This window comes from Mytilus trossulus, chromosome 6 (assembly GCF_036588685.1).
Source record: "Mytilus trossulus isolate FHL-02 chromosome 6, PNRI_Mtr1.1.1.hap1, whole genome shotgun sequence".
In the NCBI taxonomy this organism is placed as follows: domain Eukaryota; kingdom Metazoa; phylum Mollusca; class Bivalvia; order Mytilida; family Mytilidae; genus Mytilus; species Mytilus trossulus.
This window is the reverse complement of record NC_086378.1, coordinates 11,678,068-11,822,246: the sequence shown is the minus strand read 5'-3', so window position 1 is coordinate 11,822,246 and position 144,179 is coordinate 11,678,068. Positions and strand designations below refer to the sequence as shown.

The 144,179-nt window shown below is 32.5% G+C and overlaps 3 protein-coding genes across 3 annotated transcripts; 2 read left to right on the top strand and 1 right to left on the bottom strand.

Moving 5' to 3' along the window:
- Positions 1 to 31,716: 31,716 nt before the first annotated feature.
- LOC134722321 (uncharacterized) lies at positions 31,717 to 46,743 on the bottom strand. The gene is made up of 14 exons (XM_063585929.1): positions 46,605 to 46,743; positions 44,110 to 44,271; positions 43,618 to 43,696; positions 41,665 to 41,721; positions 39,857 to 39,968; positions 39,239 to 39,280; positions 38,373 to 38,449; positions 37,677 to 37,786; positions 37,134 to 37,230; positions 36,679 to 36,761; positions 36,101 to 36,281; positions 33,377 to 34,738; positions 32,598 to 32,690; positions 31,717 to 32,000 (listed from the first exon to the last, which is right to left on the bottom strand). Exons 2-14 carry the CDS (start codon positions 44,259 to 44,261, stop codon positions 31,866 to 31,868), a joined length of 2,580 nt encoding a protein of 859 aa, XP_063441999.1. The 5' UTR covers positions 44,262 to 44,271; positions 46,605 to 46,743; the 3' UTR covers positions 31,717 to 31,865.
- Positions 46,744 to 46,800: 57 nt separating this feature from the next.
- Positions 46,801 to 107,359, top strand: LOC134722320 (fatty acid synthase-like). The gene is made up of 35 exons (XM_063585928.1): positions 46,801 to 46,896; positions 47,662 to 47,757; positions 48,524 to 48,670; positions 50,753 to 50,927; positions 51,775 to 51,933; positions 53,311 to 53,455; positions 55,106 to 55,182; positions 56,271 to 56,390; positions 59,814 to 59,924; positions 64,395 to 64,538; positions 65,010 to 65,099; positions 65,404 to 65,586; positions 66,520 to 66,665; positions 67,286 to 67,394; positions 68,965 to 69,132; positions 69,566 to 69,724; positions 70,000 to 70,114; positions 71,162 to 71,412; positions 74,508 to 74,645; positions 76,104 to 76,234; positions 77,132 to 77,273; positions 77,992 to 78,103; positions 80,669 to 80,853; positions 81,710 to 81,925; positions 83,605 to 83,763; positions 91,522 to 91,728; positions 93,611 to 93,819; positions 94,872 to 95,078; positions 99,407 to 99,995; positions 100,271 to 100,376; positions 101,488 to 101,608; positions 103,446 to 103,850; positions 104,779 to 104,939; positions 105,953 to 106,155; positions 106,790 to 107,359. The coding sequence occupies exons 2-35, from the start codon at positions 47,674 to 47,676 to the stop codon at positions 106,984 to 106,986; spliced, it is 5,871 nt and encodes a 1,956-aa protein (XP_063441998.1). The 5' UTR covers positions 46,801 to 46,896; positions 47,662 to 47,673; the 3' UTR covers positions 106,987 to 107,359.
- Positions 107,360 to 118,551: 11,192 nt separating this feature from the next.
- Positions 118,552 to 139,257, top strand: LOC134720801 (DNA topoisomerase I, mitochondrial-like). The gene is made up of 19 exons (XM_063583313.1): positions 118,552 to 118,719; positions 118,991 to 119,024; positions 122,429 to 123,333; positions 124,685 to 124,767; positions 125,618 to 125,720; positions 126,627 to 126,727; positions 127,245 to 127,360; positions 127,953 to 128,074; positions 130,584 to 130,706; positions 131,004 to 131,191; positions 132,034 to 132,178; positions 132,455 to 132,598; positions 132,843 to 133,097; positions 135,783 to 135,897; positions 136,436 to 136,563; positions 137,278 to 137,372; positions 137,917 to 137,995; positions 138,596 to 138,666; positions 139,069 to 139,257. The coding sequence occupies exons 1-19, from the start codon at positions 118,678 to 118,680 to the stop codon at positions 139,169 to 139,171; spliced, it is 2,952 nt and encodes a 983-aa protein (XP_063439383.1). The 5' UTR covers positions 118,552 to 118,677; the 3' UTR covers positions 139,172 to 139,257.
- Positions 139,258 to 144,179: the final 4,922 nt, after the last annotated feature.

Sequence of the window (144,179 nt, the reverse complement as noted above, 5' to 3'; positions counted from 1 at the left end):
ACTTTATGTTAAAAACTTTGACTATGCGGTATGGGCTTTGGTCATTGTTGAAAGCCGTACGGTCATCTACAGTTGTTAATGTCTGTGTCATTTTGGTCCTTTGTGGACAGTTGTCTCGTTGGCAATCATACCACATCTTCTTTTTATATTTTAAACATTTTGGATATACTGAATCTTTTATAAACCGGGTAACATCATTATATACTCTGTTACAAACTCGTGTTAATAATAATGAATGGATTTCAGAAATATTTCATAACTCAAGAGGAATAAGGCCGGGTGTCCCTTATCAGCTCTTCTTTTCGTCTTATCCGTGGAGATCATGGTTTTAAGACTTCAAAAACAGAAATATCAAAGTGTTACAGCATATTTGGTGAATAAATATATCATGTTGTTAAAAATATATATATTATGTCTACCATACGAAATTGTAATAAGATAAGATAATACTGTAATTATATTTTACCAAAATAATGAAAACTTATACCTGAACGTATAACATTTTTGCATGTTGAGTTAAATTTACGAACGGTGTCCTTGTAACGAGTCAAATCAAGTAAATGTTTTTGAATAGTTTGTGATATCGAAAACCCCGGTGTAATAATATTTTATTGGTACATAGATTTCTTTCACTCGATTTTAATACATTGTTACATACACGATCCGGTCGTTCAGGTTGAGATATATAAGCACCATAAAAAAGTGACAAGAGATTGTCACCATCTAAAAATGGTATAAATATACTTTGTTAAGAACTACAATGATTCCAACGACATATATATAGAAGTCAATGTCACCTAAACAATTGGTATTGTTATATAGTTTCAAGAATTGGTTTTTGACCCTAAATCATCAAGAGTTCTAAGATCGTAAGATACATTTTATGCGAATTCACTCAATGTAATAACGAGTCAAATCAAGTAATTTTTATTTTTTTTACATAAATAAGGTCGTTAGTTTTCTCGTTTGAATTTTTTTACATTGTCTAATCGGGGCTATTTATAGCTGACTATGCGGTATGGGCTTTGCTCATTGTTGAAGGCCGTACGGTGACATAAAGTTGTTAATGTCTGTGTCATTTTGGTCTTTTGTGGATAGCTGTCTCATTGGCAATCAAACCATATCTTCTTTTTTATACTGTTATATAGTTTCAGGAATTGGTATTTTGACTCTAAATCAACAAGAGGTCTAAGATCGTAAGATACATTTTTACATTGAGTGAATTCGCATAAAATTTAGTGCCTTTGTCTGCGCATTAGAAAAAAAAGCTTAATATGGGTTAATCAAATGACAATTTGATAAGAAACGAACCTCTGTTTGAAAAATTCAAGTGGAAGTGTTTAAAGATTGTTTTACACTTTTTTTATGTCGTCCCTCATGTGGATTTACTTTAACGATAGGTAAACGACAGTGTTAAAGGTAACCACAAGTTAAACAACAGACTCATTGTGAACTCGATTATTTTTAGATAAAGGTTTAGTATAAATGATTACTTACAGTATTATTAAATCTGTCAGGTTGTCAAAGTAACCAAGTGGAATCTCTGAAATATCATTATTACTAAGGCTCCTATAAAAAGGAATTTAATACTTATCAATCATTGATGTTGACGAGGTCAATACGTTATATATGGATATTTAAAGGTGAGGACCGAGGACGAAGTGTTGATATAATCTAACAGCGCCATATATAATGTAGTGGCTGAGTAGATATGCATAATTTATATATTACAAATGTAAATAATGCATTGATTAAATGGACTTCAATGATCTTTCTGTTAATTTTTACATGCATGGGTTACCTAAGCCGTATTTGACACAACTTTTAGAAACTTTGGGTCCTCAATTCTCTGCAACTTGTATACGTTCTTCTTTGGCTAAAAGAAAATTACTCTGAGCGTCACCACGGCTGGTAATCTACACACGCAGAACATTTGGTTCTGCAATGAAAACCGTGAGAGGATTTTCCGGTTGTGCTTGAGTGGAGCAATTGTCACCGCTTCAAAGGGTATAGACATTTCTAAATCGCAATTTTCTTATTCGACTGGTCAAAATATTGAAAATCGGAGAATGCTATGCTGTGGTTAATACTTGAACGAAGAGATAGATGTATCATTTACTGGTGTACGTTGAGTTGAACTCCTACAAAATCAGTTGCCGCACGAGAATTTGCCGAAAAAAGTGACATTTAAATTTTGAAATGGTTCTAATTACAGACCTACAAGTTTAAATTTACTAATTATTCGTTCAATGGGTATGAATGTCGATTTGGGCGGCGTGTTCGCTGTCCGGTTTTGATCGACATCTAAATAAATGTAAAACCCTCATATTTTTATTATATCATGCGTGAGGGGATCGGTTCTGATTGAGGACATCGTGAATGCGTGAGGGGACGTGAAATCATAATATTATTTCCAAACTATGAGTCTTTGAAAGTTGCCTAAATGTGGTCAGATTGTTCATGAAAAAACACATTTGTGTGCATAAACAAAATTAATGAAATAGAATTTTGAAATACATTGTAGAAAGATATGTTTTACGAACAATAAAGGGAAAAAATATGTCAACGATTTGTTTCTAGCTACAAATACAAGTTGAAAAAATTCATATCAGCCCATCAGCCCAGTATATATATTTTTTTACGAAAAGAGTTAACTTCCCTTATATTGCGTATTTAAAAAAAAATGGATTGCTAAAACACAATTTTTTTATATTTGTTTGAATATTTTGATTGATACAATACATCACAAAGTTTTCTGTATATGAATAAACCGTCTAACCAATAAATTGCAAATATGTCTCTAAAAAAGGCAACAGTAGTTAACCGGTGTTTGAAATTCATAAATTGAAAACAAATTCGGACTACAAACTAAACCTGAGGAAAATACATCAAATATAAGAGAAAAACTAAGACACAACAGAAACACAAGGAAAAATGGTGGGATGAACCCGGTTTTGTGGCATGCCAAACCCCCCGCTTAGAACTACGACAATGGTAGATATATCATTTAAAGACAACATTACATGACAGGACTACAATACAAATAAATGAGAGAACATATAGGACAGAGAAACACGCCAATTATAGCTAACAAAAGGTACCAGTTTAAAAAAAAACCTTATACGTCAGACACACAAGGCTTATCCGTGACCCACAGATGAAAAAAGTTCGAAAGCCAAGACAAGTACATTAAGTAATCAAAAGTTCAAAAAAGTTGTGCCTAATGCGGCTAGGGTTTCTGTCTGGAATAAGAACATCTTTTTTATTTCCAATAATTCATAATTTTGCAACCAGTGAAGTTTTATAAAATGACTATATAATATATTCATGATAAAATCGAAGTGGTGAATAACTACACAATAAAAACGGATACATAAAACAACCTAAACCAGTACATAAAAGTTCACAGCTGAGTTAGCCATACCATCAACGCACAAGTGACGTCACATGAAATTCTTAAACAATATTCCAAAAATGGGATAGACAAAATTCAGGATTAGATTTGCAATATTATACTGATATAACAATGAAAATTACAACATAAATTAATATCAAATTGTGGTAGTAAACTATACCGATTATTTGCCCTAATCCACGACTTTGGAGACATATTTGAAATTCATTAGTTAGACTTTTATTTATAAAAAGAAAACTTGGCGATTTATTGTTATTTCAAATTTGATCTCATAATTTTAATTTATGCACACAAATGTTTTTTCATAAACAATTTAACCATATCGAGGCAACTTTCAACGACGAATAGCTTATATATAAAGATATAATTCCAAGTCCCCTCACGCATTCACGATGTCCTCAATCAGAACCGATCCCCTCACGCATGACAAAATGAAAATATGAGGGTTTTAGATTTATTAAGATGTCTATCAACACCGGACAGCGCCTACGCCACCCAAAACGACATTCATACTCATTGACCAAACAAAAAGAAAGTTTGAACGTGTAGGTCTATTAATTAGAACCATTTCAAATCTAAATGTTCTGCGTGTGTAGATTACCAGCCGTGGTCACTGATGAGTCTTATGTAGACGAAAAGTGCGTCTGGCGTATAAGATTGTAAGCCTGATACTTTGATAACTTTTATTTCCACATCCAAATTTAGCAAGATGTTTAATATTGGTTGGCAATAAACTCATTAATAGAAACATTGTGTCAGTTTACTTAAAAATAGAAACAATACTTCAGATACATGAAAAAACATATGTGAAACACGTGATTGCAATATCAAATCAAAACGAGAGAATCCCACACCATATTTTAGATACATTATTATGGGTACTTATCTAAACAGACACGATAATAAATAAATTAAAGCAACGAGTCACTTGTTGGTTTAAGGTTGAAAACATACAAAAAAATCGACAAAAAAATCAGATGATGAGACAAAAAAAGAGATTTTAAAAGAAAACTAGTTTTACTAGTTTAAACACCAAACTACCGAAACATGATCACTGTGTCTAAACCAATCCGGCAAAAAATGTTCGGACTCGATGGTATATAACATTCGGAACAATGACGGATCATCAATATACAGAAGATAGATAGGTTTCTCCTTATTTTCTAATTATTTTTTTTTATGATATCAAACAATATATATACAGATACAACTATTTTCTATTGTGAGATGCAATATTTTCTAAAACTGTTCTATATCAACGGAGAAATTAGAAAAAATGTACGTCAAATTGACGAATTTAGTGAACCGTGCCTCGAAATTGTTTAATTTCTCGTTCAATTGTTCACATTGTACGAAAAAAAAAGGTATGGAAAGATAGATACTGACACGGAGATTGCACATCTATTCATTATGAGCATCTCAATATTTGTATTTCTGTGTATGGAACGAAGGAAATGGGTCATGTCAAATTAAAATTTTCGGTTTTGTCGATTTTGTTTACTACACAATCACCCGGTTTCGTCTAAATATATCACCCGTCATGAAAAAAATTTAAAACCAACAATTTATGAAAAGCATCGTCAACACGGATCTGAACATACTCTTTCGAAAGAATTTGAATATATATGTAATGTAAAGTAAACTTGGTGTGTTTAAATTTATTCTAAACGGGCTCTTTTGGACATAGGTAATTTTAAGAATACGCATTTTCCTAATGTAATGCGTATCCCTTATTTCACTTATCCTCAAACTAATTTTAAAAGAAATAAAAATACTCAATAGCAAACAATGATATCTAAATATTTTATAACATTATGATATTTTTTATATACGTTTTGAGATACGTCGCAATTTGTGACCCTTTATTTTTTACACAGAGACTTAAACAAAATTTTAAAAATCACCAAAAAGTATGCAGAAGTTAAGATTTATTAAACTAAGAAAAGTTTGATGCTATATTTATAAATCGTTTTGAAATATGGCGTGACTTGTTAAAAAAAAAACACACTCCTGTTTTACTTACAGTCCCGTAACTCAAAAAGATTTAATTTGATTTTCGCTAAAAGGTTTACAGATCGTTTGACTACTATGAGAAATTACTTTGTAAAGTTTCACGAAAATTAGATAAGCTGTTCTCAAGTAACGTTACGGTGCGACATGTTTACGCTTGACAGAAGGATAGACGGATATATAGACGGACGGACGGACAGAATGACTGACGGATGGAAGGAAGAACAGACAGACAGACAGACGGATGTATACTATACTACGACATGTCAAAATTGTGACGGGCGTGTAAAAACGCAAAAGAAATGAAAAAAAACTGTAGGTTAAAGGTCAATAAGTTTTATATGAATATCGGCCAAGTCGACTTATTTGTATATCTTGTCTTCCTATATCATTTTTGCTATATTACTTTTATATGTTTTATCAATAATAGATAGAAATTGATAAAAATAACTTCAAATTCGTCATTTAAGGGCAATGCAATAACTCCCTTTAGAAGAAATGTGAGAATTTTGAAGAAAATGGACATATGGTAGAGCTGAACATTTTGAAGATAATCATCTGGCCCTTTCCAATTTACTATGTCCACGGCTGTTTTTAAATAATTGACATCTTGCACTTGCATGTAACCCTATGTTTATTATTTAGCCATGACGGCCATCTTGGTTGACAAGCGGGGTCACAGTAAACCTTTTGAACTAGATACCCTAATTATAATTAAAAAAGACATATGATTTTAGATAAGGTTTGTTAAATGCAGTCTAGTACATTTAATTTTAGATGTGAAAATTTATGTAAAAAATTGTATTGAAAGATAATACACCTAATCGCTATTTATTCCGTTCCGGATAAGTTCTAAAATTACACAACTGTTTTTATCCAATTGAAGCTATCTGAGACACTGTTTAAACAATGCACCATGCATGATACTTTTCTAATAATACCTGTTTAAACTACTAGTACCTCAAATACTACAAACAAAATATTTATTTACTTCAATTTTAATTTCGAAAAAAGTGGATCATACTCTTCCAAAGTTTCTTACTTATCGCTTTCTAAAAAAAAATCTGTCTCAGCTCTCTACTGATGACCTTTATTTTAAGAGGCCTGACCCAAACAGGAAGTTATATAAGTGACTGTTTTCCCGGATTGGACTAAATCGTGATAAGATGTATGAACGACGGTCGACCGGTGCCAAGTGATGAAAAAAATACTTTTCATGTTGGGTCAAGTGAGCTAAAAACAAACAAAAATTCCAAACAAAATTGAACCGTTCTTGGATTTAAAAAACAATTGTGTAACAACTGAAAATTTCAAATTTCAACAACTAGATAACAAAGCAAACAACTTCACTGGCGTTTTTTTCAACAACAAAAAATAGACATATTATTCAAACTTAAGTGTATGCACTGAGATGTCACAAATGCTTAAATGATCGCAATTCAATTTATTTTGAAGGTCTGTAAGATAAAAAAAAAAAATGGTCACAGAAACTGTATATACTGTCAAAATATATTGACCAACGTCAGTGTACGATCATCATTACATAATGGCGACAGTACAGACAGGTTTTTTTATAGTTAGGTTAACCATGGATATTACTTCCATGGTTAAATTAGTTATCATTGAATTTTGTCGATGACCTGAGACTATTATACTAATTTATACATAGCAAAATTGAGAATGAAAATATGAAATATGTCAAAAAGATAACAACCCGACCATAGAGCAGACAGCAGCTGTAATATAGTAATAGTAGTATACTTACAATTAGTGATAAATAAATTTTATTTTTAATGCCCTGTAGTTGTAATCCTTTTCTGCCTATAAACATTCATTTTGTATGTCGATTATGCATGCATATACATTTGTCTTATTATCAACGTTTATCCTTTTTAACGATCATAGAAAAGATTACATACATTGTGTGTTTCGATTTTTAAGACCATAAACTCTAATTAAAGTTAAACATATTTTCCATAATTCATATAGAAATCGCATATTTGAGAGCTTTAACCTCGATCTGAGTTATAACCTTCATTTCTATCTATTCCTGCTGTTAAAACATTTTGAATGCAAAGTAAAATTAGAATTATTTGTGTTCTATATAAGAGAAGAAGTTAAAATGTTTGCTTATTATTTATTTGAGTCTGAGACTAATCAAATAAATAATAAGCTGTTTCCTTGGGAAAGAACTTGTTTTCCAACAACCGTCAAAACTCCTTTTTTAACGATGAAGTTGAATTATGAATTATAATGTAATGCGATTATGTTTTTTTATTTGACCAAACCGGGTTATGCATTGTGAAATCTATGACAAAACCGGGTGGTAAACATTGACAGAACCGGCCAGTTCCATTTTGACCTGACCCATTTCTTTTGTTCCATACTCAGATATACAAGTATTGAGATGTTCACAATGACAAGTTTTGCGATCTCCGTGTCTGTATCTATCTTCCTGTACCTTTCTTTCCGTACAATGTGAACAATTTAACGAAAAATTAAACAATTTCGAGGAAAGGTTCACTCAATTCGTCATTTTGATGTGCATTTTTACTTATTTCTCCATTAATATAGAACGGTTGTAGAAAATATTGCATCTCACATTAGAAAATAGTTGTATATGTGTAGGACTCTAAAGTGCGATGGTCACGCTAAAGTGCGATGATCTAAGCTAAAGTACGATGGTGTCTTACGCTAAAGCACGATGGTTGATTGTTTGCTAAAGCTCGATGGTATAGCACGCTAAAGTGAGATGGAACAAAAGAGAAAGGTTCAAGGGCACTAATGTTAAAAACTAGTCTTTTTACAAAATCTAGTTTGCTATGATATAACATATAATGCGATAGGCTTTTACTTTAACGATAGTCTTATATATGTGACTGTTTCTAAATTTAGAAGACTGACCAGTAATAATTACTAAAAAGGTTATTTATGTGTCACTAAATACTATATTTCCTCAAAATGCATTTTTAACGATTCGGGTGTATTGATTGTTGATTGCTTAAGGTCCAGTGGCAAATATTTCATGCATGTTCAGGACGAGGGATGTTTTGGATAATTGATGTAGTTTGCCGTTTACACAGCCTATTTATGTAAATACATCCCCTTAAAGTTGTCAGCTATAAATACAAAATTCGGTCATTGTCGGAATAAATAAAATTTATTTGTACCAGCTTTAATTTAAATGCAAGAGAAAGGGGTTGTTGTTCGAGCTTTCCCCTTTTTTGTAGCGAGTTTTAATACATTAATACATGATATATGTTACTACAATTTACACACTGATGTTTTAATGGACAATTTATGATTTACGCTTGAAAAGTGTACCTTTATTTTATAGACCATCGGACTTTAGCATATGGAGGCATCGGACTTTAGCGTAGACCATCGTAGTTTAGCATTCCCATCCCACTTTAGAGTCCTACATATGTATATATATTCTTCGATATCATAAACAAAAATAAGAAAATAAGGTGAAACCTATCTTTCTCCCGTCTATTGATTTTCCGTCATTGTGCCGGATGTTAGATACCATCGAGTCTGAACAATTTTTGCCGGTGTAGTTTAGACACAGTGATTATATGACATTTAAACAATTATAATATTTAAAGCCGATATAGCTTAAATTATTTATGATAACTGATTTTCCAAACACAAATAGCAAAGAAATTTTATACATTTAATTGTTTGTTCTCTTAATATGCCTCTGGCCTTTGTTAGTCTTGTATTATTTTAATTTTAGTTTCTTGTGTACAATTTGGAAATTAGTATGGCGTTCATTATCACTGAACTAGTATGTATTTGTTTAGGGCCAGCTGAAGGACGCCTCCAGGTGCGGAAATTTCTCGCTACATTGAAGACCTGTTGGTGACCTTCTGCTGTTGTTTTTTCTATGGTCGGGTTGTTGTCTCTTTTACACATTCCCAATTTCCATTCTCAATTTTAGCATGTGTTTTATCATTTACTTGTTGACTATCTTATTGATTGCTGAGTTTATGAAACAATAGTAATCAAAGGCACCAGGATTTTAAAATTTCAAAAATAAAATGATTTGCTCTGATTAAAATTATATATTATATATACTCACAAATCATATGCATTCATAGGTATGCCTTTAGGCGTTTTTAACAGTTTTTTGTCGGAACAGTCAACAACAAGTTTCCCTACTTTAACAGTACACTGACATTTATTCTCGTCGCCACAATTATCTGCACACAATGAGTACAATGCTAAATGTAGCAAAATCAACCATCTAATCAAATCATGGTTAAACAAAAAACGCGTTTTATTGTCCATTCTTTGATCTGTAAAAAAATATTTGAATACATTAACGGTACCAATTTATTTCGGCATTTGCACATTTCTGCACTTATAGTCTTAATCAAAGAAGTTTGGAATGTGACTGCTTATTCTGAAGTTCTGTACAATGTAATGCCAAATTGATCTCATGAATTGTACGAATCAAAAATGTTTTCAATAAAAATTGCAATATTCCATATGATTTTACTGCAACTATTGTTTGATTGATGGTGGTTCTTTGCTTTAATTTCAGTGGTAAATAATTCACTGTTTTGTCAGGACGAGATCAATTTACAAATAAATAATCAATAGATATGTACACAATTACAAACACAATTACAAATATATATATAAAACACAAGCACGAAAACAGATTGTAGAACTAGCATGGCAAGAATGTCATTAAAAAGGTTTGTATACTCATTTTGTTTTGTGATCAAGAGATTAGCACTTTTCATCTTAAAGCTTTTTATATGTCTTAAAACCTTTATATCATTTGTAAAACTATTCCAAATGATTAGACCAGAATATTGAAAAGGCTTTTTGAAGTATTCAGACTTTGGCCTTGGTATATGAAAATGTCCAGATGTTGACTTTATCAGCCATCTATGTATTAGATAAACTATATATAAGTGTCCTCATGAACAACGTTATATTGCTGGGTTTTTCAAGTGCTCGCCAAAACCTTTTAGTGGTAGATATTAGCAAGCAAAATCGAGGGAATTGTTCAAATGATGATACAAGCATGAAAATTACCACAAATCATCATTATTATATACTTTTTGAGAAATAGCTGCTGGCCATTAAAAAGAAGATTTTTTTCAAGATGGCCACAGCCATTTTCTAAAATGGCTGTTTTCTTTAGTTTGAAAATACTGATTTTTTTTTGGGAAAATTTATCTTTGAACTTCTTTTAGTAAAAACCTATTACCAGTTGTGGTGAACACCTTCCTTACATCACATATTTATAAGAAAATGAATATTTGACATATTCAGTATTTGCGCATGCGCGAAATTTAAAATTCTTTCAAAAACATTTAAACTTTTTACAATACATGTAGCTGTTTTTTATTTCTTAATGACGTTATGAATTGGTTTGATAACATGTTTCAAGGTTATGATACACATGTTTTTACGCATTTGAAACTTTTCATAGACAGCAAAAGAGATTTGTATGCACTACCAGGCAATTCTCAGATATTCGACTGTTTAAGGCGAAAATGTGGTTAATCCCGGAGAAACATCAATTGTAACTGCATGTAAGCCACTTTTGGAAATACCTAATCAAAATCAGTGGGAATGGCCTGATTTGTAAGGGAAAGATAAGTGTTTCGTCATGTTTGATGGATTGCACATTGAAATGACTTGTTATAAAACTCTGGGGAGTATATTGCGTGATAGGGGATATGCATATCGTCTTACTGAAGCCAATATTGAAACAGCAAGAACGCAGATTCGTTTTATGTATGTTCAAATGTATATTGAACTAATTATATATAAACAGGCGCATCAAACAACCGCATACATTTTTCTTGATTTGTTAATTTCGGATTATAAAAGATAAACTCAGAATATATAATTATGTCATAACTCTGTGGCGTTCAGTGATTTAAAAGACTGGTGTAAGGAAATAGAGTCATCTCGACCACAGTTTAATTCCTGGCGTTCAATTATAAATTAAGAACTTCTTCTGATTTTGGTTTTATGCTCATTTCATGAGTGAGATTTCATACTTTTCAAACAGCCCATATAAAGCATGATAGCGTATTGTTTTATGTCTTGATCGTCTAAATTATGCTCGATCGTTACCGGCCCGTCTCCGAGATATGACTTCCCTATCAGAACATCATCCACAGGTGGCAATGGAATTTGAAAATAATGATGTCACTGTCCGTAAGACTAGCAAATGTCTTTCTTATGACACAATTGATCAGGCATAAAAACAGAATACTGCAATTTTGAACGGCGATGTTGGTGCAATAGGATTAACCGAAGATCCCGTTTAGACAAATGGATGGTAGCTGGACCAGGAGTCAGGATAATGAATTTGAAAGATCTAGTAGTTTGGGTCATTCTTCAACAGACAAACGACATAATGAAGACTCTACTACGAAAACACGAAAAGCATTCTTTAAACAGCTTTAAAGGCTTTGTAAAGTGATAAACGAGTTTTGAAATTCATTTCTAGTATAGTCGTGAGATTTGTAAACAAAATACTCCATTTTGAAAATTGTTGATCCATACAAAGTTAAGATGTGTAAATAAACGAAGATCTTTAGAAGCAAATGCAAAACGAAGGAGAACCTACTTTTTATAACCAAATAAAAAAGAACAACTTCCTATTTTGTCCGCAAAATTAAACTGGAAACTTCTTCGTTAAAAAAAAAAGCCAGAGAACCTTAAAAGTGATTGCGATATCTTTTCTAGACTCCTCATGTTTTGTCTGCAATTTGCTGATCCAAATGCGGAGGTCACAAAGTTAGGCAAACATATTTGATGATTATGCTAATGATGTCATACTGCCTTATATAAAATCTTGCATTGATACGTATTCAAAAGCAGACATTGTATTTTATGTTTACTAAATGAATAATTTAAAGGCTGTGATAAGACAAAGGCAAGGTTCTTGTGCCAGATGGAAATGTGTTGGTTCTGGTAGAACACCAAGGGTTTGATGTAGTTTTCTCTGTGAAGATGACAACGAAACGAAAATGTTCAAGTTTCTTGCTGGCAAAATTGCTCCTTAAGAGACTAATGACTAATGTGTATGTTACTCATTGTGAAAATACTCTTTGCAATTTCAATAAAAAAAATACTTCCTATCTACTTGTAATCATGAAAAGCAAATACATGAATGTTTGTCCATGTTCGGCATGATAATGAAAAGTGTTGTTAAATGTAATTTTATGTAGTACTGTCATGTTAAAATTTATAAAATATTTAAAGGTCATAAACTCAAATTTAAAACTTTTACTTCATATATTTGACCACACAGTTAAAACCAATTTTAACTTTTGGAAATTTGGGGTGCTTTAAATTCAAAAAAGTTAACTGAAAAAGAGAATTGTTATTTTGAAAAATTATGTAAAGTACTGAAAACTGAATCAATTCATTCTAAAATCTGTAAATTTTCACTGGGAGTAGGAAAGAGAAGCACACATATGGCAGTGATAGATGAGCTTGGGAGATATCCTTTATTTATTGAAGTTATAGTTAATAATTATTCATACTTATCACGTTTAACGAGTACAGAGGACCAATTATTGTCTGAAGCTCTCATTGTATCAAAATCTTTATCAAACTATAGAAAGAAAAGTTGGTTTAATTCTATAAATGCATTAGCAAAACACTTAGACATGGATTTATCCCAAGTTGTTTATATGAAATCAAACTTGAAAAGATTTATTTTAAACAAACTTAAATTAAAGTATAATAAGTTGTGGTATTCATCTATAAACGATGACAGAAAAAAATATGTCATTTGGAAATAAACTTAGAACATACAGACTTTTTAAGAGAAATATATTTTTGAACCTTATTTTGCTATAGGTAATAGGAATCTGAGAATTCAGATGACAAAATTCAGAATTAGTAATCATGATTTAGAAATAGAGAGAGGCAGACACAGGGGACTTCAGGCAATGGACAGAATTTGTAATCTTTGTAAAAAAGAAGTGGAAGATGAACTCCATTTTTTACTTAAATGTTCGACTGTGGAAAGTGAAAGAGTTTCCATTATTTCCAACATATCAAAAGTTACAAAAACTTTCACAATTTAGATTATCAATCACAATTTATTTGACTTATGTCCAATGAAGATAGTCACATTTTTAATCAAGTAAGCAATTTATTAATAATTTAAATGTTGTTCGAAAAACAACTGTTAGGAACTTATTGAGTTTATATATTTTACTGTAAAAAGACAGAGGCATAATTTAGATATTTGTAAAGCTTCTTAATGTAAATGTAGGATCATGAAAGCACCAGGGGAAAACCAAAATATTTAAATTCAGTTTCCTATATTTTTTAAGGATCACTGTATTTGTCAGAGTTGAAACATGATACATTTTATAAATACTCATTAGTGTGTTTTTCTTGTCTTTTTGTTGTAATCATTGATTTAATTGTATTCAAATAATTGTAATCATTTTGTAATCATTGTATCAAATTTAACTTGTGATTATTCTGCCTGTAATGGGCGTCTTTAATCGACAATTAAATATATTTGATTTTGTAAGTTATGTCGTGAGAAAGGGAAGAGGTCTGCTTGGCTAACAATGGAGAATTTTCCAGATGTAAAGGACTAAAGTATGACGCGAGGCATTATGTGAATTGTTTGCCATGAAGCAGCGGCATTTAGATGCAATTCCGCCTAGAAGAGGTTCTTTTCCAGAGCAAATAAAAAGAGAAGTATATCAAGGAGGAATTGTCTGGGCTCAACTTGTTTCATGTATTCGACAGGTACATGTACCAAGTCATGAACACTGGGGTTGGATGAAAGACAGAATCAATGACAGATGGAAACCAAAATGGACTTCTTTGACTGTCGTTGCATCCTCGTGTCAGAACATTTTGAAATAAGGAGGCGCAAATCCAGCTGCGTTGGTAACTGTTGATGCTACAATCCTGGCCTTGTTGTATAAGAAACTATCAGATAATTTTAAGATAAACAACCTGTCTTTCTAACCAAACTAGGCATTTAAACTTAACAAAGAGTGTGATCACTTGTTAAAAGAGGGACGAAAGATACCAAAGGGACAGTCAAACTCATAAATCTAAAACAAACTGACAACGCCAAGGCTAAAACTGAAAAAGACAAACAAACAAAAAAACAATAGTACACACGACACAACATAGAAAACTAAAGAATAAACAACACGAATCCCACCAAAAACTAGGGGTGATCTCAGGTGCTCCGGAAGGGTAATCAGATCCTGCTCCACATGTGGCACCCGTCTTGTTGCTTATGTGATTACAAATCCGGTAAATAGTCTAACTCGGTAGGTCACATTCATGAAAGGGAAGGGGATTGTAGTTACCACGTAAGGGACATATCCGATATCATTTGTGAAACGGTTATTCCATAATGGTCAACCAACTCGTGGTGGCGTCCGTAAAATTTACGAAGGGATAATTTCAACTTCACCATTTGGAACTCTTGGTTTAATAGCTTCCTTGCGAGCAGTAACCCTCTATTAAGAAAATCATGATAGGAAATGCAAGCACGGGAATATCGTATCAATTGGAAGATATATACCCCGTATGCAGGTGCTGCTGGAATGTTGCTACTTAGAAATGGAAAGTTCACAATTGGAAAGCTGAAATCATCTCTTTTGTCGTAAAGTTTTGTTTTCAACCGACCCTCATTGTCAATTTCTAGATGTAAGTCAAGATATGAAGCAGACTTAACTGTATCTGTAGTATCCTTTATCACCAATTCGATGGGATAGATGCGTTCCACATAGTCATCAAATTTTGAATTGTTTAGTGAAAGAACGTCATCTATATAGCGGAAAGTAGAGTTAAAGGATATTGCTAACTTCTTATCTTTCTTCCTAAGAAGTTCCTGCATGAAGTCAGCCTCATAATAATAAAGAAACAAGACGGCAAGAAGAGAGGCACAGTTTGTTCCCATTGGGATGCCGACAGTCTGTTGAAAAACATGTCCTCCGAAACGTAACAAATATGTTGTCAATCAAGAAATCAAGCATCTTGATAATATCGGTTTCAGAGAATTTTTTGTTTGAATCAGAGTGATTCATTACAAAGTAGGATTTATCCCTCCCTAAGACAAGATACTTGTATCTACGTTGACCATTCTTTTTTATGAAGCAAAGTAATACCAACTCTTTCAATTTGTCTTTTAGTTTGGAATGTGGAATACTTGTGTAAAGAGAAGAAAAGTCAAATGTTTTAATACTGTTACAAGATGAAAGAGAGTTAGATTGTATGTACTCTAAAAGGTCTTTGGAATTTTTTTAAGTTGATGGAAATTATAAAAATATTTTTTATGTGTTTGCCGCCATATTTTAACCAGAAGTCACCATTTTTCATTTATGTGTTGTTTTTATGAACTGTTTTTTAACGTGTAATCATATTTTGCATTGGATTATACCTATAAGAGTTATGGTACGCCAGAAGCACGTTTCGTCTACATAAGATTCATCAGTGACGCTCATATCAAAATATTTATAAAGCCAAACAAGTACAAAGTTGAAGAGCATTGAGGATCCAAAATTCAAAAACGTTGTGCCAAATTCGGCTAAGGTAATCTATGCCTGGAATAAGAAAATCCGTAGTTTTTCGAAAATTTCAAAGTTTGGTAAAGAGGAAATTCATAAAAATGACCACACTATTGATATTCATGTCAACACCGAAGTGTTGACTACTGGGCTGGTGATACCCTCGGGGACGAAACGTCCACCAGCAGTGGCATCGACCCAGTGGTGTAATTAGTTATCAAAGGTACCAGTATTATTATTTAGTACGCCAGACGCGCGTTTCGTCTACATAAAACTCATCAGTGACGCTCATATCAAAATATTTATAAAGCCAAACAAGTACAAAGTTGAAGAGCATTTAGGATCCAAAATTCAAAAACGTTGTGCCAAATTCGGCTAAGGTAATCTATGCCTGGAATAAGAAAATCCGTAGTTTTTCGAAAATTTCAAAGTTTGGTAAAGAGGAATGTTATAAAAAATGACCACACTATTGATATTCATGTCAACACCGAAGTGTTGACTACTGGGCTGGTGATACCCTCGGGGACGAAACGTCCACCAGCAGTGGCATCGACCCAGTGGTGTAAATAGTTATCAAAGGTACCAGTATTAATATTTAGTACGCCAGACGCGCGTTTCGTCTACATAAAACTCATCAGTGACGCTCATATCAAAATATTTATAAAGCCAAACAAGTACAAAGTTGAAGAGCATTGAGGATCCAAAATTCAAAAACGTCTAAGGTAATCTATGCCTGGAATAAGAAAATCCGTAGTTTTTCGAAAATTTCAAAGTTTGGTATACGTAAACAGGAAATTTATAAAAATTACCACATAATTGATATTCATGTCAACACCGAAGTGTTGACTACTGGGCTGGTGATACCCTCGGGGACGAAACGTCCATCAGCAGTGGCATCGACCTAGTGGTGTAAATAGTTATCAAAGGTACCAGAATTATAATTTAGTACGCCAGACGCGCGTTTCGTCTACATAAGACTCATCAGTGACGCTCATATCAAAATATTTATAAAGCCAAACAAGTACAAAGTTGAGGAGCATTGAGGATCCAACATTCCAAAACGTTGTGCCAAATACGGCTAAGGTAATCTATGCCTGGAATAAGAAAATCCGTAGTTTTTTGAAAATTTCAAAGTTTGGTAAAGAGGAAATTTATAAAAGTGACCACATTATTGATATTCTTGTCAAAACAGAAGTGTAGACTACTGGGCTGGTGATACCCTCGGGGACGAAACGTCCACTAGCAGTAGCATCGACCCAGTGGTGTAAATAGTTATCAAAGGTAACATATCTTTAAAGGATTAACATCCTTTGTGAAGTTGCTTGAAAGTATAAAAATTGAAATTTTTGACTTTTTGCCGGCATTTTGAAAGCCACCTTAAGTTTCATTTATGTATTGTCTAGTCGTAATTTAGGAACTGTCATTTACTTTTTATCAAATCTAACATTGGATTTTACATTTAATACACCTTTCAAAGGATTAAAAAATTATTGCTAATTTGTAATGACACCATTTCGGAAATGTGTGGTGCCCATTTTGAAAAAATGATTTTTTTTTCTGGCCAGCAGCGGATTTTTTAAGTATCATTTAGTCAACCTTTATACAAAATGTCATTCTTGTATACCGATTTGCACAATTATGTCCATAATATCTCCAGCTATTTTCTTAATTATTAAAATCAATTTCATCAGCAGTTAAAGCCTGACCTTAATCAAATTACAAGAAGCCTGTCTTAGGAATAATTAAGTTCTATTTTGTAGAAAAATCATTCTGATTCAAACAAAATATGCTATGAATCTGATACTATCAAGATGCTTGATTTTTTTGGGAACCATGGGAACCATCTGTGCTACTCTTCTTGCTAACTTGTTCTCTAATTCATATACGACAGGACGTCCGTCATGCAGGAACTTCCTGAGAAGAAAGAACATAATTTAGCTGTATCTTAACTTTAATTTCCTCTTTACAAATGATGCTTTTCGACTTGTAATTTCATGATTTGGATAATTTGTGAATGCATCTTTCCAACTTGAAAAGACAGATTTAACAGATACAGTTAAATCTTCCTCATGTCTTGACTTATATCTAGATATTGACAATAAGGGTTGTTATGTTGAAAACAATACTTTAAGACATAAGAGATGATTTCAGCTTCGAAATTGTGACCCTTCCTTTTCTAGGTGGCAACATTCCAGCAGCGCCTGTTTACAGATGATATATAGATCTTAGTTGATACGATATTCAAGGGCTTGCAAGGATTACAAGGAGGCTACAGTCAGGGTTCTAAATGATGAAGTACGTATCACACCTTCGTGAATTTGCAAATTGTTATTACTATAATCCCGTCCTCTTTTACTGGGTTTATACTAACATGAGCAACTCGACGAGTGACGCACATGGAGCAGGATCAGTGTACCCTTTGGAGCACCTATGATCACTCCCACTTAATGATGGGGTTCGTGTTGCACGGTCTTTAGATTTCAATATTATGTTTTGTGTACTGTTTGGGGTTTTTTTGTCGGCTTTTCCCTTTTTGCTATGGCGTTGTCAGTTTATTTTCGGCTTATTAGTTTGAATGTCCCCATGGTATATTTATCTCAATTATAAATGTAAAAAACGCTTTTTTAATATTACCTTGTTCTTTAAGATGAAAGTGTCAACTGTTTTGTTTTGATATTTGTACATAAACACAGATATCACCTATATTAGCTGCATTCGACTTTACACAGTTGTTTATTTTCCTTCAGCACCTAATTGTGATCACTTGAACTTTCCAAAAAGTATGCTCCAATCGTTCATTTTGATATGTTGAAAGTGAACTCAGAATAAGCAATCGAAAAAGGTTTGACTTCCGCATATACCTATATAATCGTTTCAGAACTATTGACTAAATGCCATCATAGAATTTACTGAAAGGCTAGAAAAGGGGTTAAACTTTTAAACAATTTGATCAATGTATTTCACATGATTCTTATTAAGTAGACAAAGAGCAATAACATAGTTGCTGGTTCTTTTGTAAGCATTAATGGTAGGAAGTACATATGTTTCTATGAAATAATACAGATGATAATATTGTTCCCATAACAGAACAAAAATTTTGAAACACATTAGTACTAAAATACTTTGAATCTATAATTGTGCTTTGAATTATTTATAAAGCGGAAACAAAATCATATTACTTATAAATATACAGAAAACAATGGAAATGTGTGAGACGTTACAAGACAGTAAAGATCAAATTTGTGAATTTAAGGATATAAAAGGAAAAAATGTTATCAACCTAAATAAAGGCAACAGTAGTATACGCTGTTCAAAACTCATAAATCCATGGAAAAAAACCAAATCCGGGTAACAAACTAAAACAGAGGGAAACGCATTAAATATAAGAGAACAACGACACAAAACTGAAATGTAACACACACAGAAACAGACCAAGCATCAGACAAAATCCCACGAGAAGAACAAATATAACATCAAAACCAAATACTTGTGAATTTGGGATAGACAAGTACCGTGACACGTCTTATCGCAATGTGAATTTAACCACAAAAATAAGAGTAAAAACAAACGACGCAACGTTAAAATGTAACACACACAGAAACGAAAAATAATATAACAATGGTCATCTTCCTGACTTGGTACAGGAAATTTTTAAAGGAAAAAAATGGTGGGTTGAACCTGGTTTTGTGGCATGCCAAACCTCGCACTTTAATGACAATGTTAAATATGATATTGAAATGACAACATAATATTACAGGACTACAATACAAATAAATAGGAGAACATATTAGACAAAGAAACACATGATTAATAGATAACAAAAAGCATCAGGTTTAAAATTCAATACGCCGAAAACGCGCCTCGTCCACACGAGACTCACCAGTGACGCACAGATATAAAGTGAAAAAGAACAAAGTTGTACAGCACTGAAGATCAAAATTTGAAAAAGTTTGTATCAAATACGGCTATGTTTTTATGCTTGGGATAAGAACATCCTTATTATTTAGAACAATTAATACTATTGCAAACAGTAAATTTTATCAAATGAATATAAAAGAGATTTACATAATGAAGTACCGATTATCAGGTTATCTGCATGTTGATATCGTAAAATATCAGCTGCGAGACATGATATGAAGCTTTTTTGTCGAGTGAGCGTAGCGAACGAGATCAAAAAGCCTTCATATAATGCCAAGCAGCTGATATTTTACAATATCAATATGCAGATAATCTGATAATCGATTTATCGGGCTATATTTGCGTGTTTCGGAAGTGTTTGCTTTGTTTCGCCAGCACACAAAAGATGACTTTATAAGTTCAGGTCAAAGTTATTAACGTCGGTTCAAACATTATGACGTCGCTGATAAGTCCGGGTCAAAGTTATTAAGGCCGGGTCAACGTATTTGACGTCACAAAGACATGATACGGAATAATATTAAGATCTGAACAGAGTGATATAGACAGAGGGACGACCGATAAACTGAAGTATTAACTAATTACAGAAAACTAAACCCGAATAAATAATGCCAACACAGAATAGACACACCCGACTCAGTCCAGGCCTCAACGCAATAAATCATAAAAATGACGTCACATGCGATGGCGTAACACGTCTTATGGTTAGTAATGCGAATTCACATTCATCAAAACAGTCACAATCGGGAATAAGTCACGTTTGGTAATTAAAAGATTAGACGACATAATGACCAACCACAATCTACCATGTGGTAAAAATGTCCTTAGCTAATTTAGTTAAAGACACATCGTATGGATCCACCAATTCGTGCTGGTGTCCATAAAATTTACGGAGTGTCAGTTTTAATCTGTCCTCCTCATAAATTTGTTGGAGCAGTTTCTGCGTAAGGAGCACACTCTGTATATGAAGTCCGTATAGTGTGAACAAGCACGTGAATAACGTATCAATGGTGATATGTAAACACCATACGAAGGGGCAGAGGGTATCTTACTGCTGAGAAATGGGAATTTGATAAATAGGAAGTTGAAATCGTCCCGTTTATCATAGATTTTCGAGTGAAGTCGTCCATCTTCGTCAATATTGAGGAAAAGATCAAGGTATGAAGCAGTCCTCTTAGTATCAGTAGTATCCTTAATTTCAAGTTCACTGGGATATATGAGATGTAAGTATTGGCTGAAGTATGGGTTATTCAATGATAGAACATCATCAATATATCGGAAAGTAAAATAAAAGAATTTCGCAAGGTGCTTTTTCTTTTTGTCTTTTAGAAGGTTCTGAATGAATTCTGCTTCATACGAGTACAAAAACAAATCAGCCAGCAGGAGTGCACAATTAGTACCCATTGGAATACCGACTGTCTGTTGCAATATAAATCCTCCAAACTCAACAAATCTATTGTCGATCAAAAAGTCCAGCAACGGAGCCTTGGCTCACACCGAACAATAAGATATAAAGGACCCCAAAATTACTAGTGTAATACCATTCAAACGGGAAAACCAACGATCTTATTTATATAAAATAAACGTGAAACGAGAAGCATAAATACTGTCTGCAGATTGATCATACATTTGAATTTGTTTAGATCAGAACTATGTTTACAATAATTGGAAATCGTAACTTATTACATATTATCATCTTATCGCCAGTTATATGTAATCGTTTAAACATTCTATCACATGACATCGTACTGAATCGTTTAATAACAAAATAATTAAGTAAATATCGATTACTTTATGATTTCATTTCGAATACTTTAGTAAGTAAAAGAGTTAGATGAAATAAACATAGTTAAAAAAAGAAAAGACAATAAAAAATGGTATAATTAATTTTCGGGAATACGTTGGACAGGACGTATGAGTATAACATCAAGGTTCTATGAAGTTTCTTATTCATATATGTTTACTCTATAAGTTCTTTTAACTTTTTGAGTATTCACATCTGATAAACGACATTTCTAGAATAATAATTTCAAGCCTAGCTTTGATTGCTGATAAGATTAATATTTATAATTAAAAATGATTTTTCGTGGAGCACTTGGAAGATCCAGCAATACACCTATTATTTGTTTTTAAAGACACTTGCGTAGAGTATGTATCCAATAAAGAAATTACAGATGCAGTTCTTCGTCTGAGATTCCCGAGGACATAGAACAGACCTTTGATTGTCCAGATTGTCCTCTTTAGTGATCGGCCTAGGGGTATATATTGAGTTTCCAAGCGAATTTTCCAACCGTATATTATCATCAAAGCAGTTTAATGAAGTGTGACTTTCACCCAAAACGATTCTGTTCAGGTTTTAATCTACAGGGACAACACGATATATTTCAGATTAAAAATTACCTTTTAATCGTTTCCTTTTTGTGCATCAATCTTTTTAAAATTGAAAATAAGTGCAACGTTTAGTTCATTGCATGATTAAGCAGCGATAATAGCTAGTAGCTCAACATATTTCTTTTTATATCAGGAGGTAAAAATTCTACTTATATTAAACAAAAATGTTTACATTAGGTGTATGGTTCATCATAACACTGTATTCTGATTGGCTAACTGCACATCACGTGATATTCCTTAAGCAATTGCATCACTCAAAAAAACTTTTCATTCATGATAACACGTGGTCCCACAATATAGTGCGCAGGTGAATTAAAGAAAACAATTATAAAATTCGTGTTTTCATGATCATAGCTAAAAAATGCAATTATAAGTATTGAATGCTTCTTTTTGTAACTTCATAGGGTTGTAAAAGCGTTGACCGTGCGCACATTTTTAGTATGAAGCGCTTCCGCGCTTCATACAAAATGTACTTCGGTCAACGCTTTTACACCCCGATAAAGTTACAAAAAGAAGCATTCAATTCTTAAATGAATACCCATCTTAAATCGTCTATTTTATAGTTCATCATACAAAGAAGGAATAGAAAAAAAGGATGCATTAATAAAAAGAAATATGGCATACGAACGAAATCAAAATTTATGACATCTTAGTGTAAATATAAAATACAAAATTATTTTTTATGAGTTAATGTGTATTTTTTCACAATATCACAAAATCTAAAATCGCATTTCAGTAGTAGTGTTGACTACTCGGCTGGTGATACCCTCGGGGACGAAACGTCCACCAGCAGAGGCATCGACCCAGTAGTGTAAATAGTTATCAAAGTTACCAAGATTGTATTTGTAATTTTGCTTATATATTTTGCCTAATGAAATTTCTCTATATATACTAAAGATATCGACATATATGCAAATACAATGCTTTTGGTATTTGTCATCTATTTTTGAGGACTATTTTTGTTTCTTACAGTTTTTTTCATAAGAAACAATTCTCTCTCATACAAGGTATGGCATGCCAGGAATGTAGCCAGTTATTTACAGAAGGACTACGCCGTTACACAAAGTCTTGGTACAACTTAATGGATGTATCATTATTGACACTGTATTGCTCATCTTTCACACTGCGGTATTTTTGTATGATCAAGGTTTATTGACAGAGTAGTCCCTTTGTTAAATGACACTGGTTTGCATCTAATCATAGACACGAAAAAAATGGACAAAGGACAAATAAAGGCAACAGTGGTATACCGGTGTTCAAAAGTGATAAATCGATTGTAAGAAAATAAATCAGTGTAGCAAACTTGACCTATAGTTGTTAATGTTTGTGTCATTTTGGTCTTTTGTGGGTAGTTGTCTCATTGGCAATCATACCACATCTTCTTTTTTATATAGAGCCTAGGGAAGCACACCAACTATATGGGGAAAACAAAGAAACAACAAGAACAATGAAATGCAACAAAAACAAAAGCCAACATACATGCATGGAAACTAACTATTTGTTAACATCTGCCATATTCCTGACTTCATAAAGACATTTTGAGAAAATGTGATGGGTTGAACCTTTAAGATTTCAGAAATCAATATCTTATATTGAACTTGAACTTTTTTTTAATTACGCAAATTCTTTCTATTACATTTTCAGCAAACACTGTGGACAAATTCTTTGATGGGCAAAAACTCCCAATAGAAATCCATTGATGATTTAGTTCATGCTGTCCTACTTTATATTTTTTCTGAACATTTATACAATTTTTACATTTTCTTTTTATCATAGTTTATGCAAAAATGGGTAAAAATCGTCTATCAAGAGTAATTACTATTATCATGATTCAATTGACGATTTCAGGCTGTTGCCTTATATGTAGATGGTAAACTTGACAGTGTTGATTGACTTATAATTAATTTTCTCCCTATTAACTATAGATTTTGACATATATGCATACAAATATGATAAAAATCTATTCTAGGGGAAAAAATTCATATCAGGAGTCATTTGAAATTTTTGGTCATGTTAAATGTTATTAGGTTGAAATTTTTGCTGAATACTGTTAAGCTTAACATATGAATGGTTCTGGAAAATATGCAAAAACCAATAAAAACACATCTATTTGTAAGTGGTTACTCCTACTTAGGACATTTAATGGTTTTAACAAATTCTTTTTTCTTTCAATTTTTGAGGAACGTTTTTGGTTTTTTAGATTCCCTTATAAGAATTCATTTAAAACTCTAAGCCATCATGATTTTTTTTAACTTATTTTGCTGACGCACATTCTATATTTCTGTTACATTTTCTGCAAAGATTGTGAACAAATTCTTTGAAGAGCAAAATCTCCCGACAGGAGTCTGTTCATGCTGTCCTACTATTTCTGGCTGTTGACTTATCTGTAGATCTTTTTTTGCTGAACATTTTTGTTTTACTGAAAAGTATCTTTTGGTTTCGGAAAGAGAGGCAAACGCATAAATAAAGGTAACAGTATTAAACCGCTGTACTAAGGTCATACATCGATTGAGAGAAAACAAATCAGGGTTATAAAGGAAAATCGAGGAAAACACATCAACTATAAGAAGAAAAAAACGAAACAAATGAAACACTGAAGGGCAACAAAACAAAACGACAATCCAACACTCACAGAAAAGAGCTAATTATAAGATAACAAATGCCATATTGCCGATTTGGTACAGGACATAACATTGGAAAAAAGAATTTCGAGGTAACAATTCTTTTAAAAATCGGGAGAAATTGCTGATTTAGTCCATGTTTGATTTATGTGCAGATCTTTTTAAAATAAGCAAAATGCAATTATTTTCATTTAAATTGCTGTTGAAAATGATTTTAATGATATCTTAAAAAAAAATCTGTATGTGTATACATAAAATCGAATATTCAATAGATATTAAAGGGGCACTAGCTGTCAAATTCATGGTCACCGATTTGACTCAAATTCTCATATTTGATTTATAACAATGTAAAACATTTATCCACACTAGCAAAAGTCTAAAATAAACAGTTTACAGAGCATGGGGTATATGAAATATAGGTTCGTTTCGTGTGTATTTTAGTCCAGACGCCATCTAATTAACTATCGATTTGACCTCAGATGACCATATAAGCGATGTAAACATAAATAATGATATGAATAGATTAAACCAACACGTGCAATGGGATTTTTATAGGTCTGTTTGATTTTATTTTAAAGATTAAACATAGATGTTTCTCATTGCCTTTAACCGTATAAGAATGATTTTATGTGCATCGAATTAGTAATCAAATGATTTACCGTAGTTTCACTTTCATTGTTAACATTTTTTCTTTAAATAACCAGTACACGTACAATGCATGCGTTGTCAATCTCTAGCTAGGGGTTAAATTAAAGTTCACATGAATACGGATTTAAAGAGGTCGACTCATTCACTTGCAAGTGAAAACCTATTTATTAATGTTTCTTAGCGTAATTTGAAAAAATTGAACCTTTTTGGCTGCAAAAAGCGAAATGTTATTTCACTATTTCACTTTCATCATTGATTGAACAAAAAAATTAAACTTTAGATTTTTTATATATCTCGTAGCTAGGAGGACTAAGTTTGAAACTGTATTATTCGAATATAAAAATTTGTAAGGGTTCCGCGTAACCCAGTGTCTCGCCTACTTTTGCTGTAAATCGCAGGCTCAATAAAAATGAGGAAAAAAATCAATAAAAATATTCCTCTTGATACTATCTTATGATTGTAAGAAGCTTCTGTCCATGTTTGGTAAAAATCTAGGATAGTTAATGAATCTAATAAATGTTTTGTAAACTTTAACTGCAGACTGTATGTAATGTTAACTGGAAGAAAATCTAAGTCCATTTCAAAGTAAAATACAGAAAAAAATGGATTTATTTTTTCACAAAATTTACTTCTGGATACTATCTTATGATCATAAACAAGCTTCTGTACAAGTTTGGTAGAAATCCAGTATATAGTTTAAGAAAATTATTAAAATTAAAAAAAAACTTGAACCACAGAGTGAATATTTGTGGACGCCGACGACGGAAAGTAGGATCGCTTAGTCTCGCTTTTTCGACTAAAGTTGAAGGCTCGACAAAAAGTGGTACTTTTAATAACGATAAGATTGTCGTAATGTTCTATTATATTGTTTATTTGTGTGTTAATCTATCATGTGTGTTCTTCCATTTATATATATTGTAGTCCTGACATGTAATGTTGCCATTGTAGTGTTTTATTCAACATTGCCATTAACGCAGTAGGTTTGGCTTGCCACAAAAAAACAGGTTGAACCTACAATTTTTTTCTGAAAATGTCCAGTACTAAGTCAGGGATATAGCTATTGCTATTTTATAGTTCGTTTCTGTGTGTGTTGCATTGTAGTGTTTCTGTTGTGTTACGAGTTGTTCTCTTATATTTGATGTGTTTCCCTCGGTTTAAGTTTGTAACCCGATTTTTTATTTTTTATTTATCGATTTATGAATTTCAAACAGCGGTATACTACTGTTGCTTTTAGTTATCCTACATGGTAAATCCAGTAAAAATTGATAAATTTCACAATTTGGATATCAGCAAATTGTATACCTTCCTCTTATTGGACCACCTCAGTGGTTTTATGTAACATGTTCACCTCGAGTGATGGTTGTAGTGGGTTCAATCCCCGGATATGTCATACCTAAGTATTTAAAATTGGTATATACTGCGTCCCTGCTAAGCATGTGATTTAAGGAAAAAGATAAGACTGGTTGAATCCCAGTTAGAATAATTCGTCAGGAAGAATGACGTTTCTTTCACTACCTTTGTGAACGTGATGGTCTAATAAAAAAACAGGGTTTATATTCGTATCATATTAACATGCTATCTGATTGACTATGCATTCAATTTACTGATGAAGGTTAAACAGAAATTAAGCCACCATGAACATATTCAGTGAGAAAACACACATTCTAGAAATAGATATAAGTGTTGGTAGATTACTATGTGCTGTTTACAACAAATGCACTGACATCTCACGCACACTTGATCTTTTTTCAGGGGTTCAAATTCATTTTTAAATATGCTTTAAAAGAAAAACATATATTTCCTGCTACTGCTAATTTTCAACCTACATTTAATTCAGACACTATTTTTTTGAAGTTATTTTTTCTATTTTTAGTTGGTGATCTTGACCTCTGTTCTGGTGACCACAAACACATCAGGCTTGTCTATGTCTTTGATTTATAAATGTTTTATTCCAATAAAGCAAGGAATACTTTAAACTATCATCTGTTAGGCAATTGGACAAGGACAAAAGGACAGAGATTAATATATGCTCGTTTTGTATAGAAGCATTACATCATCTGGAAAATCAACTAAGTTCTAGAAATTTGTACAAAAAGTGTAGTACTCCATCTTCAATGTAAACCCCTGGGTTACAAACTTCAGGAGAATAAAATTATGCAAATTATGTTACTGTAATTTGAATTGCAAATTGACAGAGTGACGTTTTTTGACGCACTGGTCAACTCCACCATAGCAAATCACACGAATTTGACATAATCAATAAAAACCAGCAAAAAATATCATTATAAGTATAAAGAATTGTCGCATAAAATTTAAATACCATAGTACACGGGAAATAGCAAAGTTTACGAAGTATAGTCTGGTTATATAATCATTTTACACAAAAAAAAGTCCAAACAAAGGGGGGGATACGCCCTCTACGTCCCCCTCTGGATCCGCAACTGCAAAACAGGGAGCCTCTTCCTCTCTTCGTTGTTCACCATACATCCCATGCTTTTTCAGTATCCATAGCTTTTCAATATTTTAATTTTAATGATTGTAAAATATTAACTTTTCAGTATTGTAATAATGGTAATTAAGCAATACAATACAACAATACAAATAGTTTATTTACGTCTCACCATTAATATTACAATACATAACATATTACATGAACACATACAATAATATAAAATATTAATGCCATTCTAAAAAGAATTATGAGAGACGGGATTAAAATATCTATTGAAAATTAATACTAATAAATATCACTATACAGCTAGATTAAAAAAAAAAAATCCTTTAAATATTTATATTTACAGTTAAACAAATAAAAGAGAAAAAAAAGGTTTAACGATATAAAAATCGACGTCTTCTATCTAAAATAAATTTGCAGATTTTGGCACTATAAATAATAATACTATCACAGTTACTGGCTAGAACAATAGACAATTTATCCAGATTGGAAAAATTTAAAAAGTTTGAGTGTTCTGACAAAATAATTTTAAAAAGCTCATTTCGCAGATCATCGTACAGCGGACACTCTAACAAGACATGTTCCTCAGTTTCAACAATGTTTTTACAAGTTTCGCAAGTCCGTTGTTGCACGGGTAGCCTCTCAAATCTTCCAGTCTCTAGGCGGATCGGTGCAACACCACACCGAAACTGCGCGTATGCTCTTCTATGCGATGGAACTATAACTTTGTGCATGTATTCCTCGGTGTGTAATGACGTTTTAAAAGTTCTATATGTCCTCAACTTATTTCCACCGTTACCATTCCTTTGAGATACAGTTTTATGGAGATTGTTTGACCATTCATCGTACAATTGAGATAAAAGTTTGTCATACAGTACATTCTTAACCAAGGCTTTATCCACATTTTCGGCATTATACAGAATCATCATGTCTACTGATAAAAATTGTTGACGGATTCTATAGTTCCAGTTTTTACATTTACGTCCGTTCAAGCTACAAACTTCTGACCACTTAAAAATTTTGTAGTTAAGTCTATTACGGTCCATGTTTTTTAGCCTACACCACTGGTTACTGACACTGTTCCATTGTTTTATATTAGCTGGTATCCATCCCGAGTCACCGATAATCGCCGTGTTTGGTGTATATCGTCCAACACCCATAAAAAATCGAATCGCTTTATTTTGAACTGCGTTTACACAGGAAAAGTTTTTATCTCCCCATACCGCTGCTCCATAGCTGATAGTGCTCCAAACTGTTGAATCGTAAAGTTTAGAAAATGTTCGAAACGGAAAGCCTCCAAACGATTTATGTTTCGAAATTAAAAGTCCCAAAGCTCTGTTGGCGGCAGCTGCAACATATTTAGCCATGATCTGGTAGTCCAAATGTTCTGTTAATACGAGTCCAAGATATGTATACTTATCGACTGTTTTCAAGGTTATATTTCCACATTTAAAATTTGATGTAGATCTTGGTGAAGAATTCGGACGGAAATGTAAGACATTTGACTTGTTTCCATTCACTGACATTTTATTGTTGACGCACCATATATTCATTGAATCCAATAACGTTTGCAGTTCGTTTTCAGAGTTGGCAAATAACACTAGGTCGTCAGCATATAATAATACCGAAACTTTTTCACCTCCAATATCAACTCCTAAATTTAAAGATGTTAAGTGTGTCGCAAGGTCATTAATGTAAAAATTGAAGAGTAATGGCGATAATAAACAGCCTTGTTTTAGGCCACAACTCACATTTTGAAATCATCTTTGTTTGGGGTGTTTATATGATCATTTTTATTATGCTGAAGTTTTGATTTGATAATTGAGAGTTATGGCCTATTATCGTTTCATTTGTTTAAATCCCACTATAATAACATATCTACTTTTTTTCTTTGATACTTTTTGTTTAAGTGGAAAGTTATTATGGCTGTTCCATAAAAACATAAATTGGACTGAGGGAATGCACTTCTAAATCTCAACTGTGGGTGGATGTCATTTACATTTTTGTATAGTTGAAATAAAAGTGAAATATAAATTTGCCTCAATTGGTGATTACCCGATTTAAGAAGTGCCTTCCCGGGGTACAATGTTAGCTGTAATGGAACAGCTCTAATGACATATATGGTTAAAGGCTTAAATGCTACCTTCAACATATAACAAGATTGCACACTGAAATGTCTCGCCTTTTTTACTAACCATTGATATTATGTTGATATTTATATATTAATAGGTAGTTTTGTTTTTGTTTCAGTATCAAAAACGAAACTACCTATTATTCTGTTTTTCGGTAATTATGACGTCACACAATGTATTGACTAATATTTAAGTGATACAGCCAGTACAGTACGTTGATACTCGAAAATATTAGGCAGTAAGATCAAAGGGAAAATATACGAATTACAGATAATCCTAAATATCAAGCTTTACTAAAACTATCACATACACTTAAAACGATCCACAGAAATGATGTCAAGGTCAGATAAACCAAACAAGAAATACATGTACATCTAACAATCAATCTATACACTAAATAGTGATGACCTATTGCTCATAGTTTCTAACAAACAGACTTAACCAAGAAAAGTAAACATTGAATTTCTCGCTTCATTGCAGAACTGTTGGTGACCTTCTGCTGTTGTTTGTTCTATGGTCGGGTTGTTGTCTCTTTGACACCGTTTCCCATTTCCATTCTCAATTTTATTGACTAAAGAACCATGAAAAAGAGGTCAAGGTCTGATGAACAATGCCAGACAGACATGTACACTTTACAATCAATCTATACATTGAATATAGTTGACAGATTGCTTAAAGCATCTAACATGTCTAAGAAACAAACTTAACCATGAAAACTTAACATTGACCAATAAAGCACCATAATGAGGTCAAGGTCAGATGATACTTGCCAAACAGAATATACAGCTTACAATCCTTCAGACAAGGTCAGATAAACCTTGATGGTTGTTACCCATTCGTTGATGGTTGTTACCCATTCGTTTGATGTGTTTGGACTTTTGATTTTGCCTTTTGATTTTTGATTTTCCTTTTTGAATTTTCCTCGGAGTTCGGTATTTTTGTGTTTTTACTTTTTTCAATATAAAAAATATACTTGACCTATTGCTTATTGTTTAAGAAAAATAGAATGAAACATAAAAACTTACACTGAGCCTTAGACTGACATATACATCATAAAATATTTCCATACACCAAATAAAGATGACCTATTGCATATAGTATAAGAAAAAAAAGAAAGAAAAAAACTCAAAAACTTAACTTTTACCACTGAACCATGAAAATAAGGTCAGATGACACCTGCTGGTTAAACATGTACACCTTACAATCCTTACATACACCAGATATACTAGACCTATTACTTGTAGTATTTACGAAGTGAACTTGAGTACTGAAACTTAACTTTGTTCACTGATCCATGATCTAGGTTAAGGTCAGTGAAAACTGTCTAACTGGCACGAGAACCTTGCAAGGTACAAACATACTAAATCTCAACACTGAACCATGAAAATAAGGTCAAGGACAATGGACATGTGACAGACAGAAACTTCATAACATCCAGGTCTTCCATCTGCTAAAATATGAAGCTATTTAAAAGAAGTTAGTTAACACTGCTGTGAGATCACTATCCCAATGTCAACCTTTCTGCAACTAAAGTCGCAGGCTCAACAAAAATGTTCCCTCCCTTTTCCCTCATATTAATATGAAGAAATAATTAGAACATTAAACAATTTACTTTATAATAGAGTAATCAACAGCTGTATAAAATAATAATAATATCACAGTTTTTAACAATAAATCACTGTTTTTCAATAATGTATCACAGTTTTTGACAAGCTTGATAACCAACAGTTCTGTGGAAGGTTACTGTTCAGGCACACTTAAATTCAATAATTTCAATGCTTTTTCAACTAGATCTCCTTTCTTGTCCTTGGCCTTGCATGTTATTCCTCTTTCTTTCAGCCAGCTTATCAGTGTAACTGTGTTTACTTTGTTAAGCTGAAATAAAATAAAATATAGTCTGACTTTTGACACATAAATATTAGTTCTACCAAATTTCTCTAGTAACAATTGAATCAAATTTGTGCAAATGAGAGAATAAATGATAAAAAAAATACTATATAAATAAGGCAATGAGTAAAAAAAACTGTTATTCTAGTAAGGGTTACTGGATTAGAATCTTCTACATTACCCTGCAGTAAAGTTAGCTTTATGTTTTGATTTATTTCAATCAGAATAACAACATGTGGTGATCAAAATTATAAAGAGGTTCATACTCATAGACAGATGGACGAATTGAAAACAGACCCGTTTTTTCCTACAACTACATAATATTTCATCAAAAAAGATATCATAGTTATATTACAGCATGATTCATTACTAGTGCAAGGTCAGAGCTTATTATACAATATATGAAGATGTGGTATGAATGCCAATGAGACAGCCAAGTCACAATTTTTAAAATAAAAACCATTATAAAGTACGATTTTCAACATGGAGCATTGGCTCACACTGAACAGCATATCCTTTTTTGAGACTAGGACTATACTGCATGATATTACAAAGATTTGCTTCAAGCTGAATTCTATTACTGACCTGGTTAGATCTAGCCATTGTTTCTACATTTACATCTTGCACTTGTTGTTTTGGTCTTGGTTTCTTCATAACTGGAGTACTCTCATTGCTTGACTAGAAAGAAATTTTAAAATACAATTTAGACTTTTTATTTCACTTAGAATTATCACAAAAATATAAAAACACATATTGTGTATCATCATATAGTAATGCAACATTGTTTTCTCTAGCCACCTAGCTATTTCCTAAAATTTCAAACAAGTCCTTTTCTAACCATTCATTACAACTTAAACTTAATATTGCACTATTCTGTTTTCACTCAGAAACAGCAAAATCAATTATGACATATAAGTATGCATTTTCTGAGAATACTAAAATTTTAATGAACATTAGGCCAGATGACAGATAATTGTTGTTATGGTTCATTTGTGGAAGCCCATTCCAGTCCTACTTTCCTTGTTTATCACATCACAAGCTTATCACTTCCCATGAGCTTTAAGTAGGGTATCAGTGAAGCAATTAACAACCAAAGACGTGCATGGGGCTTGTCTTATTAAATTCTAAGATTTCAGTGAAAGGTTTTGTAGACTACAGATGTTTGACTTTGTATTTTTTCTTCAAGACATGGTGCCGTTGGTCTTTTCTCTACTTGTAGTTTTTTTTTATTGTCCAATTGACATCATCCTATTTTTTTCTATTAATTATACATTTTTCTTTAGATTAAAAGATTTGATGATTTCTGGATCTTATTTAACTTTTTACACATTATAAAATAGAATATCAACAAATATTATGCTTACTGGACAAGGTCTTTTCATCACTGGAGTACGAGGTGTTGAAGCCATTCCTTTAACATGTGACATGTTACCTCTAGGAGTAGTGTGTACTGGTGTGTGATATTTAGGTGTGGCTGGTACATGTGTATGAGATTTAGGTGTGGCTGGTACATGTGTATGAGAATTAGGTGTGGATGGTACATGTGTATGAGATTTAGGCATACCAGGTACATGTGTATGAGATTTAGGTGTGGATGGTACTGTACCCACAGGTCTCTGAAAACTGTAAGATGTAGCTGTAGATGACTGGCTATTTTCATTAAAAGATGATGGCATTAGTGGAGAATTCCTAGAAGGAGATTGATCATAAACATTGACATTTCTTGAATGAGATGATACATTCACTGCTGAACCAGAATGTTTCTTAGATGCTGATAAATCTGCAGTCTGATTTTTCTTACTACCTAAATTGGAACTCATTTTAGGTGCTGCTTTAGTATTGAAATTCAAATTTCCCACTCTTTTCAATGGCTGTTTCATATTTCCTTTTGAAGAATGTTCATTTGTAGTTTTCTTTGCATGGAAGCTTGGAATACTAACAGATTTTGTGTTGTTTTCACTGTTTAAATCACTGATATAATTATCTGCATTGTCCACCGTATTTTGTCTATTATGAACTTCATTTTGTAATGATGGATATCGAACTGTAGAAGGTTTGAATGTCTTTGCCCTAAATATAGGTACTAATATTTGAGACTCTGGTTGTGTTGATGATTGTTCACTATGACTTGCTCGTCTTACCACTGTTTTGAAAACTGGAACAGTTTTATGTTTTCCTTCTAAACATGTGCTAGATGTATCATTGCTAGTACTTGCATTTAATGACAGTTCTTGTATGCCCAACTTATCAGTGGAAGTGCTTTCATGTATATATGATGAAGTATCACAATTCTTTTCTCGGCTATGTTCTTGAAACTTTGATATATGACTCTGTACATCTGAAGCTGCACAAGTGTTTTGACTCAAATAGCCATTATTAGCAAGTTGTGTTGCTTTTAAACTAGCCTGGTTATCATCACCAGAAGATACTGGTAATATATGATCTCGTTCACCACCACAGGATACTGGTAATATGTGATCTCGTTCACCACCACAAGATACTAGTAATATATGATCTGGTTTTGATGATATATGACCACCAGAAGATACTGGTAATATATGATCTCGTTTACCACCAGAAGATACTGGTAATATGTGATCTCGTTTTGATGATGTATGACTCTCTGGAACTTTTGAAATAAGTTTCTGAATATCATCATTATTTCTGTAAATTATTTTCTTTTGTGGAATCTTCGTACTTAAATTTTGCATAGGTCTTTTCTCAACCTGAAAATTAAAAGATAACTACAATGGAATATAAGCTCATCATATTTTATTCTTCTGAATTGAAAGTTGTTTTTTTTAAATATGACATTCTAAAGTGTTATTTTGAAATGAATAAAAGCATGCTTCTTTCTAAATATCAACCAAAAGGTATTATGAATATTATCCCATTTTTGCACAGACAATATTAAAAGACCTTATATGTATGTGCCAAATGGCTGGTAAATTGCCATAGACAGAAAGTATGGACACATTTTTAGCTCACTTGGCCCGAAGGGCCAAGTGAGCTTTTCTCACCACTTGTCGTCTGTTATCCGTCGTCGTCCGTCCTTGTCGTGAACTTTTTACATTTTGAACTTCTTCTAGAGAACCACTGAATTGAATGAAACCAGACATGGAATGAATGTTCCTTATGAGACGCTGACCAAGTGTTGTTACTTTGTAGCTGATCCATCATCCATGATGGCTGCCAGCGGGGGACTTAGTTTAACATAGGACCCTATGGGAAATGCATACAAATGACTTCTTTTAGAGAACCACTGAATGGAATGAAACCAAACATGGCATAAATGTTCCTTATGAGGTGCTGACCAAGTGTTGTTACTTTGTAGCCGATCCATCATCCAAGATGGCCGCCAGCGGGGGACTTAGTTTAACATAGGACCCTATGGGAAATGCATACAAATGACTTCTTTTAGAGAACCACTGAATGGAATGAAACCAAACATGGCATGAATGTTCCTTATGAGGTGCTGACCAAGTGTTGTTACTTTGTAGCCGATCCATCATCTAAGATGGCCGCCAGCAGGGGACTTAGTTTAACATAGGACCCTATGGGAAATGCATACAAATGACTTCTTTAAGAGAACCACTGAATGGAATGACACCAAACACGGCATGAATGTTCCTTATGAGGTGCTGACCAAGTGTTGTTACTTTGTAGCCAATCCATCATCCAAGATGGCCACCAGTTGGGGACTTTTGAATGAAATCAAACAAAGCCTAAATGTTCCTTTCCTGTTGAGGTTGTGTTGTTTTAAAACTACTTTTAGCCAAATTTTATATATTTTTTTATATGATTTCAAAAACCCAAGTAGAATCAGGTGAGCGATACAGGCTCTTGAGAGCCTCTAGTTGTTTAAGGGCCAGCTGAAGCACACCTCTGGATGCAGGATTTTCTCGTATGTTGAAAACCTATTGGTGGCCTTCGACTGTTTTCTGCTCTTTTTGACACATTCCCCATGTCCATTCTCAATTTTGTGTATATGCAATTTATTCTGCACCTTTGTTAAGTGGATATGTCATGCTAGAATAAGAACAACATAGAGTAAAGGAGATTAAGATGTTATTAATCCTGTGGTTTACCTTTGTAACTTCTGTTAGGTCTATGGTAGGATAACAAGCTTTACTGTGTAGCTTCAGTGGAAACCCACAAATTCTAGGCATCTTTTTCTGCAAATCTTGTAAGAAAGAAATTAAAATAGGTTTAGGGTCTACTCTTGATATTCTCTGTATATCTCTTGCTCTTAAACAGGGCTCTGGGTATTTAAAAACTGTTAAGGGAATACATGAAAACAAAAAAAAATAATTATAAAAGATGAATACAAAACATTTGTATAAATCAAAACCTGTTACGGTCTTAATTTATAAAATATATAAGAGCTTCAACCTAGAATTATTTCATATGATATGATATTCAAGCATCCTAGACATTTCTTTTAAAAATCATATTAAAGAGGTGTACATGTATATAACTTGGTTGGATTGTGTAGAAAATCCTGGACAGAGTTTGTGTACATTAACCCCCTTTTTGTTGGGTATCCTGATTTTTTTCTTTTTGTGGATCATTTCTGTTTGTCTCTTAATTCAGTTGTTGCTGATGGGGTCCTCAACAGCAGAAGGAATTCAAATGAAGTGTTTTTAGATATAACAGTAAAGGATATGAGAACAGTCTTTCTCCAAGCGGTCTAAAGTTTATCTGGTAATAAATCATGCCGTCCTCTTCTTCTGGCAATCTGTAACCATACTAAAATCAAAAATAATAGTCGATTCTTATTATCTGCTCTGAATCATCATTTTTTTGCAGGAGATATATTTTTTTACATGCACAAATTTTATAGACAGCTGTCTATAGTTGCAGACTGCATGTTGACCTTTATGGTATGTTTTGTGTCACTAGGATGTTGTCTCGTTGATGTTTATTTAACTTTTCCTTTTATCTATATATCATGCTGGAGTTATGATCAAATTATGGTTAATCTCCATGAACCAAATAGTTAGGAATGTGATAAGATTTGATCAGAACTGACCAGTCCAAACTCTGAATATAAAAGTGTGTTATCTTTATTCATGTCATTGAACCCAATACAATGAAATCTATTGTAAAACTTTTACGTACATGGTTTTTCCAATGTCTTTTTAGTTCTTTATAGGATCTGAAAGGCCCATCATTAGGCAGCTCATGTGTTATATTAACAATAGTTCCTTTCTTCATACTAAAAAACAAGAAACATTAAAAAAATAAAATTCCGAATGAAAATGGGAATGAATCAGAGACAGCAACCCAAACAAAGAGCAGAAAACAGTCAAAGAGCACAATGGGTCTTCAATACAGCAAGAAAATCCTGCGTAGGGAGCGTGCATTTGATGTCATTATTTACTTAAACTATTCAACAAATTGGCAGAAACGAAACTTTTATAGAAAGAGAAATATATTAAGACCATTTCGAGCTAAAATTTACTTGTTTATGAGTTTGCATTCAAAATTGAGGATTAATGAACTCCATAGTATACTAATTTAAGATTTCCAGAAAACCAGAGGTTATTTCTAGTGCTACCTCTATTCAAAAGACCTTTTCTTTTTTATATGATTTTAAACATCTGTTGAAAATTGGCATGTATTAGGCAAGAGTAATAGACTTCTTAAATTTAGATAGAATACCTTGGTAAAATATGACACCATACCATAGGAATAGAATTTTGGTGAATAATTGCAGATTTATTCTGAAGAAAGTTGTTGTAGCATGGAGCAGGAACATCTAAATCTTCTATCTGAAATAAAAGAAGAAAAAAAACATGCCATAAATTAGGCCATTAGTTTTCTTGTTTGAATTGTTTTACATTCACATATCGGGGCCTTATATAGCTGACTTTGAGGTACTGGCTTTGCTCATTATTGATAGCTGTACAGTGACCTATAGCTGTTTCTGTGTCCATTGGTCTCTTGTGGAGAGCTGTCTCATTAGCAATCATTCCACATGTTCTTTTTTTTATATTTCATTAAAATCAAGCAAGGAACTCTTTTTTACAAAAAACTATTTCAGATTTTCATAACAGTGAACTTTGACAGCAAAAAAAAAGAAGAAAAACTTACATCTTTGTACAATTTCTAAATTCAATGGAATGCAAATGATTAAGATTGAGAGATACAACCATTAAGAAATAATGTACTGATGCCATGAATTTGACATTATGACCAATTATAATCAGTTCTATATCAGTTAACTTAATTAATAAAGTCCACAATTGATTAAGGTCAAATTTTAGTAAAACTGGTGTTCCTTTTGTCACATTAAAAAAATAAAAACAAAAATACATGTACTGCATGGAAAACCTTAGCTACAATCTATTTACATACCGTTAAACTGGGAAATCTAACTGTTGAAGCATCTACTGTGAAAAACAGTTCTCCATTTGTGACGGTCAAATCCATTTCTAAAAGTAATTAACATATTTAGCAGCAATATAAAAATATTAGGTATGTTATTAATTAAACAAATATGATGGGTTCTGGACTACATTACAAATACATGTATTTTATAACCATTATGACATATTTTAAAACAGCATAGCCAGAAAATTCAATATAAAAATGAAAGCATCTACATCTAGAGAGAAAAGTTAAATATATTAGTATTATCTTGGACACAAAATAGTTTAAAACATATTTCTTGAAGGTATACTTCATAAATGACTTATTATCAAATTAAATAATCACTCATCTATTAAGGGGAGATAACTTTTGAATTTAACATCTTACTAAATTCAGATAATTCAGCAAAAATATAAACAGTTACGCCCTATTTTGAATATATTTTTCCCTGTAAGTATCTTGTATATATATGTATCTCTTTCTTTTAAAAAAAAAAATCTTGTTTTATTTCATCTCATTATTTTCTGTATAAATGTATATGTAATAACTAAATCTACATCCTTCCTGTAAAAACTATGCCATATATTTTGAAATTAAGTTTTGGATGTACATACATTAAATTCTCATTTGGGAAAAAAAACGACCGTGCGAGGGCTGAAAAGCCAGTCAAGGTCGTTAAACACTTCCATATATATGGGAAAAAAATCTCTGTAATTTTTTATTTTTTCTTCTTTCTATTTTAAAAACAAATATGAAGCAGCATTTATGTACATACATAAGACAAAGGCCATTCTCACTGTAGCGGTTTTCAAAACAGAATTTGAAAAAAAAGAAAATATTTAGGCACTTACTGACAGCATTTGCATATCCAGCTTGCATAAGAAAATCTCTCCCTAAAATAGTAAAGTTAAACGTTGGCAAAATGTACTTGAAATGATTTATAGAAATGTTGTTTAACTTTTTGAAAACAGTATTTTAAAAGTTAAATAATACAAGTTATGTTCCAAAATACAAGTTTTTTTCTTTAAGTTGTAATGGATTTAACAGCAAGACCAACTAGTTTTAATAGTACATGTATTTCAATATCAGTGAAGAGAAAGACACAAAATATAAGTGCTTTTCTGTTGGCAGTTTTAACTCTGTCTCTGTCTCTCTCAAAGATATCTTGTCCAGCATATGTGAAATTATGTTTCACTTTATTCAAGTGTTTCCTAAATACTTAATACTTGTGTTTTTTAAATCATGAGTGGAATTAGTGGTAAAATTTTAATTTTAGATGAGATGACTGCATTGAAACAAGTGGGGAAAAAGAACTGTAACTTAAAAATTCAATAAAATTTTAACATGCATGCAAAAATAATGCTCAATTAGTAAAATACTTTCTGTTCATTTCAAAGATTCTTCAGTGGACTACATTATACCAAGTTGAGTCTTAATACTTATCAAGACACTTTATAATTTAGTTTTACCTTGAATAAGCCACTGTCCTGCTTTGTTCCAGTTAGGAGCTAATTTTGCCAGCAAGGTATACCTCAGACATGACTGATACTGTGCTGGTGTCACCAAGGATGCTTTACTTATCTGTAATAAATCACAATATTTATACTTTAAAGCAAGGTATACCTCAGATATGACTGATACTGTGCTGGTGTGACCAAGGATGCTTTACTTATCTGTTATAAATCACAATATTTATACTTTAAAGCAAGGTATACCTCAGACATGACTGATACTGTGCTGGTGTGACCAAGGATGCTTTACTTATCTGTTATAAATCACAATATTTATACTCTAAAGCAAGGTATACCTCAGACATGACTGATACTGTGCTGGTGTCACCAAGCATCTTACTTATCATAAAAAAACTTTAAACTACAAAAAGAAGAATACATGCTTAATTATTTTTATAAATTTGAGATTCTTTACCTTGACATGTTGAAAAATTCAAAAAATGGTCAACTAATGAATTACGAAATCTAGATTATAGCTTGATAAAAGATATGAAATATCTTTAGAGTTGTTTATTGTACTCTAAAGGCTGCTAAAAAATCAAGAATCAACACATTCTGATGAATAGAAGTAATACAGATTTAATTTTGTATCAATTTTTATTGATATTTCTGCCTTTTTTGCAATAGTTATCTCCCTTTTCTATGCAAATCTCCATAGGAATTTAAATGGTGATTTTTTAGTCTTCCACAAGTAAGATTTTATTGGACTTTTTTTTGTGTATAATTGGGGTATAATGCTAAAGATTAAAACATTAAAATTTTCTGTTGCTATTTCTTTTAGGTTAGGGTCAAATTTATGCTAGATTGATTGGACTAATAGTGATTATCTTAAAATAAAGAAACTCTTCATCTGTTCATCAAGTCAGAGGTAAGTACGTCAATAATTAAATATAAGATGTGGTATGAGTGCCAATGAGAAAGTATGTTAATAAGTATGGTTCACTTTCTTGGATTGTAAAATAGAACAATCAGTAGATCAGTTATAAAATATGCATACTTTTCATCTAAATGAAGAAAGCTATGTGTAATTATTACAACTGTTTAAATAGCAAATTTGCAATATTTTAGTTTGTATTCATTTTTTTCCAAACTTATTGATATAAGGGGGATAACTCAGATTATTCCATATTGGTATTATTTTAGTAGGTTTCTCTATATGAATTGGATTTTGAATAAAAAAAGCATATTCACCTGAGAAAGTGTTATTCACCGCGCTAAACGTCACACGCTTTTACATGCAATGTTATGGTAAGGTGTTTCATGTAAAATTTGTTTTGGTATATGCTTGTCTTCAAATACATTTTCTTTACTCGGAATATGGAATAAAACAATTACTGTGTTTGTTTCGGTAAATATGGGGTTTAATTGACTTTTGAAAAACTGATATTCACATCAGCCATCGGCCTCAGTGAATATCAGTTTTTCAAAGTCACTAAAACCGCATATTTACCTCATCAAAAGACAGTAATTGTATATTACATTTCTGGGATTGAAAATATCATACCCAAGATTGTTATAAAAGAAAATTGTGATTCAAATGTACATTCTCACCAATACATGATAGATATAGGAAGATGTGGTGTGAGTGCCAATGAGACAACTCTCCATCCAAATAACAATTAAAAAAGTAAACCATTATAGGTTAAAGTACGGCCTTCAACACGGAGCCTTGGCGACTGAATTATAGTTTTACATCACACTAAGAGAATGCTGAAATTGTTTTCAATAACTTTTTAGTATTGGTGTTGTTATCTTTTAATTAGTACCTCTAATCCAAGTTTTTGAAATCTTGCTTGAAGTCTTCCAGTCTTGAAAAGTGCTTGCTGAAACAATAATTAAATAACTGTATTTTTTACCTGCATGATTAATAAAAATTTCAATATTTCAACTTTGTTATAAAATTAAATTTTAACAGAATAAGATTGATTTGATCAACTTGTATTTTGTAATTTTTGTGGAGTTATAAGAATATACTGTAAATTTAGAAATTATTGTGTCTATTTATTATCATTAAATTTTGAAGAATGGACTAAAATGTGATATTAACTATTGTGATTTAAAAATAAATGTGCAATAATGCATATATATATATATGTATCAAATATTAGCCTGCATGTTCTTGTTATTGTCATACAAAGCCAGAGGTATTATTCTTTTTAATAAAAACCTTGCAATAATTTGCAGGCTTTAGAGTATGTATACAGTATATGTATTTTATTTCGTTTGAAATAGGGTTTTTCCCATTTGCTATTTGTAGTAATCATTTATAGATGGAAACTAGTGTAACTGGTTCCAAAACTGGTTTTGTAACAGTATGTACTAATTATAAATTTGATGTTAGATGCATAAGGCACGAGGAAAGTTTTGGCGGTTTTCACGGGTGGGGTTTCATGATACCATATAAAGTTTGGCATTTAAATGTATTAGTATCAAAGGTGCTCACAGTTACGTCCAATTGAAGTTGGTCACATAGGTATATATGCAGTTGCTGCTATGTTTATTGTACGTACAGGCCTTGAAGGTATTAGCCGAGGAAAAAGAAACAATGCGAAAGAGGAACAATGTTACATGTCATGTATTTATATATTGTTTTAATCGAAGAAATATGTACAATAAAGTAAAATAAAATATTGTATCGCAATGGAGAAAATAAGAAGTTACTGGAGCAACTAATCCTATATCTGTGTTTGTCTTGATTATAGCCTATTGAATTTAGAGATTAAATACTTTAAATTCCGACAAGTAGGACGAGGGCAATTTAAATATTAGAAAAATATTTCTTTTAAACATGGCAGATAATAATTCAGTTGTTTTATAATTTTTTTTACAATTTTTAAAAACAATTGTCAGAGATACAAAAACAAAAACTGTGGAATAAAAAGTCATTAATAAATTTTGTTTACAACCAAGAATTTTCATAGAACAGATTGAATGATTGGTGGTTGCTTCATTTGGCATCACAATGCAAACAGCCTATATGTCAGTGACTGATAGAACACTCAGACCTTTAAGGTGGTATGGGTGTCTTTCGCCATCTTGGATTGTAAAAAACAGAGAATCTAAGGTTCACATTTTTTATCAAATTAGCAAAATTTGATGCAAGAATGCAGATATTTCATGTGTTTTTACATTTAAAAGATCCAATTTATAAGAATATAACTTATAAATATAAATATGTGTACAAGTGTAGATTATTTTTGGTTGTTTTTAAATATTTTGAAATTGTCATTTTAAGGGGAGGTAACTCTAAAACAGTGCATTTTCTGTTGGATTGTTCATGGAATTTTACTACTTTGTATTTTAGCTGGAAAAAACGCACGGTGACCCTATCTTTTCTTTTGATATTATCAAAGCATTGTTTGAAAGCTATATTTTCCTAATTTATTTTACAATTCTATCATTTCATTTAGTTTCTATTCACAAAATGGTGTCTTTTCCTGTATAATCTATACAAAATGTGTCATTTTGTCACAACCCGTAGCTTGAAAAAATGCACGGTGACCTATCATTTTTATTATATTTTTCAACATGTATCAATAGATACTACATTTTGGCAAAGTATGAACAAATTCTATCATTTTTATTTTAGACTCCCATACCACCTTAAACACCAACATTTTCAAACTAATAATTATTTTTTCTCAATACTCAAAATTTTGTAAGTGTCATATGTACGTACTAGTATCATCAACATGCATTAATTTATGATTTCAACAAACCTGCAGAACAACATGAAATATAGACTCTAACTCAAAAGACGGTGAAGCAATTACATCAGGTTCAGTAAAGATTATCTCCCTGTAATATACAAATAATTGAGTATTGACAGCATTTCTTCTATTATTTTTTGTCATACAGGAGCATTGCATTCAGCATTTTCCATTAAATCACAAAAATAATAGATGCTCTATAAGGCACAAATCTTTAATATTATATAAAAAAAAATAAAAAATTATTAGGTTCTACTGATTTGAACAATAAAATTCTGGTGGATAATCATATTTTCATAAACACAGTAAGCATCCATTTTTTAGCAGACACTTTTTCACAAATCTCCTTTTAATCCTGAATGGAATATCAAAACTTGACATAGTTGCAATGATTAGTGTTCATTTATTTTTTCAAATATATGTGAAAAATGTGAAGGTTAGCGGGTCCCACTCACAGATTATTGAAGGCACAGAGAAATTTGCATTTTTAAACTATTATACCTGCATTTTATTGTTTGTATCTGAAACCTTGATGTAGATGGAACTGTCTGTAATAATTTATTAACACAAACTGATATCACACACAGATCATCTAAAGCTGGTGGATCAGCAAACAGAACTACAGATGTTTGGTTACTTTGACTTTGGTTCATATTTATTTTTCTACAAAAAAAAAGAAATCAAATATCAAAGCTTATTTTACTCATAAACAACTGTCACTTCCATTTACAGTCATCATTGCCAACTCAGATTTCATAGAAAAAAAATTGACAAAGCCTTTGCCACAGTGACTAATATATTGAAACATGTTGAAGACATGAAGTCATACAGATAAGGATTTTAATAAAAATTTGGTACCGGGATAACAAATGGTTGATACTGTGTATGAGCATGAATGCCATTGACTGTAATATTTTTTATTTGTGCACTTTCCCTTAATTTTCTCATGTAACATAATGCTTATGCTATAACGTCACAGTTACAACTTATTGTTCGATTATGTTGTTTGGCTGCTGATTAACCTCAAGTCAACAAGTCAAGTGTAACTGCATTTCACAAAAAACAAATCGAGATCAAGCAGATACGCAGGAGCCAGTGAACTGACATGAGGAGGAAATAAATGTAATATGTCCTAATATGTTTAACCCGCTACATTATTTATGTATGTGCCTGTCCCAAACCAGGAGCCTGTAATTCAGTGGTTGTCTTTTGTTTATGTGTTACATATTTGTTTTTGGTTCATTTTTTTTCACATAAATTAAGGCCGTTAGTTTTCTCGTTTGAATTGTTTTACATTGTCTTATCGGGGCCTTTTATAGCTGACTATGCGGTATGGGCTTTGTTCATTGTTAAAGGGTGTATGGTTACCTATAGTTGTTAATGTTTGTGTCATTTTGGTCTTTTGTGGATAGCTGTTTCATTGACAATAATACCACATCTTTTTTATATTTGGGTCAATTAAAAGGTTTGGTTTATAGGTATTTATAGCTAGTGTTCCCCATTACCTGACATCATAAAGGTTCCTGTAAAAAAATTATGTCATATCCTACCATAGTCTAAAATTGTTCATCTTGTCAGTTCGTTAGGTATTTGTGTTTGAAGATAACGCACGGGGAAACTCCGCATTAATGTCACTACGGTATTTCCGGCGTAGAAAAACAGTCACAAAATACGTTTTTTCTGCACTTTTGAATAAGAAAATTTTTCTGAAGGTAAGTTTTCATTGTTGTTCTCAATTATTGCCAAAAAATGCCAATTTTCTAATGCCCGTTTCAATCCCGACTTCCGAATGTTTAAAAACATTCTAAAACTTCACAAAATCCCATTTCCGGCCTCCATTGCCTTGTGTACATTCCATTCAGCGTCGTCAATCTTGAGGCAGGCAATACAGGTCAAGCAAATCGTATTTTTAGGAATTTAAAAATGACATGCTCCTTACGTCTTTCGCTATTTTCCCGCGAAAAAAGCCCAACCAAAATGAAAGGAAAACTATATGAAAAAACAACATCAATGCCATAATTTTGTACAGGCATATAGAGTTGGTTAATAAAAAACAATTTACATTTATTTTTCATAGAATTTTCTTTTTATTCATTATAAAAAGAGCGATTATAATAATAATAATAATTCTGACCATCATGACTGTAGGTAAATATTCATACAAAATTCCCTTGATATCAAAAGAGATGGCAAAAAAAGAGTTTTCCTGTTGAACAAAACCCAGAACTATTACAAACTATTTTGAAGCAATATCCCACAAAGAAATAACGTAATTGCCGTAAACTCAAAAATCCCCTAATTGACAGTAGAGCAATTTGATTGGATATAACGAATTGACATCACATGATTTTGACGCCATTGAAATTTTAATGTAAACAAACAATTAAGGTCAGAAGATTCAGTATGGGACATCATCATACATTTAGTTACTGACAAACAATTACGAGTTATTAAGCTTGACAATGCATGGTTATAAAAAATGAAAGCTAAGTCTACAGAAAAAATAAGAAAAAAATAGCCTTAGTATAACGACTTACCATTACACCTGGATATAAATACAAAATATCTAACACCACAAACTGACAATGGAAAAGTGATTGTTGTATAACGCTGAGACTACTATAACATAGACCGAATAATCTGTCTCTAGTGTGGGTTCATTTGTCATTCCATATTTTCTTTTCATCATTTGGCTATTTTATATTTTTTTTTTTTTTTTTTTGTGTCCACACTTTATTCGGTCTAACTATAACACAGTGTTATAGTAGTCTCAGTATAACATCAATAGCTCAAGCAGAACATATATATTCTGGGGTCAGCAAGGAGTAGTGATATTGATAAGGTGCAATTAAGGTTCATCATATTTTTAATTCCTTATGATGAACCTTAATTGCATGTCTCAGTAACTTAGATCTGGGACTACTTTGAATTAATCTATTTCTTATTATTCCCAGCTGAGGTATGATTTTTTTTAACCTTTTTATATTCCTGCTTACATATATTTTTGTATAGCGTTTTAAAATTGATGCGAATTATTTATATTGTTTGATAACTTATTGGTTGCTGCCATAAACATTTTCGTCGTCTGCTAATTTTGGTCTTCAGTGTCAAAACGAAGTAAATAGATTACATTGGAAGCCCCTCTATTTAGAAACATACCATTGATTAAGATCAATATGTGACCTAAACCTTAACGTTACAATGATTTTGATTGGATATTGACTCTTCCGGTAAACAGGTACACGACTGCACGTGCAGATATTTTTGTACGGAGTGTACACATTACAGGTGTGAGAAATTAAAACTTCATGTAGAATATTTACATTTTCATGTGGTTAAAATATACCTACTGTCACGTTATTTCAGAAATATTTTGAGAAAAGTTTGTCATTCTGTGGTTGAATCTGATTTTTATAAAGCCAAAGGTGTGCTCGAATGCAAAGAAAAATACCATAATGCCTTCTCAGTCTGAAACATCTAAAAGTCGATATATAGGTTCCTTTTGAAACCAATGGACTTAGTTTGGGGAGGGGAATAACGTTTGTCAACACACTTTGACACAAATGCTGAAATGGCTGTGTGTACCATAACATTTTCTCTGTACAGACAAAACTAAAATTTGAAAACTCCTCACCAGGTGCAACTAATTTATTTGCAATATAGCTGAAAGGAATTTGTGAAGTACCTTTCCTAATACAGAAGTGGGAAATACAGATACTGAAGTTTTAAAGCCTTGCAGCACCTATAATACAAATGTTGCATCCCTTTTATGTTTTAAAACTTTAAAAACTTTTATGAACATTTTCTCTCCTTAGCACAGAAGATGGTGAATTAAACAGACACCTGCATTTTATTTGTTACAGTCCACTCGTGCATTTCAGTGGCAGATTTACTGGTGACACGGAGGCCGCATGCCCCCATTCCAGATCACACTTAAAAACACAACACTCTGACACACACAATTTTATTGCTATTAAATCTGCTTATCTAGAGTGCCCCATCCCCATATGTTTATATTACAATTTTTAGAAAGTCACATTTGCTTATTTTTAGGAAATTTTGAAGATGAGGTTTAAAGGCGGAAGAGCTGAAGGGAAGGCAGTTATTGCAGGGTTGTCATGTAGATTACCAAAATCTGATAACATTGATGTATGTAGGTTATTACATTAGATTTAAATTTAAGAAACTGCTTCACCTATATTATTATAAATGACATTTTCTAGCCAGATATTTCCATGCATTTAAGAATGCCCAACCTTAGTGGGAGTGTCCTTGAAAGAATAGGCACACAATGTTTCTCCGTCCTGGAGGTACTGGATCTAGGAAAGATGTGTCCATGGCTGTGTGGATGTATAAATTTGCAGGCTCGTGCTGACTGATTAATGTTACACTTTCAGATACCATAAATTGGGTAATTTTGGTTGCAGTTTTATTTTGGTTTATTATTTGGTGCCTCATATGAAAGTGCCAAAATTACACACACCAAAATAAAACACATGCCTTTTGAATGAAAACCGCCAGAGTTTGATAAGAGCAGGCTTATTGAGAGGCAGCAAGACAGTAGATTAAACCTGTTTTTTGTTTCAACAGATGAAATGAGGACTGACATTATAAATTGCAGTTATTTGATAAAAGAAAACAAGGTGGTGATATCATTGCTTTTAAAAAAAATATCTACTCAAGTCCAAATTACATGCACAAAAAAATACATGAAATGCAAATATGACGGACAGCAACCATCAACAACCAATTATGTGTTCCTGACTATTAATTGAACAGGCAGATTAAAACAGTGTATGTAGACTTTTTTTATTGTTACATGCATTCTCTGTTGGGTCTTTGGATTAATTGTGTTGATTGCAACTGTAAAACTACATAAAAGCTTTTCACAAAACTGAAATTTGATTTTTTCCAGGAGTTTTGGAACAACTTAATCAATGGAAAAGACATGATTGGGGAAACAAGATGGCCAGTCGGATTGTATGATACCCCTCCTCGTGCTGGACTTATTAATAGTATTGATAAGTTTGATGCAGGCTTCTTTAGATTTACAGACTCTGAGGTTGATTTTCATTTACACATAGGGCCAGGATTTTTTAATTTGTTGGTTTACGGATCCCCCAACCCAATTTTGCCGATTTCCAGAATAAAAATAAAATTTACTTTTCATGCTTTTTTATTCCCGCCGACCCTAACAAATGCATTATCCTTAGAAAATAATTAAAATATTCTTGTGTTATGAAATGAAATTCATTAATCACTAACAAAATTGATAACACTTTCTATTGTGAAAAAATAAAACTTTACGTTTCTAAAAATATACAAATCAATTATAGCTGACCTTGAAATGTCGTTTGTGCAAATAATTTTGTGGAACAAAACTTGTGTTTAAAACCAATTACACAATAAGTTTGTTTCCCTTATTTGTCATCAGTCCGTAAGATTCATCATCTCTAGACTCATAGAAATATGCTTGTCCAAATGTGGACAGGAGAAGACATCAAGTTAAAGTACTGAATATTGACAAATCATTTGGAATTTTCTTGTTTCATAGATAATAAAAAAAAATATTGTCCAACTGGATAAAAAACGGGAATTGTGACAACAGATTAACCCGATATTCTCGTTTTTCCAGTGGAGGAGTCTGTTACGTTTTTGACACATGTGTTAAATTCTATTTTCGTACAACGTTTTTACATATTTTTTTTTATCAGTTTTTTCGTGCCTGAAGATTATTGATCACCAAGTTTTCTGGAATTGATTAAGAGCTTGGCCAATCTGTTTTCTTGTTTGTGAGATGACGATTAAATTTCGTCTTACACAGTCCGTCCACCCCCCACCCCACTGTTTTATGGGAAATTATTAGACAATGTCATGCGATGTTTATGACAGCTGAGCAATACAATTTCATCCAACTTAAATTTAAGAAATGATGACAAAACAGCATAACAAACATTTCGTTAGAAAGATTAAATATATATTTATTTTGCATCTTTTTCTGTCTTGGAAGATTTTTTTTTTTTTAATTTCCGAACGACTGACCGGACTTTTTCATAGGGAAAAGGAGTAGGTCCGTTAAGACCTCTTTTTGGCCCCAAAATATAGCAGTTTTACAAAATTGTTAAAATATAAACTTTTACTTAGTTATTGGATAGTAGAATGGTTCTGCTACATAAATATGGGCTGTTTTTGACAATACAATGCACATATATTGGGTACTAGCACCATGAAGTCGTGCTAAATTACTGAAATCTTCACAATTCCAGCATTTTAGTTAAACTTTAGACGGTTTCCGGGGAAAAACGAAGATTTTGACCACTTTTTAAACACTTAAGTGTCTATTTCATATGATTCAATTAATTTATGTGCAAGATTTTAACTTATTAAGTCATTAAAAACGATCTGATTCAAGCTCAAATATGAAAAATCTACCAAATATCCGATAAAAAGTCACTTTTCAGATGGTTTTTGTCAAAAACGAAAGTGTTCATCCAAAATATTGAAATGGAAGTTGTATTTGATGATGATACATAATATATGTAAAGATTGAGGATGAACACGGATGCGGCCACTTTCGTTTTTGACAAAAACCATCTGAAAAGTGACTTTTTATCGGATATTTGGTAGATTTTTCATATTTGAGCTTGAATCAGATCGTTTTTAATGACTTAATAAGTTAAAATCTTGCACATAAATTAATTGAATCATATGAAATAGACACTTAAGTGTTTAAAAAGTGGTCAAAATCTTTCGTCAGATGAAACTGAAATTTGGGGCCAAAATCTTTCCTTACCGGACCTACTCCTTTGTAAACCAACAAATTAAAAAACCATGGCCTAGGTTGAATTCAGATTTTGTGTCAATTTAAAATTTTTATGACTACAGATATTTGTGATAATAGATGGGATGTTTATAGAATTTAAAATGTGATTCCGAATACAGGAAAAGAAACTGAAACTTCTGTGTGTAGAAAGTATAATAATTGTAATTTAACAAAAGATATTGAAGACTTCAATATCTCTCCAATACAGTTTAAATAATAATAATTCTTTTTTTGAAGATATATAGTTCATGTTGCATACTGAAAGCTCATAAAAGTTTTGTTTTCATGTTTCTTCATTTATTGTATATGTGTATATTTCAGGCCCACAATATGAATCCCTTACTTCGACATTTATTTGAAGTGTCATATGAGTGTATCACAGATTCTGGTATACCACTAAGTGTGTTACATTCTAACACGACGGGAACATACACAGCATGCTTTATACCAGACAATGATCCACTGGAAACATCACGCTGTGCAGATTCTAAATACTGTAAGTTCAGACATCACATTTTATTTCATCCTTTTCCATTTGAAATATCAGTAACAGCTGTTATCCTAATGCCAGCAAGTTAAAGGTTTGGTTTACTTGCTTCCTGTGTTTGTATTAATGTTTGCTTCACCTTTTTATATTGTTTTAAGTTGTCAATCTTCCTTACAATGCTTGAGCAAACTTTAATATAAGCCTAACAAGCAAGCAAACCAAACCAAACCTTTACCTCGCTAACAGTAGGGTAATAGCTGTAAATTAATATGAAGTTCTTTGTAAACTTATTTGGGTATGGAACCAATTGAAATACATTTTAAATTCACCTGTTATGGTAAAATCATTTGTTTTCTTAAAAAAATATGTATTTGATAATAATTACATTAGATGTATGTTTCATTAAAATACTTTATTTTGATTGACTAACTGCACATCATGTGTTATTCCGTAAGCAATTGCATCACTCAATAAAACTTTTCATTCATGATAACACGTGGTCCAACAATAAAGTGCTCAGGTGAATAAAATACAAAAATTATAAAATTCGTGTTTTGATGATCATAGCTAAAAATGTAATTATAAGTATTGAATGCTTCTTTTTGTAACTTTATAGGGTTGTAAAAGCGTTGACCGTGCACACCTTTGTAGTATGAAGCGCTTCTGTGCTTCATACAAAATGTACTTCGGTCAACGCTTTTACACCCCAATAAATTTACAAAAAGAAGCATTCAATTCTTAATTAATATTTTGATTTACACCAAATCTTTACAATGCAATATTGTGATGTTTTATATTTCTTTGAAAACTACTGAAAAAAACAAGATTTGTAAACAAAAATTAACTATGATTTAAGGTACCACTGTTTCCATGATAACTGGTCACTTGATGAACCAGTTCAGATTTACTGGACCTAGTGCCACAGTGGATACAGCCTGCAGTTCTAGTGTGTCTGCTATGGAGATGGCTGTACAAGATCTAATGACTGGACGATGTCAGTTTGCTTTGGTAACAGGTTAGTTACATAACAAATACCTAACTAGACTATTACAAATATTGTGTTAACTTTTATGAATTTACTTATATTAACAAGTCTGGAGTTTACATTGTTAATGTGACAATTGAGATCTACTTAAAATTATTGCCAGGTTTTTTGTTATTGTGCAAAATGGGGACAGGGTTAAAATTTTAATAATTTAGACTTGCATTTTGAAATATTATATGACCTAAACAGGATTGTTCTTAATAGTGCAAAAATTCAAATTGCAATTTAGTCAAAAATGACAAAATTGCAATAATAAATGCAAACAATATTTTCTGATTTTACAGTAATTTTGAGTCATATGAAACAAGCATGTGATGAAAAATAATGTTTATCCAATTCTTGAACCAATGCATGTATATATACCACAAACTAAGTCCTCTGTACACGATGTTATCACTTTTTACGCAAATATATCGTTTAATTGTCATTTTTTTTTTCTCTCTGTCTTATGATTAAACAAATATGGATACTCATTAAATGCCATGTTTTGAAGCCGAAGTTTGCCGATTGTAAAATAATACCTCATAGTAAACAAATCACAAAAAGTATGGGTATTTAGCACCTGCTTAACATGTATAATCAGATAATTGTTTATTTTAATGACAGATCCATGCATATTGCAATCACCCGGTTTTTACGAGGAAGGTCACGTTGAGGTTGCTATGCATACGGAAAATATGTTGGCGAATTGCTTCCTGGAAGCAAGCTATTGAAAATAAGTAAACTTCTTCTAAATGTGGACAAATTAAAGAATTTTCCTAAGAAAAAAGTATATGTTCATAAGTCATTGTAAGTTGTATAATGAAAACTATCCAATTAGTTATAAAAAACATACGCATATTTTTATTTTAATTTGAGGTTTCTTATGACTTTTAAATTGTATTATGAACGTCATAGTCTAGAAGATACAATGATTATTTAAATATTAAGATATAAGTTAGTATTGTCAACAACAAAACAAAACTGCACGCTTTTCTAATTTGCAATGATTTATACTAGTTGGATATGGATACATTTCAGCAAAGTGTGATCCAACAACAAGTTCAAAGGGAAACTTCAGTAGAAGTCATCATAGGTCCGCAATGATAGACATACAACTGTCAATTTTGTATGTTGTGAACAAGTTCAATTGAAACTACTGAAGGTCACCAAGTTAAGTCATGCAAAAAGTGTTTAGATAGATGTGGCATTTGTCTGAGAAAGTATTTATATTTATTTTAGTGGGAAGGAGGGAATTTTATAAAAAGAAATTGTAGCTTAAAACTTTTATAGTCCTTTTAGTTGCAAAATAGTAGCTTAGAAGGGAAAAAATCATTTAATGTTTTGTCTATTTACTTTTTTCAATAGCATGTAATTTGTTATTGAATCCAAGCTATCTGCAACAGATGAGTTACCTTGGGATGTTAAGTACAGAAGGACAGAGCAGAGTATTTGATGTTGAAGCCAAAGGTTATGTGAGGGCTGAGGGTGTTGTGTCTATATTACTTACTAGGTAACAATTTTACCAACATTACTAAATTAATAAAGGTGGTATCTAACACTACAGGGAGATAACTCTGTAAAAATCAGCTAAACATCTTAATCAAATTGTTTTGTTAAGGAAATAGTAAAGTTCTCAATGATCAAAATTAGTGCTTGTCAAACTGTTATTTATCCAATGAAAAGTTTCTGATAAAATGGTTGGTTTAAATTTTTTGAAATTTTTATAATTATGTCAAAGGGTCAAAGTAAATATTTTGTCAAAATTTTATTTAAACTAAACAAGCCAAATTTATATTAGTCAAGGTGTTGGGTACCAATTTATTGGCTTTGAAATTCATCATTTAATCATCTAAAGCCTATAAATGGCTAACATTTAATATAGTGTCCCAAAATTTGATGATTGAATTAGAAATTGTAGATGTATTTCATGATAATTTACCAAATAGAGCAACACAACTATGATCTAATTAGATGACTTTTGTATGTTTTTATGCCCTAGAGAAGGAGGGTATTATGTTTTCAGCACAGTCCACATCTTAGCTAATCTTTCCCATATCTGGTTAAATTTAGGTTTTAGATATTTTTATGCCCCATTTATTTTTGCCCCATGCATGGGTATTATGTTTTCTGGTCTGTGCGTCCGTGTTCGTTTGTCCATCTATCCCGCTTCAGGCTAAAGTTTTTGGTCAAGGTACTTTTTGATGAAGTTGAAGTCCAATCAACTTGAAACTTAGTACACATGTTCTCTATGACATCATCTTCCTTATTTGAATGCCAAATTAGAATTTTCATGGTCCACTGAACAAAGAAAAAGATCATGCGGATGGGGCATCCTTGTGCTATGGACACATTCTTGTTTATATGAGATTTTGGTCACATTAACTTGAAATTTAATACTGTAAATTAAGAAATTGTTTTTATTATTGTGAAAAATGTGACAGAGTTATAATCACAATAATTTAAACTCCCATTTTGATTTTTTTTTATGAATTAAACAGGACTGTTCTTGATATGGCAAAAACTAAAACGACAAATATAATATCTGAGTTCATATGATGTGATTATTTTTTTGTTATAAGCCATACGATTGATTTAACATACTTTATTTAACATGAACTTGTGAAAGTTCCAGTGGGGCATGGTGTATATGGACGAATTCTTTTTTTTTGTCATTAATCTTAACAGCTTACTTTCACATATCTATAAAATTGAGAATGGAAATGGGGAATGTGTCAAAGAGACAACAACCTGACCATAGAACAGACAACAGCAGAAGGTCACCAATAGGTCTTCAATGCAGTGAGAAATTCTCTCACCCTAAGGCTTCCTTCAGGTGGCCCCATAACCAATATATATACTAGGTCAGTGATAATGAACGCCATACTAAACTTCAAATTATACACTAGAAACTAAAATTTAAAAAAAAATAATACAAGACTGACAAAGGCCAGAGGCTCCTGACTTGGGACAGGCGCAAAATGTGGCGGGGGTTAAACATGATTATGAGATCTCAACCCCCCCCCCCCCCCCCCTATACTTCTAGCCAATGTAGAAAAGTGAAGGCATAACAATACGCACGTTAAAATTGTCTGTATTGATAATACACAGCTGTCCAAATCACAGTTATTTTATATTTACTTGACAGTTTTCTATATTCTAGACAGGCAAGTCTGTGTCAGAGAATCTATTGCTCAGTTATTGATGTGAAAACTAGCTGTAATGGGTATAATCCAGATGGTATGTACTGGTTTACAATATGGGACCAATAATTTCCAATGGAGATTATTAATTAGCTGAAAAATATAAAACAGTTTCAAAAATGAATACATCTGTTTCATATTAAAACACTTTAGAACTTCTTAAAACTTTGGAACATTGGTTTTCAATACATGGAAGATTTTGTTTCGTTTCGTAACCATATTTTCAGCTGCATACTCTGACATTCTTTCCTTTATCTACCTTTTCTGATAATGCTTTATACTTACCTCAAGAGCTAATTTCCAAATGCGTGTAAAGTAAAACTTTGGTTGGCTTGCTGGCATTGTTTGTATAAATGTTTACTCAAGCTTTGTAATTGAGATTGACATCTTCAAACAATATGTATAAGCATAGTTAAACCTGTATATAGTATATTTAAATTTGATAAGACGTTATCTCAATAACAATTGTACAATATACAAACAAAGCAAGCAAGCTGACCAAAGTCTTGGTCCACATGCATTAGGAAATTAGCCCTTAAAAAATTGTTGTTGTTACCACTTGGTTTATTAATTTTGTATCCACAGCAGGTTAATTTAAAGGCTTAAGGTGGTACCTAACACTACAGGGAGATAACTCTGTAAAGTCAGCTAAACGTTTTAATTACGTTATGTTGTAAAAAGAATATTAAGCTTCTCAATGATCCAAATTGGGGGTTGTCAAATTGCTATATAACCAGTGTAATTTTTCTGACAAAACGGTTGGTTAAAAAAATTTTTTTTTTTATATTTTTGTTAAAGTGTAAATATTTTGACAAAATTTTATGAAAATTAAACGAGCCAAATTAATTTTAGTGAAAGTGTTGGGTACCACCTTAATCAAACGACTTTTAAACTTAGAATATAGAATCTTAACCATTTTATCATTTTCTGTTTTATAAATGTCAGTAGTTTCAACTAAGAAGATCAGTTTCACTTTTGTTTAAAAGCAAACACATTTTTCATGACCATGAATGATTAATGATATTAGAACCTAAATGTTTGTGTAATATTTTTAAATGACTAATGATCAACTTAGAATACCAGTGTTTTAATTAAAAGTGTTTTTACTCTTTTTTTTCATGGCAGGCATCACTTTCCCCAGCAAGGATTGTCAGTGTGCTTTGATGAAAGAAATCTACAAAAGATCTGAAATAAAGTCTGATGACATTGCCTTCATGGAACTTCACAGCACTGGTACACCAGTAGGTAGTCTGCTATAATAAATAAGCCTTCATGGAACTTCACAGCACTGGTACACCAGTAGGTAGTCTGCTATAATAAATAAGGCTTCATGGAACTTCACAGCACTGGTACACCAGTAGGTAGTCTGCTATAATAAATAAGGCTTCATGGAACTTCACAGCACTGGTACACCAGTAGGTAGTCTGCTATAATAGATAAGGCTTCATGGAACTTCACAGCACTGGTACACCAGTAGGTAGTCTGCTATAATAAATAAGCCTTCATGGCACTTCACAGCACTGGTACACCAGTAGGTAGTCTGCTATAATAAATAAGGCTTCATGGAACTTCACAGCACTGGTACACCAGTAGGTAGTCTGCTATAATAAATAAGGCTTCATGGAACATCACAGCACTGGTACACCAGTAGGTAGTCTGCTATAATAAATACTTCACAGCACTGGTACACCAGTAGGTAGTCTGCTATAATAAATAAGGCTTCATGGAACTTCACAGCCTATAATAAATAAGGCTTCATGGAACTTCACAGCACTGGTACACCAGTAGGTAGTCTGCTATAATAGATAAGGCTTCTTGGACCTTCATAGCACTGATACACCAGTAGGTAGTCTGCTATAATAAATAAGGCTTCATGGACCTTCACAGCACTGGTACACCAGTAGGTAGTCTGCTATAATAAATAAGGCTTCATGGACCTTCACAGCACTGGTACACCAGTAGGTAGTCTGCTATAATAAATAAGGCTTCATGGAACTTCACAGCACTGGTACACCAGTAGGTAGTCTGCTATAATAAATAAGCCTTCATGGAACTTCACAGCACTGGTACACCAGTAGGTAGTCTGCTATATTAAATAAGGCTTCATGGAACTTCACAGCACTGGTACACCAGTAGGTAGTCTGCTATAATAAATAAGGCTTCATGGAACTTCACAGCACTGGTACACCAGTAGGTAGTCTGCTATAATAAATAAGGCTTCATGGAACTTCACAGCACTGGTACACCAGTAGGTAGTCTGCTATAATAAATAAGCCTTCATGGAACTTCACAGCATTGGTACACCAGTAGGTAGTCTGCTATAATAAATACTTCAAAGCACTGGTACACCAGTAGGTAGTCTGCTATAATAAATAAGGCTTCATGGAACTTCACAGCACTGGTACACCAGTAGGTAGTCTGCTATAATAAATAAGGCTTCATGGAACTTCACAGCACTGGTACACCAGTAGGTAGTCTGCTATAATAAATAAGGCTTCATGGAACTTCACAGCACTGGTACACCAGTAGGTAGTCTGCTATAATAAGTAAGCCTTCATGGAACTTCACAGCACTGGTACACCAGTAGGTAGTCTGCTATAATAAATAAGCCTTCATGGCACTTCACAGCACTGGTACACCAGTAGGTAGTCTGCTATAATAAATAAGGCTTCATGGAACTTCACAGCACTGGTACACCAGTAGGTAGTCTGCTATAATAAATAAGGCTTCATGGAACTTCACAGCACTGGTACACCAGTAGGTAGTCTGCTATGATAAATAAGCCTTCATGGCACTTCACAGCACTGGTACACTAGTAGGTAGTCTGCTTTGATAAATAAGCCTTCATGGAACTTCACAGCACTGGTACACCAGTAGGTAGTCTGCTATGATAAATAAGCCTTCATGGCACTTCACAGCACTGGTACACCAGTAGGTAGTCTGCTATAATAAATAAGGCTTCATGGAACTTCACAGCACTGGTACACCAGTAGGTAGTCTGCTATAATAAATAAGGCTTCATGGAACTTCACAGCACTGGTACACCAGTAGGTAGTCTGCTATGATAAATAAGCCTTCATGGCACTTCACAGCACTGGTACACCAGTAGGTAGTCTGCTATGATAAATAAGCCTTCATGGAACTTCACAGCACTGGTACACTAGTAGGTAGTCTGCTTTGATAAATAAGGCTTCATGGAACTTCACAGCACTGGTACACCAGTAGGTAGTCTGCTATAATGAATAAGACTTCATGATAGATTTTATACTTTCCTTTAGATTTTCAGAAGTGTAAAGTAAGTGGGTTTCAAAATAAAAAGATCTATGGCATCTGAAGGAAAGACTTGACTTTACATGTTGATATTTTAGTGACAGAATTGATCAGAATTAGTTTAATTCTTGACCATGCATATTTTGCACTGTCTCTCACATAGGAAATAGAAAATATTCTATTCTAAGATGATTAAAGTTGTAATTCATGTTTTAACTATGAAAATGTTTTTGATATACAAGGAACTTGTTAGATGATTTTGATTTTCTTTGATTATGGATCAATTTAAAATTTTCAAAAGTAATGAATATATACTAGACCTATAATTACCACTGATTTTAATATATATTCCATACGTTTTTTATAGGTAGAATTTAAAAGTACTGACTTTTATATGCCATACTTTTAACTACCATTGTTTTTGTCGAGCCTTCGACTTTAGTCGAAAAAGCGAGACTAAGCGATCCTACATTCCGTCGGCGGCGGCAGCAACAAATATTCACTCTGTGGTTAAAGTTTTTGAAATTTTAATAACTTTCTTAAACTATACTGGATTTCTACCAAACTTTGACAGAAGCTTGTTTATGATCATAAGATAGTATCCAGAAGTAAATTTTGTAAAAATAAAATTCCATTTTTTCCCTATTTTACTATAAATGGACTTAGTTTTTTCTGCGGGGAAACAAAACATTCACTCTGTGGTTAAAGTTTTAGAATTTTAATAACTTTCTCCAACTATCCTGGGTTTGTACCAAACTTGGACAGAAGCTTGTTTATGATCATAAGATAATATCCAGAAGTAAATTTTGTAAAATTAAAATTCCATTTTTTCCGTATTTTACTTATAAATGAACTTAGTTTTTTCTGCGTGGAAACATTACATTCACTTTGTGGTTAAAGTTTTTAGAATTTTAATAACTTTCTTAAACTATCCTGGGTTTATACCAAACTTGGACAGAAGCTTGTTTGTGATCATAAGATAGTATCCAGAAGTAAATTTTGTAAATAACTAAATCCATTTTTTCCATATCTTACTTTTAAATGGACTTAGTTTTTCTGCAGGGAACCATTACATTCACTCTGGTTAAAGTTTTTAAAATTTTAATAACTTTCTTAAACTATCCTGGGTTTGTACCAAACTTGGACAGAAGCTTATTTATGATCATAAGATTGTATCCAGAAGTAAAGTTTGTAAAAAGATTACTCTTTTTTATCTATAATTTACTTTTAAATGGACTTAGATTTTCTTAAAATCATAAAATAGTAACAAGAGGAATATTTTTATTGATTTTTTTCCTCATTGTTGTTGAGCCTGCGATCTACAGCAAAAATAGGCGAGACACTGGGTTCCGGGGAAACCTTACAAATTTTTTGTATATTTCATACTTTTGTAGGTAGGTGATCCAATAGAAGCCAGGAGTGTTACAGAAGCTATATGTTCTACCAGAGAGAAGCCACTACTAATTGGATCTGTTAAAGCTAACATGGGCCATAGTGAAGCAACTGCAGGTTTGTAACTTTATTATACTAGTTTTGCTGGTCTGACATAGTTATCAGCATAATTTGATAAATTCATTTGTTTCAAATATAGACTTGAAACAACATCAAGATACATGTTATTTCATAAGAATAGTGTATAAAAAAATTTAGACATGTATAGGGTTTTCTACACATTCATAGCGTACATTATTGTTTTTCCCTACGCCTATATCATCCTGATCATCTGTATTCTCATTTCACAGCCTTGAGACAGGTACAGGGATTATCAACGACGTCAAAATGTCTAAGGAGAAGTTATCAGCTTGGTCACAAAGTGTAAGGGGACGTTATCAAGCATGCTTTTGTCAAACTTAAAACTGTCTTAAGGAGGGAGAAAAAAACAGTAATATAACGATAAACTGATAATCGTTTTTTAAAGGCAGTGCTTTAAGGCCTGACTTTTAAGTCATGAGGTTCATCTTTTCATACGCAATCCATGCTGGGGGTCTTTTGGCCAGAAATAGATCCGGAAATGTTCGAATTTCTCCTCTTCTTTTTATGGTATGATATGGTTTTTGTTTCTTTCATTTACATTGGGGACTAAAGAAACGATCAGTGTGTATTGTTCGTTTTATAGAACTTGTTATAAGTGTGTATTTTGCATTATAAGCAGTCAACCTGACTACAAACTATCATTATTTGTATATTCCGTGTGGAAAGAGGTCGGGTCAATTTCAAGTGTTATCTGACATCTAAAGATTCTTTAATTAGTTCAGACGTTGATATAACAATGAAAAGTCGACTGAACATGATTAATATTGCATCTTCTATAATTCAAAGCGGAATTCGGTTTATGAACGAGAAACCGTAAAGCGTTTTCAATTTCGGTATTAGTTATGTATGTTATCTACGTATTATCCTGGTTTCCGGTACTACGTTCCGGGTATTAGCTATTTGATATATTTGATGTGTAACATTACAATCGGGTACCAGCCAATCTACGTGTGTATGTGTACATGATTTACCGCCAAAATGACCGACTTAAAAAATAGTCCATAAACGTTCCGTATAATGATATGCAAATTCATAATTAATCGTAACTTTTTTATCTTTGTATAATTAATATAACAAAATGGATTCCACAAAATTGAAAATAGCATTATTTTACGAGGATTTCTCATATTTTTTCCACTTCTGGCGCAGTAATACGTATGTTTTGAAGAAGCTCGAAGAATTTGACAAAGTGAATTGAGAAGGAAACGGATAGATATACGTTCTTGCTATCAGGTAAAACAATATAAATGTACAGAACAAACACATTTACTTCACACAAATAGTACAGGCTTAAGCTTTTTATTGTCTAGCTTATACACGACTGTAGTCAAGTGTTTAAACGACGGCGGTGACATACTGGGTCAAGTCTACGTAAATATGTAAACATATCCACGTGCTATTAGGTAGAACGCATCGTCTTCTTCTTCTTCCGAATACGGGAGTAGACTCCTAGGTAGGAGTGTAAAAATATCGTAATGCAATATCTACAATTTTTCCTCCTTTATACATCGTTTAACCAGATATATTTCTCCTTTTTACATCGTTTAACCAGATTTATTTCTCTTTCAAATACACTTAAACACGGGTTGTATGTACGTATCTTTTCTAGTGTTTTCTTGTTGTTATTAAAGTTCATTTGTTGATGTTTAGAAATTTTTGAACGACTGAACACAGAAGTGAATGAATGCAACAATATATATACTGAAGACTTGGGCTGTACAATGATAGTGTACGTATATCATACTGATAATCATTCTAGCAGTAATTATGTTAATTTAGGATGTAATGTCTAATGACAGGAATTCATGAGCTATGCCTCAGGCTTTCTGAAAAAATATCAATGACAATGTAAACAGGAACAAAACATTGACACGAATGATGCTCTCTTCTATGTAATATAGTTATTTAGGTATATGTGTTGCACAAGTTTCAATTAAACTTAAGTTATAAAACTTTTTTTCAGGGCACAAACCCACTTTAAAGAGACTTGTCTACTGCCATACCCATCCTATTTTCATGCACCATTTGCAAGCAAGAGACTGAATGGTTTGCAAAATTAAAAATCAGGACGGTGTCCAATTAAAACAAAAGAACTAAACTGGATGAATATTGTAGGAGAAATCTAGACATGCTAGAGGAAAGTTTTGATTTGTGAAATTGGTTTTCCCGAAAAGTCATTCATCCTAGCCTGCAGAAAGGAACTATAACTGTCCACCACCAACTGACGAGCTAATGTTGAGCTTCACATATGGAATTACTCAAATACCATCAATGTCTATGTTTTCAGCACAGATTTCACAATTTATGACACAGCTGTGCTTTTTCTTATACCGTTAAAGAGTTGTATACTAAATTTTATTTTTTTATCAATAAATATATATTATATTAATTGTGTCATCTAAGAACAAAGTCTTGTATTTTGCCAAAAGATGCATACTAGAGAATGAAAGTGGTGCAGTTCATTTTGCTTTGGTATATAGAATTGAATTACAATTGTTCATGTTATTGGAATGCATATAAAAATAAGGAGATGTGGTACAATGTATATGATATTTAGTGAGTTTATCAAGCAAAAGTGAATAAGAAATAGGTATATGCAGTTACAGGTACTACTGTACAATCTCAAACAAGGAGAAAAACTCATACCGTAAAGAGAATTTCATATTTACAAGTAAGTTTTGTTTTTGCGTTGAATAATTTTCTTCTATTGTTTTAATTGCAAATATGGGAAGTGGTTAAAATGCTAATGAGACAGCTGTTATATGGCCACAGAGCCTTAATTGAAAACTTCTTTTTCATTCATACCGGTAGATTTTGCCTGGAGTTAGAAACATATCTGCCAACTTTTCAAAATGCACATGGGGGTTTTACGTGAAAGATGGTTCATATAGTCATACAAAACCTTCAAGGGGGCCTTCAAATGGAAGCAGGACAAGTCGCCCCACTGGCTAATCGGCCCACTTTTTAAAAAAACACCACAAACTGATTTATCAAATCACCCCACATGTGAAATTGGTTAAATCATGTTTAATATTACTCCTGCCAACTCGCCCCACATGTGAAATTGGTTAAATCATTTTAAATCAGGGTTCTCGCTAAGGATTTTTGAAGGCGAGTCCAGGGACTGGTCATTTTTGGCCACGGTGAGTCATGGTAACTGTGTTCAGTTTATTCGGTCATTTTTGGCCACGGTGAGTCATGGTAACTGTGTTCAGTTTATACAAAATATTTCAATATTCATGTATTTGTGGACTCACCAGTTTTGAAAATGGTGAGTCCAAACAGATTTTGTTGAGTCCAGGACTCATGGACTCGCCTTAGCGAGAACCCTGTTTAATATTACTCCTGCCAACTCGCCCTACTTATAAAAAAACGGTAATTTTTAGATTAATATATATATATATATAATTAAAAATAAAAACTCGCACCACTTTAATGAAAACTAATCTACACAGAATACAAACAAACCGAAAATTAATTTAATTACTATTATTGATATATACTGAAGAATAAATGTAAGTTTTGAAGCTTAGTTATTTGCATAACAATTAAAAGAAACCTGTTAATTGTATCATAATGCAATATAAGGAATTGAACTTATATTCAATGGGATAACATCTTTTTCCAAGTTAGTGAAAAAGTGGGGCTATTTGCTAATGGGGCGATTGTCATGGATTCCCTTCAAATATATTCTAATGTGGTTTTTGGCTTCTTCTTGCATTAACAAGCTTATAGCCATTGTTGAATTAATTGTTTTCTTTAAATAGTCGACAAAATTGCTCTTACAAAATTTCCATTTGGGAGCCTCGAGCTGGATGGGGGAAATACTCTGCAAATACTGACAGTTGGCAGGTATGGTCATAAAAAAAGTTGACATGTTACTATGTACATTTACCATTATGTTACTAATACTTGATGTTCTTGCTATACACACAGTACAGAGACTAGTCAATCTTTGTGAACTATTTTTTTATGGGAGTCATAGAATATGCGTATACAATCAATAATTAAAAATAGTCTATTTATATTGAAAAGGAAAAGTTCTTATATGTCTAAAGAAGAGGGACGAAAGACACCAAAGGGACAGTCAAACTCATAAATTTAAAGCAAACTGACAAGGCCATGGCTAAAAATGCATTTCATGGCGAGGCACAGAAAATATACTGTAAACAGAAGACTATAGATATAGGTGAACTAAGGTACAAAAGAACTCTAAATCTTAAATTCTACAAACCACCTCTGTTCTATGGAAGATAATGATATAACTGGACTAGAAATACACACAACCTGTAATTAACTGCCTTTACAGCGCTTTCGCGCTTTGATTTGGTAAAGATATTGTAAAATATCAGCCACTCCACACAATGTGAAGCATATTAGCTCGTCAATGTGAATCTTTCTCTGTTAAATAATGTAGACTAAGTGAAACCATCTTATTTTTTGTAGGATTGGCAAGTTTAGTGAAATGTATTTTAGCAGCTCGACATGGTATAATACCTCCACAGATCAACTTTATATCACCAAATCTAAATATTGAGGCCATAAAGGAAGGGAAAATAGTAGTTGTTAAAGAGCCAACCGAGCTGAAAGGTTTGTAAAGTCATTGTAAAATAAACTAATAGAATAGTTTTTTCAGTTCACCATTATAAAGTTATTTAAGGTAGTCTGCCATGAATGAAGTTAATATAAAGTTTTGGTCATAATATCTTGAACCTTAGTCATATGTTTATTTTGAGGTAAAAATTGAAATATGCCAAAATTACTATTTTCTTCAAAATTAAAGTGAACATGGACATTCGATAGTTAGTCTTGGTGTCCTTCTACTGCATATTTGGACACACATTTTTCTGTTCAATTCAAAGTGTGTCAGGTTTATTTGATAAGATAATATTCTATACACTTCACAATCTAGCAAAACAATGTATGGATTGAAGATATATGATGCATTTATTTGTAAATCCTCTTTTTTTACAGATGGCTATATTGGTTTAATGTTTAGAATGACCAATTGTATGGATTGAATATATATGATGCATTTATTTGTAAATCCTCTTCTTTCAGATGGCTATATTGGTTTAAACTCCTTTGGATTTGGTGGTGCCAATGGACATGTGGTTTTAAAACCATTCAAAAGGAAAAGAAAGGCTATGGGTTAGTTATAGTTATATGTTGTCATCAGCATGATCATGCTAATATTGGAATTTATTTTAAAAGAAACCTTTAAAATGGTTAATAATACAGTTTTTAGTTGCTAGCTCAACTTCATAAACTTAGCACTTTAACTCACAAAATATTAAGAGCACTTTGAAAAAGTAGAAAAAAGGTCTAAATGAAAACGATTTTTTTCAACAAATTAATCATCATTCTGCAAAAAAAATATATCATTTTGTTCTTCTCTTCCCTTAAAAAATAAAATACTTTCACTAGTAATATAAATGTTTAAATATGATTTCAGGAAAAACGTTTTGTCTGATACCTGTTACTGCTCGTACTGTACAAGAACAAGAAGCAATTCAAGATTTTGTGTCTAAAAATAAAGATGATGTAACACTAATGTCACACCTAAGTTTATCATTACTCAGTTATGATGTTAGAAGACAAATAAGAGGATATTTTATATCAGATCCAAATAGTCAAGGTGAGAGTTAAATGAGTCCCCTATGGATGAAGTCTGTCTGTCTGTATGTCCATCCTTCAGTCCAACAAATGGTCTGAGACCACAATTATTTTGTAGTGCATTTCTTTTAGAACATAAATGAAAATTGAAAAAATCACACATGTGCTTTCTCAATGAAATTTTTACAGTGTGTTGTACTATTTCAGGGACAAATTATATCAAATTTATAGAAAACTATGTTTAGGGCGTCTTGAAATCTTTTGACAGCTTCTGAAGTGCTAATTTTTAACCTTTTTCAGCTGGACCAAATCACTACTTTCCTTGAAAATTCTGGACCCAAGTTTTTTTACAGTGTAATTTCACCCCCTACTAGCAATTTGAGGCATTAAACATGGAGAAATAAATTTGGAAGGGGTATAAAAATTAATGGCAAGTAACCCACTGTCAACACTATGGACTATATTCGTGAACAACGAAAATCAAGGGACGACAAATGTTGTCTCGGACAAAATCAGGTTTCCACACTTTTTTTTTGCTTGAAGATATTGACTTGATATTTGTTATAGTTTACACCATGACATTTTGTTCCTGTACAATTCAGTTTTAACCAGTGTAGGACTATGTATTGTAATTAGAATCATAAAGATCTGTTCTAATCATCAAGACTTCAGTTTCTTAGTATTTTTTTTAGCCACTTGCAAAAGTTAGTTGTCTCCCCTTTTTCCTGCACCAATAAAACTGACCTCCATAAAATTGAACAAAAAGTAGAGACAACAAATTTAAATGTTTTGATGAAGTACAGATTTCCTTTAGGTAAAGAAATATATTTCAGGAAGGGCATAGTGTACTATGGACAGGTATTCTTGTTAAACATGATTCCATTGCAATAATTATTATTATTTTTTAATATTGGAAACAACCACAACTTATTAATCTCATTATTTGATTTTGCAGAGCTGACACAAAGATTTTCCAATGAAGCACCGACTTGTTCAGAACTTTGGCTTTGTCTACAAGATTTTATATGGGATATGTTAGACTTTAATCCACAATTATTGAATAATGGCTGTTTTATGAAGTCTATTGTTCAGTCACAAGTTGTAAGTATGTCGTTGTTTACTATGGATTCATTAGTATTCGTTGGATACCAATTTTCGTGGTTACAATAGAAACACAATTTTAATATTCAATAAATTACAAACTTTCTAGAGAAATGTATGTAGACTTTGCCAGAACCCCAAAATTAAATTTCCACGAATATGCAAGTTTTCCTCAAACCACATAAAATTGGTACCCACGAACTAAATGAATCCATAGTATCTGGAATAAACATTACACACCTGAATTCAAGGGTGACATAAGAATTTAGTTCAATCATTCCCAAATGATTGAATATGTTGGTTTGAGGCTATCTGTACCCTTTGACGATCATCTTTTCTGTAGTTCCAATTATGGGTATTTTAAATCCTAGAAAAAACAGCAAGTTTGCACACAGTATGCAATTGAGAAACTTGCAAGTAAAACCAAATGAAAGGACCAGATGCTGAATTAAAAAAAAAAGACATATCTTGAAAGTTGAAGTCGGAACTTTTAAAAACAGTAAAGCAATGCACTGCCACAAGATCAAAATAACTAAGCTTTTATGTTGCAATAAACTTTTTAATAGAAGTATTTCTAAAGGTAGATGTTTTTAGAATCCATTTAATATTTTATTCTTCAGATTGTAAAGGATAAGATTGGATTAAAGATGATCATGACAGAGGCTTTAAAACTTCCTGTCAAACCCACTACAGCAAATGGATTTGTCAAAGCTATAGCAATAATGATAGGTATTTATAAAAATAATATTTTCTCCAGGAATTTAAAACTATTATTAAAAAAATGCAGAAAGTTCTGAAATTTCCCCAAAAAAATATTTAATTTGCTTTATATATAACTGGAAAATAATGACATAATAAATAGATTCACTCAATAATTATCGATCACTCAAATGTTGCAAGTATGAGAGACTCTTCCCCTTGTCTTAAAACAAAATTATTTGATTTGAGTTATTATTGATATGTTCATGTCATTATATAAAATTGAGAATGGAAATGGGGTATGCATATATAATTTGCCACTGGACACTTAAAATCCACCCATTCATCTATGCAATCATCAAAACTTGATGTAAAATCTGTTAAATCAAAAATAAGTTTTGAATGCAAAAACACAAGACTCTCATAATTTACTCCTTGGATACTTTTACAATAATTAGAGCTAATTTCTAATGCATGTAGAGTAAGCCTTTGGTTCGCTTGCCCTGCATTACATGTAATAGTATTCGTTTATACCAATTTTAAGCAAATTAAGTCGTCTTGCAGGCCTCCAGATTTTTTTGAAAATTTATTGTTCACCCCAAGAACCGGTTTGGCCACAACATAACAATTTCAAGTTTATTTACAATTTATACTTTGTGTATATGTAAAGTATGTTTAAATGAACATATGTTCTCATAGTTTATGACTTTATGCCTTATAGGTTGAAAAATACAGGCAAAGTTTAGATGTTTATGAAGTGTCCTATATTTTGACTTTAGTGGAACCTTAATTTGGATATTGTACAATTGTAAATTGGATTGCATTCAATCAAATTTCAATGTTATATATTCAGGTTTAACTGTGCCTATTGATGTTGTTTGCAGATCTTAGTTAAAATGCTTCAGCTGATGTTTATATGAAAACAGCTACGTCTGACAACAAGCTTAAGGAAATTATCCCTAAAGGACATATTTATTTATTTTTATGGCCCTGCAACAAAGTTGTCTATGCCATATAGTTTTACCCTTGTCCGTAATTCCGAAATTCCATCATTCCGTCATTCCGCAACAATCCATTATACAGAGTTTCTAAACCCCTTCAGATATTAGGCTGATTTTTGGTATGTGAGTTAACTATGATAAGTTACAGATTAAGTTTTGTTCTGCTTCACTAATTTTTGCTGAAATTACAGGCTTTGAATTTGGATAAATTGTTGAAAATCACAGTTTTACAGACCTTTTTTCTAAACTCTTTCAGATATTGGACTGATTTTTGGTATGTGAGCTTCAGATCAAGTTTAAGTTTCATTCCACTCTTATGTCCCCGCAATGAAGTTGTTGGTGCCATATAGTTTTACCCTTGTCCGCAATTCTGTAATTCTGTAATTCCGTAATTCTACTACTGGGATAAATTTATAGGTTCATTATGGATAGAGATAATTGTAAGCAGCAAGAATGTTCAGTAAAGTTAGATCTACAAACACATTACCGTCAACTAAATACAATTTTGTTATGAATCCATCTGTGTCCTTTGGTTTATGATATGCACATAGACCAAGGTGAGCGACACAGGCTCTTTAGGGCCTCTTGTTTATATTTAGGTATTGTTGATTGTCTCCGTGCTGCCAAGGTAAAGATTTCAGGTGTATATGGTATTGGTTTGTCAGAAATTGTAGCATGCTATGTGGACAATAGCTTGACCAGAGAACAGTGTTTGAGAGTTGCATATATTATAGGACAAACTATAGAAGAGCATTCCAGACACAGTGGTTAGTATAATAATAGATCAAGAAGTAAACAAGGCTTTTGAAAAAAATGCCTACCTTTGTTAAGCATTTTCCATTACATTTGATTTTCAATTTGGATAATCAAGAAGCATTTGTTTTGTATAAGGAGCTAAGCCATGAAATCAGGAAACATCTTGTTAATAGGAAAATATGCACAATAAAGAGTTTTAAAAAAACTATTTCAATAATTTGAACTGACTGCATATTTGTTTGAAAAACTTGTTTATTTAAAAAAAAAGGTATATATTCAGTGTTACATCTAAAGTTCATTTACAAATGGAAATATATATTCATTTGTATATGTTGAATAGATCTTCTGCAACAGTGAAATGAGAGTTGCAACGTTTTTTTAAAGATTTTTAATGTACATCAGATACGAAACTTTAGTTGATGTTGTTATGTATTAAAATTTCAGCAAAAGACTACAAGATCTACAAAGTAAAGCTGAGTCTGCAGGAGATGTATTGTTTAGGTCCAAAGGTCAAGGTATTGACAACCTTATCAGATGACTCAGCAATTATAGGGGTTGCCAATGGATACACAGATAAGACTCTAGAACTGATCCATGATAAAGGTAAAACTGTGGTCTTCAAAATTGATCAGACATTCATTAACTTAACTATAAGTGTAAGATACTGACATCATCTGATACAAGAATAAAAGGATATGTTATGATTGCCAATGAGGTGCCTCTCCACCAAAAAATAAACAATATAGAATTTGATACTTGTTTACTTTTGTCCATAAATGATCACTATTTTCTAACTTTTGTCCATAAATGATCACTATTTTCTAGTACAACTGAACTTCCAATAATCAAAATTTATTTGTTTCTCTTGACTTTTTTAGGTGGTTACTACCAACAACTGACAGATGGTATAATACTATACTGTAGACTGTTAGATAGTCTTACTGAGAAAGTAATGGAGAAACTAAAAGTTGTCATCCAGGAACCAAAGATGAGGTATGGAATGGTCAACTTATGTTGTAGCTTCTATATCTGAAACCATTCACTATTTCAAGACTTCTTTCAAAATAATTAATAGTAAACAAGACACAACATAGAAAACTAAAGACTACCCACCAAAACTTGGGGTGATCTCAGGTGCTCCCAGAGGGTAAGCATGTTCCACATGTGGAACCCGTCCTGTCGCTCATGATATTAAAAACCGGGCAAAAAGTCTTAATTTGTTAGGACACATTTGTGAAAAGGTAACAGGATTGTAGTGACCACTTCAAAAACATATCCCAAATCTGTGAAACCCATATTCCATAAGCGTCTGTAAAATTTATGACAGGGTGATTTCAATTACACCATTTGGAACTTATGGTTTAATAGTTTCCATATGAGCATGCCTGAGAATATCATATAAATTAGGAGATATATATACACTCCGTATGCAGGCTCTGCTGGAATGTTGCTTCATAGAAATGGAAAGTTTGGGAAGCTGGAATCATCTTGTGCTTAAAGTTTTGTTTTCAACAGACCCTCATTGTCAATTTCTAGATGTTAGTCAAAATATGAGGTAGACTTAACTGTATCTATTGTATCCTTTCTTTCTTTTTCAATGGGATAAATGTGTTAAGAAAACAAGCCAACAAAACCATAGAACCAACACAAAGCGTCCTTACTATTTCCTGTTTTTATGCCCCACCTACGATAATAGAGGGGCATTATGTTTTCTGGTCTGTCTGTCCGTCCGTCTGTCTGTCCCGCTTCAGGTTAAAGTTTTTGGTCAAGGTAGTTTTTGATGAAGTTGAAGTCAAATCGACTTCAAACTTTGTATACATGTTCCCTATGATATGATTTTCTAATTTTAATGCCAAATTAGAGATTTTACCCCAATTTCACGGTCCACTGAACATAGAAAATGATAGTGCGAGTGGGGCATTCGTGTACTGAGGACACATTCTTGTTACTTATAATTATTGTTCATATCAAGACTTAATTCACAGTAGATTTACACAATACTGCCCTATATTAAACTGCAGCTGCATATATAAATTTCAGATCAGGTTTGATGAAGAATCCTAAACACTTACAACACCCAGATCAGTATGTGGACAGTGGTGCCATTAGCAGTATCCTGAACCGAGTTGTAAGAGCCAATGATATTCTACAATCCATGCCATCCTATGTAACACTCATCAATGTTAACTTGAATGGTGTACAAGCTGTGATTAGTGAAGAATCTAAATCTATTGACTGTAAACCATGCCCTGTGTCCTTCCTGAAGACATTAGGGGAGATTCATATGATTGGTAAGTATCCTTCCTGAAGAATTTAGGGGAGATTCATATGATTGGTAAGTGTCCTTCCTGAAGACATAAGGGGTGATTCATATGATTGGTAAGTGTCCTTCCTGAAGACATATGGGGAGATTCATATGATTGGTAAGTATCCTTCCTCAAGACATTAGGAGAGATTCATATGATTGGTAAGTATCCTTCCTGAAGACATTAGGAGAGATTTATATGATTGGTAAGTGTCCTTTCTGAAGACATTAGGAGAGATTCATATAATGATTGGTAAGTGTCCTTCCTCAAGACATTAGGAGAGATTCATATGATTGGTAAGTATCCTTCCTGAAAACATTAGGAGAGATTCATATGATAGGTAAGTATCCTTCCTGAAGACATTAGGAGAGATTCATATAATGATTGGGAAATATCCATCCTGAAGACATTAGGAGAGATTCATTTGATTGGTAAGTATCCTTCCTGAAGACATCAGGGGAGATTCATATGATTGGTAAGTGTCCTTCCTGAAGACATTAGGAGAGATTCATATAATGATCGGTAAGTGTCCTTCCTGAAGACATTAGGAGAGATTCATATGATTGGTAAGTGTCCTTCCTGAAGACATTAGGGGAGATTCATATGATTGGTAAGTGCCCTTCCTGAAGACATTAGGAGAGATTCATATGATTGGTAAGTTTCCTTCCTGAAGACATTAGGAGAGATTCATATAATGATTGGTTAGTATCCTTCCTGAAAACATTAGGAGAGATTCATATGATTGGTAAGTATCCTTCCTTAAGACATTAGGAGAGATTCATATGATTGGTAAGTATCCTTCCTGAAGACATTAGGAGAGATTTATATGATTGGTAAGTGTCCTTTCTGAAGACATTAGGAGAGATTCATATAATGATTGGTAAGTGTCCTTCCTCAAGACATTAGGAGAGATTCATATGATTGGTAAGTATCCTTCCTGAAAACATTAGGAGAGATTCATATGATAGGTAAGTATCCTTCCTGAAGACATTAGGAGAGATTCATATAATGATTGGGAAATATCCATCCTGAAGACATTAGGAGAGATTCATTTGATTGGTAAGTATCCTTCCTGAAGACATCAGGGGAGATTCATATGGTTGGTAAGTGTCCTTCCTGAAGACATTAGGAGAGATTCATATAATGATCGGTAAGTGTCCTTCCTGAAGACATTAGGAGAGATTCATATGATTGGTAAGTGTCCTTCCTGAAGACATTAGGGGAGATTCATATGATTGGTAAGTGCCCTTCCTGAAAACATTAGGAGAGATTCATATGATTGGTAAGTTTCCTTCCTGAAGACATTAGGAGAGATTCATATAATGATTGGTTAGTATCCTTCCTGAAAACATTAGGAGAGATTCATATGATTGGTAAGTATCCTTCCTCAAGACATTAGGAGAGATTCATATGATTGGTAAGTATCCTTCCTGAAGACATTAGGAGAGATTTATATGATTGGTAAGTGTCCTTTCTGAAGACATTAGGAGAGATTCATATAATGATTGGTAAGTGTCCTTCCTCAAGACATTAGGAGAGATTCATATGATTGGTAAGTATCCTTCCTGAAAACATTAGGAGAGATTCATATGATAGGTAAGTATCCTTCCTGAAGACATTAGGAGAGATTCATATAATGATTGGGAAATATCCATCCTGAAGACATTAGGAGAGATTCATTTGATTGGTAAGTATCCTTCCTGAAGACATCAGGGGAGATTCATATGGTTGGTAAGTATCCTTCCTGAAGACATTAGGAGAGATTCATATGATTGGTAAGTATCCATCCTGAAGACATTAGGAGAAATTCATATGATTGGTAAGTATCCTTCCTGAAGACATAAGAAGAGATTCATATGATTGGTAAGTATCTTTCCTGAAGACATTAGTGAAGAATCTAAATCTATAGACTGTAAACCATACCATGTGTCCTTCCTGAAGACATAAGGGGAGATTCATATGATTGGTAAGTATCCTTCCTAAAGACATTAGGAGAGATTCATATAATTGGTAAGTATCTGAAAGGAAGATCTAGGAATACTGTGGATTCATTTATTTTTGTTGGTACCAATTTTCATAGAAAGAGGAAATCTTGCCTGTTTGTGGATATTAAATTTTGTGGTTTTGGTAAAGTCTACATACATTCTTTCAGAAAATTTTTAATTTGTTGAATATATTTGTTCCCCTAGGCCTGTAGCTGTACCAACAAAAGCCACAAAAATTTGTATCCAACAAATATTAATTAATCCACAGTACATGTTTTGTTGATTTTATTTACAATGCATGCTAGGATAAATATCTAGTCAAAGTGTGTCTTTTCATCTTCCTTTACATCATCACCAGGAAAGATTTCTTGTTATATTGATTTGGAAATTATCATGAATGACATTGGAAAGTAAAACTATTTATTTTAATGACCAATGAAATGGTTTTATGAAATAATATGATAAACAAACATAGCAACAAAATGATAGAATAGATGTTGTATCAAATGGTCCCACAAGGAGTATATCAGAACATTATTTTATACCATAATGAACAACAGTTTTATTATGTCCAAGCAGTACCAGAGAGAGCATTAAGTTTTATACTTGTCTATCCGTATTCATGTATGTCCCAAAGTTGGTTTCTGTTCTCTAAACTTTAGTTTGCCTCAACCAAATGTTATGACACTTATACAAATGCTTATTACCACAAAGTACAAATCAAGTTTACATTTTGCTGGTATCACTTTTACCATTCTAGAATGATGCCCTTTTACAAATGGAAAAATTGATGAATTTGTTGTTTCCATTCTCGAACTTACCGGTAAGTTTGCCTGAACCAAAAGCTTTGAAACTTACACACAATACTTATAACCACAAAACTCAGGTCAAGTACAAATTTATGAAGTGTCACTTTTACAGTTCTTCAGTTATGTACCTTTATTCTCTAAGATATGCAAGCGGGGGCATCATCTGTGTCCCATACACAAATTCCCCATCTATTTAATATATCCATGAACATGCAAGTTTTTTTCAAATCCACGAAAAAAAATGAATGCACAGTATGTACCAATTATACTTTTTATTTTTTGACAGGTCAGCCAATGGATGTCAGTGTGTTTTACCAGTCTGATTTCCCATTGGATGTAAAATCTCCATCAATTAGTTCTCTTATTAGATGGGATCATTCCTACTCATGGTCAATACCAGATTGGCCAGAATTCTTCTCAAGAGGTTTGTATAACATGACTTGATATAAGAATGCTTACAGTGCTATATAAAAGGATCAAAGCAACAGTCATTTAAACTTTTATTTAGTAGCTTTTGGAATCACTTATCTTTACTATCCATAAACATTTATGACCCTGAGGGTTTACGTTCATCTCTAGCCAAACTTGTATGTAATTTTTTATTTCAGTGAAGGATGAAGCTGTTATGCTGTACACTATCGACCTCAGGGACTCAGAGGGTATACATACATTACTAGCCAAACTTATATGTAACTTTTTATTTCAGTGAAGGATGAAGCTGTTATGCCGTACACTATCGACCTCAGGGACTCAGAGGGTATACATACATTACTAGCCAAACTTATATGTAACTTTTTATTTCAGTGAAGGATGAAGCTGTTATGCCGTACACTATCGACCTCAGGGACTCAGAGGGTATACATACATTACTAGCCAAACTTATATGTAACTTTTTATTTCAGTGAAGGATGAAGCTGTTATGCCGTACACTATCGACCTCAGGGACTCAGAGGGTATACATACATTACTAGCCAAACTTATATGTAACTTTTTATTTCAGTGAAGGATGAAGCTGTTATGCCCTACACTATCGACCTCGGTGACTCAGAGGGTATACATACACCACTGGCTACACTTATATGTAACTTTTTATTTCAGTGAAGGATGAAGCTGTTATGCCGTACACTATCGACCTCAGGGACTCAGAGGGTATACATACATTACTAGCCAAACTTATATGTAACTTTTTATTTCAGTGAAGGATGAAGCTGTTATGCCGTACACTATCGACCTCAGGGACTCAGAGGGTATACATACATTACTAGCCAAACTTATATGTAACTTTTTATTTCAGTGAAGGATGAAGCTGTTATGCCCTACACTATCGACCTCGGTGACTCAGAGGGTATACATACACCACTGGCTACACTTATATGTAACTTTTTATTTCAGTGAAGGATGAAGCTGTTATGCCGTACACTATCGACCTCAGGGACTCAGAGGGTATACATACATTACTAGCCAAACTTATATGTAACTTTTTATTTCAGTGAAGGATGAAGCTGTTATGCCGTACACTATTGACCTCGGTGACTCGGAGGGTATACATACACCACTGGCCAAACTTATATGTATCTTTTTATTTCAGTGAAGGATGAAGCTGTTATGCCGTATACTATCGACCTCGGTGACTCGGAGGGTATACATACATTACTAGCTAAACTTATATGTAACTATTTGTTTCAGTGAAGGATGAAGCTGTTATGCCGTATACTATCGACCTCGGTGACTCGGAGGGTATACATACATTACTAGCTAAACTTATATGTAACTTTTTATTTCAGTGAAGGATGAAGCTGTTATGCCGTACACTATTGACCTCGGTGACTCGGAGGGTATACATACACCACTGGCCAAACTTATATGTAACTTTTTATTTCAGTGAAGGATGAAGCTGTTATGCCGTACACTATCGACCTCGGTGACTCGGAGGGTATACATACACCACTGGCTACACTGATTTATCACAGCTGGTTAGCCATATCACAGAAAACTTCAAAAGATCATTCCTTGGTAAGACTTCAGTATTTGTAAGTTTGGATTTAGAAATACAGTAGTATTTAATTAAGGAATGACTGTAATATTTTTTCTGTCTATTTGAAATAACATAAAAAATGTGGTGCACACTGAATAACGTGTGTAGCAGGTTATTAAAAAAAATAACAGTGTGCACCACATTTTTTATGTTATTTCCAATAGACAGAAAAAATATTAGTCATTTCTTATAATTTAATTCTAAATTCTATTTTAAACCGTAGAAAACCATGAAAAAATGTTGATGACTTCAGGGTCACATGACTAAATTATGTCTATGGGCTCATAACAAAATAACGTCAGCCAATCAGAAGACGCATTACATCCAAAATTAAATTATTTTCCAATACTGAAATGAATGGTATATGATCAGAGAAAATGGTGTTTTTTTACTTGGTATGCCTAGGGGATTGTAGTTTTTGTTAAAGATTGCACGAAATGGAATCAAAACCCTATGTTACTGACCTGGTATCGAAATCTTCCAACGTTTGTAACTACCTTTTTATAACACAAAATATAGTGCATTGATCATAAAATTCTATAAATCCTATCCATGACAGAAATTTATCAATGTATTGTATGCTCAGATACTCAAGGCAAAAAACAATGTTACACTTGTCAAATAAATTACATTACTTTTGCAAGGTTTAGGAATCTAATATCTGGTCTTAAAATATAAATGATGTCATTATAAAAGTCATCTTAAAAAATTGGAATTATCTCCCATTGGCCAGAATTATAGTTGAATCAACTACAACCAATGCTTTCATTGACAATGCAATATTTGAATTTACTTCCCACTGATAAATTAACGCAATCTTTACCCTTTAGTGCTTACATGCACTTTGATTAATACTTTCAACACTACCATTGTAGGAATCAAAAGCTGCGTTGGACAGAGGAATAACTTTCTCCAATTTAGATCTCAATCAAAATACAGATACAGTAAATGCACTTCTCCAAGGAGCTGTGGTACAAGTTCTACAGGGAAAACAAAGATTTGCTGTACATAACAATGGTAAAAATAAAATTATTAAGTCTGCTTAACCATACACAAATATAGAAAACACATATAATGTCCAATACAATGTCAAATGATGTCCAGCTAAATATATTTCATATTTTATAAGGAAAGCACTCAGTACCATTTAAGCTGAGGATTTACTATACTTAACATATCGTTCAACAGTAACAAGAATTTAATACTGTGGATTCAATTATTTTCGTGGATTGCTGAAAACTTACATATTGGTGGATATTTGATTTCATGGCTTTGCAAATCTATCTATACAAAGCTTATTAAAAATATAGTATTCATTGAACATTTGAATTTGTGGTTCACCTGTACTCACGAAACCCACAAAAATTGGTATCCAACGAATTATAACAAATCCACAGTATTCCATGGTTTTTCAAATTATACGCTTAAAGTATGGTCAACAGAAGCTACAAATACAACTATCCCCATGAAAAATAGAATCAAATTATGTATACTTACTGAATAATTGGCATTTTTAGTGATTGTCTCTGGCTTGTCTGACCAAACTTTGTTTCTGCAACAAGTGACAAGATTAAAAAAATAAGTTTAGGAATTTATAGTACATACTTGCTTGGCACATTTCTTATTTTAATTTATTGATTTTATATAGAAAATTCCAAAGCAAATTGTAAACATGACAGTTTGAATATTTAAATGCTTGTTTTGTATAATTGAAGTTTTCTTTGTATTGTTTCAGGAATAGTATTGTTCTCTGGAAATTTCATGTTGTCATCTGAAAAGTTAGAACTTCCTAAAATACCAGGATATGATTTAGATGTCAATGAAAACATGGAAGATGCCGAAGATGGGTAAGTTATCGTAGATTTGAATAAAAAAAGATTTATCCAAATTTTCCTTTGATCTTACCATGGAAGTAATATTTAGAAGGAACAACAACGTCGTCACTTCAAAGGTTTCATCTGCGTTACCGCCCATCTTTCAATAACTTGTTAATTGGTTCAATATCTGGCATGGAAGTTGATTCTCCGCATGTGATCGATCAAATCACTGACACTTATCGGTCATTTTCGTGTTCACGGAGAACTACGAACAGACAAGTTTTTGTCCTTTATACGTGCGAAGTAACCCGAATAGTGCATTCCTTACATTCCGTTGATGTACGCTGCCAAAAGAGTCATTCGTTCAATTTTTATTTTAGTCCAATTTTTGCCTATTTTTGGTTAGTTTGATCATAATAGTTTAAACCGACAGCTATCACATAGAAAATTGGAGAACAAGATTGTGTCATTTCAATTTTAATATTTACCGACAGTTAAGAAAACATTTCCGTAAGTTAAGAAGATGATTGTAAAAAAAAAATACATTTGAACCCCCTTTATTTAATACGAAAAATCTTAATCCTTCGTGTATTTATAGTCAATTAAAATATTCACAATACTAAACGGTTCTATCCTTCAATTTAAGGTCTTCATACATAAACTAATTTGTGTAAAAATGAATTTACCGTAAGACAGATAGATTCAAGCCCATTTCGTCGGTTTGTTATAATTTTTGCTGTATAGCTTATTATATTAATACAAGCATTCCACAATAATATATATTTACGAAAATATTATCCCCATTTTAGTTGTCCAGTTTCAATAATGCAATCAATGACATTTATGAAATATATTTTACATAAATTTAGAATACTTGAAAGTAAATATTCTTTTATTCAATCTCGATTAACTTTGCACATTTCAACAGTAAAAAAATCTATGCCTACATTTGCCTACACTATTTTGTTAAACATCATGTGAAACCTGATCGATTCAACGGTATTTATCTGTTTAACTCGGGATCCGCTTTTAACCGGAAAATACTTTTAGAACAGTTTAAAACAAAAGGTAAAAAGCAAAAATATGCTAAATCAAATACAATTTTCCATGTTAAACTGCTGTAGTTTGAACAATTCTCGTCCGTTTTTCAAGTTTTTTACATCATACGACTTCATCTGAAGGCAGAGGTTTTATATGATACAGCGCCACCTTCTTATTAATAAACCTCGGATTTCACACAGGTACTTTAAAATTACCGGACTCGATAAAACCATGTGACTGATAAGAAATTCCAGATGCAATTTTACAACCGTGGTAACGCAGATAGTAACCAAAGGGGTCTTACCGCTGAGACTATAATTGGATGAAATGGTATGACTTTAGTACAGAGCTCAGCATGCTATAAATACATGCTAATTAGTCGTTGTTATTCCTTCTAAATATTACTTCCATGATCTTACTGACTAATTGTTTCCTTTCTCCCCACAGTAGAGTGACATGAAAAATTATCCCTAGAAACTAAGGCCACATGTGCTGTTGTCAACAAAATTAATAATCATAGGTAAAACAGCTCACGAGAGAAAAACAATCTTGATTAGATGACTGACAATAATTTATAAAAATTGGGTATACATCAATCCAACAAAAACAACTAAAAGACATCTAGAGGTTGAGATTTAATACCTCCTAAACATGGTATGTCACATCTGGTTTCATATCAAAAAGAGTTGAAAAAGAATATTCCCTTGAAATTGACACTTGTAGCAAATTAACCCTGAATATCATTGCAATTTTTCTTCTGAGAAATCAATATATATATATATGTATCTTGAGTGTGACAAAGCACTTTTCTTCTTAATGTGTCCCACTAAAATATTTTGGCACCTTGAGACGACATGGTAACTAAAGAAGTTTGTAAATTGTTTTTTTTATCCGATGATGGTTATTTATATTATATGCAATGAAATTTTACTGAAATATTGGAAAGGATAAAACTTTACTTGTGCCAAATATTTAAAAAAAATAATCAATAATGATATTACTCCAAGACATTCTTAAATATTCTATGGATGTCAATACACTATGTGAAGCAATATCACCTAAAGTACAAAGATTTGTAAACAAGTTAAACAGAGAGGTATATGTGAAGCAATATCACCTAAAGTTCAAAGATTAGTAAACAAGTTAAACAGAGAGGTATATGTGAAGCAATATCACCTAAAGTACAAAGATTTGTAAACAAGTTAAACAGAGAGGTATATGTGTAGCAATATCACCTAAAGTACAAGGATTTGTAAACAAGTTAAACAGAGAGGTATATGTGAAGTAATATCACCTAAAGTACAAAGATTTGTAAACAAGTTAAACAGAGAAGTAGTTGTTAAGCAATACCCATATATGTGGAAAACACATCTTTTTTAATTACTTTCAGGCGATCAGCACTAATTTCAAACAAAGTCAATACTTGTTCAGGTCCACAAGAATTAAGTACAAACTACACAAAATAAAAGTGTTTATTATTGCATGTATTTTAAACTGGAAAATTTTCACTAGTTTGGAAAATCATCACACTTTTTTATATTTTCTTTATTTCAGTGATCTCTTACAAAAGACAGAAATATTATGGGAAGATAACTGGCTAGATTTCATCAATACAGTATTGGAGTTTAACATGGAATATTTGGAAGGTGGATTGATAAAAGTTATGATTGATCCCATTGCTGTGCAGGAAGAGGTCAAAGACTGTGCTAACATACTGGCAGTGGCGGAAAAATACACCGGTATATATATGATCATTGGATAGATGTGAAATTGTTACTTATGTAGATATAAGAACATGTGGTATGAGTGCTAATAAGACAACTCTATATCCAAGTCACAATTTTTAAAAGTAAACCATTACAAGTCAAAGTAAGGTCTTCAACACTGAGCATAGGCTCACTTCGAACAGCAAGCTATAAAGGCAAAAAAAAAGGATAGTGTAAAACCATTCAAATGGGAAAACCAACAGTCTAATCTATATAAAAAAGAGAAACATTTATGAACCACATTAACAAACAAACAAAACTGAACATCAGGTTCCTGTAACGAAACATGCTTTAAACAATGCTTTGGGACCTTTATGCAATTATCCAAATAATTTTTGATTAAACTATAGACTATAATACAGACCATTTAGCTGGTTATATTCTGCCACTAGTGTAGGGTTACTGGTCCAAATTATATTTTATGAGAGGTTCATTCAATAATATTGGTGTTATTTCTGTAAATTTTTTAACCCTTTCCTCCATAAAGACGCCACCCCCTTTACTCCATAATGACGCCTGTGTAGTATCTCAGTTGAAATGCTTTGACTATAAAGTGTCTACATCAGACTTAATAAAATTTGTATCTGACTAAAATTTATTTGATGGAATATTTGTTTTTCCCAATTCATTTTAAAAAATCTTATGCAAATGAAGTATGCAAAACAAAAATTTCAATGGAGGAAAGGGTTAAATGATGCAATACTTATTGAAAATGGTGATGTTGCAGGTATTGCATTAATTCTGTAATTGTTAATATTGCAACTTAACTTTTTTGTTATATTCTACGGAAAATATATCATGGTTTCACAATAAATTATATTATTTTCAGGATTATGCAAAGCTGGATCGCTTCTTGTACAGAATACTGTCACCTTTGATAAACCTGCAGTTACCAGAAAAAGTAATGTTAGTGAATACAGCATGACAGCTGTAAACATTGTGTTGGCTTACAGCATCCAGAGTCAGAAATCAGACAAAATAATGGTCTATCAGGGCATTAATAACAAAACTAAAACAGATGTTCTTGGACTGGTCCTAATGACAGGTAACTTGATAGTAATTTAATCTTTAGGTATTTTTTATTTACATGTACAAGAAATGAAAGATGATCTAAAATGATGGGATCTCTATGTAGCACAACAAAACAAGGTATCAAAGCCAATTTGAAATTAAGATTATTATGTGTACCATGTGGATACTTGATTTCATGATTTGAACAAATTCTGCATACAAGCGACGTCACAAGCCTGTAGAAAATTTGAATTGTGTTGATCAGTTTACTGTGTGGTTCACCTCAGGGTTTCCCCTGGGTTAATTATTTTTTTCGCCACCTCTTTCGTCAAAACAATATATTTTTCGCCACTTTATTATTTTTTTCGCCAAGTAACATAAATATTTTTTTTTTTTTAATTAACCTTTTTTTCTACCCCCCCCCCCCCCCCCTCCCTTAAATAAGATATTTTTTTCCCATTGTGACTATGATTATTCTCTCAAACTCAAAAGGTGCCACTATTCTTTTATTAATAAACAAGATGTAAGTCCTGGAATATAACAAGTAAATGGACATGTTTTTATCATATAATACCAGTATAGTTTGTAGGGCAAGTTTCTTTAAAAGAAAAATACTGATGTGCCCCTTTGTACCAAGAAGTTGTTTTTACAACAAAACAAAAGCTTTCATCACATGAAATTGATCCCTCATTTCATGTGTAATCATTACCTTGAAGGGTTACTCTCATTCGAGGGGTTGTTCCCAACCTTTTTGATAAATTTCTTCATAACGAAAGTTTTCTATTCTTGACCATCGTAAGTGAAAAAGGTGAGACGTAAAAAAAAACTATGCTTGAAACACGTGTGTCACTCAAACGACTTGAGAGTAGTATTAAAGTCACAGGATAATTAAGTTATTAATCGGAGTTTTTCTTGCTTTTGAACGTTTTTCGTCACAACAACATATTTCTTTTCTTAACTATCTTTGAAAGGAGAGGAGACGTCAAAAGTTTGCTTCAAACACATGCGTCGCAAAGCTGTAAATAAATTTTGTATGTGACAGTTAACGGCAGCCATTTAACCATATCATTTTGTCAAACAATTCAATCAACACCTTTATTAATTAGTCTTTTGTTATCGATAGCTATAAAATGCAATCAGCTTATTATTGATTTTCTGTCAAAATCTTAATGAGGTCAATGTGAATTCCGAGTATTGTCTGATTGGGTAAAGTCCGAGAAACTCGGAAAGAGTAAATAAACAAGATGGAGGGAAATAAATCGTTGTATATATTTCTTTCGACAAATTCTTTCGCAAATGACGAATTTTTATCGCCACAATTATTATTTTTTCGCAAATTGCGAAAATGGCGAACGCCAGCGGAAACCCTGGTTCACCTTATCAACAAAAATAAGCTCCCCTTCAATAATAATGAATTTCACATAGATCTAAATGCAAGCATGCTTCAGTTGACCAACTTGTGAGATAACTCTACAGCATTTGGCTTGAAACTGTATAAATATAGATGTTTAACAGATCCATAGTTGAATTAGATATAAAGGATTTGCTTTATTTTCTGTCCAACTTTTTATATACTTTTTTCTGTCTGTGGCTATAACATTTAAAAAAATATATATTTTTCACATCTGATTGCATTTGACTATAGAAGCATTCACATCATATGTAAACATTTAGTTTTTGGACAGTCTTACAATGATGGTATTTATTCAACAGAAGAGGATGTTATCTGCAAAGAAATTCCATTAGCAGCTGATGATAAGTGGAGAATTGAAGATATTGAGCAGATAATTCCGTACCTGATAGCTTTGTTTCTACTTTCTGAGTCTACAGAGTTTGTAGAGAAACCAAGGTTATTGGTCTGTCCTCCTATTGGTAAGTACTTTGAATTTTTATGCCCCACCTATGATAGTAGAGGGGCATTATGTTTTCTGGTCTGTGCGTCCGTTCGTTCGTCCGTCTGTTACACTTCAGGTTAAAGTTTTTGGTCAAGGTAGTTTTTGATGAAGTTGAAGTCCAATCAACTTGAAAGTTAGTATACATGTTCCCTTTGATAAGATCATTCTACTTTTAATGCCAAATTAGAGAATTTAATCCAATTTCACAGTCCAGTAAACATAGAAAATGATAGTGCGAGTGGGGCATCTGTGTACCTGGGACACATTCTTGTTTAGATTTGACATTGTAATAGAAAATGATAAGTATCACTCCTTTATTCTCAGCCAACTATTTTATTTCAAAATTATGACAGAAGCTTAGACTATAGTGACATAAAGTAGCTTGATAGAATTCAGAGAAGCTTGCAGACATTTATATAGGACTTTAAATTGGAGATTTGTGAATCAATGTCTTACCTCTTCAGAAAATAAGCCATATTTATCGGGACTATTATCAATGTTCACTCAATGCAAGTTAGATAGAACATTACAGTTCTTCTATAACAGCATGAAAAACAAAACATTGATCAACTTGCTTGCTATGTTTGCTTGGTTGTTTACAAACAGTAGGTAGGCGAAGTTTCTATCTTTTTTTTTTATATACTGGGATTTGATTGGACAATAAGTCACTTAGAATTGACATCAAATGAATTTAATGTTTGTTGTACAATCAAATTCCAGTCAAAAGTAAACAGACTGAAATAGACTACCTACCTGTTGTTTACAAACATCCAAACAAATATAGCAAGCAAGTTAATCAATGATTTGTTTGCATACTTTAATAGAAGTGCAGTAACTCTTATTACACAACATATTTCAGAATTTCTTTTTTCCAATTATACAGTGGTGATATACTCATGGCTGGAACAAGTGAGGATCGCATCAATATTTTGTTTTCAGATAAAGTCGAAATAGGGCTTGGTTGCTGAGTAGTCTAAGTAGTTACTACTGTAATCACTAGCCAGTCAAGACTGAGGTTGTAAGTTCAAACCCTGCTTGTTAGGGTGCGCTCAACTCTAATCTTAATTGACTAAGATTGACAGTTTTCCTATTGAAGTCATGGTTTTCTCCAGGCACCATGGCTTCCTTCACCAATTTAAACTGGTTGTCACGAAATAGCCCAAAAGTGTGATTAAAAGTCGCGTTAAAAACACAAAAAATAAAATCTATCAGTAGGGATGAAGTTTTATACGCCCTCCAAATTTTGACGGGACATTATGGTATACAAATGTCCAGTGTCTATCCGTCTGTCTGGCATAAACATATCGCACCGTAACTTGAAAATGACTTATCCAAATTTCATGAAACTTAATATAGTTGTTTCTTATCTGTATACTTTTTGGTGAAAATAAGATTTAAACTTTTTGAGTTACGGCACTTTGTAACTAAAACAGGGGTGGTTTTTTTTCACATGTCGCACTAGTACTGTATCTCAAAAACGATTCTTGATTATGGCATAAAACTTTGAACACTTCTTAGTTATTTTAATCTGAATATCTGTTTACTTTTTTGTGATGATTCAAAATTTCATTTTTGAGTAATTGAGTATTTTATAAAAAAAGGGGGAAGGTTTTTTTACATGTCGTGCCATATCTCAAAAAATGATTTATGATTATCGCTTAAAACTTTACACATGTCTTTGTTATATTAATCTTAAGATCTGTATACTTTTTATACGCCCGTCTAAAATTTAGAAGGGATGTATTATGGTATACCTCTGTCCATCCGTCCGTCGTCCACACTTCGGACAATAACTCAAAAACACTTTCACCAATTTCCATGAAACTTAAGTGAATTGTTTATATCTATTGCCTTAAGCTTCCTTTTGGTTTTTTTTTAATTTCAGATTTTAAGTTTTGGATTTATGAGGCTTTATTCATAAAAAAGGGGGGATTTTCAACACTTCGAACAATAACTCAAAAAAGCTTTCACCAATGTCCATGAAACTTTGGTGAATTGTTTATATCTATTGATGTAAGCTCCCTTTCAATTTTTATAAATTTCAGATTTTACATTTCCGTGTTATGAATTTTTATGCTTAAAAAAGGGGGGATTTTCCTAAAGCATACAAGACAAGTTAAAAGAGCAACCGGCGTATCATGCGCTAAAGCGCAGCCCTTTATTGGTAATGATTCAAAATTTCATTTTTAGCTCACCTGGCCCGAAGGGCCAAGTGAGCTTTTGCCATCACTTTGCGTCCGTCGTCGTCCGGCGTCTGTCGTCCGTCGTCGTTGTTAACTTTTACAAAAATCTTCTCCTCTGAAACTACTGGCCCAAATTGAATCAAACTTGGCCACAATTATCATTGGGGTATCTAGTTCAAAAAATGTGTGGCGTGACCCGGTCAATCAACCAAGATGGCCGCCATGGCTAAAAATAGAACATAGGGGTAAAAAGCAGTTTTTGGCTTATAACTCAAAAACCAAAGCATTAAGAGGAAATCTGACGGGGAGTAAAAATGTTTATCAGGTCAAGATCTATCTGCCCTGAAATTTTCAGATGAATCGGTCAACATGTTGTTGGGTTGCTGCCCCTGAATTGGTAATTTTAAGGAAATTTTGCTGTTTTTGGTTATTATCTTGAATATTATTATAGATAGAGATAAACTGTAAACAGCAATAATGTTTAGCAAAGTAAGATTTACAAATAAGTCAACATGACCGAAATGGTCAGTTGACTCCTTTAGGAGTTATTGCCCTTTATAGTCAATTTTTTACCATTTTTCGTAAATCTTAGTTATCTTTTACAAAAATCTTCTTCTCTGAAATTACTGGCCCAAATTAATCCAAACTTGGCCACAATCATCTTTGGGGTATCTAGTTTTAAAAATGTGTCCGGTGACCTGACCATCAAATCAGGATGGCCGCCACAGCTAAAATAGAACATAGGGGTAAAAGGCAGTTTTTGGCTTATACCTCAAAAACCAAAGCATTTAGAGCAAATCTGACAGGTTGTAAAATTGTTTATCAGATCAAGATCTATCTGCCCTGTAATTTTCAGATGAATCTGACAACCCATTGTTGGGTTGCTGCCCCTGAATTGGTAATTTTAAGGAAATTGCTGTTTTGGTTATTATCTTGAATATTATTATAGATAGAGATAAACTGTAAACAGCAATTATGTTCAGCAAAGTAAGATTTAAAAATAAGTCAACATGACCGAAATGGTCAATTGACCCCCTAAGGAGTTATTGTCCTTTATAGTCAATTTTTAACAATTTTCATAAAATTTGTAAATTTTTATTAACATTTTCAAGTGAAACTACTGGGCCAATTTCATTATAGATAGAGATAAATGTAAGCAGCAAGACTGTTTAGTAAAGTAAGATTTACAAACACATCACCATCACCAAAACACAATTTTGTCATGAATCCATCTGCTTCCTTTGTTTAATATTCACATAGACCAAGGTGAGCGACACAGGCTCTTTGGAGCCTCTAGTTTAGTTATTAGTATTTTGTAAAAATTGGGGGAGGTGTTTTTTTACATGTTGTGCTGTATCTCATAAACAATTTATGATTATTGCACTTCTTTGTTATATTAATCTAAAGATCTGTTTACTTTTCAGAGGCGGATCCCCCTTTTTGGAAAAAAATCTGGTTGTTTATATAGGGAATCACTGAAGCATGACAGGAGCGGGCCCCCTCTTAGGTCAGTCAGTGGGCCCCCACTTATGAAAAATCCTGGATCCGCCACTGCTTTTTGGTGACGATTTTCAAATTTTATTTTTGAGTTATTGAGTATTTTGTAAAACAGGGGCGGGTTTTTTTTATATGTTGCGCCGTATCTCAAAAATAATTTATGATTATTGCTTAAAACTTTACACACTTTTTTGTTATATTAATCTAAAGATCTGTATACTTTTTGGTTTTGATTCAAAATGTTATTTTAGTGATATTTAGTTTTTTGTAAAAGTTTTTTGTAAAAAAAACCAGGGTGGGGAGTTTCACATGTCCCGCTGTGTATCAAAAACAATATATGGTTATTGCATTCTCAGAAACTATTGATGATTATTGCATAAAACTTCCACACAAGATGTCGGGGGTATCGTGCGCTCATGGCGCAGCTGTTTATTAAACCTCTTTATCCAGTTAGGAGAGTGTATGTAAACTCCAATACTACTGTTAAGCAACCAACAATCAATCAATCCTGTACAACTATATAAATCAGTATTTCTGTTTATAGATACAGTAGGGATGTATTTAATGGTTTTATCCAGTGAGGAGAATGTATGGTAACTCCTATACAACTATATAAATCAGTATTTCTGTTTCAGATACAGTAGGGATGTATTTAATGGTTTTATCCAGTGAGGAGAATGTATGGTAACTCCTATACAACTATATAAATCAGTATTTCTGTTTTCAGATACAGTAGGGATGTATTTAATGGTTTTATCCAGTGAGGAGAATGTATGGTAACTCCTATACAACTATATAAATTAGTGTTTCTGTTTTTAGATACAGTAGGGATGTACCTAATGGCTTTATCCAGTGAGGAGAGTGTATGGTAACTCCTATACAACTATATAGATTAGTATTTCTGTTTTTAGATACAGTAGGGATGTATTTAATGGTTTTATCCAGTGAGGAGACTGTATGGTAACTCCTATACAACTATATAAATCAGTATTTCTGTTTTCAGATACAGTAGGGATGTATTTAATGGCTTTATCAAGTGAGGAGAATGTATGGTAACTCCTATACAACTATATAAATCAGTATTTCTGTTTTCAGATACAGTAGCGATGTATTTAATGGCTTTATCAAGTGAGGAGACTGTATGGTAACTCCTATACAACTATATAAATCAGTATTTCTGTTTTCCGATACAGTAGGGATGTATTTAATGGCTTTATCAAGTGAGGAGACTGTATGGTAACTCCTATACAACTATATAAATCAGTATTTCTGTTTTCAGATACAGTAGGGATGTATTTAATGGCTTTATCAAGTGAGGAGACTGTATGGTAACTCCTATACAACTGTATAAATCAGTATTTCTGTTTTCAGATACAGTAGGGATGTATTTAATGGCTTTATCCAGTGAGGAGACTGTATGGTAACTCCTATACAACTATATAAATCAGTATTTCTGTTTTCAGATACAGTCGGGATGTATTTAATGGCTTTATCAAGTGAGGAGACTGTATGGTAACTCCTATACAACTGTATAAATCCATGTTTCTGTTTTCAGATACAGTAGGGATGTACCCAATGGCTTTATCAAGTGAGAAGACTGTATGGTAACTCCTATACAACTGTATAAATCAGTATTTCTGTTTTCAGATACAGTAGGGATGTATTTAATGGCTTTATCAAGTAAGGAGACTGTATGGTAACTCCTATACAACTATATACATCAGTATTTCTGTTTTCAGATACAGTAGCGATGTATTTAATGGCTTTATCCAGTGAGGAGACTGTATGGTAACTCCTATACAACTATATAGATTAGTATTTCTGTTTTCAGATACAGTCGGGATGTATTTAATGGCTTTATCCAGTGAGGAGACTGTATGGTAACTCCTATACAACTATATAAATCAGTATTTCTGTTTTCAGATACAGTCGGGATGTATTTAATGGCTTTATCGAGTGAGGAGACTGTATGGTAACTCCTATACAACTATATAAATCAGTATTTCTGTTTTCAGATACAGTAGGGATGTATTTAATGGCTTTATCCAGTGAGGAGAATGTATGGTAACTCCTATACAACTATATAAATCAGTATTTCTGTTTCAGATACAGTAGGGATGTATTTAATGGTTTTATCAAGTGAGGAGACTGTATGGTAACTCCTATACAGCTATATAAATCAGTATTTCTGTTTTCAGATACAGTAGCGATGTATTTAATGGCTTTATCCAGTGAGGAGAATGTATGGTAACTCCTATACAACTATATAAATCAGTATTTCTGTTTTCAGATACAGTAGGGATGTATTTAATGGCTTTATCAAGTGAGGAGAGTGTATGGTAACTCCTATACAACTATATAAATCAGTATTTCTGTTTTCAGATACAGTCGGGATGTATTTAATGGCTTTATCAAGTGAGGAGACTGTATGGTAACTCCTATACAACTATATAAATCAGTATTTCTGTTTTCAGATACAGTAGGGATGTATTTAATGGCTTTATCAAGTGAGGGGAGTGTATGGTAACTCCTATACAACTGTATAAATCCATGTTTCTGTTTTCAGATACAGTAGGCAGATTTTACAGTATTGTGTTCTGTCTCCTACTTTCATGTTGCTAACCTGACGGAGACAAAAATAAGTAACGTTAGCGACATTTGGACATGTAACATGAGCAACAACATCTTTAAAAGTTCAAATGTATGCACACAGTGATGTTTAATATATGCCTGAAGTATTAAATTGTACAGTCTGGTTTAGAATTTCCAAATATACAGAATGTCATTTGCAGGTGTACTTTATATCAAATGAATACACATGAAACCAATTCGTAATAGTAACATTAGCAACATCTACTATCATGACATTACGTTTTGTTGCGAACGTCTTTTTGATGGACGGAATACATTTAAGGTCCTCTTGTAACGATATTACATACAACTAACCTTCTTTGCTACCCCATCATGTGAAGGAACTGACTCCGAATCTAATTCTGCAAAGGGCGATATCGTAACTCCTATACAGGAGAGTTACAGATCTAAATATATGTTGCTCACGTGACACTGATTTGGACGGAAACCTCAAGTAGTAACGTTCGCAAAAAATAAAACAGCCAATGATATTGATTCCTCAAGTCCTTTGACCCCCTTACGTCATCCAAATTTAATATGATTGCTATTTTCAATTATTTATAAAACCCGGGATAAAAATAACTACAATTGCCTGTCTGAGAACCAACAAGAAAATTGCGATCGTGACATACCACAATGGACGGAAAAGACGTGACGTTAGCAACAATATTATTAAATTACCTTTTTTAGCCTTTACGAATAAAAATCTGCCTTAAAGTTATGATTAAAACACAAAAGAAGACTTTTTATTAAAATATCAGTCCATGTGATAAGGCTCAACTTATAAATAATACTTCAAAATTCCACTCCAAATAAGCTGGATGTCAGTAAAGTAGGTCATGATGTCTATTCCATGTCCAATATTTTGAAATTGAAAACCCTCTAATTCTAACAAAAAACACAAGCACAGAGTAATTTTTATTTTTATTTACTCAGAAAGACACATTTTATTCAATAACATAATGCATTACTCCATTACACAGTCTGTTTCACAGTTTCAGCAATTGCTTTTTTGATGGATACAAAAAAACAATAATTCCTTCTTATTGTAAAATCTGCCAGTAGGGATGTACCCAATGGCTTTATCAAGTGAGGAGACTGTATGGTAACTCCTATACAACTGTATAAATCAGTATTTCTGTTTTCAGATACAGTAGGGATGTATTTAATGGCTTTATCCAGTGAGGAGAGTGTATGGTAACTCCTATACAGCTATATAAATCAGTATTTCTGTTTTCAGATACAGTAGGGATGTATTTAATGGCTTTATCAAGTGAGGAGACTGTATGGTAACTCCTATACAACTATATAAATCAGTGTTTCTGTTTTCAGATACACTAGGGATGTATTTAATGGCTTTATCCAGTGAGGAGAGTGTATGGTAACTCCTATACAACTGTATAAATCAGTGTTTCTGTTTTCAGATACAGTAGGGATGTATTTAATGGCTTTATCAAGTGAGGAGAGTGGTATCAGTGTGTTTACTTCCAGTTATGATATAGAAACAAGACAGATGGTCGAGTCAACATTTCCATTTGTCTGTGTATTACCAGGGGACAATCTTGTACAGAGTATTAAAGCTATGACACAAGGAGAAGGGTGTGACGTCTGTATCAAATTCACTAGTGGGGGTAAGATTTTTTCAACCATCTGAGGGTAAAAATGCAATAATTGTCATGTCTTAAAAACTATAGTAGATGGGTAAAATATGGATCGAATGAGGTCCAATTATTCACTTGAAAGTGAATAATTCATTATAAATTTTTCATAGCTTATTTTGACAACAATGAACCATATTGGCTGCTAAAAGCAAATTATTATTTCACTATTTCACTTTAATGATTGAACAAAACAATTATATTTTAGATTTTTTATATAGTGTTTATTCATTAATTTTCGTGGGAACCAACTACGTGGATTAAAGAAAACCTACATGTTTGTGGATATCAAATAACATGGTTTTGCTGAAACCTGCATACAAGTCAATAGAAAATTGGCTATTCCTTAAACATTTAGTTTTTGAGGATTTCCTATTCCCACTAAATCCATGAAAATTGATATCCAAGGAATAATAATGAATCCACAGTATCTCGCAGCTCATGTCTCTTTAAGAAGTTATTGCCCTTAAGGTTGTACCTAACACTACAGGGAGATAACTCTGTAAAGTTAGCTAAACGTTTTAATGACATTGTGTTGTAAAAGGAATATAAAGCTTCTCAATAATCAAAATTGGTGTTTGTCAAACTGCTATATAACCAGTGTAATTTTTCTGACAAAACGGTTGGTTCAAAAACTTTGAAATTTTTATAGTTTTGTTAAAGGGTCAAAGTAGACAAAATTTTATGAAAATTAAACAAGCCAAATTAGTTTTAGTGAAAGTGTTGGGTACCACCTTAAATGGCTAATTTTCATGTTATTGTCTATTATCCCCAAAAAATAAATAGATAGGTTGATACTGTAAAGACCACAAAATAACCATAAAAAGTAGATCTACAAAAACGCCAATACAACTGAAACCAATGAATGAATCTTTAAGGAGTTATTTTTTTTTTTTAAATTGTCTATTTAGCATTTCAGACTCCTGGGGGCCTCTTGTTTTTGCTTTTCAGGTACAAACTGCTTGTAGAATTGAAGTAAAATATTTTAAAAGGTTGATTTTACTAAATATATATGCAATGAAGCATACTTTAGTTATAGGCATTTGTGAATTGATTTTTAAAGATATATAGCTTTTCCCATCACTTGGCATCCGTCGTCCTCCTCTTCTCCTCTGAAACTACTGGGACAAATTGAACCAAACTTGGCCACAATCATCATTGGGGTATCTAGTTTAAAAAAATGTGTAGCGTGACCCGGTCAATCAACCAAGATGGCCACCACGGCTAAAAATAGAACATAGGGGTAAAATGCAGTTTTTGGCTTATAACTCAAAAACCAAAGCATTTAGAGCAAATCTGACATGGGGGTATAATTGTTTATCAGGTCAAGATCTATCTGCCCTGACATTTTCAGATGAATCGGACAACCCGTTGTTGGGTTGCTGCCCCTGAATTGGTAATTTTAAGGAAATTTTGCTGTTTTTGGTTATTATCTTGAATATTATTATAGATAGAGATAAACTGTAAACAGCAATAATGTTCAACAGAGTAAAATTTACAAATAAGTCAACATGACAGAAATAGTCAGTTGACCCCTTTAGGATTTATTGCCCTTTATAGTCAATTTTTAACAATTTTAATAAAATTTGTAAATTTTTATTAACATATTTCCACTGATACTACTGGGCCAAGTTCATTATAGATAGAGATAATTGTAAGCAGCAAGACTGTTTAGTAAAGAAAGATTTACAAACACATCACCATCACCAAAATAAAATTTTGTCATGAATCCATCTGCTTCCTTTGTTTAATATTCACATATACCAAGGTGAGCGACACAGGCTCTTTAGAGCCTCTAGTTTGTTATCATGATTGTTGTATAATAAAAGATTATTCTGATTTACTTTTATTTCAGAACTGAATACATGCATAGATTATATTGGTAGTGGAGGGAAGTTTCTGCAGTGTGCAAAACCATTAGAACCCCTAGAGTTAGAGAAACTTCAGCATAATAAAACATTTATTCTTGTTGATGTAAAGAAAGCTTTCTTCAGCTTTTTATCTCGTAGCCAGGAAGAAATACAAACTTTGTTGTATGAAATGAGAGATGGAGCTGTAGGAAAGGTTGGTTTGAAAATACAGTTGAAATTTATTTTGTGTATTAGATAAAACATAAACTTCAGTCAAACCTTTATATTACCTTCAACCTTAGTACAGGTGAAAACAGAGGTTATACTTAGAGAGGTGGTGTTTGAATTGAGGCTTAAAATGCATAACTATTGCTACAGTCTAACAAGACATATTTTCCCTTAATACAGACAATTTTATAGCAAGGTTTATGACCACAAAAGGAAGGTTGGGATTGATTTTGGGAGTTTTGATCCCAACATTTTAGGAATTAGGGGCCAAAAAAATTTTAATGTATTGTAAATTAATTATTAGCTGCTCTTTGAATAATGGAAACATTAGCCAGTTATGAAATTGAGAATAAAAATAGAGAATATGTCAAAGAGACAACAACCTGATCAAAGAGCAGATAAGTCGTATTTTGTCTGCTTCTGACTTTGATATAAATGTGAATTGTAAAGATAACTTCTCAAATAATTTATCTTGGACATCTAAACCATATTTATTTTAAATTGCCATGACAACATATTTGTACTGCCTCATCTGGCTTTTTCACATAATGTAGATGAAATCAAGACATGTTTTAGTCCACTAAAACAGTTTCACTTACCGGTAGTTTTTCAAGTGTCACTTATATTTGTTTGTTTAGTTAAGGGTTTATAGGTGATCCACAAATATACAAATATATATGTTTTATGGGTTTTTTTTAAAATTTTCTAATTTGGGAAGTGAATTTCAAACAAAAACAATGAATCCACAGTGTTCTCATGATACAGAATAAAATTGAGAATGGAAATCGGAATGTATCAAAGAGACAACAACCCGACCATAGAAAAAACAACAACAGAAGGTCACCAACAGGTCTTCAATGTAACGGGAAATTCCCGCACCCTGAGGCGTCCTACAGCTGGCCCCTAAACTAATATATACAAGAAGAATTAATACAGTGGTCCAAATCAAATAAATGCTACTCATTATCTTGATCTCTATTGATAATTCGTTTTTAGATGTAGACATGTTTTTTTATAATGTTTATTTTTATTTTCCAGCTGAAAGAAGCCGGATATCCAGAAACCAAAGGTATGGTGTATAGTTTGGATGAACGTTCACACTTCCTTAATCCTATCTCAATCACACAGATCTTGAATGTTCTTGATGAACCTGGTATTAATTTGACAGACAGCTTTAAATGTTTGATGGAAGCTGATATGTTAGCAATGGAAAGACTCCATAATGTTATTACAACAAAACCAAAGGTAGGTATTGCTGAGTTACTGGATTTAACTTGTCACAAACTCAGAAAATAGCAGTTTCACCATTTTTAATTCTAGAAAAGTTCTTCAATTTAAAATTTTACTGACATGTCCATATTCTATTACACATTTGTCATTGCCATTGCTTCATAAGATATACCCAAACTTTATGTGTGTATTGTATATATAGTTTATCCATCAATATCCCCAAGATATTTCCTTTATGCTTTTCTCTGTTACTATAATCGGCATGATTTTATATATGGTCAGCAGTGATGAGTTATAATGTGTGTTTCTTCAAAATTTTTGTTTTATATATATGCACACAATTTTTTTGTAGGTTAATCAACTGAAAACACATCTTCAGATTCATAGTCTGAATAATATACACGTATTTTGTCTCTGATTGGTTGTATAATAAAACTGTACCACAATTTACATACGTTCAACCATTAGGCCTTTTTATTAGCTCACCTGGCCGAAAGGGCCAAGTGAGCTTTTCTCATCACTTGGCGTCCGGCGTCCGTAGTCCGTCGTCGTCATCGTTAACTTTTACAAAAATCGTCTCCTCTGAAACTACCGGGCCAAATTTAACCAAACTTGGACACAATCATCATTGGAGTATCTAGTTAAAAAATGTGTGGTGTGACCCGGCCAACCAACCAAGATGGCCGCCATGGCTAAAAATAGAACATAGGGGTAAAATGCAGTTTTTGGCTTATAACTCAAAAACTAAAGCATTTAGAGCAAATCTGACATGGGGTAAAAATGTTTATCAGGTCAAGATCTATCTGCTCTAAAATTTTCAGATGTATTCGACAACCCGTTGTTGGATTGATGCCCCTGAATTGGTCTTTTTAGGGAAATTTTGCTGTTTTTGGTTATTATCTTGAATATTATTATAGATAGAGATAAACTGTAAACAGCAATAATGTTCAGCAAAGTAAAATTTACAAATAAGTCAACATAATCAAAATGGTCAGTTGACCTGTTTAGGAGTTATTGCCCTTTATAGTAATTTTTAACCATTTTTCGTAAATCTTTGTTATCTTTTTCAAAAATCTTCTCTTCTGAAATTACTGGGCCAAATTAAAGCAAACTTTGCCAAAATCATCATTAGGGTATCTAGTTGAAAAAATGTGTGGCGTGACCCGGCAAACCAACCAAGATGGCCGCCATGGCTTTAAATAGAACATAGGGTAAAATGCAGTTTTTGGCTAATAACTCAAAAACCAAAGCATTTAGAGCAAATCTGAAAGGAAGTAAAATTGTTTATCAGGTCAAAATCTATCTGCCATGAAGTTTTCAGATGGATTGGACAACCTGTTGTTAGGTTGCTGCTGCTGAATTGGTCATTTTAAGGAAATTGTGCTGTTTTTTGTTATATATAATCTTGAATAATATTATATAGAGATAAACTGTAAACAGCAACAATGTACAGCAAAGTAAGACCTAAAAATAAGTCAACATGACCAAACTGGTCAATTGACCCCCTAAGGAGTTATTGTCCTTTATAGTCAATGTTTAACAATTTTCATAAAATTTGTAAATTTTAACTAACATTTTCCACTGAAACTACTAGGCCAAGTTCAATATAGATAGAAATAATTGTAAGCAGCAAGAATGTTCAGTAAAGTAAGATGTACAAACACATCACCATCACCAAAACACAATTTTGTCATGAATTCAAATGCTACCTTTGTTTAATATTCACATAGACCAAGGTGAGCGACACGGCTCTTTAGAGCCTCTAGTTTGGAATACATTCCAATATTGAAACAACAATTACATCACTTGGATACATTACATTATGATTACTACTATGACATTTATTTTTCTCTTTTTAGCTCACCTGGCCCAAAGGGCCAAGTGAGCTTTTCCCATCACTTTGCGTCCGTCGTCGTCTGTCGTCCGTCGTCGTTGTTAACTTTTGCAAAAATCTTCTCCTCTGAAACTACTGGGCCAAATTGAACCAAACTTGGCCACAATCATTATTGGGGTATCTAGTTTAAAAAATGTGTGGCGTGACCCGGTCATCCAACCAAGATAGCCGCCACAGCTAAAAATAGAACATAGGGGTAAAATGCAGTTTTTGGCTTATAACTCAAAAACCAAAGCATCTAGAGGAAATCTGACATGGGATAAAAATGTTTATCAGGTCAAGATCTATCTGCCCTGAAATTTTCAGATGAATTGGTCAACCCGTTGTTGGGTTGCTGCCCCTGAATTGGTAATTTTGAGGAAATTTTGCTGTTTTTGGTTATTATCTTGAATATTATTATAGATAGAGATAAACTGTAAACAGCAATAATGTTCAGCAAAGTTAGATTTACAAATAAGTCAACATGACCGAAATGGTCAGTTGACCCGTTAAGGAGTTATTGAAAAGTCAATTTTTAACCATTTTTCTTAAATTAAAGTAATCTTTTACAAAAATCTTCTCCTCTGAAACTACTGGGCCAAATTATTCCAAACTTGGCAACAATCATCTTTGGGGTATCTCGTTTAAAAAATGTGAGGTGTGACCCGGTCAACCAACCAAGATGGCCGCCACTGCTAAAATAGAACATGAGGTTAAATGCAGTTTTTGGCTTATAACTCAAAAACGAAAGCAATTAGAGCAAATCTGACATGGGTATTATCTATTTTTAGGTCAAGATCTATCTGCCCTGTAATTTTCAGATGAATCGGACAACCCGTTGTTGGGTTGCTGCCCCTGAATTTGTAATTTTGAGGAAATTTTGCTGTTTTTGGTTATTATCTTGAATATTATTATAGTTAGAGATAAACTGTAAACAGCAATTATGTTCAGCAAAGTAAGATTTACAAATAAGTCAACATGACTGAAATGGTCAGTTGACAAGGAGCTATTGCCCTTTATAATCATTTTTTAACGATTTTTCGTAAATCTTAGTTATCTTTTACAAAAATCTTCTCCTCTGAAACTACTGGGCCAAATTCAATCAAACTTGGCCACAATTATTATTGGGATATCTATTTTAAAAAATGTGTCTGGTAACCCGGTCCACCAACCAAGATGGCCACCACGGCCAAAAATAGAACATAGGGGTAAAATACAGTTTTTGGCTTATAACTCAAAAATCAAAGCATTTAGAGCTTATTTGACAGAGTATAATTGTTTATCAGATCAAGATCTATCTGCCCTGAAATTTCCATACGAATTAGACAACCCTTTGTTGGGTTGCTGCCCCTGAATTGGTAATTTTAAGGAAATTTTGCTGTTTTTGGTTATTATCTTGAATATTATTATAGATAGAGATAAACTGTAAACAGTAATAATGTTCAGCAAAGTAGGATTTACAAATAAGTCAACATGACCGAAATGGTTAGTTGACCCCTATAGGAGTTATTGCCCTTTATAGTAAATTTTTAACCATTTTTCGTAAATCTTGGTTATCTTTTACAAAAATCTTCTCCTCTGAAACTACTGGGCCAAATTAATCCAAACTTGGCAACAATTATCTTTGGGGTATCTAGTTTTAAAAATGTGTCTGGCGACCCGGCCATCAAATCAAGATGGCGCCACAGCTAAAAATAGAACATAGGGATAAAATGCAGTTTTTGGCTTATAATTCAAAAACCAAAACATTTAGAGCAAATCTGACGGGGTAAAATTGTTTATCAGATCAAGATCTATCTGCCCTCTAATTTTCAGATGAATCTGACAACCCATTGTTGGGTTGCTGCCCCTGAATCAGTAATTTTAAGGAAATTTTGCTGTTTTTGGTTATTATCTTGAATATTATTATAGATAGAGATAAACTGTAAATAGTAATTATGTTCATCAAAGTAAGATTCACAAATAAGTCAACATGACCGAAATGGTCAATTGACCCCCTAAGGAGTTATTGTCCTTTATAGTAAATTTTTAACAATTTTCCTAAAAATTGTAAATTTTTATTAACATTTTCCACTGAAACTACTGGGCCAAGTTCATTATAGATAGAGATAAATGTAAGCAGCAAGACTGTTTAGTAAAGTTAGATTTACAAACACATCACCATCACCAAAACACAATTTTGTCATGAATCCATCTGCTTCCTTTGTTTAATATTCACATAGACCAAGGTGAGCGACACAGGCTCTTTAGAGCCTCTAGTTTTGAATAGTTTCTCTGTCGTTCATATATTGTGTTGAGCCCATCAGGCTCTAAAGGTTTTTTTTCTAGTTTTTTTTATCCAAAGGCTTTTTCAGTTTTTCTGTTACTTTCTGCACCAAATACTCTTTTTATTGTGCACAGAAACTTTTAAATTTTTCATCAAATGATTATGTTGAATGAAGTTTCACTTTGGTATATATGTATTCTTTAGGATTTTTCCTTATGGGAAAGAGTGCAGTTTGATAGTCAAAATTCAGAAGACGATGAAAATGATGATACATTAAATGAAGCACAACTAGCTTCAGCTTGTGAAAGTGTAGATTTAAAGATCAGTCAACCGTCTAAAGATGTAGTTATAGTCAGAGTGCCTAATGTTCAGATCACATTACTAGATGACACTGACGGTAAAATGCTGTTCCCCCCTGATTATAGGGCCACTTCTACACCAATGGTTACATTACGGGTTGACAAGGAATCAGATGACCTTCATGAAAGTTATATTGACATCCCACTGTCAGACAATTTGACTCTGGGCAATAAGAAAGGATCACTAGCGCCAAAATTGCTTACCCCTCAGGCTATGATCGTTACACCTGTACCAGACAAAAGACGAAAGAAAAGTCGACCAATGGACTTGGTATTTATCAATTCTCCTGGAATGTCACCTGGAAAAGCTTTTACCCCGAAGACTCCATCTATTAGAACACTCCTGACACCTGCAATCAAGGAACCCTCTCTGGTACCCCTCAATAGTTCATTGAAGCATGACAAGCCATTGTACATTGTACATCCTATTACCGGTAAGTTGTAATTTATACTTGAAATTGTTGCTATGAAAAATATGTGTGGTAGCTTATTCTTTGGTGTGAAATGTGCCAGCAGATATTGTTTATTGTCTTGGTTAAACACTGTTTCATATCTAGGGAATATTTTAGAAAGAACATAAAGCAAAAAAAACATGCATGATTTAAGGAAGATAACAGCTATAGATTTTGTTAACATCTTCTCATGTAATATTTTAAGTGTAAAAACTTATTTGCAAAATTGATAAGCCAATTGACTTGAATCAAAACAGGCAAAGTGACTTTATTGAAAACACTTGGTGGCCTGTTAACCAGACAGTGCTATGGAATACAGAGAACAACTTTTACTCCTAGAGATAGCTTATCCAGTGTAGCTAGGTATTATTGGTGATGGGGAAAATTGTTCTGTTCACTTTTGTCTGTTTACTTTAAAATTAATGATATGCATGACACATCCTGTTATAGTTAAAAGTAAATTTAAATTTAACTAAGCACTAAACTCACACTGAGGAAATAAGGCTTTCAGAGATGAGCCAAAATTTAACATCAGAGTCTTCAAATATTAATCGCAGTTTGCTGCATGAGTTCTTCACATTTTCCACTAATATTTATTATAATTTAGTAATTCTTAGGCTTTAACTAGCCACTCATGTGATAAAAATGGATATTGCTTGAATTCTCAAGTAATGCTAAAAGATTTGGACTAGAAACGATTCCTTATTTTTCAGATGTCTTTTGAGATTGATGAGGTTTAACATTAAATGATACTTGTTAGGTTTAAGTAAATCTGTACAACCTCAGTTTCTGTTTTATGCCCCACCTACGATAGAAGAGGGGCATTATGTTTTCTGATCTGTGCATCCGTCTGTCTGTCCCGCTTCAGGTTATAAGTTTTTGGTAAAGGTAGTTTTTGATGAAGTTGAAGTCCAATCAACTGGAAACTCAGTACACATGTTCCCTAAGATATGATCTTTCTAATTTTAATGCCAAAGTAGAGATTTTCTCCTATTTTCATAGTCCACTGAACATAGAAAATGATAGTGCGTATGGGGCATCCATGTACATCCAAAATCTTTTTTTTATGTCCTACAGCTCCTTCATTACTGACAATACTTTGAATTTTTCAATACATTGGATGATCTTTAAAATTTTGTAACACATCTCATGAAAACTAATTAATAAAATGACTTCAAATTTGAGGGCATTTCTGTAGCACGTCTTGGAGCCATCAAATAGTTATCAAATGTACCAGGATTATAATGTAGTACTCCAGAGGCGTGTTTCGTTTACATAAAACTCATCAGTGACGCTCATATCAAAATATTTATAAAGCCAAACAAGTACAAAATTGAAGAGCATTGAGGATCCAAAATTCCAAAAAGTTGTGTCAAACACCTACTTTTGTTTTTGGCTACTTGAATTATGAGTCTGTGTCTATTCCTGTTTAAAACACATGTACATTGTATACAATTTTAGTAATCTATTTTAGTTATTACACTAATGCTGTACAGATGCTACAGTCAACGGGTTCTTACATCATTGCTGGATACTCATTTGGTTCAATGGTGGCATTAGAAATGGCGCTGCAGCTTCAGGCCAACAAGAAAAAGGTAAATTATTATTGATTATAAAAAGACAATTTTATCCCGGATCCCCCTACTTTTGTTAAAGTGCTATGCACATTATAAGAAATTAAGTCCGATGATTATTTAATGATGCATAATTATTGGTTTACAAAAGAAGTAAAAGCAACAACAGAACTAACTTTCACTATATTTTTTTTTTTATCTAAAGCAAGATATTGACTTGTCCCTAATTTAAAACTTAAAAAGAATATGTATTTTGGCTAACATTGAATCATTTTTACAATCAAACTGTGAACAACAAGACATGGTAACATCTAAATTGTTGTTTAGGTTATCTTATTGTGTTGGTTTTCTGTAAGCATGTACTATCACAATAATATTCCAATTTAAGCAATATTAATATATGTGTGAAAATTATTTGTTTTAGAAAGAGACGAGTTATTGCATGAACTTGGATGAATATTGTCACTTTTAGAATATTTTATTACAATTGCAAGCTTGATCAATCAATATAATGTTCTATAATATAAAATTGAGAAAGGAAAAGGGGAATATGTTAAAGACAAAGAGACAACAACTGACCAAACAGCAGACAACCGCTGATGGCCACCAATGGGTCTTCAACACAGCTAGAAAATCATGCACCTGAAGGTGGTCCTCAGCTGGCCCTTGAATAAAATTGGATATACTCCAACATATAAATGAACTAATGTTGTGATGTTATGCTATTGTTTCAGAAAAAGGGAGAAGGTTTGGGCCCATTAAAACGTTTAATCCCGCTGCAAATGTTTGCACCTGTCCTAAATCAGGAATCTGATGTACAGTAGTTGTCGTTTGTTTATGTAATATATACATGTTTCTCGTTTCTCATTTTGTTTATATAGATTAGACCGTTGGTTTTCCCGTTTGAATGGTTTTACACTAGTAATTTTGGGGCCCTTTATAGCTTGTTGTTTGGTGTGAGCCAAGGCTCCGTGTTGAAGGCAGTACTTTAACCTATAATGGTTTAATTTTTAAATTGTTATTTGGATGGAGAGTTGTCTCATTGGCACTCACACCACATCTTCCTATATCTATAAAATTAAATACTAGACTAACAAAGGCCAGAGACATGGCAATAATCATCACTACATGTAGTAGTAGTGCAGTAACCCTGTAGATGCATTATGGAGTTTTACATCATCCAATTTTTATCCTCATTCTGCCAAAGGAGTAGGGGCATTAAGGCCTACTTTTGGCCCAAGAAAATAAAATGTTTGATAACCATTTCAAATTGGCACATAATGTTTAGAAATACATAGGGTCAAGAAATATTAATGAAAAACATAAAGATTTTAATCTGATGACGTCACAATTACGTCATTATATGTACTGTTTCTCAAAAACGATGAAAAATACAGAATTTATGCAGTTTTTTCTCTATATTAACGTTGTGGAAACATCCTGCGCAGCTGAGAAACAAAAAAATAATTTAACAGAAGCTTTATTGTAACTATTGGCACAATCCCACCAAATATAAAGTTGTTTCTTGGGTGCACACATACTTTTTCAATCTAAAATATATTTAAAATTTGATGAAAAAACAAGGAAAATTACGTTGTCAACAAAATATGCAAATAAGGTCATGATTTGTTGCATTGGTAACTTGTTTGATGTCAAATTTGTTTTGTTTTTCATAGTACCTTATACCCTAGTCAAGTTTTCAGTAATTTAAGAATATGTATGATAAATTTTAAATTTGCAGTAATTTTTGGGCCAAATAAGGGCCTTATTGCCCCTACTCCTTTAATAAGATGACCTTAAAAGTTTGACATTTAGTAGTTTTAGATAATTTCCGGCTAAATTTTTTCTGTATTAACAGGTAGAGAAATTAATTCTATTTGATGGTGGACCTGATTATTTCTCAGCACAATTCAGAGCAGCCCAAAAAGCAGCAAAAGATGCAAGTGAGGTAGGTCTTTCTATTATGGTCTGTGCAGAAAAAGATGACAGTGAGGTAGGTCTTTCTATTATGGTCTGTTCAGCAAAAGATGCAAGTGAGGTAGGTCTTTCTATTATGGTCTGTTCAGCAAAAGATGCAAGTGAGGTAGGTCTTTCTATTATGGTCTGTGCAGCAAAAGATGACAGTGAGGTAAGTCTTTCTATTGTGTTCTGTGCAGCAAAAGATGACAGTGAGGTAGGTCTTTCTATTATGGTCTGTGCAGCAAAAGATGACAGTGAGGTAAGTCTTTCTATTGTGTTCTGTGCAGCAAAAGATGACAGTGAGGTAAGTCTATCTTTTATGTTCTGTGCTCTAAGACTCTATTGATAATGGGGTTAGTTATCATACAGATTCCTTATAATTATGCTTACATAAAGTAATTAATTAACACAGTATTCCTTCTTAATTTAGAACAAAAATTCCCCTGCAATTTATTTTTAGTCGTAATGCTTTTATTTTAAACTTCAAATTTTACATTTGATACATGTTTTCTAGAAAACAAAATGTATATTTGAGGGAAAGGTATCAGAAGTGTAGATGTATTTTTCCTGTTTTTTTCAAAACTGCTATGAATAATATTTCTCTGTTTTAGCTGGATTTGTATTTAGAAATAGGAGCTCTAGTGAACTTTTTCATGATGTTTGTAAGAACTGTTATATATACTATTTCTCTGTTCCAGCTGGACTTGTATTTACAAATAGGAGCTCTGGTGAACTATTATGTATACTATTTAACTGTTCCAGCTGGACTTGTATTTACAAGTAGGAGCTCTGGTGAACTATTATGTATACTATTTCTCTGTTCCAGGTGGACTTGTATTTACAAGTAGGAGCTCTGGTAAACTGTTATGTATACTATTTCTCTGTGTAAGCTGGACTTGTATTTATAAATAGGAGCTCACGTGAACTGTTATGTATACTATTTCTCTGTTCCAGCTGGACTTGTATTTACAAGTAGGAGCTCTGGTGAACTATTATGTATACTATTTCTCTGTTCCAGCTGGACTTGTATTTACAAGTAGGAGCTCTGGTAAACTGTTATGTATACTATTTCTCTGTGTATAAAGCTGGACTTGTATTTACAAATAGGAGCTCCGGTGAACTGTTGTGTATACTATTTCTCTGTTCCAGTTGGACTTGTATTTACAAATAGGAGCTCTAGCCAAATTTTTGATGTTTCTAAGAACTGTTATGAATGTATTTCTCTGTTTTAGCTGGATTTGTATTTAGAGATAGGAGCTCTGGTGAATTTTCTGATGATGTTTGTACCAGTACCTAGTATACAAATGTTACAGAATATCTTACATCAGTTACCTAACCAAGAGGCTCGCATACAGACTGTGGTGGAAATGTCATTCAAAAATGTGGAAATTTGGTATGGTTAGGGACGACATCAAAAGTTCAGTGAAGGATAAAAAACTTAATTCACATAGTTTTTTAACTGACTCCCCCACCCCCCTTTTAACTTAATTTGGGAAAAATTGATTGACCCATATGGACATATGTAAAAATCAATGTCGGATAACCAAATCTTGCAGCAGTTCAACCCCCGACCCCAAACTATTTGAATTAAGTTTTTTTTTATCTTACATCGATCTTTTGATGTCGTCCCTTATCAAGTGGGAAATAATGTATTGATAATGATAGGCCTATTAGTTTTTAGAATATTAGAAGATGCCTGGGAAATCACTACAATTGAGCAAGTGTTGAAACAAAGAGTTTTTAAATTTCGTTGGCAACATGTTGACTGAGCATGCAGGAATGCATACAAGACATCAATCGATAACAGTCACCAAAATTTGGATAATTAATATCTAAAAAATTGTTTCGAAGACGAATTATTGGAAGTATAAAACAATAAATTTATATATCATATCTGAAATATTCCCATCTCTGTATGGTTTCAGAAGAGTTGCAGCCCAATGAAATCGGTCTCTTCCTTTAGTAGTACATATATGATCTTCATATTGGAGATATAGATTTCTATCAAGATTCATTCAACTGAAATCGGTAGAAAATTTGAAATATTTGTATAGTGATATACTATTTCAGGAAATCTCTAGGTAAGGGACTGCAGCTGAATTTTTTTAAATAAAAGTATTTTGATTACAGCAACAGAAATTTATATTGTAAATTCAGAAATCATGCAATTTGCAGTAAGAGATGTACACATTACTTTCTTAATTTACCAGATATGAAATAAAATCCTTGGAACTGTTTATGAATATTAAATACTGTACCACAGTAACTGGACCTAGGAGAAAAATTTTGTAAGGGTAAGTTTAACTGCAACAGTGAGCAGATGTAATTCTGCAGTCTTAGTAATTACTAACATACAATTAATGTATATTTGTTGAAAAAAAATAATACAAGACATGTTTTTTGTAGCATGACTTCAACAAAGACAAAATGGCTCTCTGCTAAGGAAAAACTGTTCAACAAAATGAAGGGTGCCAAAGATGTGGGGAAAAGTTCAATGGCTGATGCTGCACAGGAAGTGTTGTCATGGAAACGAAGAGAACAAGCTGCAGACTTCATAAAAAGTGTCAATATGGTAAACAAGTACAAGAATAAACATGGAAAATTTCAAGGTAATCAGCCTAAAAATAATTTCATCAGTAGATCTTGTAGGAGTAATGACCATGAAAGAAAATCCCTCAGCCCCACTCCCACCCCACTCTTTTTCAGTTTTTGAACAAACTTTAATCTATTAGATTAAAATTATTAAAATTATAAAAATGTTCTGCACAATAAGATCTACAAATCAGTCAAAATGGCTGAAATTGTCATCAGTCTCCATAAAGAAGTTAATTTCCCTGATTGAGAATTATCTTCTTTTTTTCTCATTTATGTACTAAACAATACAGGAGAGTGAAAGAAACTTCAAAAAGCAAAATAAGTCATCATTGCCAAATTGTCACACTTGTTATAGGATTTATTGCCATAAAAAGACATTTGTTATCACAAATACTGTTACTGATAAGTTTGAAACAGGCAAAAATGATCATCAATACAAGGGCTATGAAATGCCACTTAAAATAACATAATTGATTGCAATAAAAGAAAAAAAAACGTGGCATATTTTTTACCAAGTGAGCGATTCATTCTCTTTGAGAGCATCTTGTTTTAGAAACACTGGCAACTGGTAGGTAAACATTTATTCTTGTTGGGCAGAATTTTCATATAAAGGGATTAAGTTATACTGGTTTGATTGTATACTTGTAGGTGATATACATTTATTACGCATAAAGTCCGACCCAGTGATGTGTGAACACCTACCAGTAGACTACGGACTACAGAGCTGGTGTACAGGAAAAGTTCATATAACATTCTATAATGGATCTCATGAAACTTTCTTAAATAGGGATTCTGGGAAAGAAGTAGCTGAGGAAATAACCAAGATTCTGTCACTTGTGAAGTAACATGCTGAGCATGATCTCATGAAACTTACTGAAATAGAAACTTGAGGAATGAACATTTTGACACAAGTGACTTAATGGTTGTTACATATTATGGAACTGAGAATCTAGTTTTTGATGTAAATGAAAAGATTCTGTAATATATGAAGACTGTGAATATATTTGAAAATATTGTTAAGATATATGAGCATTACTTTTGTAAACCTGGTACAAAATTTTTGGTGTTTGAATGATAACTACTTTTGTTAACTGATGAAGATTGATTTTTAGACAAATCATAAGTTATTGAGTTATATAATTTTTTTTTATGAAATTGTTTGTGCCTATATAAACTGCATCTGAATATTTGATTTTTATATATTTATATTATTTAAAGGGGCACTAGCTGTCAAATTCATGGTCACCAATTTGACTCAAATTCTCATAAATGATTAATAACAATGTAAAACATTTATCCAATCTATCAAACGTTTAAAATAAACAGTTTACAGAGCATGGGGTAGATGATATTTAGGTTCGTTTCGTGTGCATTTAAATCCAGATGCCATCTAATTAACTATCGATTTGACCTCAGATGACCATATAAGCCATGTAAACACAAATAAAGATATGAATAGGTTAAACCAGCACGTGCAATTGGATCTTTATAGGTCTGTTTGATTTGAATTTTTAGATTTAAAATATAAGTTTCTCATTGTTTTCAACCGTATAAGAATGATTTATGTGGATCGAATTAGTAATCAAATGATTTACCGTAGTTTCACTTTCATTGTTGACATTTTTTTCTTTAAATAACCAGTTCACGTACAATGCATGCGTTGTCAGTCTCTAGCTAGGGGGTTAAATTGAAGTTCACATGAATACCGGTTAGAATGATGATGACGTATTTACTTGCAAGTGAATCAGTCAAAAATTATGTATAATCGCTTATTTCAACAAAATTAAAGCAAATTGATTGCTAAAAGCAAATTATTATTTCATTATTCCGATTTAGTTAATGATTAATCTAAAAAAAAATCATACTTTATTTTTTTATATATATCGCAGCTAGTGCTCCTTTAAAGAAGAACCATCACTTTGCATAGATTTTTTAGGTTCTTGATACCCTTGTTAATTCTAATTACAGGAAACAACAAAGAATGAGAATGTCATGTAAAACTGTTCAATATGTACCAAATTCTTATTTATCATTACAATGTTAAAATTGTACATGTATGCCAATAGCTTTGTTTCTTTACTGCATGCAAAATATTCTAGTTTAGTGCATAAATTCAGAATCAATTTTAATATAATTACATATAAAGACATGTTTGGAATAGTGCTTTGTTATCAACTCATTTGTGTATTAAACTTCGATATTTATTTACATACACTTAATAAATTACATTTAATGTTTTGCTTTTGTTGTTGGGCATATACAGTATTGAACCAGAGATAGAACTTAAGATTTTGGCAATGGTAGCCCACAGCTCAAATGTTGTAGCCCACATATATAGTCCTATACAAGAAAAGCAGAAATTTGAGTAGCCCACACCAAATTTTAGGGGCCATTGCCCTGCCCCCTGCTAATTTCATACCCTGTGAACACTCCTATCCAATGTGTTAATTCTGTGGTAACAAAGAATTAAGCTCAATTTCCCAATTAAGGTGGTACTTAACACTTTCACTAAAATTAATTTGGCTCGTTTAATTTTGATAAAATTTTGACATAGTATTTACTTTGACCCTTTAATGAAAATTTCAAAAATGTTGAACCAACCGTTTTTTCAGAAAAATTACACTGGTTATATAGCAGTTTGACAAACACCAATTTTAATCTTTGAGAAGCTTATTATTCCCTTTACAACACAACGTAATTAAAACGTTTTGCTGGCTTTACAGATTAATCTCCCTGTAGTGTTAGGTACCACCTTAAATATATCATAAGCAGAGTATTTTTCATTAAATATTTCTATCTTTTCTAAAATCTATAGTCTACATTAAGTGTGTTAAATATGACACAAAAATGTAGGACTGCAAAGATATTTGTTATTATGAATAATATAATTATATGTACTTTTACAAATGTTAGGAATTTACATTAGGCTATTTTAAATATTGTGATTCGACAAGATTTCATCAAGTTTCAAATTTTGACTCCATAATTACAAGTGACATTGATCCTGCCTCCTAAAAATAAGGAGAGCAAAAAACTAGTCTTTCAAATTTAATGCCTTCTGAAGAAAAATTGTGACAGGGTAGATAATTTCATCACACTACAATTTAGCCTTATTCCAACTTCAGATGTACATCATCGAATAGTATTCTTCAGTTTGTCATTGACATATATCATATTTAATATATTTGGATTAAAAAGAAAAAACATTAAAGCTAGGATTCCATATGATTAATTTCTTGATCAAAAAGAGTTAATGAGTATATATGCGATGAAGTTTGAAGGAATTCAAGGGAGACCTTTTTTTTAAATTTAAAGGTAATGCCACCATTGTTTTTGCCTTTGAATCTTTTCTGTTTAGTTTTTAAGTGAAAATGTCCCACATCATTGCATATTAAATAAGTTAATGAGAAAGTTTTAAACTCATATTTTTCTGCATTTACAAGCATTAGTAATTTGGTCATCACTTCACAAAAATATTCTTAAGAAACATCAACTAAAAAAAGAATGATGCCTAAAAACACATGAAATGGAAAATTTTAAAAGTGAAATGAATCATGGTATCTATGTTTTTTATTTAATGCAAGTTTTGAATCCCAGTGAAACTTAATACAGATTGTGACAAGGGAGATAATTTAATCACACTACAATTTTGACATTTTCCAACCTTAGATGGAATAGTTTCTCAGCTCTCAGTCATAGATATATATCATATTTAATATAATATGATTAAAAAGAAAAACACATTATGGCTAGGATTTCATATGATTGGGTTCTTGATCAGAAAGTGTAGTAGTATCAGATATTTATGAAGTTTGAAAGAATTCAAGGGAGACAATTTTCTAAAAATTTAGGTGTAACGCCTCCGTTGTTTTTGCCTTTGAGTCTTTTGAGTTTAGTATTTCTCTGAAAATGTGACACAAAGCATCATAGCACATTAAATAAGTTAATGAGAAAGTTTTAAACTCATTTTTTTCTGCATTTACAAACATAAGTAATTGGTCATGACATGTTACATGGGAAAGGGGGGGGGGTGTACCTTTTTTTGGGTTCCATTTAAACATGAAACACAAATGTGAAAAGAAAATTGTGGGGATAAATGTATTGATTGTTTTGTTTGTGTGATATTGATATCAATTTCTTTGATGGAATGCATGACAAGCTATCCCTACCCTATCAGTATCAAATCTGGATGTCATGTAATTTTAATTATGAACAGCATTAAAATATTGATGTAGGATAAAATACTAAATTCACATAGTTTTTGGTTGGATGTCAGCTTGCTGCAAGCTTTGTTATTCTACATTGATTCTTTGCGTAAAATACATATGAACGTTTGAACCTTCCATAAATTGAAGATCATATTTTCGTCAAATACTTCATCAAAGATGCAAGGCTTGCAACAAGGAACCATAGCTGCCTGTTCAAATATGAAGGAAAGCATTAAAAACAGAAATTTTTAAAGAGTGAAATGTGTCATGCTATCTATGTCATCTGAACCATAATTTAATGCAAATTTTGAATCTCTGTGGAAATAAATACATAATTGTGACAAGGGGAGATAATTTCATCACAAAACAATTTAGCCATTTTCCAACCTTGGATGTAAATCATAGACTAATTTCTCAGCTCTCTGTCATAGATATATATATCATATTTCATATGTTATAAATAAAAAGCAAAATATGGCTAAAATTCCATATATTGAGTTCTCTTGACCAGAAAATAGGTATAGGAATTTTTGAGAAGTTTTTAAAAATACAAGGGAGACAATTTCTGTTCAGTTATATACTTATCTTTTTGGGGTACTATATTAGTTACCTTTTGGTGTGAGTCAAGGCTCTGTGTTGAAGACCGTACTTTGACCTATAATGGTTGTTCTTTTACAAATTGAGACATTGACACTCGTACCACATCTTCGTATATCTATATAGCCAAATTGAATCTCATTGAAGCATATTACAGATTGTCATTTAAAGCCTTGATGAATTGGTGTATCTTTTTTGTTGTGCAGGATGTATAAATTCATAGAATGTCCAGTTAAAATTGGGACGCAAGATCTGATGCCTAGTGTAAAGAGAATGCAAGGCTTGGCACATTAGCATCATTGCAACAACTATTTGATTGGTCTGTATATGGCCTGTTGCAAGGTTAATATCTGTCCCTATCTAATTTACCCTTATTTTCCATTGGAATAGCAAATTTCCATCTTTGCTGGCACCTATTACAGGACCTAAGTATTGTAAGTATTGTTATTATTTTCTCAAACTGAACATGTGTAAATGGTTTTCCACTCGAAATTAAGCAACAAACTACCAATCAATCAATATTTATTGAGGAGACAACTCATGATTTTACATATATAAACACATAATGTTCTTTCAGTACATGTGTCTGTTTTAGTAATCAATAAATTTTGGTTGACTTTTTGGTTTCATCCTCTTAAAGTTAGTTAGCCTCAACCAAATATGAATCTTATACAAACTACTTATTATAACCACAAAACACAGATCAAGTTTGAATATTGGTTGTGTCCACTTTTACCATTCTAGTTTTAAGATTTATAAAAAAAGAAGATGTGGTATGATTGCAAATAAGACAACTCTCCATACGAGACCAAATGACACAGAAATTAACATCTATAGGTCATTGTACAGCTAGCAACAATGAGCAAAGCCCATACCTCATAGTCGGGTAAGCTGTAAAAGGCCCGAAATGACAAATGTAGAACAATTCAGACAAGAAAACTAACAGCCTAATATATGTACAAAAAAATGAATTAAAAAACAAGTATGTAACACATCAACAAACAACAACCACTGATTTACAGGCACATACATATAGAAAGTGGCAGGGTTAAACATGTTAATAGGATCTCAACACATCACTAAACATTGTGTGGACAGGTGTGTAACAGTACAACATGAGCAGTACAATATTCATAAAGGCTTAACTCATTACAGGTATACAAATAGAAATTTCATCCAACAAAAACACTTGACTTGGCCAGGTACTTGTACATCCCAACAACAAAAAGACACTAATGAAAGATCTGAGAGTACTCACAGTTACTGACCTCTAGTTCAAAGCCATCAACAACTAATAAAAAAAATCATAAATTATCAATCCGTTCACATCCAACATCCAATGGATTTAGAGTAAAGATGTCATAAACAGTCAGAAAAAACATGACCTTGTGCAATGCCAAGACCAGGCATTGACAAACTGTAAATCAATCAATGTGTATATGTATATAACAATACTATTTAGTTTCCTTTTTCATTTACTGATATCAAAATCAATAATAACAATATTCAATAGTCTTATTACAGTGTTGAATAAGTTTATTTAAAGGATTGATAAGTTTATGATGCCCTTTACAAGTGAAACAATAGCTGAATGTTTTCCTGTTCTGTTCTCTTACTTTAGTTTGCCTCTACCAAATGTCATGACACTTAAGCACAATGCTAATTACATGTACCACAAAACACAGATCAATTTTGAATATTTGGTGGCATCACTTTTACTGTTCTAAAGTTATGCCCCTTAAGATATGGAAAACTCAAATCAAGGACAAATTTTGATAGCACAACTTTTACAGGTCTTGTGCCATGTCCCGCTATAAGTTATAGGCACACAGGTGTTAATATCAAAAAATTATGTGACAGTCATCTGTGTAAAAGTGGTTAATGATAAAACTATTAAGTTCATAAATATTAACCAAAAACCAAATGACAACCACTGAATTATGGGCTCCTGACTTGGGGCAGGCACATACATACATAATAAGTGTGGCGGGGTTAAACATGTTAGTGGGATCCTAGCCCTCCCCTAACCTGGGACAGTGGTATAACAGTACAACATAAGAACGAACTATAAAAATCAGTTGAAAAAGGCTTAACTCATCAGATGGACGTGACCGGGTACTTGTACATCCCGACAACAAAAAGACACTAAGAACAGATCTGAGAGTACTCGCAGTTATCTAACAGCTAGTTCAAAGCAACAACTGATAAAAAGAATCATGCATCTAAGACATGCCTAGCTGACAGGTGTCACCTGTCAAGACCTCAGTTTCACACGATAGTAATGATAATTCAATAACTGATACAAAATTAAGAATCATTTTAATAAATTAAGATGCATACATAATCAGCCTTCTGTCTAAAAGCTCTTATTTGAGGTAGATTTTGCATAATCTTTTAATCAAATAAAACTTTATATCTCCAATGCATGAGCAGCAGGACAGGTGCTACATACATTTGAAGCAGACTCTGCATACATAACCTTGTTATTATGGATTGGAATATTCCTTTGGTATACCTGCATTATTTCATGAATAATTACATATATATATATGTGGTTCAGGATAAATTATTGGTTGTACAGCTGTTTTCACTGTTTAAATGAAATGAACATTCTCTGAACAAAAAAATATGAAAACAATTTAAGTGTTATGTCGTGTTTTTAGGAACATCGTTTTCGTGTTTTTCATTATTCTGATAATGTAGTTAAAAGTACTTTGGTGCATTAGCAAACTGTATATGATTTCTTAGCTCACAAAGCTTAAAGGACTATGTGAGCCTTAGTGTTGTCCCTCTGTCCGTCATCATAAACTATTTTTAAAATCGTCACTGAAACTAATGGACCATGCAAATGTTGCCAAACTAATCTGAATGTTTCTTATCAATCTAATTTTAAAAAATATTTGCTTGGACTTGATCCATCAATAACATGACTGCTTTTCCAAAACATGATTGATTGATAATTGCTTAATGTCCAGTGCCAAATATTTTATGTATGGTCAAAACAAGGTCTATCTCCTGTAATAGAGGAATGAGATTGTTGAAGCAGGTCAAGGTCTAACTCCTGTAATAGAGGAATGAAATTGTTGAAGCAGGTCAAGGTCTAACTCCTGTAATAGAGGATGATATTGGTGAAGCAGGCCAAGGTCTATCTCCTGTAATAGAGGAATGAGATTGTTGAAGCAGGCCAAGGTCTATCTACTGTAATAGAGGAATAAGATTGTTGAAGCAGGTCAAGGTCTCCTGTAATAGAGGATGAGATTGTTGAAGCAGGTCAAGGTCTAACTACTGTAATAGAGGAATGAGATTGTTGAAGCAGGTCAAGGTCTCCTGTAATAGAGGATGAGATTGTTGAAGCAGGTCAAGGTCTCCTGTAATAGAGGATGAGATTGTTGAAGCAGGCCAAGGTCTATCTACTGTAAAAGAGGAATAAGATTGTTGAAGCAGGTCAAGGTCTCCTGTAATAGAGGATGAGATTGTTGAAGCAGGTCAAGGTCTAACTCCTGTAATAGAGGAATGAGATTGTTGAAGCAGGTCAAGGTCTAACTCCTGTAATAGAGGAATGAGATTGTTGAAGCAGGTCAAGGTCTATCTCCTGTAATAGAGGATGAGATTGTTGAAGCAGGTCAAGGTCTAGCTCCTGTAATAGAGGAATGAGATTGTTGAAGCAGGTCAAGGTCTATCTCCTGTAATAGAGGAATGAGATTGTTGAAGCAGGTCAAGGTCTAACTCCTGTAATAGAGGAATGAGATTGTTGAATCAGGTCAAGGTCTAACTCCTGTAATAGAGGAATGAGATTGTTGAAGCAGGTCAAGGTCTATCTCCTGTAATAGAGGAATGAGATTGTTGAAGCAGGTCAAGGTCTATCTCCTGTAATAGAGGAATGAGATTGTTGAAGCAGGTCAAGGTCTATCTCCTGTAATAGAGGAATGAGATTGTTGAAGCAGGTCAAGGTCTAACTCCTGTAATAGAGGAATGAGATTGTTGAAGCAGGTCAAGGTCTCCTGTAATAGAGGAATGAGATTGTTTAAGCAGGTCAAGGTCTCCTGTAATAGAGGAATGAGGTTGTTGAAGCAGGTCAAGGTCTAATTCCTGTTATAGAGGATGAGATTGTTGAAGCAGGTCAAGGTCTAACTCCTGTAATAGAGGAATGAAATTGTTGAAGCAGGTCAAGGTCTAACTCCTGTAATAGAGGAATGAGATTGTTGCAGCAGGTTAAGGTCTATCTCCTGTAATAAAGGAATGAGATTGTTGAAGCATATCAAGGTCTAACTTCTGTAATAGAGGAATTAGATTGTTGAAGCAAGTCAAGGTCTATCTCCTGTAATAGAGGATGAGATTGTTGAAGCAGGTCAAGGTATATCTCCTGTAATAGAGAAATGAGATTGTTGAAGCAGGTCAAGGTCTATCTCCTGTTAAAATTTACCCCAGCAAAATGTAATAACCTGTTTTGTTGTTAAAGCCACATTAAACGTCCATTTTAAACACATTTCACCGTTTTTAGTAATTATCTTAAATATTAATTATTTTGCCAAAGAGTCTATCTGTCGTCTTTCATGGTAAGCATCTTCTCTGAAACTGCAGATCCAAAAGTTATTAAAACTGTAGCTGAATGGTTCTTATGATGTCTACATCATTAAGAATTAATAAGAGGGTCAATGTCTTTATATATGTATCTCTTCAATTTCTGAAAACTGAGATATTGCCTCTGAAATGTTTTTTTCTTGTGTGTGCAAATTTTAAATTGTCCTTTTATTATAGATCTTTTCAATTTTCCGAAACATTAGGCGATGACCAATGTGAATGTTGGCACTTATGAATCAGTTTAAATTCCTGAGATGATTTGGTTGAAATATTTTGACATATTACCGTTCATGGTATTAAATGCCGGAACGTCCTGAAGACGAATCTATAAAGAAGCAAAATTCAGAGACCTTCGACAATAACATCTTTTTAAATTTCTATTAAACCTAGAGCCTAGGGCAATGAATGAAATTTGAGTGTATGAAAATATTGATGACATAGAATAAGCAACACATTAAAAACAGGTAGAAATTGGGTGTTTCAAGATCTCTAGTAATATAATAGTCTTGTCTGACATTTTTAACCAAACTCCTCTTATTAACAGTTTAGGAAGTTTACAAATTTAATGTGTATTTCAAACTTCTTCCTCCAAATTTGACTGTTCTAAAAGCTTTGCAACTTCAAATTAAGGTGTGTACGAATCTCTATTCCAGCAAGTCCTGACAGATATATTCTTATTGGTCAGATGGAACGTACATGCAGGTAGTGCAGATGATACTTCGAAGTTAAATATTGGACACCTGTTGTTCACTTGTTGTCTTTGTTGATGTGGTTCATACGTGTTTTCATATAGATTAGGCTGATGGCTTTCCTGTTTGAATTGCTTTATCCTAGTCATTTATGGGTCTTTTTTTAGCTTGCTGTTAGGTGTTAGCCAAGGCATCGTGTTGAAGCCTTGAAGGCCGTACTTTGAAGTATAATTGGTTACTTTTTGCACATTTGTAGGACTTTGACGGAGCGTTGTTTTATTGGCACGCATATGACATGTTCAATATGCTTCTTTTTGAATCCATTGCCAAGTTATACGCATATATTACGTTATTGAACTATTTCATATAGAACGCAATGACTGCCTTGTGTTGATGATCAGCATTAAGGCCGTACGGTGACCTATAGTTGTTAATGTTTGTGTCATTTTGGTCTTTTGTGGATAGTTGTCTCATTTGCAATCATGCCACATCTTCTTTTTTTATATGCAGTGTTCACGTCATTATATGCAGTGCTCACACCATTATATCCAGTGCTCACAACATTGTATGCAGTGTTCACAACATTATATGAAGTGGTCCAAACATTATATGCAGCTAGTGCTCCCAACATTATTTGAAGTGGTCAAAACATTATATGAAGTGGTCAGAACATTATATGCAGTGGTATAATGTTGTGACCACTTCATATAATGTTTTGGACCTCTTCATATAATGTTGTGACCACTTCATATAATGTTGTGAGCACTGCATATAATGTTGTGAGCACTGCATATAATTTTGTGAGCACTGCATATAATGCTGATCATTAACATTTAGGCAGTTATGGCGTTCCATAATTTCAAATGTTTCCCTACGATTGTCTGCAATAAACTTATAGCTGTAACAGATCGTATAATTTTAATTGGCATTGTGGCATTGTGGCAGTTTTGCCGTATCTTTATAAATTTATTCGTTCGTGCAGTGTATGTTCATTTGTGTAAGTTATGTTAATATGTCGTTTCATTGAGTTGGTTCGTTCAGTGTATGTACATTTGTATGACTTCGTTTTTTTATTGATTTAAGCCATTCCAATTGATATTTGATAGTGTGGGTTTATATGTTGGGATGTTACACTATTGTTTCAGATAAGGGCGAAGGTTTGGTACCATTCAAACGTTCCGCTTCAATTGTTTACAACTGTCCTAAGTCAGTAATCTGATGTTCAGTACTGAGTTGTCGTTTGTTAATGTGGTTCATAAGTGTTTCTCATTTCTCGTTTTTGTATATAGATTATACCGTTGGTTTTCCCTTTTACTTGTGACTTGGATGAATAATTGTCTCATTGGCACGCATATACCACATCTTCCTATATCTATTAAGCCATTTTAATTGATATTTATAGTGTGTCTTTCTGTGTTTTGATGTTACACTATTGTGTCAGGTAAGAGTGAAGGTTGGTACCAGGAACCTTATGGTCATAATGCCGGACATTAGTTTATTGATATGCACTCATACCACACTGACTTCTTATCATCTAAAGCATTAAAACGGGATACACGTTACGACGTCAATAAATAATGGAAGAGAATTGTATACCCACTTAGTCTATGCACAGTAAAGCGCTTGCATTGTATGCATTGATTGTGGAGGGTAAATAAAATCAAGTTTGATAAATATATATATGTATATTATTTTTATTGTTTTTGCCCTGTATGTCCCTTTGATATACTGGTTTTGCATTGAATTGTTTTACACTATTTTTTGGGGGCCCTTTATAGCTTGCCATTCTGTTTGAGTCTAAGCTCCGTGTTGAAGGTCGTACCTTGACCTATAGGCCCTACTTTTATAAATTATGACCGATTTTAGGCAATGATAATTACTTAATGATTCAGTAATATTATTATTAATTCACTAGGATTGTCATCATACCGTTTATAAATTATTCCTCACTACTATACAAGGTTATACAAATCCGTGGCTCTTGTTTGTTAACAAAAAACTTGATAAAAATCAGTGTTTTCCGCTGACAACTTGGTTCTCTCAAGGATTTGTATAGTAAGACTATACAAATCCTTGGTTATCTTCTTCCTGGAACATATATATTCTCGTTATATATATTAACTATATCTAGATATACTCGGTTCCCAGCTTCTTCCAATCTAGATATTTTTAAATAAAAAAGCAAGTATTTTATAGATCTTTATAGTGCTACAAGATCTTAAATGTTCGGTAATATAAGCTTGATAATATAATAACACAAGTGACATAATTATAATATATTAGCCATAGGCAACCCGCTTTTTAAATAGCGTTTAAAATTCCCGCGTTACAATTAAAATCACAGGTGGTTAAATCCGGGGTTTTCAAACATGCGCAGACTGAATTCTATGGACTTAGCCGTTTCAGCACAAATTGCTTCGCCATAAAACGTGGACCCTGATTGAAAAATACTATCTGCGTAATGGAATCTCCGATGGAGACTGAACAACCTGGAATGCTTGAGGTATGTAGAATAAGTATATCTTTAATTATTTTTGGTCTTCCTATATTCTCGCTTAGCCTTTTACTCTGTACACATACCAGAAATTATTCGAACAAAGAACCGAGAAAATGACAAAGTCAAGATGGCCGCAAAATTTCTAAGTCCGACTTTGAAACATTGACTTTTTGGACGATTTTATCTTAAAATTAAACCATTAGTAGGGGGTTGTTAAATTTTTGTAATTGGTATGTTTGAAGATGATATAAAATTGCTTTGTTTTCTTTATTTGAAGGGTGCTGGTGATTTTGTTGAGAGCCAACAAAGCGGTGAGTATTTTTGCATATCTATGGAATATCGACAAAATGGCTAAGTCCAGACTGTAGTCTGTAAAGGCAGGTAACTCAAGCGTGAACTTTTCAATTGTAAGTCGATATTGGCATCGTTTGCTGTTTGCATATATGTTTAAAAACAAGTATTGTACTTGAAGAGTAATTTAGAAAAAAAATATTTTCAAAAGAAGTAAAAAAAGATTGATTTTAATGTTGTCCAAATGTCATATTTTTCTTGCCAGTAGAAAGTTTAAAAAAAAGTGTGGTTTGTCTTAACTAAATTAGTCAAAAGGTGATCAAAACAAATTAATGAAATAGGAATATTATATTTGCATATTTTATATCTTGAAGTTGAAGATGATAATGATCAGGAAAAAAGAATCCCCCCCCCCCCCAAAAAAAAAAAAAAAAATCTCAGTTAAATTGCTTAAACTGCTTGAAGATAATTCTGACCTTAAAAAGTGTTTTTGGAGAGATATTTGCAATTGAATATAAACAAATTTTGTCTGTATTTATTTTTATCTTCATTTTATCCACTAACACCATCACGACCATGTACATGAAGGGGGTTTCTGATCCCGCCTGTTTTGTCAGATTCCCATATCCCGATTTCACCATGTACGCAAGAAATTCTCATTTTTATGTATATTGCTGTATCTCGCAAGACTGCATTCCCCGTTTCATGGGACGATAATTTGACTTTCATGTGTCCCACTTACAAAAAATCGTCAATTCCATGTCATGCTAAGACCCCAATGAGACCCAGCATAACACAGTTTAGTTAGTGGTATGATATTTTTTTCTCACTAAAATTTGAAAAATCAAAAAAAGACATTAAAAAGCTGGGATTCTCAAAATTTAGACTTTTCAACCCAAAATCTTAATTTTGTAATGCCTGCATCTTTTGTCAGAAGTTTAAAAAAATTATCATGGGTTCAAGGTTGTACAAATTAAAAGATGTCCATTCCAAGTGTTTTTGTACATAAAATGGCATTTCATGGCGAAAAAATATACTAGTCTGGCTTCAATGCTTTAAAAATATTCTTTAAAAAAGTTTAGTAATTTAAAATTCTATTATCTGGGTATTAATCAAAGAAAGATAACTTGTGTTTCACTATTTAAAGGGATAATTTGCGATTTTTCACTTTTCATCTTATTATGTTCATAAAACCATAAAAAACACATTCACCAAGTTTTATTTTGATATGAAATCTAATAAAGAAGAAAATTGGGAATTATTAATTTTATAACTTGAAACTTCCTGACTTATGTGACGTAGTTTAAGTCTTTGATGCATGCCAGGAGTGAAAATATCTCATTTAAGTCTTGTTCGTTAACCATCTATTAACGCGATTTAAAGCGCATCGACGACTTTTGTATACATGTTCTCATCAAAATAATTCAAATTTCACAACGCTCGAATACTTCAGATATTTGAAAAAAGATGTTTTAAAAAATTGACAGAAAATTTAAGAATCTTTTTGGAATGGAATCGAAATTTACGAAATTATATGCTTTTCACGTGTACATAATCGGGAATGTCCTTAACAAAAGAGTCTTCGTCTCACACCGTAACTATATCGGGCCCAACTATATATAATACTTAAGCTATTTGACCAACGATGTATAAAAAAAAAACAGAACAAATTTAATGTCATCTTTTCCTATTGTTTAATGTAATTATAAGTCTGTTTCAACTGGCAAGAATACCCCTAAAGCGGACAAGCAGTTTGTTCTTTAGATTGCTGTAATTTAATATCAAGAAAGAAAATAAATCCCGACATCCCTTAGGGATTATTAGTGTACGTCCAGTTGCGTACATATTACATGCATGTGGGAACAATTGTGATGATGACGAATTTCTTCCTTTGTTCGAGAACAATCTTATTGATATATAAATGTCCATAACTTCGATGAGCCAAAGAAAGTTATATATCGACCTGTATTTAAATCTCTTCTTCTTCTTTTGGTATACAATAGACTTTCGACATTTGATGATTACATACTGTTGGCATACGTGGACTAGTCTATTAACAAAACTTTTACCCCAATTTACACTAAATGTATGTTTCTTTCTTATGTTACGTACAATGTATACATGTATATATTTGAATTTGCTCTATAGTTCCGTAACTTATTATCCAGGCGTCTATATACGAATGGTCGACAAGTGCATACTTTTTTTTTAAATCAATATTTCTGGTATGGTCTGATCTGTCCTTCACCATTGACAACGAGTATAAATTACATTTTACCAAATTTACCCTTGGAAAAAATATGTATATAGATTTTTATTTCATCAAATCTGTTGTTTATTTTTAGGTATTATTCATATTGTTATAAATAATTTTCTTTACACCAGAAATGTTATCCATAAACAAGCGTATGAGTTTAGTAATGACTAGTATATCATATCACTTTCGGACACGCAAGATAGAGATGCATATTATACACCTAATAGTTCAAAATGGAGAGTTATAAGTTATCAGTCGTGTACACTGATCAATACCCTAAGAAGTGAAACGATGCATGAATTTGCAAGCTCGACAGGAAATCGCTTGAATACCTGGACGTGTCACCTCACACCCCCTGCAATAGCTTTGCGGGTGATCAGTGGAGCGAAGATCCTTATTTATTTGAATAAAGTTTATTACATAAATGAATTATGAACTAATTAGATTTCCGAAAACAATTCAAGTTTCACGGAACACTTATTTATGATTTGAAATTTTTACTTTTTAACTAATTCCAATATTATATCATTATTGTTAAAAATAACAGATCATGACATCGAACATGGTTATTAAAAAAAAAGATAAGAAGACTTTCCGTATCAACTTAGTTAACTAGTCGGATAAAACAACCGTACGATTGACAAGATATCGACACGCAATTACGACTACATTGGGTTACTATTGTTTTGGTCCTTAGACATATGTGTGCAAATCGGACAAGGTAACAAAATGACCGACCGCAAAGAATTGATACTCTAAATTTAAAATCGGTGGTTGTCTCTTATCTAGCAGAATAAAACTTTAATATCTATGAATTTGAGCATTTTTATACAGAATGAACATAATATCAATTTTTTAATTTTTTTGCGAAGTTTCCCTTTAAGTGGGAAATGCAAAAGATGTTTTCAGATCCGAGTATAAACCTGGACTCATTATCAGCTATTAGAAGCGTGAATCACAGGAAACCAGGATTTGTAGGTGAAAGGGTTAAGAAAATATCAAAATATTTTTTAGAATTTGCAAGTCACCAAGTCAAAATTCCATAACAAACTATGTACAACTTGTAAAATTATTTGATTTTGCTCCAGTTCAGAACAATTTTCAGCATGTTCAATGTACAAAAAATAATTTCATTTGAATTATTTGTTTGATTTGTTATCTTCACAGTTGCTGAAATGAAAGCTAAATTACATGAAGATTCCAGCAGTGTGAACCATATTGATGAGTCGAAACAGAATGGACATTTGAGCAACCATAACTCTTCTAGGAAAAGTGAAGGACACCATAGTTCCTCTGGGTCAAAGCATTCCTCATCCCATAGTTCGTCAAAGCATAAAGATGGTTCAAGCTCCAGTAAGCACAGCAGCAGCAGCAAACACAAAGATGGGAGTTCTTCTAGTAGCAAGCATCGTGATGGACATAGCTCAAGTAGTAGCAAAAGCAAGGAAGGGAGCTCATCAAGCTCTTCAAATAAACATAGTAGCAGCAGCTCTAGTAGTAAACATAAGGAAGGGGGCAGTAGTAGCTCAAGTAGTAAGCATAGGGAAGGACACAGCTCAAGCTCCAGTCATTCCAAGGACAAGTCACAGAGCTCATCATCTAGTTCTAGCAAAGATAAAAAAGAAAGTTCTAGTAAGTCAAGTAGCAGTTCAAGTGACAAACACAAATCCGGAAGTAGTTCTGGTGATAAACATAAGTCAAGTAGCAGTTCTGGTGACAAGCACAAGTCAAGTAGCAGTTCTGGTGACAAGCACAAGTCAAGTAGTAGCTCAGGTGACAAGCATAGATCAAGCAGTAGCTCTGCTGAAAAACATAGGGATGGTTCCCCTAGCAAACACAAGGAGCATAGAGAGAAAGAAAGACAAAAAGAAGATAAAGAGAACAGAGTAGAGAGGAAGAAAGAATATGATAATATCAAAGAAGAACCCAATGAGGACATCCAGAAAGAGACTATGGAAGTAGATATCAAAAGTGAACCAGCATCCCCTGTAAAGATGTCTCCAACTAAAGCTCCAAAGGAAGAAACATTGAGTGATGATGATGAAGATATAGATGTAGATGATGTACCTTTGGTAAGTAAAATAATAATGTTAATCTTTCAAATTTTTCAGGATATACATGTACATTGTATAAATAGGATCTTTTTAATTTTACGAAGAAGAGGAGCTTTTAAAAGTAATATTTTTTTATTTTTTGTGAACTGACTATTCAAGTCAATTCAATTGTGTTCATTGGTCTTTACTATTCAGGGGTGTGGAAATATTTGTTGTGAGCACTTGTCCCTGGGCAAGTGAAACCTAACATTTTACTTGTCCGGAAAAATATTTACTTGCCCTGATGATCTCAATAAATATTGAAGTATTTCTTGTTAGCTAATATATGATTCTTACTTCGCACTGTTGTGCATCATCCATTTGTTTATATGTGTAAAAAAAATAGGAAAGTAGGAAATGGGTTAACATCAATGGGACAGAAACCTAACAGCAAACCAACCAATGAAATGACATGTAAATGTCAATTTTGCAGCAGTTTTGATAAAAATTGTAGCCAGTAGGTACGGTACATATACTAAATTTGAGGAGAGTGACTGATAATTTGAAGAAATGTAAACTATAAATAATAGATAAAACTATTGATTTTGTGGTGTTTCTCTCAACTGACACACTTGTTTTTTTCTTGATTATTGATTATTGTCTTGATGGGCAATTAAAGCGTCCCTTCTTTTTACCACTTTGACAAAAAATAATGTTGACCTTTCATCTATTATAAAATAAGACAAAAACTTAATTTATTTTTCCGAATTTCCATAGATAGCCAGGGGCAATCTGATATCCACGATGTCTGAAATTCTCGCTTCCGTTTTTATTTTTTAAATACTCTGTGTCCTCCATTTGCATTTGAGGTTTTCTACTCGACTCATGACTCTTTTTGTCTTGCTTGCCCAGCTTTTTATTAAGTATTTATCAATCTGAATCTCGATACAAAATTAAAAGAAATGACACTTCCGGCAAATGACGGATAAAACCTAATCGACGATCCCGGGTCAATGGACAAAGCCAATGCAATGTTACGTGACTCGGGTTCGCATACTTATTTTTATTTATTTTGGTAATCGATCTATTTCTGGTATCATGTAATATTTATCGTCATGAACATTGATGTTTTTACTTGCTGAACATTGGTTTCTCTTACATAAATTAAACATCTCTATACGTTTTGAAATTAATTTTATGTTTTTGTTGGATTTGAACTTTGTCTTGTGTATTTTTTTACTTGTCCACGGGCAACCAAGACAAAAATAATTACTTGTCCGGTTGTTCAAATGTACGAGTCGGGCGAGTCGGGCATAGCATTTCCACACCTCTGCTATTTATTCATAATCAGTACAAAAATGAAAGACTTACTCTTTTTTGTCGTTGACAGTCTAAAAGAATAAAACAAGAGAAGCCAGTAAAGAGAGAACAACCTGAATCTGACGATGAAGATGATCAGCCACTTTCAGCCAGGTAGGTATTTTTTGTTTGACATGTTTGGGTCTTCAATACCTACAAAATCACATGGAATTTTTCTCTCATTGTTTACAGGAGTACAAGGTCTGAGGAACATAATTACAAAAATTGTTGTGTAATTTGTTTGAATAGACAACTTTCAGTTCGATGCATTTTCGTCAAAAACTCTGGTTTTAGTGAACATCATTTGTGTGATTAGGTGCGTCGTCACTTCCGTTCCAATGTTGAGGGAGTGGTTGGAAAACTATAGATCTATATTGTACGAATTACATGTGTATGCGGCAAATTGAATTCTCATAATGGACAATCAGCACTGCTGTCAGTAGGGAATTATGAATAAGTTCCTACAAAACACCTACTATTTCTTGTTTATTATGCACAATGACGATCACTAAGACGCTTGATGAACGTTAATAGTGAAGGGATACAGGCGACCCCCTCTATCTGGTAAATGACATCACAAAGGTGTGCATAATTGACCAGTTTTTTCTGGTGAAGGATGAACTCTAAAGTGGTCTATTTCATATTTTGTCACGTTTTATAACTGATTATACCTTGTGGGATTTCCTCACAGTTGATGGCAATACACTGACCTATAATTTGGACTGTTGGATTGTTGTCATACCACATCTAATTTTATGCTGTGTGCTAATGAAATTGCAATATTGCAGTCTTAATCATGCTTATTTGCCATTCAGAAATACCTGTGTTTATGTGCCCTTTTAAAAACCTTTAAAGTTGTTCTATTGCTAGAAATACAAAACCACCTGGTGTGTAGCTTTCGTCTTTGGATTTCTTATAGACAATAAACATTCTTCAAGACTAGTCAAAAAATTGATATTTTCAGAATGGAAAGTGCAAAGAAAGTAAAGAAAGAAAAAGATTCTAAAAAACCAAAGAAAAGGAAATCCTCTAATTATGATGATGACTCAGAGGAGGAGAAACCATTGGTAAGTATCTTTTTGAGATCTATCTTTAGTCAAATGTAAACGGAAAAGATCAATCTTCAATCAGACTTAAAAAGTATACCTTTAGAGTTTAGAGGGGGTTTAAAATGATTGATCTTATATGAATCGATCTTTCTTCAAGTGTAAACGCTTAGATTGATCGTGATCCATCTTTTTTCAGATGAATGTTATATTTAGATATTAAAATAAATCTTGTTATATTAAGATATTAAAATAAATCTGACCCTGTTGGGCGGCAAAAACTTGTGTGTTTCAAAATGATGAATAGAATAAGAAAAGTAAACATAGATCCTGCTGAAATTTATCTTCTAAATCAATAAGTTCTATTACTTTGCTGCAAATCCTCATCTTCAAACGCATTGACCATTCATATTTAGCGATAGTCTACACACATGTCTTTGTTTAATGACTTGTGATGTATGCACCAAAATAATAATTATCAAATCCTTATGAAACCCCAATGAGCAAACTATTTTTTATATCATTTTGCAGTGTGCGAGATGCAGAATTTCCATTAATATTCTATTTTTAGGATTTATTTGTTATTAAATATAAGGTAATTTTGTCAGACCGGTTCTTTTTATGTTGTGATGTAAACGCACTGGATTAAATAAGATCGATTTTGCTTGTGCAAAAGTAAAAGCAAACTGGTATTAAACTTTTTAAGATCGATTTAATTTCATACAAGTGTAAACAGGGTCTAAGATGCCATCAGCAGTTACATAGTAGCATATATAGAGGCTTTGTAAAACTAATATTGGAATGTTTCATTATCAAATGAACTTGACACTTGAATATTCACCCTCAGTATTATGACAAACTTTAGAAACTATATATTTTAATTGGTAATACATGTATCGGCTATCTAAATGACTAATTTTATTACAGAAAAAGAAAAAGAAAGTAAAAAATGTAGTTAAACAAGAAGTTACATCTCCAAAAAAGAAAAAGAAGAAAGGGGAAGAGGAAAAGCAGGAGGTTTGGAAATGGTATGCCTTATTCAAATAGCAATGCATTTGTATACTTGATTGTACAACTATTAAATTATATAATTATTACAGGTCTGTTTGTTGTATGAAGAATCATGAAGCTGCATGAAATATATATTTGCTTACTATGCTTAGAAAGTTCGCAAACAAAGAAAAATACTGAAAACCAGATTAGCCAATATTTTGGGGGTTCATTATTCTCTTTTCATTACATTATAGCACCCCATTGTCCAGTGGTGGATCCAGAACTTTTCCTAAGGGGGGGGGGGGGGGGGGCTGCTCCAGTCATGCTTCAATGATTCCCTATATAATCAATCAAATTTTTCCCACAAAAAGGGGGGGGGGGTCCCCCCTGGATCCACCTATGTTGTCTATTCATTTAATTTAAATCTGTATTTTTTCTTGTCCATTTTTCTTTTTTTTTTGCAATACTACACTTAACACAATCAAAATTTTCATGAACAACATTTATTAAATGAATCAATATCTGAAATAAACATATTTGAACTTGTTACAGGTGGGAGGAGGAGAGAAGAGCAGATGGTGTTAAATGGAACTTTTTGGAACACAAAGGAGTTGTATTTGCACCTGAATATGAACCTCTGCCTGATGATGTTCACTTTTATTATGATGGTAGGGAAATGTTATTATTGCATAGCTATATAATATTTCACACAGAAAGTAACCAAAAGTTAGCGTGCAAAATTCCAATATCGACTAGTGCAATAAATCTTCAAAATTCATGACGTCATCAACAACAAAATCTTAGTGTAAACCAATTTTTACTTTCAAATATTATATTGCTATACAAAAGGGTTATTGCATGAATAATGTCCCTCGTAGAACATATATTGCACTTGCAAGCTGGTGCAATATAGAATTCTACTCGGGGAAAATATTCCCCAATATTCATGCAATAACCCTATATTATTGTCTGGATAAACAAAATAAGGCACTTGGTATAGTTTATTATGTGTGAAAAATATCAGACTTGTACTAGCTTACAGTATCTGCACAAAGAAGTAGAATAGAAAACGATCAAACTTATCTATGTCATTTGGTTTTTTTGTGGAGAGTTGTATTATTTGCAATCATACCACATCTTCTTACTTTTATATTAATCGTTGTGTAATGGAAAAACTACAATTTTATCCGTATTACACATATTGTAACAGAAAGTAAATAAACACTGCTATTATATTGAGAACTTATTTACCATTGATAGGAAAGCCTATGAAGCTAAGTGAAGAAGCAGAAGAAGTAGCTACATTTTATGGTAGAATGTTAGATCATGACTACACAACCAGGGACGTCTTCAATAAAAACTTCATGAAGGATTGGACAAAGGTAAGAAAGAACGAAAATAGAACACCAAATCATTTTTATACGACCGCAAATTTAGAAAAAATTTTCGTCGTATATTGCTATCACGTTGGCGTCGTCGTCGTCGGCGTCGTCGTCGTCGTCCGAATACTTTTAGTTTTCGCACTCTAACTTTAGTAAAAGTGAATAGAAATCTATGAAATTTTAACACAAGGTTTATGACCACAAAAGGAAGGCTGGTATTGATTTTGGGAGTTTTGGTCCCAACATTTTAGGAATTAGGGGCCAAAAAGGGCCCAAATAAGCATTTTCTTGGTTTTCGCACTATAACTTTAGTTTAAGTTAATAGAAATCTATGAAATTTTGACACAAGGTTTATGACCACAAAAGAAAGGTTGGGATTGATTTTGGGAGTTTTGGTTTCAACAGTTTAGGAATTAGGGGCCAAAAAAGGGCCCAAATAAGCATTATTCTTGGTTTTCGCACAATAACTTTAGTTAAAGTAAATAGAAATCAATGAAATTTAAACACAATGTTTATGACCACAAAATGAAGGTTGGTATTGATTTTGGGAGTTTCGGTCCCAACAGTTTAGGAATTAGGGGCCAAAAAGGGACCCAAATAAGCATTTTTCTTGGTTTTCGCACCATAGCGTTAGTATAAGTAAATAGAAATCTATGAAATTTAAACACAAGGTTTATGACTATAAAAGGAAGGTTGGTATTGATTTTGAGAGTTTTGGTCCCAACAGTTAAGGAAAAAGGGGCCCAAAGGGTCCAAAATTAAACTTTGTTTGATTTCATCAAAATTGAATAATTGGGGTTCTTTAATATGCTGAATCTAACTGTGTATGTAGATTATTAATTTTTGGTCCCGTTTTCAAATTGGTCTACATTAAGGTCCAAAGGGTCCAAAATTAAACTTAGTTTGATTTTAACAAAAATTGAAACCTTGGGGTTCTTTGATATGCTGAATCTAAAAATGTACTTAGATTTTTGATTATTGGCCCAGTTTTCAAGTTGGCCCAAATCGAGGTCCAAAATTAAACATTGTTTGATTTCATCAAAAATTGAATAATTGGGGTTCTTTGATATGCCAAATCTTACTGTGTATGTAGATTCTTCATTTTTGGTCCAGTTTTAAAATTGGTCTAAATTAAAGTGCAAAGGGTCCAAAATTAAACTAAGTTTGATTTTAACAAAAATTAAATTCTTGGGCCTCTTTGATATGCTGAATCTAAACATGTACTTAGATTTTTGATTATGGGCCCAGTTTTCAAGTTGGTCCAAATCAGGATCTAAAATTATTATATTAAGTATTGTGCAATAGCAAGTCTTTTCAATTGCACAGTATTGTGCAATGGCAAGAAATATCTAATTTCACAATATTGTGAAATAGCAATTTTTTTTTTAATTAAGAGTTATCTTTCTTTGTCCAGTATAGTAAGCAAGAAATATCTGCAAGAATTTTTTTTAATTGGATTATCTTTCTTTGTCCAGAATCAACTTAAATCTTTGTTATATACAATATACAATGTATATTCACTTTTTACTACCAACTGATAAATTTAAATAATCTTTACCATTCAGTGATAACAAGCAGTTTTTTTACATCTTAATATTTTATGATGTATTTAAATGAGTAGTAATTGTTGCAAACTCCATTAGAATATTTTAATTGAAATAATTTTTGGAATAAGGGAAAGGGGGATGTGATTAAAAAATTGGGTTCAATTTTTCTCATTTGAATTTTCATAAATAAAAAGAAAATTTCTTCAAACATTTTTTTGAGAGGATTAATATTCAACAGCATAGTGAATTGCTCTAAGAGAAAACAAAAATTTTAAGTTCATTAGAATACATTCATTCTGTGTCAGAAACCTATGCTGTGTCAACTATTTAATCACAATCCAAATTTAGAGCGGAATCCAGCTTGAATGTTGTGTCCATACTTGCCCCAACCGTTCAGGGTTCAACCTCTGCGGTCGTATAAAGCTACGCCCTGCGGAGCATCTGGTTAACAACTGATATAAAACATAACACTCAATCTTAAATTTACAGAATTTTCAAAAATACATTAACATATCTCTTTACAACTGTTATAACAAAGTTTAACTAACAAGCTGGAATTTTATGGAAAATATAAAAACAAAACAAAAAGTGATTAAATATAGTACTCGTTCAAAATATCTGACCTAAATTACCTATTTTTATGTCAGTTTTAGCCAAGATTACCTTTAATCAACTCTATTTTTGCATTATTTTGTTCACTGATTTCCACTTTCCTTTCTCCTGAAATATTTACTATTTCGTCTACCTTCTCCATACTTTAGATCTTTTAATATCAACTTCATAGATGTAGTATTTGCAACCAGAGCACTGAGAATACTTTAACAAATATCTGGTAAATACCATTGTAATGTAAAAAGAAACCAGATTGTACATTTCAAAATGAAAGTCTTGTTTGATCCTAGTTTGATATGGGATTTAAGTTATCTGTATGATGTAATAATGTTATTTTGTCTTAAATTTAGGTTATGACATCTAAAGAAAAAGAAAAACTCCGAGACTTGAAAAAGTGTGATTTCAAGGAGATTGATGCTTACTTTAAAAGGAAAACTGAGGAGAGAAAAGCTATGACTAAGGAAGAAAAACTGGTAAACACAGTTTCTTGTTATTGTAATTTTTTTATTTTTCCAAACAAAGTTTAGCATAAAAAAAATCAATCAATTTTTTGTACAACAATTTTAAATATCAGCGATCATATGAATTACATCTATTGCAATTATAGATATATACTTCTGTAAGCTAATTTGAAATTACAAATCACATGTCTATTTTCTTGAACAATCAAAAGTGCCAGATTTGAATTTATCTTCTTTTTCATTTTTGTAGGGTAAATTTACAACTTTGAAAACTTGAATGCATATATTTAGGTTAAATATTTTTTATAGGTGATAAAAAAGAGAAATGAAGAAATTCTATTAGAATATGGTACATGTACTATGGATGGACACAAGGAAAAGATAGGTAATTTCAGAATAGAACCTCCAAGTCTATTCAGAGGTCGTGGTGACCATCCAAAACAGGGCATGTTAAAGAAAAGAGTTTTGCCACGAGATGTCATCATTAATTGCAGCAAGTAAGTACAGTTCATTAATATCAGTACTTACTGTAATTGGAAAGAGTTATCTCAAGTTCTGCATGTTGAAGAAAATTTTATAATAAGTTGCATTTAATAGATATGTCCCCTCATTTAATGGGAAGTTTAAAATCAGAACAGAAATTCCATATTGCTGTGGCTGTTGTTTTTTTTGACTTGTTGGGGCTGTAAGACAGAGTGGCAGTTTACTATCTCGAAAAAATAAAAGATTCTTTTTCAAGTACATAATATAAAGAAGAAGATGTGGTATGATTGCCAATGAGACAACTGTCCACACAAGACCAAAAAGACACAGACGTTAACAACTATAGGTCACCGTACGGCCTTCAACAATGAGCAAAGCCCATACCCCATAGTCAGCTATAAAAGGCCCCGATATGACAATGTAAAACAATTCAAACAAGATAACTAACGGCCTTATTTAAAAAAAAATGAACAAAAAAACAAATATGTAACACTTAAACAAACATCAACAACTGAATTACAGGCTCCTGACTTGGGACAGGCACATACATAAATAATGTGGCGGGGTTAAACATGTTATTGGGATCCCAACCCTCCCCCTAACCTGGGACAGTGGTATAACAGTTCAACATAAGAACAAAGTTATACATAATTTGATTCTTTATTTTTTTTACTCCACAAATATGTAACTTATTCACATACTAATCCCTGAAGCGCTTATGACATCTATATTTCCTTCAACTCCAAAATGTTTTTGCTTTATTTTTTCACTTTTAACTACTTGTCACATGACTTAGTTTATTTCAATCTGTGTTGGTATTGGATGAATTAATTCTAAGTGTTTGATTATTTTTAAGGAACTCTGAAATACCAAAACCACCTCCAGGGCATAAGTGGAAAGAAGTTAGACATGACAATACTGTGTCATGGTTGGCTAGCTGGACTGAAAGTATTCAAGGGCAAACTAAATATGTCATGTTAAATGCAGCATCTAGACTCAAGGTAAGTTTAAAATGCATAGAACCTACAGATTTAAATTGCACAATTGCCTATAATAGTAATTTATTTGGAGATTTGTACCCAAGTGTCAACACTACTTGCAGAATAAATGCTTTTCATGTAATAATTATATAGATGTTAAGTGGAAAAGACAATATTTACAGGCCTTAATCCTTAATAAAAAGACGGAAGAATAAAGATTCTCATGTGATATATTTTGAAGTAAAAGATAGAAGCTCTAAAAACTAACAATATTTATGATTTGTTTTGTTATTGTAGGGAGAAAAAGATTGGCAGAAATATGAAACTGCCAGAAACTTGTACAAATGTGTTGACCAGATAAGGGAGGGATATAGAAACGACTGGAAATCTAAAGAGATGAGAATCAGACAGAGATCTGTAGCTATGTATTTTATTGATAAGGTAAAAAATTGTATGTACTTACTTCACTTTTTGGTTTAGTAAAATAGGGAATAAATTCAAAGGCCCTGTTCGAAAGTAAAATAGTTAATATGCAAATTAAAATGTTGAAGAAGTATTACTTGTATATAAAATTTGAATTATTTTAATATTATACATTGTATGATACATTTTTCAATTATCAGAATATAAAACATAACAATGTTCTTGTGTAATAATGTTAATGCTCAATTGGTTATTTTATTAGCTTGCCCTGAGAGCTGGTAATGAAAAGGAAGAAGGAGAAACAGCAGACACTGTAGGTTGCTGTTCACTTCGTGTAGAACATCTAAAACTCCATGAGAAATATGATGATCAAGAATTTGTGGTGGAGTTTGACTTCCTTGGTAAAGATTCCATCAGATACTATAACAGATTACCAATAGAAAAGAGAGTGTTCAAGAATTTGTCATTGTTCATGGAGAACAAACAGCCAGGAGATGATATATTTGACAGATTAAATGTAAGTTACTTACTGTTAGTTTAGGGTACATGTACTATTTAAAGTAGAAAGCAGTTTATGAAGACTACAGCATAGATATAAGAAGATGTGGGATAAGTGCCAATGAGGCAAAATTCCATCCAAGTCACAATAAAAAACATTATAGGTCACAGTACAGTCTTCAACATGAAGCCCTGGCTCACACAGAACAGCAAGCCATAAAGTGCCCCATAAAATGACTAGAGTAAAACCCTTTAAACAGGAAAACATACATCTATGTAAAAAATGAGAACCAAGAAACATTATCAACCAAATCAAAAAAGGACAACCACTGAACATCATTATGAAATATTTCACTGTCCTATATCATAACGATCATAAAAAGAACTTCTTTATAATTGCATTTATATAGATTACTCTTGTCTTTTGTCATTCATACCAGATTATCCATCATACTTGGTTGTAAAAATTACTGTTTATCCATCATACTTGGTAGTAAAAATGACTGTTTATCCATCATACTTGGTAGTAAAAATGACTGTTTATCCATCATACTTGGTAGTAAAAATGACTGTTCATCCATCATACTTTGTAGTAAAAATTACTGTTTATCCATCATACTTGGTAGTAAAAATGACTGTTTATCCATCATACTTGGTAGTAAAAATGACTGTTTATCCATCATACTTTGTAGTAAAAATGACTGTTTATCCATCATACTTGGTAGTAAAAATGACTGTTTATCCATCATACTTTGTAGTAAAAATGACTGTTTATCCATCATATTTGGTAGTAAAAATTACTGTTTATCCATCATACTTGGTAGTAAAAATTACTGTTCATCCATCATACTTGGTAGTAAAAATGACTGTTTATCCATCATACTTGGTAGTAAAAATGACTGTTATCCATCATACTTGGTAGTAAAAATTACTGTTTATCCATCATACTTGGTAGTAAAAATTACTGTTCATCCATCATACTTGGTAGTAAAAATGACTGTTTATCCATCATACTTGGTAGTAAAAATGACTGTTATCCATCATACTTGGTAGTAAAAATGACTGTTCATCCATCATACTTTGTAGTAAAAATGACTGTTCATCCATCATACTTGGTAGTAAAAATTACTGTTCATCCATCATACTTGATCATACTTGGTAGTAAAAATTACTGTTCATCCATCATACTTGGTTGTAAAAATGACTGTTTATCCATCATACTTGGTAGTAAAAATTACTGTTCATCCATCATACTTGGTTGTAAAAATTACTGTTTATCCATCATACTTGGTTGTAAAAATTACTGTTTAATCATCATACTTGGTTGTAAAAATGACTGTTCATCCATCATACTTGGTAGTAAAAATTACTGTTTATCCATCATACTTGGTTGTAAAAATGACTGTTCATCCATCATACTTGGTAGTAAAAATGACTGTTCATCCATCATACTTGGTTGTAAAAATGACTGTTTATCCATCATACTTGGTTGTAAAAATTACTGTTCATCCATCATACTTGGTAGTAAAAATTACTGTTCATCCATCATACTTGGTTGTAAAAATTACTGTTTATCCATCATACTTGGTAGTAAAAATTACTGTTCATCCATCATACTTGGTTGTAAAAATGACTGTTTATCCATCATACTTGGTAGTAAAAATGACTGTTTATCCATCATACTTGGTAGTAAAAATGACTGTTCATCCATCATACTTGGTAGTAAAAATAACTGTTCATCCATCATACTTGGTAGTAAAAATTACTGTTTATCCATCATACTTGGTTGTAAAAATGACTGTTCATCCATCATACTTGGTAGTAAAAATGACTGTTCATCCATCATACTTGGTTGTAAAAATGACTGTTTATCCATCATACTTGGTTGTAAAAATTACTGTTCATCCATCATACTTGGTAGTAAAAATTACTGTTCATCCATCATACTTGGTAGTAAAAATTACTGTTTATCCATCATACTTGGTAGTAAAAATTACTGTTTATCCATCACACTTGGTAGTAAAAATGACTGTTTATCCATCATACTTGGTTGTAAAAATTACTGTTCATCCATCATACTTGGTTGTAAAAATGACTGTTTATCCATCATACTTGGTTGTAAAAATTACTGTTCATCCATCATACTTGGTAGTAAAAATTACTGTTCATCCATCATACTTGGTAGTAAAAATTACTGTTTATCCATCATACTTGGTAGTAAAAATTACTGTTTATCCATCACACTTGGTAGTAAAAATGACTGTTTATCCATCATACTTGGTTGTAAAAATTACTGTTCATCCATCATACTTGGTAGTAAAAATGACTGTTTATCCATCATACTTGGTTGTAAAAATTACTGTTTATCTATCATACTTGGTAGTAAAAATTACTGTTTATCCATCACACTTGGTAGTAAAAATGACTTTATCCATCATACTTGGTAGTAAAAATGACTGTTCATCCATCATACTTGGTAGTAAAAATGACTGTTCATCCATCATACTTGGTAGTAAAAATGACTGTTCATCCATCATACTTGGTAGTAAAAATGACTTTTTATCCATCATACTTGGAAGTAAAAATGACTGTTTATCCATCATACTTGGTAGTAAAAATTACTGTTTATCCATCATACTTGGTAGTAAAAATTACTGTTTATCCATCATACTTTGTAGTGAAAATTACTGTTTTTATTTTTTAGACTGGAATTCTAAACAAACATTTACATGACTTGATGGACGGTTTGACAGCCAAAGTCTTCCGTACTTTCAATGCTTCTAAAACATTACAAGAACAGCTGAAATTGTTGACAGATCGTAAGTATTAACATTAAGTCATCATTATAAACTAGAATTCTGAAAAAAATAGAAATTATTGTGTGCATTTATTATTGCAATTTTATTATTTTAGACAAAAATGGTATTTTATTGTTTGTGATATTGAGAAAAAAAATTATAATTAAAATTTTAAAAAAATCAAATTTTGAGTTTAAATTATTGTGATTATTATTTATCACATTTTTTGCAACTATAAAACATCACAATAATTTCTGAATATACATTAGCTAATTGAATGATATATTGGGTAATGGTATATGTGAGAAACTCCAAAATACTTTTCTAGTCTTTTTTTCAGAGAAGATGTACCTTCTGGTAATGTTTTAAGTTAATTCAGAGTTAAACATTGTGAAGAAGTAATTTTTGAAGAAATCTTGTCAATTATAAAGAATTATTGAAAATAAATATAAAATGAAATAGATTTTCAAACAGTGTAGTGCTATAATACTTTCATGTTGTAAAGAAAACTTTGTGGTGAAAACGTTTTTATTCTACTGTTATATATTTGAATTTGTAGCTGATGATCCTATTCCTGCTAAATTACTGTCATATAACAGAGCTAACAGAGCTGTGGCTGTATTGTGTAACCATCAACGTGCAGCACCTAAAAACTTTGACAAACAAATGGAAAACATGCAGAATAAGGTTAGTAAACAGTAGAAGGTTGAACATCTAGGTGATCTTTGAAGACAGAAATTTAATGTGGATGCTGATAGCTGTTAGTTACGTGCCTAGCCATGACAAGCCATATACATTTGTATTTGCTGCTTTTTCATCAAAGATAGGCATATGGTAGGATGAGCAAACAAATAGTTTGTTCAATGTATAAAAATGTTCATGTAGTTGCACTTGTCTGTCAGTATCTCGTATTATGACTTTTTCACAAAATATTCCTTGGATCTTGCTGACTGATCATTTTCTTTCTGAGCGGAGTCCAGTGATATGAAATCGCCAGAAAATAAGGGGGCACATGGCATTGCTAATGAAATTGACAACATCGTCATAGGAAAAATTGCGATAAACAGATTATCATTGGTCATCTCAACCAGATTGCTTTTCTCACTTTCAACGTACTAATTCAAGCAAGAAAATTTATCTTGTTGAGCATCAAGGATAATCTGTAAGTATAGCTACAAATTAGAATGTATATGTATACATAGAAAATCATTGAAAAAAAACATTCATATATATATTTAGTAAGAAGTTAGTATTGAACATGTAAAAAAAATCTTGGATGCATATATTTTACATGATTTTCAAGTGCATACTATAGATTTTACTTTTCTATATACTTAACCAAAAAATATTCACCACCTTCTCAATCTTTGCTATATTTTACTATAAATTTGTTTCCTGTAGATTACTGCCAAGAAAGATGCCATCAAAGAAGCTAAGAAAGGAGTGAAAGATGCTAAGGCTGATTATAAAGCCATGAAATCTGAAAAGGCTAAACAGTAAGCATTACAGCAACCTGTTAACACATTGTTACCAAATATTAACATCAGGGGCTTAAAAAAAATTCTGAGCAGGTGTTCTTTATATAGCAACATTTAAGGAAGTTATCTATTCTTTTGTTTTTTACTTTGTGTCAGATATTTGGAATCCCCTAGCCTTATTCATGTAGTGCCAAAAACGTTTTTTTCACTAACCTCCACATTTCTTTTCATAATTTTAACATCTAGTTTAAATACCTTTTAAAATCGTCATTTTTTTTATTGTCCCCAACTAGGGACATGGAAATACAACCATTTTTGTGTAAATGAGAAAAATAACGTGCACTAGCAAGATCACTGATGTTCAGCATATTTATAATTAGATACAGCAACTCAAATTTCAAATGAAACTACAATTTCTTTTAAATTTAGCTCTTGTTGAAGAAGTATTGTAGGTTCATGATTGATGAAATAAAATTGATGCTTAAAAATTAGAACATTTTATATAACTAAAATCTTTTTGAATTCAATAATAATACAATATCAATTATACTTTGTGTTACAGAAATATAGAGAAAAAGAAAAAGACAGTTGAAAGATTAGAAGAACAATTAACTAAATTGGAAGTGCAGGCTACAGATAAGGTATTAATGATATTATCAGAAAGATATTTAATGATACACAATTGGATATATGTAAAATGCAGGCTACAGATAAGATAATAATGATGTTATAAGAAAGGTGTATAAAGGAATGATTCAAAATTAGACGAGTCAGTGTTCTCCTCTTCCAGATATTTCTTATAGCATCATGACAAACAGGGAAATTTGAAATACCATCTTGTATCTATAAATTATAAGCATCGCATCCTTAACTCAATCTATAAAAAAATCAAGTCAGATAACTTCAAGAATTATAGCAGCACATAACCATGATGCTATAAGGCTTTGGGGGAGGGGGAGAAGAACACTGCTTCCTTTGACCAAGATATATAACCTCTTCTGGAACACCTTTTATGTAGATTGCTAAAAGAGTGATTTATTGTGTAAGAGGTTCCAGGCTCAATTACCAGTGTTTCTGTTAAAATTTTACAAACAAATATATACCCAACTATTACCAAGGAACATCTTCACTTGTATAGTATTTTTTTTTTATCTTACATACAGCATTATACATGTAAATTAAAACTAGAAAAAGATTATTATACAATGAATTAAATTTGATTTATTTATCTCTATTTACAGGACGAGAACAAAGAAATAGCCTTAGGCACTTCCAAACTGAATTATTTGGACCCCAGAATCTCAGTGGCCTGGTAAGTACCTGAAAACATGCATAGTTGTCAATGGCAATCCTAATCTCATTATTTTAATATGGTGTACAGTAACTTTGACAATTTATGTTTACATCTAAAAAAAAATACTTAAATTTATCTGACTCTCTCAACTGTGGAAAGGTTATTTTCTTTCAATCTGATGTATAGATAAGTTGTGTTTATAATTATGTTCAATGGAACCTGAATAGTAGTGATGTCACAAATATGATAAATATGGCAGCTTCCTCGTTGGTTGAAAATTTTAAAGGATTTTTTAAAATACCAAATTAACCTTCTGACATCGTTTTAATGTGGAGTTAGATGTTATCAACTTGTGTATACAATAACATTGTGAATTTATTTTACTTCTTGTTTTAAAATATAGATATATTTATGTTTCAGGTGCAAAAAGTGGGAAGTTCCTATAGAGAAAGTTTACAATAAGACCCAGAGAGATAAGTTCCGATGGGCAATAGACATGGCAGATGAAACATTTGAATTTTGATGATAGTCCACATTAGAATGCAATGTCTACATAATCTTTCAAAGTTAAACAGGTATCCAGTAACTTGTGTTCTTCGCTAAACCAACCAAAATGCTTGTGTTCTGACTGATAACCCTCCTATGAAAGTAACGGAACTATGCTCTACGTTTAAATATGCCAGTTATATATGTAATAACTATATGTCTTGTGTAGTAGGTAGATATAATGATAATTACACACCCTAATAGCATAGTTTTAAACTTGTGTCCACAAAACCTGTTCTCTATTTAAGTTATTTTATATTTATTTTAATTTAAGATGTAACAGAAAAACAAAGTTTGAGGTAGAAGTTGCTAATGTTGGCGAGCTGAACTGTTTTTATGAAATTGTATTTTAAAACTTATTGTAAATATGGAGTGTATGTGTGTGAATGGAATTGTATTTGTATGTTATGATTGGGAGATGTCTTTTTCTGATTTAAACCAAAATGATAAGCTTAGATAAATACCTTTTATGTTTGAGAATGTGTTTGTCAGGAATTGTAGTACTTTACAATTTAAGCAAACTTTTACATGTATGAAATTGATGAGATAGAAGTAGCAGTAGAGTGGAACAATTAATTAATTATGTGTATTTTGTGTTGACACTTTCTCTTGTAACTTGTCCATAAGGCTAGTACTAGTCACAGCTTAGTGACAAATGAATTGTAATTCGGGGATTGAAACAAGTTCTTTATTGATTAGTCATGGTCACAAACTTAGTTCAACTTGCTTTTATTGCATTTCCAAATACACGAGTCCCGCTTTAAACTTTTGTTTGCCTGAACTGTATGTTAGATTAATTTGTATTTGATTTTGCTTGCAGTAACTTTAGTTCTCAAATGTATTGTTTAAAACATCTTGTTTATTATATGGTAAAACAAAAATGTATTGTTTAACACACCTTGTTTATTATATGGTAAAAAAATATTGGCATAGATTGCATCTTTGATGTGCTGATGTTGGTTTTAGTTGTATTGTGGTGGGCATTTCTGGAAAATATATAAAAGGGAAGGGTGGCTTTGTAGCTTATCTCACAGATCATCACATATCTAAATTTCATAAAATGAAGTTTTTTTGGAATGGTACTCTGCATTTCGAATTTATATAAAATAAAATAAATTTTATGAATGTAATAAGGTGAGCTCTAATAACCAAATTTTCCTTAGAAAGATTTTGACAGATAATAATTGGAGGAAGTCTCATAAACTGATGAGTATTGTAAATATTATATTTGTATGTTACATTTTCCAAATCATGGGACCAATTATAGAAATTAGTCTGTGTGTTTTTATGAATTTTAAATAAAAGTTTGTACATCTATTATGAGATTGATTTAAACCTCTTGTGTTTGAAAATGTAATATTCTGTATAATTTGTTGTGTTATATTCTAGCGGTATGTTTATATTTAAGATCATTTATACATCAATATTTATCTCTACTCCACTGTCTTCATTTATTTGATTATAGAAGTCAAAATTACAAATAGAATTACTGAAATATATCAATGCAAGAAATACCTTATTGCATGGTTAAATTTCAAATTATTTTCAATTAAGAATAGAATTTAAAAAGTATTGACTTTGGATGATAATTGTGGTTCTTTTCAGTGACATTCTAAGTTTACATTGTTTATGGACAGAAACAAACTGATCTAATGTTTGAAATATCCTATTTCACAAGTTATTTGTATTTGTATATCTTATTTTTTCCCCCATCTATTTGATATTTGTTACACCAAGCCAGTGTATGTATTTCACAAATGACAAATTAGTCCATTTTAAGATTTTAAACATTGTTAATTTCTTTTTGCGGAAAAAACAGGTATTTGAATTAATTTTTCCTGAAAAGCTTTTACTTCATTTGAATAGAAATATTTTATGACATCTTTAAAGTATTTTTTAATTGTACAACTTTATGTGTATTTTAACAGGTTACACTGTTTTATGGTTGCTTGTTGATTTTTTTTGTCTTTGTCAAGATTGTCAAATTGAATTGTGTTGAACATTTTATCTGTACTTGTGTGAAATGTATTTTTAGAATGCTGTATATGTCAAAGTCACTATTTTGTGTTGCTTAACCTGAGGGGGGGGGCACTTTTGGGATGTGGGTAGTAAAAGGGAAACATGGGATACAGGGGGTAAGAGAGAGTGGCTATGTGGTATAAGTGTGATCTGGGGGGGGAAAGGGGGAAATTCAAAAAAAATGTCTTAATTCAGATATGAGCACCCCAGTGATACCCCCCCCCTTTCCTTCCCCTCAGATCTGTTATCATATAATGTAAATTGTGTGCAAGATTCTGTTGATAATCTTTGTATAAGCTAAGCTTAATCACATGCCAAGAAAAGCATTATTTTTAGTCTTGGATGAATTTAAGAAAACAGTATTACAGAGTAAATCAAATTGTGTATTAACATCCAAAATATTTGTTATATTGTATATTCCATCACGTGATAAGAAGACACATATGAATGACATTTTCCGTCCAAATCATAAATTTAGTCGAAATAATAATTGCTGCAACTAAAGGCTGAAACACTCATTATACCTCAGATCCAGGGACAGTACTTTTAAGATAATTATTACTTTTCTCCAAAAAAAACCTTTCTGACATAAAGTGGATGGTAGCCATCATGCTCTTCAAGTATGTTGTTATTGAACAGCTTAAAAGAATTCTTGTAAGAAAAAAAAATTAACTAAATATTTATTTCAAAAAGTATTTTCTGGGTTTTTTTCTTGTGTTAGGAAGTTTTTCAGCAAAACCGTTGGACTAAGCAATTTTATCTATTTGAATGTAATTTGTGAGTGTGTGGGACATTTTAATATGTGTTTGCATGAAATGAATATAACTATTTGTAATCATAAAAAAGTTGTAAAAGATAAATTGATGTCTTGAATGTCTGTCTCAAATGATGCATTAGATTATTTTGAACTGTCTTGTATTAATCATGAAATAGTAGCAAAAGGTACATTAAAGCATTCATATATGCAATGATACATTGATGTAAAATGATTTGTCAAGGTACTCTTTAACATAGGAATTTTAATCAGTGGGTATACAAATGTGTAGAACTAGTTTTCATTTTAAACAAAATGGGGTATTTCAACTTGTTTAATTTAGTTTAAACAGTATTTTATTCAAATTAATTGAATTGTAAAGGGCAACAGGCAAAGCCTATGTAAGGTCTCTCCACAACTTGTTACAGTTAATTGATTCATATGCATTTTACTATTAGAAATTGGTTTTAAACTTGTAGGACTATGATAAAGTGCCATTGTTGTTACTCCACAGAATGTTATTGGATCATTGTTTCTTGTTTGTATCCCACACATTGTCTGTACCGTCTGATATTAAAAATGATGATAAAACTATAGACTTCAATTTTTTTTACCCTGACTGAGGGAATAATCTACAATGTCAAAAACTAGAAGTTATTGATAGCCAGACTATTTTTACACTACCATACCAACAAAGTGGAAAGGGATTAATATAAGTTGCAAAACTTTTTTACCAATGCACTATAAAAAAAATATGTTCAAACTAACTAGAAGTTATATATGCCGAACTGTAATATGACGCTGCCATTCAACGAAGAGGTAATTTCTGTAGAACTGTTTTATGACACTGCCTTAAGACTAGAAGATGCTTTAAGCAAGACAACATTTCTGATGTAAAAAGGCCAAATGAACTAGAAGATATTTTTAGCAAGATTACATTTCTGATGGTAAAACACCAAATGAACTAGAAGATATTTGAATGACAAAGGTAAGCAAGATGTGTTTGCCTGTCTTCAGTTGAGAAAGTTATAAATTTGTCAGTGTGCATATCTTAATTTGCTTAATTTTTTTTCTCAAGGTTTTATTAGAAAAAAATTCTATAATACAGTGAACCGTTTTATATAGAAATAAGGAAATGTGGTATGATTGCCAATGAGACAACTATTCACCGAAGTTCAATTGAAGTGGTTGTAAGCAATTTATATGTAATCACATAAAATTGAGAATGTGTCAAGCATACATGTTTAACCACACCACTTATCTAAGCCAGCACCCTGTAGTTCAGTGGTTGCTCTGTGCTGCAATTTTTATTCTCCACATACAAATTTTGGTGGACTTGTAGGAATTATGATGTCCCTCCTTTGTATGACACATAATGTTTGTTCCTTACCTCAACTTGGGCTCAACCTCATGTCATGGATCAATGATCAAGGTTAAATATTCTTGGTCAAGACTATTTTTTATACCTTTAGTGAGAAGTTAGTTTTATTTGGTGTATTGAATAGTTATAAGTTGAAGCAGGTTTCATCTGACCTTGACCTCATTTTTATGGTTCATGGGTCAATGTTAAGTTTCATGGTTTTGTCTGTTTATTAGTTATTAAAAATAATATGTCAACTATATATGGTGTGTTATATGACATACTATAATGTGAACATATCTGTCAAGCAGGATTTATCTGACCTTGACCTTATTTCATGGCTTTCTATTTCTCATATAAAGGAGTAGGTCAAATATATCAGATGAGTAGAATGATTGTTTTTTGTACCTGTCCGTTTGGCAGGGTTCATCGACTTTCACCTCATTTTAAGGGTTGTTGGTCAATGTTCAAATTGAGTAATTGGGTTAGGTTCTCAGATAATACGAACAATAAGTGAACTTTATAAGGTGCTTGCAATATGAACTGTGGTATATATTGCTGTTTGACAGGGTTCATCAGACTTTGACCTCATTTTCATGTGCATTGACATTGTTAATTTTATGTTAAATTAAAAGGATTAAAAGGAACAACCTGGTCTCTCTTAGTATTTTGAAAGCCTTTTGTAGCCTTACGTATGTATTGGGTTTGCTAACGATTTTTCTGTCATTATCCCATCACCTTTGAGGTATTTAAATACCTATTGCCTGACCAGAATAAAAAATTGTCAACACAATTTGTCCATTTAAATTGTACAATAGGTATTGTGAGAGCTCATCAACAGGTGGTCATTTA

Coding starts and splice junctions, on each gene's coding strand:
- LOC134720801 (XM_063583313.1), top strand. CDS start 118,678: ATGGAATCTCCGATGGAGACTGAACAACCTGGAATGCTTGAG. Junction 124,768..125,617: donor GATCAGCCACTTTCAGCCAG/GTAGGTATTTTT, acceptor TGATATTTTCAG/AATGGAAAGTGCAAAGAAAG. Junction 135,898..136,435: donor GCTGAAATTGTTGACAGATC/GTAAGTATTAAC, acceptor TTGAATTTGTAG/CTGATGATCCTATTCCTGCT.
- LOC134722321 (XM_063585929.1), bottom strand. CDS start 44,261: ATGAACCAAAGTCAAAGTAACCAAACATCTGTAGTTCTGTTTGCTGAT. Junction 39,281..39,856: donor AGGACAGTGGCTTATTCAAG/GTAAAACTAAAT, acceptor TTACTATTTTAG/GGAGAGATTTTCTTATGCAA. Junction 38,450..39,238: donor TGGATATGCAAATGCTGTCA/GTAAGTGCCTAA, acceptor AATTACTTTTAG/AAATGGATTTGACCGTCACA.
- LOC134722320 (XM_063585928.1), top strand. CDS start 47,674: ATGAGGTTTAAAGGCGGAAGAGCTGAAGGGAAGGCAGTTATTGCAGGG. Junction 53,456..55,105: donor GTGTCTATATTACTTACTAG/GTAACAATTTTA, acceptor TCTATATTCTAG/ACAGGCAAGTCTGTGTCAGA. Junction 106,156..106,789: donor TAAACATGGAAAATTTCAAG/GTAATCAGCCTA, acceptor GTATACTTGTAG/GTGATATACATTTATTACGC.